At 40.8% G+C, this 144,179-nt stretch overlaps 8 protein-coding genes across 17 annotated transcripts in view; 4 read left to right on the top strand and 4 right to left on the bottom strand.

Moving 5' to 3' along the window:
* Positions 1-6,615, bottom strand: part of LOC138614996 (myosin light polypeptide 6) — an 11,551-nt gene extending 4,936 nt beyond the window's left edge. The window contains exons 1-2 of one of the 5 annotated variants that reach the window (XM_069688654.1): positions 6,334-6,615; positions 1,151-1,178 (exon numbers count right to left, since the gene is read on the bottom strand). In XM_069688654.1, coding sequence (XP_069544755.1) covers positions 1,151-1,178; positions 6,334-6,510 — 205 coding nt within the window. In that variant the 5' untranslated portion in view covers positions 6,511-6,615. Of the gene's footprint in view, positions 1-1,150; positions 1,179-1,392; positions 1,421-1,821; positions 1,904-6,333 lie in introns of those variants that run through there. The other 4 variants (XM_069688650.1, XM_069688642.1, XM_069688633.1 and 1 more) reach the window with 4 other exon arrangements.
* Positions 6,616-13,972: 7,357 nt separating this feature from the next.
* On the top strand, positions 13,973-16,930 carry neurod4 (neuronal differentiation 4). The gene is made up of 2 exons (XM_069689147.1): positions 13,973-14,104; positions 15,140-16,930. Exon 2 carries the CDS (start codon positions 15,146-15,148, stop codon positions 16,211-16,213), a length of 1,068 nt encoding a protein of 355 aa, XP_069545248.1. The 5' UTR covers positions 13,973-14,104; positions 15,140-15,145; the 3' UTR covers positions 16,214-16,930.
* A 6,218-nt stretch (positions 16,931-23,148) lies between these two features.
* birc5b (baculoviral IAP repeat containing 5b) lies at positions 23,149-24,562 on the bottom strand. The gene is made up of 4 exons (XM_069689146.1): positions 24,437-24,562; positions 23,745-23,854; positions 23,338-23,455; positions 23,149-23,238 (listed from the first exon to the last, which is right to left on the bottom strand). Exons 1-4 carry the CDS (start codon positions 24,560-24,562, stop codon positions 23,149-23,151), a joined length of 444 nt encoding a protein of 147 aa, XP_069545247.1.
* A 12,098-nt stretch (positions 24,563-36,660) lies between these two features.
* znf385a (zinc finger protein 385A) lies at positions 36,661-97,471 on the top strand. The gene is given in 9 exon segments (XM_069688620.1): positions 36,661-37,312; positions 71,925-72,076; positions 77,515-77,625; positions 82,754-82,928; positions 88,888-88,938; positions 88,941-89,246; positions 93,046-93,230; positions 93,596-93,688; positions 94,035-97,471. Coding segments are annotated over 9 exon segments (1,332 nt in total). The 5' UTR covers positions 36,661-37,302; the 3' UTR covers positions 94,284-97,471.
* A 14,489-nt stretch (positions 97,472-111,960) lies between these two features.
* Positions 111,961-114,063, top strand: tac3a (tachykinin precursor 3a). Of its 2 annotated transcripts, none has more exons than XM_069688519.1 (7): positions 111,961-112,237; positions 112,611-112,726; positions 112,815-112,911; positions 113,050-113,079; positions 113,184-113,237; positions 113,373-113,439; positions 113,685-114,063. In XM_069688519.1, exons 2-7 carry the CDS (start codon positions 112,625-112,627, stop codon positions 113,701-113,703), a joined length of 369 nt encoding a protein of 122 aa, XP_069544620.1. In that variant the 5' UTR covers positions 111,961-112,237; positions 112,611-112,624; the 3' UTR covers positions 113,704-114,063. The 2 variants fall into 2 exon arrangements, with proteins under 2 accessions (XP_069544620.1, XP_069544613.1); XM_069688512.1 differs by having other exon boundaries at positions 111,974-112,237; positions 112,812-112,911.
* Positions 114,064-114,425: 362 nt separating this feature from the next.
* On the bottom strand, positions 114,426-119,671 carry c1galt1la (core 1 synthase, glycoprotein-N-acetylgalactosamine 3-beta-galactosyltransferase 1, like a). Of its 4 annotated transcripts, none has more exons than XM_069688484.1 (4): positions 119,555-119,671; positions 118,379-118,656; positions 116,960-117,624; positions 114,426-115,279 (listed from the first exon to the last, which is right to left on the bottom strand). In XM_069688484.1, the coding sequence occupies exons 2-4, from the start codon at positions 118,587-118,589 to the stop codon at positions 114,929-114,931; spliced, it is 1,227 nt and encodes a 408-aa protein (XP_069544585.1). In that variant the 5' UTR covers positions 118,590-118,656; positions 119,555-119,671; the 3' UTR covers positions 114,426-114,928. The 4 variants fall into 4 exon arrangements, with proteins under 4 accessions (XP_069544585.1, XP_069544590.1, XP_069544599.1 ...); XM_069688489.1 differs by having other exon boundaries at positions 118,379-118,608; XM_069688498.1 differs by lacking the exon at positions 119,555-119,671 and adding an exon at positions 118,979-119,529 and having other exon boundaries at positions 118,379-118,608.
* A 1,139-nt stretch (positions 119,672-120,810) lies between these two features.
* Positions 120,811-132,707, top strand: b4galnt1a (beta-1,4-N-acetyl-galactosaminyl transferase 1a). Of its 2 annotated transcripts, XM_069688464.1 has the most exons (11): positions 120,811-121,131; positions 124,303-124,517; positions 124,609-124,785; positions 128,013-128,119; positions 128,271-128,308; positions 128,422-128,602; positions 129,662-129,754; positions 129,858-130,045; positions 130,126-130,266; positions 131,813-132,050; positions 132,168-132,707. In XM_069688464.1, exons 1-11 carry the CDS (start codon positions 121,117-121,119, stop codon positions 132,377-132,379), a joined length of 1,605 nt encoding a protein of 534 aa, XP_069544565.1. In that variant the 5' UTR covers positions 120,811-121,116; the 3' UTR covers positions 132,380-132,707. The 2 variants fall into 2 exon arrangements, with proteins under 2 accessions (XP_069544565.1, XP_069544573.1); XM_069688472.1 differs by lacking the exons at positions 120,811-121,131; positions 124,303-124,517; positions 124,609-124,785; positions 128,013-128,119; positions 128,271-128,308 and having other exon boundaries at positions 128,523-128,602; positions 129,667-129,754.
* Positions 132,708-135,600: 2,893 nt separating this feature from the next.
* slc26a10 (solute carrier family 26 member 10) lies at positions 135,601-141,523 on the bottom strand. The gene is made up of 18 exons (XM_069688455.1): positions 141,219-141,523; positions 140,699-140,809; positions 140,331-140,488; positions 140,034-140,198; positions 139,792-139,944; positions 139,618-139,700; positions 139,377-139,524; positions 139,173-139,286; positions 138,616-138,693; positions 138,429-138,524; positions 137,927-138,033; positions 137,576-137,645; positions 137,202-137,384; positions 137,026-137,080; positions 136,800-136,888; positions 136,636-136,690; positions 136,392-136,498; positions 135,601-136,287 (listed from the first exon to the last, which is right to left on the bottom strand). Exons 1-18 carry the CDS (start codon positions 141,481-141,483, stop codon positions 136,249-136,251), a joined length of 2,076 nt encoding a protein of 691 aa, XP_069544556.1. The 5' UTR covers positions 141,484-141,523; the 3' UTR covers positions 135,601-136,248.
* Positions 141,524-144,179: the final 2,656 nt, after the last annotated feature.

The following is a 144,179-nucleotide window of genomic DNA, read 5'->3' as shown; positions in this document are numbered from 1 at the left end:
AGCCAATCGCAAGCAAAAATTTTACTTTAATATTAATGATATTAATTAAGGATCCTGTTAATCCAGTATCACTTATAATAATGTATCATTATGGTAAGAAACAGGATTAATGTATCAATAGAAGACAACATTTTAGTTAATAGTTTTTCAAGATTCAGCAGCAGTCTATCTGGCAAAATGGTCTTACTTGGTGGTTTGCAAAATTTTCTTTCCAAAGCTTTAAAAAGCTTCATGTGACACCATGACTGTTTTCCAACTTCACTCATCAATATTTTAAACTACTGATCTATAGTTAATAAGCCTGTTATGTTCTCGAGCCTTCTGAAGCGCTCATTTTTGAGCATCAAGTATGGAGCTTTTTTGTTGTTGTTTAAGTGGAGTCACCTTGGCTTTATCTGCATAAGTGAGCACGATTGTTTTTTTTTTAATCTCACACCCGCCAATCTGCATGAATTAAAAAACAAACAAAAAGCTCTGCTAAGAACTAGCAATCAGGGAGACATGAGAATTGGATTACACAATATCCGGGCAGCAAGCTGTTCCTAATGTTATGGGACAAACTCTTCACCAAAAAAAAAGCTCAGGCACTGTTGTGAAGTTTTTTTTCCCCCCTGTTCTGAGGAATGTGCCTCTTCCCTTCTGGCCTCTGCGCACTTTTCCCAACACCATATTTGGTATTAGAGGAGTGGAGGAAAGGAGGAGGAGAGTGAGAGTAGTTATGGCCTATTATGTCAGCGGTGATTAAACAAACCAGCCCTAGGACAAAAACCATCCACCACTTTAGCCAGCACCAAAAATGGGCACACTGGAGATGATCAAGCCACTTGGAAGATAACAGGCAAAGTTTATGGCAAATTGACAAAAGCCAAGAATGACTACAGTCTCGCAGAACAAGACTTATGAGAACAGATATGAGCTTTTTGGCCACCGATACATGACCACATACAAAAACACTGCAACACCGTAAAAGCTGGTAAGTATTATACCGTTGTGTGCAAAGTCTGAGTAAGTTTGACCAAACATCAGTGCAAAGCGGCTCTCATTCACATTTACGACAAGTTTGTTTCCAAAAGTGACATGCAGATCACACCCTAAACACTCCGAGATAGCAATCAGTTTTGGGTGAGGCGGTCTCTTTTTACTGACTTACCATGAATCTGTTCCAGGTTAAATTCAATCTGGGAAGGATAAGCAGTTGCAAGTGGAAAAAGTGGTGAAACAGTAAGGGAATAAAATAAAGAGAAGCCAACCTATAAGTACTGCGACAGGAGAGTACAGAGCAGGGTGACAGTGGAGATACAGGGCAAAGTGTCGTCTGACACAAGCGGGAATGAAAGCATGTCAAAACAAAGAGCCTACATGGGAATGTCACAGCACAAAAACAAAACTTACCGAGGATTTGATCTTCCGGGAAGTCAGACTGTTCAAAAAGAAATTAGGCGACATGAAAATGGTTCCTTTAGCAGCGCAAAGCTAGTTCTGGTTGACGTCAATGGCTCAGGGATATATGTTGCAGTTAAGTTAGATTCACTCAGAGAAAATATTCTACAGCTATTGCAAATTTAGCAACGTTTAATGTACACACAAATACTTTAATCAAATTATTTAGCTCGTTTTGAGACTGTTAACTTACGTGCAAGCTAACGCTAGCTTATCAAAGTTACACTTCCGCTTGCGGCGGGACGAGCAAACACAAGATATTCCAGCTCATTCTGACATTTTTATGAAGCCGAACCATTTTCTTGAAAAAAAAAAACGGACACTAAGAGCTAACAATCGGGGGTAATGCACCGGTAAGTCGAGCGAAACGAAAATACCCACCATGGCTGCACCTGGCTGAGATGTGACCGAGACGACGGCTAACCAAAGAATGTGACGGCTCGACTAGAAGGGCAGGGTGAGAAAACCCCTCGCAGCCCTGCGTCATGACGTACGCACGTACGCACGCACGTACGTACGCGCCAACGTCCCCAGCAGGAGAGTCGGCAACCGCCGCGCTCCATATATAGAAACAAAGCTCAAGGTACGGGTAGGTCACTTCCAATACACGAATCATAAGCATTAAAATGTCTTCCGGATTCCGGTCGTTTTAGCAGAGTTCGCAGTCTCAACACCTGGCTGCTGCAGTCTGCCTGCAGAACTCACGACCTGGCTTTTATTGGACAATTTTAACTTGTTCTGGAATAGTTGTTCACTTTTTTTTTTTTTTTTTTTTTTTTTAACGAAGACGATATCTATTTAAATAAGTCGGGCTGGCGCATTCTCGCTGCCATTATACGGTATACCGTATGGTCTCATCCGGGTGACTGACTGTCCACCTCTCTCTCAGGTCCATCGGAAACGCCCTCCGCTTCTTTGGTTCCATCTGAATCAGGCAACCACATCCTACTGTCCCTCTATGTCCTCATCACTTTCACCACCTCAGCTCCCTGTCAGAACCATAATAACCAAAAGAGCAATTCTTCCACTGTGCACTTTTTTTTTAGCAAGTACATACAAGCGATCACCACTACATAAAGTGTACCTCTGTCCCACCAAAAACACTGCCTCTGCTCCAACTACTGCATCCAGCCACAGTCTACTTAAAATGGCTCTTTTTAATATAAGGTCTCTTAATAACAAAACTTTTATTCTAAGTGTATTGATCTTATCCAACAATTTAAATTTTGGTTTAGAGTCTTGGTTAAAATCACAGGACCACTGCCAGCTTTGTGAACTGTGCCCCCCTCACTATGAGTTTTTTTTTTTTTTTATCAGCACTTATTTTAGAGTATGATAGGATTGTTCTTTGTGGGGATTTTAACATTCATGTTGACAATCCTTCAGATAATCATGCTACAGATTTTTTTTAAATATAACTGCATCTTTTAACCTTGAACAGTATGTCTATGGACAAACCCATAATTGTGGTCATACTTTGGACCTAGTCTTTACACTGAATGTGAGTGTTCCCACCGTGGAATTAATGGATATGACTGTCTCGGATCATAAGTGTGTAGTTTTTACCTGCAAAAAAGACTATTTTAAGACTTGTCAACCTCCCTCTTCCTGCACTCGCACTTTTAATGAATTTAGTGCCTCCAAATTCTCTGCACTTTTTAGTTATTTTAGTCCACCTGTGTCCAACCATGCCAATGAATTGACTGACTGTTTTAACTCTGTCTGTGCTTCCATATTAAATTATATTGCACCTCTTAAAATCAAATCCAAGCCCTTGCAAAGAAAACGGCCTTGGATAAATCGTGATATTCGACGATATCTGACTGTAGGAAAACAGAACGGAGATGGAAGAAAACAGGTCTTCAGGTACACTATGTGGCTATGAGGGAGTTGATTGAACATTACAATAACACGGTTAAAAATGCTAGATCACAATATTTCTCTGAACTTATCTCTGCTCATCATCATAACCCAAGGTTTTTATTCAGCACTGTTGATCGGTTTTTAAATCCAACTCCTCACGGTGCCTCTGCTTAAAGTGATGCTGATTTGAAAATTTTTTAATCTTATTTTATTGATAAAGTAGTCAATCCGAGCCACTATTATCCCTACTGCCACTCTCTCTAATGACAATCACTTACTACACAGTACAATAAGTGCCATTTCCCTTCCGCAGTTTTTAGAATTAGTAGCTCACGTGAAAGCATCTTCCACTCTGCTTGACGTAATCCCAACCAAATTTTTAGTTGAAGTCACTGAATCCATTGGGACCTGGCTGTTGTCAATTGTTAACAGTTCCCTATCCACCGGCTGTGTCCCAGACTATTTCAAAGTTGCTTGTGTGCAACCTCATAAACTCCCACAGAATTACTGGCCGATCTCCAAGCTTCCTTTTATCTTAAAAATTTTAGAAAACTATGTATCCAAGTTTCTGGTTTTAGCAGTGGAAAGCAATAACATTTTTGAAAAGTTCCAGTCCGGCTTCCGAAAACACCACAGCCGCGAAACTGCCCTTCATAAAGTCACCGAGGCCACTTGATGGCCACATACAATGGACTGTGCTCAATCCTTGTTCTTTTAGACCTCAGTTCAGCTTTCGACATAGTCGACCACCGTATTCTTTTAGACAGACAGAAGCACTGGGTTGGAATATCTGGCACAGCACTGAAATGCTTCTCCTCATATCTGACCAACAGGAGGTTCTGTGTGTCAATTAATAATTTTAGGTCGTCTTTTGCCCCTGTAAAATATGGAGTCCCTCAGGGGTCCGTTTTGGGACCAATTTTATTTTCCTTGTATATGCTCCCCTTTGGACAAGTTATGCACAAAAATGGGGCTTCCTTCCACTGTTATGCTGATGACACTCAAATACACCTGCCCGTTAGGGTCTCTGATCCTGGCATGCTGAGCTCTCTACACGACTGCCTTGATGACATGAAAGCTTGATGTCACAACATTTTCTACAACTCAACCCAAGCAAAACAGAGATTATTGTAATTGGTCCACCATACTTAACCAAACAAATCCGCCCATCTGCCGGCCTGCTTGTAGAATACATTACACCTGTCGCAAAAAAATTTGGGGTTTGGTTTGAAAGCAATTTGAGTTTCGAACATCATATCACAAAGCTTGAGCAGTCCTGTTTTTATCACCTTTGAAATATCTAAAAAAAAATCTGTCCTATTTTATCATTTCATGATGCTGAGACCATTATACATGCCTTCATCTTCTCACGCCTAGACTACTGCAACAACCTCTCCACCTGCCTCAATCAAAAAATCATCAGTCGATCAACTCATGTCTTTTATATCCTGTTTTAATTTGTTTTTAATTTGTTTTTATGATTGTTTTATATGATCATCGAGTGTTAAGGTTTGTTAAAATTCACTTATTGTTTTGTTTTAATAGCTTTTTTATGTGAAGCACTTTGTAACTGGAGTTTAGAAAAGTGCTTGCTGGAACAAGAAGCAGGAAGATTGTTTGTCCCTTTGTGTTTAACTTTGGTCATTTTGACCCCAAATTAATGCATGATTGCACTGATTGATTTTTGCTTTGGTTTTGGATTAAATATGTGAGTGTCAGGCCATGCAGGAATGATGAACTACTGGAGGCCAGTGAGATCATGAACTGATGCCACATTTCCTTACTGCCTGGCCAAAGTGCTGTCTTTGCCCAGGGAGAGGTCTGGCCTCCTGTCATGTCTGTGATGTGCGCAGAAATGAATGTCTTAACATGGCCCACATATCCTCACAGGCTAAATGGGGCAGTCTCACCGAATAAAACCATGCAGTACATGCAGTGTGACACTTAAAACTCATGAGGATGGCAGCAAAGCTATAAGGCACCAACCAAGCTAAGACATACAGTATTGTTACAAACTCGAATGTGGGGCATCATTAAACTGTGATATTGAGCTTCTTCATCACATTTTTACAGTGACATTTTTAATTTTAAACTACCTACATTTGACCTAATAACATTGTGACAGTTTGGACTTATAATGTTTAGATTTTCCATAATGGTCAAGGTACCTTTTGGTTCACTGAACTGCTATATTTACTGATGTTTTGTATTTGCTAAGACTCAATATCCAGTCATTCAAAGGGTTGGAGAAATGGACAATCAGGATGACACAATAACACAAAAATACCCAATAATAACATTGATTTGTATTTCTTTTTAACATATACAGTCATTATTTAACATATGTCCCTCCAATTCTTTATGTAACAAAGAAACAACTGTATTTGAGGCAGGGTATTTAACACTTGAAAAAATAGATATAATTCTAAACACATCTGGCATATTCCCTGTCCAAGCAGTTTGAAGTTTATAAAAATTAAGCAAATAAAGGCTAACATTTTTTTAATCTACAGTGAAAATGACAATTTGCTCACTTTAAGTTTTGAATTATAGTTTTAGTAGTATTGTGTTTTGCTTGTTAAAAAAAACAACACTAATTTGCAGGCTATTAATTTGTTGGACTCCCCTTCCTGATGAAATAAATAGCACACATGAAACAGCCTCTATTTCCGTAAGGAGGCCACTGACTGACTGACAACTTGCCGTCAGTGCCCTATTTCTTTGCTTATAGTTTAGATTCCCACTATTTCAAGAGTGATGCTGATAATTTGGTCTGTTTAATTAGCTTCTGAATAGAAGGTGTCTTGTAAACATAAGTAAATAAATTAATTTAGAATCAGGGCATGTAATGTTTTTATGCTCTAAACTATCTCACAATAGATTACTATTGTGTATCGCTGTCTGAGGTTGACATGTTGTGTTGAAGTAATAAGCGATAGTTGCGACATACAATTTCCACATTTGGTCAAATAATGAATACCCCACATAAGATTTGTTACAAAAAAAATGTACTGCAGTTTGTCCACTCACCTCCAAAGTACTGGGATCAAACGGTGAATCCGAAGGACGCAGCATCCTTGGCTTCTGCTCTGGAGTAGATTTTGGGGCTGTAGGAGTAGCAGGCAGGTAAGGGTAAGGAGGACCCAGTCTGGGTTGGGAAACTGGTGAAGGAGACTTCTTAATGGAGGGTTCTCTTTTAGGAGCCATCCCCTAATATCCTCGACAACCTAAACGTAGTGTCAGATCTCTGTACAAGCTGCCAGTATAAATTGTGAGAGGAAATATCAAAGTGTGCCAGTTGTGTGTATCCTGTCGATGAGAGGGGGAGGAGAACAGATTTATGATGCTGATGATGCTCAGGGACTGGCAGGTGGACGAGGTAGGGGTGGATGTATGGAAGAGCGAGTTAGTGAATTTGTGAAGCAAAGTGTAGGAGGAGTGGAGATGAAAGCTGGAGTGTAGAATAAAGAGGGGGCAGATATAGAAATAACCAAGCTCAGCTGACTCCAAGCACATGCTTTTATTTGGGTCAGAAGTGTGTGTGTGTGTGTGTGTGTGTGTGTGTGTGTGTGTGTGTGTGTGTGTGTGTGTGTGTGTGTGTGTGTGTGTGTGTGTGTGTGTGTGTGTGTGTGTGTGTGTGTGTAGGACCATAGCAGCTATGAGAAGGCTTTCTGTGTCAAAACACAGATGTTAGCAAACACATATCAGTCAAAGAGGTGTTATAAGTGGTATCATAAACAACAAATACTGTGTCTCTTCAATAACCCAGCATGTAGCTCATAATAGGTTATTAAAGAATGAAAACATTCTTCACATCTTTGCTCCTCCTCCTCGTCGTTGCAGAGTTTCTGTCACTGGGATGCTACATGCCCTGAAACAGACACTAAGGTGTCAAACAGCCCACCATGGCCTGAGCCTAATTTAAACTCTACAATATGTTTTGCTGTGAATTCACACAGAATACATTGTTTGAACATGCAGTGTGCAAGGAACTGTGATATTCATAGTGCATTAATGGATATTATGTGCAGCAATCCTGTTTTTTTTCCCACATTACTGTATATAGGTTACCATATAAAAAAAAAACAGAGGTTGCCATTTAGCTTGTACTGCAGAACAATTGGAACCAATTCAACAATTCAAAGCATCTTTTGGTGGTTGAATGTAACTAAATACATTTATACTACTGTTCTTTTTATTTGCGCCTCGGAGGTTTTTCTTTCTGTTAAAGAGTTATTTTCCTGCCACTCGTTAAATTGTTGGGTTCCTTTGTATTATGTTGTAAAGTTTTGTTGTAAGAACTTTAAGGACTTTAACATATTAAGTGCCCTAAAAAAAATAAAATAAATAATAATATATATATAAGTACAAGTATATAAGTATCAACATCATATATATGATGTAGTTGTAATAGAGTATTTATATACTGATACTTCTTTTACTAATTATACAAACATTGAATTTAATCTTAACTGACAAAGCAACATTTGAACGTCAGGGAGATCGCAGTCCTTAGGAGTAACACTAGATGTCACTGTTACACAACAGGAAGATTCACATGACCCCCGTAAAGCTTTTCCACTCAACTGAATACAAAAAACATTCAGTTAATTGAATCGCAGGTTTTACACAAGCAGCACGTTTTCTATCTATCTATCTATCTATCTATCTATCTATCTATCTATCTATCTATCTATCTATCTATCTATCTATCTATCTATCTATCTATCTATCTATCTATCTATCTATCTATCTATCTATCTATCTATCTATCTATCTATCTATCTATCTATCTATCTATCTATCTATCAAGGAGTGTTTTTGAAGCTATGTTTAATGTCGCTTCGCAGATTGGAAAATAGATTTACAACTTGAGGCGTCACAACACCCGCTCATCCAATAATCATTGGTCCCCACTCGTCAGCGGATTTTGGGCACAATCCATCGCGCGCTCAATGGGCCTTGAAATCACCGTTTATGTGTCTTGTGCGTCAAAACAATAGAAACGTAAGACCCTTGCTGCGAGACCAACGGCACTTCTGGTACTTTAAAAGCGGATCGAACATGCAAAATGAGGAAAACAGACCCCAGCACCAACACAGTAATCTGAGCGAGTCCATTGTCACAATCATAAAGAATTTATAAAATAAAAAGAATGAAGAATTTAGAATAGCTTTTTTTTTTTTTAATTCGTTATTTATTTATTTTTTTTAAATGTTAATATATTCTGTCAGCTTGTAGCCTATTCACCACAGCCAGATGATTGCGGATGAGTCTGCCGAGCAGACAGCTCAGTGTCAAACAGTTTAAGAAGATTACCAGTGCCTCACGTTTTGCTCATCATTTCCAACAATAATCCACCACAAGAAGCTAATAATAAATTCAGGAATATCCTATATCGCCTTTGAATTAGATTATCTACTGTATGCCTTAATTAGCTAATTGGAATACTATCCTATTATATCCAGGTGTCTGCATACATGTCTGAAATTAATTTTCTGAATTATTAGACACTTAATTGGAGAAATTACCATCATCAATTCCCGTTTCTTCCTTTTTGTGTGAAGTGTTGTGAAAGCAGATTCAATTACTCCAACTTAAAGGAAATGTTTCAACAGATCCTCTGAGGTGCCCCAACTGACTAATGAAATTATGGCAGTTCTCCCACCTAATGTTATTCAAAGTCCCCCCTGCTACAGCAAATCTCCAAACCACCTGATTTATTTTTAATGATATTACACCCCTCTGTTGGCTGTGTCATGGTAATAATCGGGGCTGCTCCAGCTGCCTCTAGATCACATTAGCCAGGCTTAATATTGACAGTGCCGAGCCCACTAAACAATGCGGCGATGGGGATAGGGAGCTTAGAGGCTGCCTAGCCAGTGGGTATTCTGCAGGAGGTAGAGGAGGTGCAGGCCAGGATGCTCCAGTTCCCTATGCCCTAGAGGACTGGCACCATCATTAGGCAGCTTCTTCTATAGTCCTGTGGAGCTTTAAACCCACCAATACCAGATCCAGACCCCACCCAGGCCCAAGACATCAAAACCATACTGAAAGGGGACCATAAAAGTAGTGGCAACTTGATTCCCTGCTATTCTTTCAGTGGATGGAAAGACCTGCCAGGACAATAGCTCAGCAGCTGCACCTTGTGTAGATTCCTGCTGTGACAAAGTATTTGGATGAAACTCAGGAATAACTGCTCTGCCAGCCTCAGGAAATCAGCTGTTAGAAACTCATCTTCAAGAATATATGGATCATTGTTTCCTAAAAGAAGAAAATTAAATGTGTGATTTAAAAATCTAATGCTATACAATTAATATTTTTTAATTTAGAAACTGACCAATATTTTGATATTTTGGCTCCTAATCTCCAAATGTGATATATGAAAAATCTTTCACTATCTGATTTGATTAGAAAAGTGCTTTTATCCATTGGACAAATTTATGTTGCAGGCTTGTCTAGTTGCTGTATTTGCATAGTAGTCACACTGGGATTCAGACTAGGCCACTTGTGGGACACTTGCACCTGATCACAGAGACACGATGGCTCTTTGCCAATCACACCTCCAGAGTTTATTCTCCCAATTAAAAAAAAAAAAAAAAAAATCACCTGTATTGGTCCTTGTATCTGTCAGGTTGTTCTGTAACAGTGAGATGTCCCTGTATGCTGAGATTTTTTTTATCCTCTATCCCAAATTGTTGTTTGGATCGGAGGGGATTTTGTATGGGGGCCCACAGATTACCGTCCTTGATTAGTGGTTGGGTGTAATCCTTTCAGACCCTCTCTCTCCAAAACACCCCTGGGATATGCCCATCTCCCTGAGGACCGGCAGCATGGCAGATGGATCCTCCTCCCCCTCTCCTGCCCCCTCTAACAGCACACCCAAAACACTGTTGATGTCCTGGGACGGAGGTTGTAAAGTATCCTGAATATGAAACCACAAGCACCTTTGTTTAATGGCTCTCTCCCCACTTAGTGAGAATTGCCCTCAGGCCTGATTCCCATTCTGTAGCCACATTTCTGCTCAATTGGAATGTTTTCCAAATCCATTAGCCCAAAGGAAGAGGACTAAGCTGCGAACAATCTGCTCATATTGCCGAGATGAGATGCTGCTAGATCTTATCAAAATTCACTTTGTGATCCATGAGAGTTGTTGACATTACGGTTTTATGGATATGACAAACCATTTTTCCAAAAAATAAAATACCCTGTTCTGAAGTCAAACATGGGATCATATTTGACTTCAGACACTTTAGGACGCACACCTTTCTTGGGTCTACAGCTATCGTGTATCTTGTGTGTTAATGTGAAGAGGTATAATGTACGCTGATTGGGCTGCAGATGGAATAGTGTAAAAACATACAAATGTAAGCTTCTATTGACACAGCAGACAGAAAAAGGTCTTATTTGTTTACATAGGAAAATGTTTGATCAAAATTTCATCAAGACATTTAACTGAGGAGAAGTCTATAATTCTACCTCTGTGTGTGTGTGTGTGTGTGTGTGTGTGTGTGTGTGTGTGTGTGTGTGTGTGTGTGTGTGTGTGTGTGTGTGTGTGTGTGTGTGTGTGTGTGTGTGTGTGTGTGTGTGTGTGTGTGTGCCTGTAAGTCCCTCCTTCAGGAGAGTCTGCTGTGTAACTATATTCAGCCATGATAAACAGCAAATGGAGAGAAATGAGCTTTGGGACTTCTTAACACACACATAAATGCACATACAACAATCATGGTAAAGCATAGCAATAAAATAACTTGAAAACAGTCAGATAAAGTGGATATGCACAGAAAATAGTTGCATTAACTTTTTGAAATCTACAAAGTTTTATGGATTAAACTCTAAAATGTGTAAAAGTAGACACAAGTTCTTTACATTGCCAAAGTTTTATTTTTAGTTTGGCAACAATACAGTTTGATCTCTCCAGCCTCACCACCACATCACCCCCACTATTTAGCATGCCAACCCCTCTCACAAATCCAAGCTCCCTCCATCTTTTATGATCACTACAAGGGGCTCAGCTTTCAGGAGGGGACCAGGGAGCATGTGTGTAGAGCTTTAATTCCTATTGTATTCGTGCAGTCTTGGTGTGTGTGAGTGTGTCTGTGTTTTAGCAAAAGAGGGAGAGGGGAGATAGAGATGAAGAAAAAGACAGAAACAAGGACCCATCTGTCAGCACAGTGCACGAATCCCTCCCATTCCACTCCGAGTCCCGGGGGAAAGGAGTGCGAGACAACTCACTTGTGGCAGTGTTTTTTGTGAGGAGAGGGGTTTCCCCCATTAAAATCAACAACAACACTAATAGCTAATAAGACTGGTACTCTTTTGGTCATATCTTCAAACAGAAACATTTTGAAAAGCTTTATCTATTTAATCCTAACCATTCTTCAACAAAAACACTAACAACAAAATCATACTCTCAAAACTTTCTTTTGAATTTTTTGCCGTATTGCCTATACTTTAAATGTCTTAAGAACAACATAAGCCACTAATAGACTGTCTAACTACCTAGGTTAAAATCATGCAAAGTCATCACAAGTTCAGATCATGTGTTCACTATGACCTCTTCCGGAAGGTTAGCCATCTATGTTACTGCTTAAAATGGGAGCAGGGCAATTCCCTGTCCATTAGTAAGTCAGTCATTTGGGAAACCGATGGGGATTGTGGGAGACTGCGAGGCTCCAATTCCCCATGAAGGCTGCAGGTGTGGTGAGGCTATGCTGACACTCAGGGGACAGAGGGGGATAGTGCGTGTTCAGGGGTAGAAGTGCATGTACCTGGGGAGCTTTGGGCACATCATATTAGACACACACACACACACACACACACACACACACACACACACACACACACACACACACACACACACACACACACACACACACAAAGGACAAGGCTCATTTTTCTCTATGCCCAAATGCCTTTATGGCCAGTGCACTGACCAGGAGTGATTAGGGCCGTCGGCGAGGTGGATAAATGCTGTTCCAGCACGAGACATCATCTTGGGGTGAAGCGAGTGACGCGTGAGCATCCAAGCAACAGATGCCCCCACCCCCCAACGCTTCCTATATTCAGCCATCTGTTAGGCTGTGTCCAATAAGTCGTTGGATAAGTGCCTGTTTTTACGCTATGTTGCCGATTAGCCACGTGACTATATCTTATTTCCAAGACATGGAAATATATCGCACACTTAAAAACAACGAGAGCCCACAGTGCAGTTGCCAAAGTTCAGTCACGAGCACAGCTGTGCGCAATCGCGCGCACAATGGGATCAATGCGGGGGCACGTGCGACTCGCAAGACCCCGGCTGTCAGTGGCCAGTGATGACAATAGACCCCCGCTGCGCTGCGGCTCGCCACGCACGAGGACTGGCGGGCGTTTATTAAGCCGTGGTATTTGTATCCAAAACTGTGCAAAAATAATCAATATTGGCAAACGATTAGCGTAATAAGAGACCATATAGTAGTTTTAAGGGTTCTGTTTTGCTGAGAAGTTAAGTCTTATACGTCAATGCGTTGATTATCCCTTTAACATACAAAACAAAACACAAATAATAGACTATAATGGAAAAAAAAAAAACGAAACCATGTAATTAAACAAACACAAAAATTGTCTACGTAGCCAAAACTCATGACATAAAGCCCAAACTATTTATATTATCAATAACAACATAGATTTATAAATGGGCGTGGGTATTGTCCATTTACATGTAAAATGTAATTGTCACGGTGGGTTTAACCTACCATAAAGTACCTGTGTCAACAGCACCAATCGATTCAATAATCAGATAGTCTTTTCGGGGACACAATATGACGCTAAATATGGAAGAAAACAATTGAATGAGTGGGTGAACAACGCACACACCTGCTCTCTGCACACCAAGCTGTCAAAATCACTTAAATAGGGACACAAGGAAGAGCGTCTCTTAACTCAGCGAAGACAAGGCCTACACTGTGCTTAATTAAGTGGAAAATTCTTAATCCAACCGACTAATGAAGAGATGGACAATCGATTAAGATTGTTAACATAGCAAAACAGAACAGTAGTTTTTTTTTTTTTTTTAAATGTATTATTTCTTTCTATTTTCAAGTGTGGCAATGTCGGCATGCACATGCCTTTTGTCTTTTTTTTCTTTTTTTTTACAAATTATGAAATTATAGGCTTTAGGTTTTTTGCTGACTAGGCGCAACATAAACCCAACATTACGTATTATTTGAGTTTAGAGATATTTTTGCCTGATCTGAAGCTGAGCAGTTTTGCATTTGGGATGTGGGAAAAATAGTCAGTGGCTAATGATAACTGCAGGTCATGTCATATCTGTCCTTAACTACTGTGTTCATATTCACTGAGTGCTCTCAACTTCCTTTAAGATGACCATATGTTTTTTCTATTGTGCACGCATTTTCTGACCTGCAAGACTGTCACTCTCTCTGTGTTTCTGGACCTATTGCTTTACAAATAAACAATTGAATATCTAGGCGTGCACCCATGCGCACACGCTCTCTGTTCCTTAGATTTGGAAACTCTTGGTCACGAGCCCGCCACGCGTGTGTGGATGAGTTGTTGGTGGGTGGGGCGGCAGAGGGAGGGGCTTACCCAGCTAAAGGCAAAAAAATCAGCCCGGTCGTGCCAGTTGGAAATGAAAGTTCCAGGCGCACTCATGGGCATCTGAGGAAGCACAAGAGTTTGGGACACTGTCAGGAAGAAGTAGAAGAAGAAGAAGTAGTAGTAAGAAACGCAGCGATCCAGGACTTATCACTCAAGAAATTTTGAAAGAAACAAGTTATCTGTTCGTACCGAATCCAAACAGGTGAGTTGACAGTTTTGTTTATTTTTAGGACTAAGTCCTGTATAACACAAAAAAACAAAAACAAAAACGGGTACAAATATATATATTTTTTAAACGTGAACCAAATTTGGACTTCTAAATTCAACACATGCACTTACATTCCTTCCAACGGGTATAAAAACATCTTTATAGCTGATTTAAAAGATTTAGAGTTAAAATAAACATTAATTTCTTCTATTTGCACTAGTATCCTTATTATATCCAGTGACATATGCAATCCCAACAGAATTGCGTTCCCAAAATTCTGAATTAATAAATTACAGTAATCTGTCCCATTTTTAGGCATTAGTGCACATTAATTAACAAGGGCCGTTTTTTGCAAAACAATGAAAAATATTCTGTCCGAGGTCTTCGTTTCACTTAACAACAATTATAAAAAAGAACAATATATATATATATATATATATTTAATTCATTAGAATTAAGACTTGGGTTCTATATTCTGCAAGAAGTAAAATAGAATACAAATAAATAATAATCATCTAATAGAGAAATGTACTCGTCTGTAAAGTTATAAAGAGTATGTGGACGGCTTGTCCACATGTTTGTTGATTTGTATGTTGCCTATTTAATCAGGGTTTTATATGATGAGTAAATCCTGTGGTGTCCCAGATTGACAGCATCTCTGAAACGACTGCAGCATAACAGCAGGGGACCAGTCCTCCATCTCATTCTAAAAACAGACATCTATTCCTTCATATCAGAATATCACAATTTTAAATTATTGTAGGCTTTCTTTCAGATATTAAAGACACTGGCTCTTGAATGAGATGAGTGAACTGTCCACACTGCAGTGCTGAAACTAGAGCACCCACTCTGTATTTAATGGCACATGTATTGTCAGTCACTGCATGCCCCTGTGCTGCTTCTAGTCCCTGTCACTAATCAATCATTTTTAAAAATATTTTTCATTGAAGGTTTTAGCTTCAAGCATTTACATTTACAGACATACACTGGATGAAATACTGAGTTACTAATGTTTTTGTGCTTCTGCAGATCAAAATGATGACCAAACCATTTGGGAAAAGTGGTGATGTGAGTGAGCTGGTGAGCTCCCTCGGCTGGCTGGAGGAGGATGGAAGCTCCCAGGATGGAGATGAAAGCCCAGAAATGGGTGGGCATCATGGCCTGACTTTAGGGGGCCGCATCCGCTCCTGCATAGAACTGGGCAGTGAGGACATGGAGGAGGAAGATGAAGAGGATGATGAGGAGGAGGTTGGACCAAATGGAGAGAAGGCTCCCAAAAGGAGAGGCCCCAAGAAGAAGAAGATGACCAAAGCCAGACAGGAGAGGTTTCGTACCCGGCGGGTCAAGGCCAATGCCAGAGAGCGTTCCCGCATGCACGGGCTGAACGACGCCCTGGATAATCTACGCAGAGTGATGCCCTGCTACTCCAAGACACAGAAGCTGTCAAAGATTGAGACTCTACGGCTGGCACGCAATTACATCTGGGCTCTGTCGGAGGTGCTTGAGAGTGGCCAGTCCCCAGAGAGCCATGGGTTTATGGAGATGCTGTGTAAAGGTCTGTCGCAGCCCACCAGTAACCTCGTGGCTGGCTGTCTGCAGCTGGGACCCTCTCCGATGATTCTCAACAAGCTGGAGGACAAGTGTGGAGGCCCAGGAGTGGGTGGTGTGGTGGCTGGCCATCCCCTCAGCTACCCATCCCCAGGTCTTCCCAGCCCACCCTACGGCTCCCTGGAGGCATCCCACCTCCTCCATATGAAGGGATTCAAAGGGCCTGTATACGACAACCCCTCCCCAAACGAGTGCAGTAGCGGCACCCCACCATACGACGGGCCCCTCACTCCCCCCCTTAGCATCAGTGGCAACTTTGCCCTGAAGCAGGAGCCTTCTCCCCATGAGTCAGAGAGGAACTACACACCCCACCCTGGCCACCATGCCCACTACCTCTCGTCCCACCATTACCCCTCTTCCACGACTGGCAGCCTACCAGGGGGGCCTCAGGCCCACCCACTCTTTCAGGCTTCTCGTTATGAGCTGCCCATGGATGTGGCCTTTGACTCCTTCACTCCCTCTCACCTGGTCACCACTCAGATGGGCACCATCTGAAATGTGATAGGACCCGTGGTTGACTGTTGGGAAGCGGGCCAGAGGAGAAGTACTGCTCCTGTATAAACTGCTGTAAAAATGATGACCATGGTACTGACTGTATAGAGAAAATGGTTTGCATTTATGTTGTCTAGAACTCTGGGAGAGCACCGAATGCTCAGAGAGAGACTCATCAACTCAACTCAATCTACCTGATACAAACATGCACCCGTAACATTTATTATTTTATTTATTCTTTTTTTTTTTTGTTCTTATGATTATATGTTGATATTTAGATTATAACCATTTCTGAACATGTTGCCCCCTCAGCAGAACTAAAGATTAGTTTACCAAATCAGATTTTTAAGCATGACTCTGATGCTATAAGGGTTTGTGGTTGAACAAAAAACATGAGAACTTTGTAAGACGGTTTGCATGTCTACATATCAAAGGAAATTGATCAACAAGTCATCCAACTTAAATTGTGCACTGAGGCCTACAGCCAATGTCCTTCTCATGTTAAAAAAAAGCAATACATCTATTTATATCTGTATTTAATATTTATTTTGATAACGTCTTGTCCTTTTTATATTTTTCTCAGCACAGTTTTTGTTTCACTGTCTTCTTGGTTTGCTGCCAGTCACTGGTAGCTGTACTGTATTTAATTTATTTATTTTAAGTCTTTCAGGTACGTGTTCATTTGGTGTCACAATTTTTTGTCATACTGTACTGTTAATATTTTGCCGTTTCGCACTTAATTGAATAAATATTCTTATATTATATGCTATTTCCATAGTAACAATGTGTGGCATGTGTTTTCTGCTATTAGGCTTACATTTCAGATCAACAAAAAGACCTATGCAGCTCCAATACCTTCATTCTTGCAAACATTAATTAAGTAGTAGTAGTAGTGTGGTTTCCATTAAATTAGACTTAATTTTGCATTCTTACATTGCACTTGCCGTAATATTGAGTATAGTAACATGAGAGAATTACTTCTTTTCCTCCACATCACATTTAATATAGCACGAACCATAAGAGTAACTTGGATTTTTTTTTTTTGTAATTGCATCACAAAATCTAAATTATGCAAATTAACTTCCAGTTATTACAGTTATTTTAAAGATATGAGTCAATGGAAGCATACATCACACTTCCTTTGCACAGTGTCAGTCGTTTTTAGAAATTTGCCTATAATATGCCAATGATTAAACACGTTTCTAATAAGTAATGTAAAAACATTTCTCAGTACTTTCACATGAATGCATCACATAAAAAAAAAAAAACTCCAGTCCCAAACACCACAATGAGTACCTAAATAATGTCATTTGAAGTACAATAATAGGCACTTTAAAGTTCAAATTAAATCTTACTTTAAAGAAAATACATTTTCTGACCCTTGTGGCTCTATATCATTTCACCACAGCTAACACGGATAGCAAAACCAATGAAAACTCACAGGACTGAGCTGCTGGATAAAGAACTAGTTTTCTGTGTGGTGGGGATCTGTTGTAGGATGTTAACGTGTGTGCGTGCGTGTGTGCGTGCGTGTGTGTGTGTGAGTCTGTGTATGATGTGATTCAAAGACTTGCTCCGGGGTTTCCATCAGGTCAATCGGGAGGCTGTTGTGGGCCATGGGAAAACAGCTCTGAGGAACAGGTGAATGTGTCACAGAGGCTTTTCTGAGTCCGTGTCGTTTGCTTTCTCTCCCACGTGTTCCATTTTCCCATCCAGTTCATGCCAAAATACTGTGGGGCAAGAACTCATTTTAAAATAATTAATGAACATTTTCTGAAAGAGAGATTAGCTTGAAATTTCTGTTCAGAGAACCAGCATACGAGTATGAAAGTTATTTTGTATATAAAAAGACACATTTTGAAAATATTATTTTGAAAATAACCTAAACATACAGAGTATCATAAAGTTTTTTCAGGGTTAAATATTCAGCAAAGTGGCAATAAGATATACTAACCTCTATTTCCACATTAGCTCAAACCTAACACATTTATATCGCTCAGCTAATGACCAAAGTATCAGTTTTGACTTTAATGATTGAGTTGAAGGACATGATGGCTCTTGAAATAAAGAAAGAATGGGGTGGCAGAGCTCAAAGATGGAGTGATGAGAACAAGAGCTGGTGTGTACAAGTGTGTTTATCCTCGTGGCCCTTTACCCAATTGTAAGAAGGGGAAGGTGCTTTGGAGGCTGTTGTCCAAGAGGACTTCCCCCCCTCTTCAGCTACCTCTCCAAAGGTTTGTCTTTTCCAGTCCTGGCAACAGTGGAGAAAGACTGGAGGAGAAAAGGGAACGATTGTTTTAGTGGGCGCCACTGGTCTATTGTGAACGCAGCCTGTTCTTTCTCTTAACCTGTGACCTGTATTGTTGTTGGGCTTCTCGTTTGGGGAGGGCAGACAGCTGGGGGAACTGCAGGGGGCTGATGGACAGCTGGGCCAATTTGGGGGAGAAAGAGAGAGAGAAGAGAGTAAGAGCATGAGAGCGAGGGATGAAAGAGGGAAAGGGAGAGGGGAATTAGTGTGCTGTAGAGAAAAAGGAGAAGAGGAGAGAGAAGGAAAGGGCAGCAGAGGTGACCGAGGTCCTTGCCCCTCATTCACAAGTTTGTCCTCTTTGCTCTTGTGTCAGCCTTGGCACAGCAATGACACATAGCTTTACACACAGACCGACACTTGGCCTGTGAGAAAGTACTGGCAGAGTTAGCTAGCACACACCCTCTTTGTGTCTTTGCTGTTTTGTCACGGCAAAAAAAAAAAAAAAAAAAAACTGGGGGGGGGGGGGCGGCAGGGAATGTGAATTATCCTCCAGAGTACAAATACATGAGTGGGTGGATATGGAAATAATCCCCACAAATTGACTTTGGACACAAGATTACAAAACACAGAGATGCAGGACAGTTTCAGAGATTGGGAGTGGTGGACAATTTGATAGTTACATGGAACAATTTCAGACAATCTACACATAGTATCCATGTTGAGTTTTTAAGGTTTAGTATTTTCTATTTATCTCGTAGTTCACTGGTGTAAAGAACATGAATCATTTTAAAATGATTAAAACAAACTCTACAAAATCTTAATTTTACAGCTATTTACTGTATAATCCAGGCTTCAAACATATCAAGTGTGTCTGATTTATGATAAGGGCATGAGGGTCTCTTATTGGGAAGGGGGCACATGCTCTGTAATGCCATCTTGGATGAGGTAACAGGCAGCAGAGCTCCACCTGTAGCTCAAGGTGAGCGAGGTCAGCGAGACTTGATCGTGCTCTACTCCGACTCTATTGTTGTTATTTATCTTTACAGACATTATATGATTGATGCTGACAACATAAGCCCTAGTAGCCCTAGCAACATTAAGTGATAACTTTGAAGTTCATTAATTTTGCCAGAGGAAGCCGACATCATAGACAAAAACAAAAATATACAAACCTGAGCAGACAAGAGTTTTTGAAGCGCAGTACGAAGCTTGTTCTCTCTTTTCCTCTCATTCACTTGTGCTTATATTTTAGTTTCTGTGTACAGCACACTTAATCCACGAGCCAAACAAGAGTGCCTCACACTAAAATGAAAAGGTCCTGATCCATAGGAGCTAGATGGAGGGATAAAGCATTGTGATTAAGATTGTATTAATGGGGCCATAGGAGGCTGGAAAGCTTTAATCAGTGTCTGTGTGGCGATAATCCCTCTGCCGTTAAGCTGGGGCGAACACAGTGATCCCCCTCCTCTTGGGCCTCAGCACGCACATGCAGACACAGACGCGCACACACAGACATACACAGACACAGACACACACACACACACACGCACGCACACGCACACACGCACGCTGTGGGGTGCATAGGGATATGGGTGCCCAGGTTGAGAGGCGAAGCATCCTGAAATGGAGACGCCCTAGAGTTTGAAGAGCAGCTGGTAGAAGAAAGACCAAGGAGATGGATGGAGAAAGAAACATGGGCAAAGACGGAGGAGCACTATGAAAGATGGCAAGTCTGGAGTTGTGGCAGATTTGGAGGAGGGGTAATTTAAAATGATCAAAATTAGGGTTGGTCATGGACAGCATGGTGGAGGAAATGGAAAGTAAGTCAATAAAACTTTACTAACTTACCCTGGTTGGATTCATTATCACATAGAATAGAATATCATTTATGAACTGAACTTTTGTGTGACATGAAAAAAATTAATTTCAGGTTTAAATTATAAATATCCAAGGATGGTCCTCAACTTCAGCATCTTTTCTAAAGAAAAACAACATTAATTCTCCTGTAAAAAAAAAAAAAGGTTCAAATAATCATATTATTATGGTCAGAAAAGCAGTGCTAAAGAAAATGAAGTGATACAAAATAACATTGTTCTAACATGGCCAGAAAAATAAATAAATATACATAATATATATAAATAAAAGGGATGTACATGGGAGGGGGAGGAAAGAGGGCAGCTTGCAGGTTCATTACCTATGGAAGTGGGTGTAAAAGGTGACATTGTGTGCATGAGGATGAGGGGTGGACCTTCCCCTCCCAGACTTCTCTCAGAGTATGAGGGTGTAGGAGTTAAAGAGCTTCTAATGGGATCTGGATGCTGTCGTGTTTACCCTGGCCCCCCTCTGCACGCCCACTGCATTGTGGAAGTTGCTGAGCTTAGGGACACCACAATGGGCCGAGGGTAGGGACAGATGGAGGTCCCTTTAGAAGAGGGCACACAAAACACAGCCAAGGTAGGAGGGCCATCATGTCTGGGAGCAAGCAGGCAGCATGCCCTGCTGCCATGGACATGGGAGAACTTTAGAGGTGGAGGAGGGAGAGGAAAAAACTGGAACAGGATTTGAGTTTTCTTCCTAATTATGATGCAAGGAGCAGTGTAACCCAGTGTCCTTTTTCTCTGGCAATAAATTCATCATGATCTAGACACACTGACAAGGCTTTAGTCCACAAGCATCAAGTCTGTGTCAGCTGCCCTCTACACATGCCAGACTACATAGCCATTTATCTTGCTTGGTATATTCTCATCAGTACTTTTCAGAGCAGAACAAGTCAGTGAAAATACGAGAATTAAAAAGATGTAAGGTGTTTACATCTTTAATGCTCAGATGTGATATGTTGTTTTATTTGACCTTTGTTTATGAAAGTTAAACCAGGTCATTCAAGGGGTTAAATGCTGATGACATTCATTTAGGGCAGTGCATACGAAGCATTAAGGGGAGAGGGTTCTGTGATAGATGCTGATGAGGAGCGAGGAGAAGCATTGGAGGAGGGAAAAGGGAGGTACCGGTTGCAGGAGCAACAGATGGGGCCTGATGGAAAGCTCAGGTTGTAAAGTTTCTGTTAGTAACATCTGTCAGTTTGTCCATCTGCTACACTCGCTGTTTACAGTTTGTTTAGCAGAAACTAATTAATTAGGAAACTGCAGTCGAGGTCATTGGTGCAAACCCTTTCTCACAGTATATTAATTAGAGCCAAATCTATGTGCAATACAGACGCCTGCTATTTTAATGACTCATTTTATAATACAGTTTGATAGGTTTATACTGATTATTGCTAAAAATAAAAAAATTAAAAAAAATAAGCAGGATGGGGGAAAACATATTTCCACATATTCCCACAGATAAGCCCATCTATCACATCTGTTCGACTCAGGCACAGAAGTCACGCCATGCTATTCTGTTTGAGTATTTTCTGGAGCACACACAAATAAGTGGATTGACACGGGATGTGGGTATAAGCTCTGATTAGAGTTACATTAGCAATTACTGCAGACACACTCCTTGTGATATGTGTACTTATGCAAAACCACAGTACTTACCCAAATAAACCAACCATCTCATAAGTAAATGATTAGGACTTTTTTATCTGGTACATTTAGTAGATGTTCCTCTCCACACACACAATAGCTTTTATCTGAAATTAATACTTTAGGCTTTGACAGAAAAATAGGAAAGAGAAAATATCTGACAACAGCAGTGTTAAAAAAAAAAAAAAAAAAAAAAGCATGACCGTTTCATCAGAAATGTTACATCACCTTTAGGGTATTTTACTTTTTTTTTGTCTAAAAAATATTCTCTCTTCAATTTGTTCTGCAGTGAGCGGATAAAAGAGAATTAAGCAGCTGATCTGGTCTCAGTGGCCAGTGTGTTACATTAGACATTAATCCAGAACAGAGGAAGGTTGGAGAAGGGATAGCATCTCTTAATCCTGCACTCCATCCAGCGAACCCTCCCATCAGACACAGGGAAAGACAAACTGAGCCCAAAATCTTGTTTCTGCTACATAATAGTCATGGAAATCCCTACCAACTTCGGCAAAGAATTTTACAATTGAAGCTTACTTCATGAAAGGCTAAATAACCAGTGAGGCATTACAGTGTGACAAAGCTTCAGGAGTGTTTATTACATTTCCTACAATCCCCATTGTCAGTTGAAACATCCTGCAGCATTTCTTAAATCTCAGTCCTGCTCACAGGGTTAAGACAAGTGTCCTGGCGAGCCCTCTCAGTGCACTGTCTCCCCTATATGTAACAGATGTTACTGGAGCAACAGTTGGTATTGAAAAGGAGGGGCTTCAGGCCATCTGTCCAGGGTCAAGGTTTGAAAAGGGGTGGTAGAGATGGTGGCACGTTGAGGAAAATGGTAAGTATTTGGTTGAAAAGAGGGGAATATAGCCCACATTGTAAACCAGCTCAATGTGCTCTTTTATTTCTTTTGGCATTTGTGAAGGTTTTGAGTGAGAGATTGGGAATTCCACAAAGTGTCTGTGACTTGGGAAAACTACAACTTCAGTGCAAAAGCACCATCTTGTGGTTAAAGACAGTACTGCAAACAAAGTGTCATAAGACTCAAAACTTTATTGATGTTTTAAAATGCCATTCCAGCAAACTACTGAGTCAAGATTAATGGCTCTTGCTGCACTCTTAAAATTAAGTATAGAAATAAAATCACAATATATAGCTATATAGAATCATATGGAGTCCAACTGAGATTTAAGGCTCTTAAACATATGGTCTATGTCATCCCGAAAATATGCCATCTTCTTATGACAAATCTTTTTCTAAAGAAAAAGACAAAAAAAAAGAAGAATGTTGAACAACCACCGCACAAGCACTTTAGCAAAGGCTTACCTCACTGCACACAGTCTAAGGCCACTTACAAGGTAGACCTTCAGCCTCTCCTTCTCCATGTGATAGAATCCAGCCACAGTGAACTCGTTTAAGTCTTTCTTCAGGTTTAAGAATCCACAGTTGGGGGAGCGTTTTATATGTTCCAACCTGGTCAGATAATATTTTATGGAATAAATTAGTCTTAGACAAAACAGCTGAGCGTGGCACACAAGGGACTGCAATGCTACCGTTAAATAATTCATGATTTACTGTGCATAAGAATTTGTCCCTTAATGGCTACAGATCACACTTCCTTCTGAGCAATATAGATACTGCGCACCCTTACACTCCTGGCATTGTATACTTCACTGATTCAAAGCTTATATCAAGGTAGCTGACTTAAAAATAAAGAAATAAAGAAATTTAAAAAAGTAAGGGCCTGTGTTGCTTTACTTACCAGGGCTCGTCGTCTGGCTCCCAGCCCTCGAGCTCAATCAGACAGAAGAAGCAGCAGGCAACGTCAGGCTCATTCTCACTGGGACAGTGGACAAAACCAGCCTCAGCCATCTGCAAAGCCAAACAACAACAAACTGCATTTTAACAAAAATCCAAGCACAAAATTAAGGAATTTGTGTGGAACAAGATCAGTTTCAGCGAGAATGAAACCAGATGAAGGTCTCCTTTTGGCTCTTGGGGGGCAGTGTTATGAGCTGGTAACTTGGCACATAGTGTAGCTCACCAAGTGAGGTGTCAGCAGCCCATTCATCATGACAAGACTAGGGTGGGGAAGAGACTCTACACTGGACACCTAATGAAACTGAATCTGGCACCTGCTTAACTGTAAATCACAAGGTGTCACAATATTGGATAAAAGGCGGTGGTATAATTGCCGTGTAAACAAAGTTAGGGTATTTTTTATAAGCCTATACAATGAAGTTTAATCTAAATATCGCTGTTGTCCTGTGAGTGAGCTGTCTACCACGTAGCATAGTCATTGCATTTCTTTTCTTCTTGATCAAGTATGGCAACAACATTGTCAAAATGAGCTATCATAAATATTTCTGAAAACATTTGCTAAGTTCAACATTGCTCCGAAGCATCAGGTCTTCCCAACAAAAGATCCTCACTGCAGCACAGTGGCCTTCTTACCTTTTCAGGTGTGCACTTACAGTCCTCTCTAAATGGCCAGTCTGCAAAGGTTTGTTCGCGCAAGTCGTGACTGTACATTTTGCCATATGAGTAAAACCTGGTCGTCAGTACATCTATGCTTGCCATATTACATTCATTTCACAGTGTTAGTGTCTCTGTGGACATGTACTGAAGCCCAGACTGCCCCACACACTTTCACAGGTGTTTCCAGTTTTGGCTGATTAAACTCTGCTCAGGTTCAAGGCGGGCATGGCTATGATGGGAACCTGAGGTCACCTGACTCCATCCACCTATAGGCTAAGTTGTAGCTGTATTTTTTTTAATATTTAGCTGTTTTAAATAAATACATAAACTGTTTGCACATGTTATCTTGATCTTTCCTAAGTTATTTTACACTTTAAATGTGTTTGTTTGGTATATTTGCACCTGTATGTTTTTTCATGTAGGAAGTAATTTTGTGTTTGTATGCTAATCCGACCAGAATATATGTATGACATCCGATTTGGTGAGAATTGGGATTTTATCTGAAACAACAAAGTGCTTTTGGCTATTAATTCAGACTTTATTTTTTATGAATTACATCAGCAGATGGAGAGAATTATGTTTGCTAGTATTAGTAACTTCAAAACCTGCATTAGTACATTTAGTACAGGTTTGATGTGACCTCCCTTGCGTGTGTGTGTTACAACATTCTTGTATAATGCAGAATTTGAAGAAATGAGAAAAATACATAAATTCATGTTCTCCACATGGGACATTTCAGAAACTTGAATTACTGCCCTGTGGTTGTATGCCTCTGCGGAACAGTCGAATTCCAGTCTACATCCATGTTTTTTGCAGACTCATATAATATATGTAATTAATTGTAATTATTAATTGTTGGTGCAGAGAAGATATAAATTCGGACACATGGATGACTCACATACATCTTCAACCCGACAGCTCACAAGATCTATAACTGATCAGATATATATATATATATATGCCTCCAGCCAGGGCTGTCGCCAGCAGAGGCATAAAAATAATTACTTTACAAATATGCTCATTTACTAAATGAGCATTTTTATTTAAAATTAATTCATATTTAAAACTTAATCTGAATAATCAAATTACTGATTAAACCTACTGGAGAACACTTTCTATTGTGCACTCTTTTATCTCTGCAGAACTCTTATGCAACTCCTTTAAACTTACATTTTCATGTATTGAAAAAAATTGCAGAGCACTTACACACAAATATACATTTGCTTTGAATTTTATGACTATATCTGACTTTCTATCCTATGTTCTTTCTAAGTTAAAGTTGTATTCTTATAATGATCATTATTTCTTATTGCACAGTAGCTTCTTTTAATGTCAAGGATCATCCTGCATTTCATGGTACATACGATGAGCATGTGATAAATAAAACTTACTTCTCTTAGTCGAATACAAGACATAAAAAAAAATCAGCTGGAGGTAATATGAGGCTTCAGCAGGTTGACATAAACAAATCAAGGATTATTACCACTCTTTTAGTGGGGTGCAAATTCTTTCTTTAAATTTCCTCTGCACTGACTGAGCGGCAGTGGAATGAAAGTCACACAAAGAGGACATTTTGTACTAATTGCAAAAATAACTAATTGACATGTCTGAGTCAGTCTGCTGAAATCTCCTATCTTCTGGGATTTTTGTGAGCATCAGCGAAATTTGTGAAGCAACTTTCTCTGACCACAAGCCTGTTATCTTTGAAGCTGTTACCGCTGGCTCAGACACCCCCTGCTCGTTTCCCTTGTCTTGTCACCTCCAACACTGCAGAAGAGTTTTTAAATGCTTTTAGAGACACTCCACTGCTTTGTTTTAATCAGACTCCCCAATCTCACCTTTTCTCCAGAGGATATTTTAACAACTTTTAACGACATCTGCTCTGTAATTCCGGATAGTGTCGCCCCCACGAGGTCATGCTGCCCCAAGCTAAGCTGCTCTTCTCAACAGGCCCCCTTGTTCTGTAGGGTACCGCGGTGGTCCATTTTGGGTCCAATTCTGTTCTCATTACACATGCTTCCTCTTGGATCCATTTTCAAAAAACATAACATTTCTTATCACCTATATGCCCACGATATTCAAATATACCTTCCCTGAAATCTGGCACCGCTTCTGGAAATGTCTCAACGAAGGTAAAACTTTCTGGTCAACCCCTCTCGCCTTTCAGCTGTGACACCTGACAGTCCTTCATTTTGTCCTAGCCCTATGGCAACCCACTGTAAATTTCATGTAAAGAATCTGGGTGTGATTTTTGACTCCTCTTTTATATTAGATCTCCAGATTAAATCTGTTGTCAAAACAGGTTTCTTTCAGCGAAGAGCTTTCGCTAAGGTCAAGCCCTTTCTCTCCTAAAAAGACCTGAAGAAAGTCACTCATGCATTTATCTCCTCCAGGTTGGACTATTGCAATTCTCTGTATGCTGGAATTGGCCAGAATCTTTTATCTCGACTTCAGCTGGTGCAGAACGCTGCAGCGAGGCTTCTCACTGGTACACGCAAGCGTGAGCACATTTCCCCACTCCTGAAATCTCTTCATTGGCTACCTGTCCAGTATAGAATTTATTTTAAAATCTGAATGTTTGTTTACAAGCGTTTAAATGGAGCCGCCCCTGCCTATCATATATTATACAATATATCATATTTTTTTGTAGAACTAGGACTGATTTGGTTCTAAAAAAAAACACTTGCAATTGAATATGATCCTAAATAATATCTACTTAAAAATATTACATTCACATCAACAAATATGTATCATTGGGGAATTCATGAATACTTTGCTCATTTCTCCAGCCCTGTCTGGTTAAGCAATGAATTACACAAAAAACTGAGTTCAAATATGTGATGACTTCTTGTTTCTCACTCGTCTATTAAGGGGCTGAAAAAAACCAACTAATATCAAAAGCCTGTGCCACATCATGTTTTCCACTCCGTCACAGATGTGTATATGATAGATGACTATAGCCACAACAATGAACAAGCATTCTTATTTTTTCCAGAGCGTAGTTACAGTTTCCAGATGACAATGTTTGAGAAATTAAATAGAGACATAATAGCCAGAAAGCCGATTGTCAGATGAAATGTTTTGTGGTGTAACCTTTACAAGTATGTTTATGACTGAGAGACAGGGACAGTTCTGGTCTGCAGTGTCTCTGTAACACTACTCCTACGGGCCCATGGGTGCTGAAATGTGCTTACAGCTGTAAACTGCTGTCCTTTTCCCCTTCTAACCTTATCTTTCTGCAGAGTGCAGTGAGTGAGATGCAGCGTGCCTGCTTATAAGGCTGAGAGTGTGCCGTTTTTATACTGCAAGTGTATTACTCTATTAGTTAGCACAACTCTGAGAGGTGATGTTATCAAACAGCAGGCATGGAGCGAGTTGGACATTTACTGTGCATGTGATGTCATATTATAGTCGCTCCGAATGGCCTGTGTGGTGGGAGGCAGCTCACTGCAGATGCTGCAGAATAGCATTTACCTCTGAATTTCTGCATGTGTGTGTTACTGTTGTCACTCAGCATTTTTCTGTACATTCAAAATGTTCACTGTTTCACTCAACTTTGTCTCGACATGGTTGAAGGTGTGAGAGTGAGTCAGTCATAAAACCCAGCAGTTATTTACAGAGGTTTTGCTTTGAATTGTCTTTGTTACTTTCAATCTCCATTTTGGTTGTTTTCAATGAATTGCAAGGCTTTTGACAGTTAGACAATTCAGTCCATGTGCTGTACCACAAATCGCCTTTTCATAGATTGATATTTCTCTTCCCTCTGTGTACCAGACCTTATTTTTTACTCCTCATGCCTTCATTGACACTTGACTCCAACTCTTGCCTTCCTAGCCTCCTCACTACAGCATTTAACAGTCTTCCCTCTCCCTCCTCTGATATAAATTATTAAGGTCTGCCAAGATTAGCCGCTAGAATCTCCTGCTTTAGCTTTGTTTTCACACAGGCGTGAGAGGGAGGGGAGGAAGGAGGGAAGGAGGGAGGAGATATGATGTAGAGAGGTGGACGGGAGGTGACAGGGGCAATGTGTTTTCAGTCTCTGTGTCCACCTGTCCTTTACATTGTCAGCATATATGCTGTTTGTAAATGCTGCTCCTGGAGTCTTTTTTGAATTAAGGAGAATTTAATCAATTTTATTTCACCTGAAGAGCTCTGACTGGTTTCATTGTGGGAAGGATTTAACACAGGAAAAAGCTCGTTCCTATTATACCCAGCCAAGGTTGGAGATTGGACTCATTTAGTGAGAAGAGCAGGAGTAGAAGTGTAGTCAATGTGGAGCACAGGTAAGACATCAGTACCATCGACTGCTGTTGTGTGTGTCTGCTTCCATTGAAATTGATGCAGTACTGTCCCTGTAAGTAGCAAAATACCATCTAACATGCTGGATATCTTTTGTTTTGCTCCCTTGCAGCAAATGTTAAGTGATTATTGCGTGACTGTCCGATACCATAAATATTTTCTGGTGCTGCCTAAATTAGATTAGATTTGACAAACATGTACGATGTGGTGCATTTGCATGGAAGTCTCGGATCCTCATTCTTGGCTCAAATATAATCGTATTTGTGGAGCTGACAACTGTCCTGACAGCTCCACCTGTCTTCTGCTGCTCTCACGTTCAGACTGCACACTGCACATTTGAGCAAAACTGATCTTATCTACTGTGTGTGTGTGCCTGCATGTGTGTGTTTGTATAAACAGGGAAAAGGATTAAATGTTTGTGTGAAACTTGTTCATGCTAATATGTGCAACGCTTGTAGCTGTTTGTTGGAACAAAACCAGATAAAATCGACATGCTGTTTGATGAGTGCATGAAGGAGAGTACGTTTTGGAGCAGGGTTGTGGTTGACCCTTCTTTCACTGTCAGCTGAGGAATGTCTGAGCTTTAGAAATAGACCATGATCCGTGGCGAAGATGGTTACTTCAAATTGCTATGTCCTAAGATACTCTGTGTAATAGCAAAGTACGAATGTGTCAGTTTGAAGCACAATAATAGAAATGATCAAAGCAAAGTTTCCAGAAGCATGAACTACAAGCAGTTATGATTGCAAATGTGTGATGTGGATGTGGCTGGAAAGAAAGACAACTTGTCCTCTGGTGCTGGTGGAAAAATGTCAGGGACGTGTGAGAGTGTGACAGTCAACATCAACATTCTCCATCTCCGTAGGCAAGTGTTGTCTCACAGGATGGGCACACCCACCCGTGTACACACATGCACATAAAGTATCCCCACAAAACCCCAAGTCTCCCTTTGTCTTTCTGTGAATTCAATTAAAGTCTGTGAAGCTTCACTGGCAGGAATGTTTGATCAAAATCGTGTTATCAAAATATGAACATAGCAAAACAAATCACACATGCAGTGAATTAACAAAAGAAAACTTAAATAAGAAATTCTCTGAATCAAAATACAAGTAATACAATTCTTTAACAGTTGATTAAATTTAAGAACAGAGAAAAAAAACTGTCCCACTGTAAATTAAAGCAGGTCTTTATCTATGGCAAGCATTTATATTCTGTTGTTAGAGCTCCTCTTCTGTGAAATGGAAGAAAGATGATGGATTTTAGTGCAGTAAATTAGATTATTTTATTTATTTTAATATATAAACTGTATCTTAGGCAGTTGACCATGTAACCTTTTTTCTGTTCTCCACTGTCTGTTTCACACTGCTCACAGTGTTGTTTCTAACCTACTTTTTTTGTGACAATCGAAACAAAGTGTCCTGAATGATAAAAGTGTTTCCTGAATGCAAGAACCATACTGTCCTGCGTGCCACATTTCCTGCACATATTCACACCTGATCAATAGTCTAAATTTAGTGAGATGATTATACCTCACAGTTGCAAAGTGATATGACTGTCAGACTTGCAGGCTCAGGACAGTTCAAGGGGAATGCAGAGGTCGTTGTGTTCACACTGAACTGACTTACTTTTTATGTGTTATGCATTCAACAAGACTGTGCTCACTGTTACCTAACATTTCCTAGACTAATAAGTTGTGATTTATTGTCTGGTAGCTTTAGTAACTGCTTTGCCACATTCCGAGGCAAAGCTCAAGTATGCCAACGCCTGGTGAATGCCTGGCCAGCTCACCTTTGACCTTCATAGGCAGCCTCTAAATTCACCACCAAAGTGTCAGGAAACATAATATATGACGCAGTTGCGGACCGTGTATCAACAGAAATATTTTTTCATTTCACCATGCGAGCAAACTCTAGAAGAAAAAGGGCAAACCCACATTTCTGGAATGTCACGTACTGCCTGCAGGCCGCACCTCCTGAAATGTGACGAGAATTTATGATCAACTGAAGCTGCATTTTGACACTGTGCTTGAGCTGTGGTAGAGAGGTGAGTTACAGTCTGTCAAGCAGAATTTCAGTGAGTGCAGATTTACTGTGTGTTTCCCCTGCAGGAAAGAATGAGGAGGACGGATCTTAGCATTATTTGAGTGGCCGAGTTTGATGTGCTCACTCCCTCGGGTTTGATGACTGCTGAGTATGAAAAACATGTAAGCATTTATCCAGCTAATGTGCAGCTACAGCCTGTGAGAGATACAGTGCATCCAGAAAGTATTCACAGCGCTTCACTTTTTCCACATTTTGTTATGTTACAGCCTTATTCCAAAATGGATTAAATTCATTTTTTTCTTCAAAATTCTACACACTATACCCCATAATGATAACGTGAAAAAGTTTTTTTTTTTTTTTTAATTTTTGCAAATCTATAAAAAAAAAAAAAAAAAGAAAAAAGAAAATCACATGTACATAAGTATTTACAGGATTTGCCGTGACACTCAAAATTGAGCTCAGGTGCATCCTGTTTCCACTGATCATCCTTGAGATGGTTCTACAACTTGATTGGAGTCCACCTGTGGTAAATTCAGTTGATTGGACATGATTTGGAAAGACACACACCGTCTATATAAGATCCCACAGTTGACATGTCAGAGCACAAACCAAGCCAAGAAGTCCAAGGAATTGTCTGTAGACCTCCGAGACAGGATTGTATCGAGGCACAGATCTGGAGAAGAGTACAGAAAAAGTTCTGCAGCATTTGAAGGTCCCAATGAGCACAGTGGCCTCCATCATCCGTAAATGGAAGAAGTTTGGAACCACCAGGACTCTTCCTAGAGTTGGCCGTCCGGCCAAACTGAGCGGTCGGGGGAGAAGGGCCTTAGTCAGGGAGGTGACCAAGAACCCGATGGTCACTCTGACAGAGCTCCAGCGTTGCTCTGTGAAGAGAGGAGAACCTTCCAGAAGGACAACCATCTCTGCAACACTCCACCAAGCAGGCCTGTATGGTAGAGTGGCCAGACGGAACCACTCCTCAGTAAAAGGAACATGACAGGCCGCCTGGAGTTTACCAAAAGGCACCTGAAGGACTGTCAGACCATGAGAAGCTAAATTCTCTGGTCTGATGAAACAAAGATTGAACTCTTTGGCCTGAATGCCAAGCGTCATGTTTGGAGGAAACCAGGCACCGCTCATCACCTGGCCAACACCATCCCTACAGTGAAGCATGGTGGTGGCAGCATCATGCTGTGGGGATGTTTTTCAGGTGCAGGAACTGGGAGACTAGTCAGGATCGAGGGAAAGATGAATGCAGCAATGTACAGAGACATCCTTGATGAAAACCTTCTCCAGAGCGCTCTGGACCTCAGACTGGGGAGAAGGTTCATCTTCCAACAGGACAACAACCCGAAGCACACAGCCAAGATAACAAAAGGAATGGCTTTGGGACAACTCTGTGAATGTCCTTGAGTGGCCCAGCCGGAGTGATGGAAAAATAATGAACTCATCAGGTTTGTCAAATATTTGTCTACCTGTTACACAACAAGTTCCTATTGTCTCTGTACCTTTATCTTGTGACCTACAACCTCATTCAGTATTAGCTACAAAACCGGACATACAAGAGGAAGTGGGGGTAACTGTCAACTGTTTGTCACACTGTATAAAAGCTGAACTACGGAGGAAGGACTTTGAGCAATGCTGGACATCTTTCTTTGAATAAATGTCCGATATGTTTGATTTTGAAAACAGTCACTGAGTAATTTTTCTAACATAGAGCCCGAACTTGAACCCGATTGAACATCTCTGGAGGGAACTGAAAATGGCTGTGCACCAACGCTCCCCATCCAACCTGATGGAGCTTGAGAGGTCCTGCAAAGAAGAATGGGAGAAACTGCCTGAAAATAGGTGTGCCAAGCTTGAGGCATCATACTCAAAAAGACTTGAGGCTGTAATTGCTGCCAAAGGTGCTTCAACAAAGCATTGATCAAAGGCTGTGAATACTTATGTACATGTTATATTTTTGTTCTTTATTTTTAATAGATTTGCAAAAATTTGAAACAAACTTTTTCACGTTATCATAATGGGGTATTGTGTGTAGAAGTTTGAGGAAAAAAAATGAATTTGATCCATTTTGGAATAAGGCTGTAACATAACAAAATGTGGAAAAAGTGAAGCGCTGTGAATACTTTCCGGATGCACTGTATCTCTCACAGGCTGTAGCTGCACATTAGCTGGATAAATGCTTACATGTTTTTCATACTCGGCAGTCATTCCTTTTGCATTTGACCTGCTGCACCGAGGCTCTGTGCACTTTGCCTAACTCTCCATTTATGACCGTAAAAACAGTTTCAGTAAAGGAGTCTGGCCTCGGCAGCTTTATCCATAAAAGTCTGTTGTATAGATAGTTTTCAACTAGTTGGTGTCCTTGTTCACCCGGTGTGTGTTGACATGGTTCTGGGAACATATTTTCCTCTCAGTTTGCATGGGATAATTTTACATTATAGAACTTTTCCAGACTGCTGTCTAGTTGCAGTTGGGAATCTTTCTGACAGAGGGAATGAATTGTGTGTTGACAGGCTCACACCAACAGAGGGCAGCATAGGTTAACCAACAATCACTATCCAGGCTCTCCTGAACATTGAGGGACATCACTTCTAATATCCATATGAAAGCTCACGTTAACCATTTATTTTAGGGTTACGACTTGGCTTTAGAATCAGGGTCACTTGAAGTTAAACTTAGGGTTAGGCACATGACACTTAAGGCCAAGATTGGGATAAGTATTCATGGGATGAGCTCGAGTCAATACAATGTCCTCACAAGCAACAAAAACAAATCTATGTATGTAGGTAAATTGAGAAGTGTCTGACAGGTAATACAATATTCAAGCAGCACAGTAAAAAAGTAATGCATGTTGATCCAGCCCACTGATCTTCCACAACCTTGCCATCATCTTACATACCCCCAAGTCCACAACAACACATCAAAGGCAGAACACAATGACAAAACAGAGTATGCAACACTAGAAAACTCATCTCAGAAAACAAAACTATCCATCTGTCCATCTATATAATAGATAGATAGATAGATAGATAGATAGATAGATAGATAGATAGATAGATAGATAGATAGATAGATAGATGTCCGCTAAAGTTATTATTCCTCTTTGTTTATTACATTAATCATTTTGCATGAAGTGCCTGTTATTCTACACGTAAAAGTTATATATGAGCTCAAATTAGCTTAGAAAGCTAAGTTTAATTACTTGATCAAAAAAAGCCTGTCCAAAAACATACAAAACAATTAATAAACTACAAAATTGTCTTACAACAATATAGGCTGCTACGGAATTAGTCCAAATTTTGAACAATATCCCAATCATTTCCTGAAATATTTTCTAAAACTAACCATGTAAGATAATTTTATTAGAAAAATAGAGAAAGTGTTCAGTTACGACACTTCCACTTAAATTATTACAATTAATTGCTGGTGCAACTAACAGTCAGAGCAAAGCAGATCAGCTAACAATGCAAACATGTGTCCCCATCAACACATACATACTTAAATAAATAATAATATATGAAGGATTTTAATGAAGCACCTCTTTTAAGGAAAATCTTTTTCCTGTAATTACCAAATTACCAAATATTCTTAGACATGTCCTAAGGGAAAGGTTTTCAATAAAATATCACCACATACTCTTTTTCTCTAATCACTTTTGAAGTGACATTGGCGAGTAAAGTACCGCTAGCAAATCAAGTGAATGACAAATTAAATAATGTAATTTCATTATTCATTTGTAACAGTCCCGTAGTGGCCACTTGACGCGTGTCTCATGATGCCCTCTCATCCAGAGGTGAGCGAGATCAGCACAGCATCTCCAGACTGATGATGTGTAGCCTTTGGCAAACAGAAGAACCTAATAGCCCAATTTCCTTCCCCTCTTCCTCTCTCCTCCTGTCATTTCTCTCCATCACCCCTGTGCTCACATACCTGTCCAATAATGCCATCTGTCCTCTCCCCAGTGTCTTTCACCCCACCCCTGTCCCCTCACTCCTCTGCCTTATCTTCCCTCCTTCTTGCCTATGGATGATACCGGATCTCCATGCTCCAATTTCACCCTCTCATCATGACATCCATTAAAGTGGCGCTGGGCCCTGGGCCCCCGTTGGCCCGACAGCACATTAGCACTCGGCCCATTGAACGCCAACAAGGACCGACTGAATTATTGATACCAACACAACTAATGAGGAAACCCTATCTCAGCTCTTTTGCTGACACACGAACACACACAAACGCTCCTGCAACGCTTTACACGCACAGCTATTTGATAATAACTTTTGTTCCAGCTGCAAGTGTCCCATTTTCAAAAACTAATATTCTCAGTGCTCGGTCCATTTCCTGCAGACACACTGTGTTTGTGAGGTTGATCCGAGGACCCACAGGCTCAAATACCTTTTCTAATCTTTTTGTTCTTTTGCACTACAAAATGTTTCTCTGAATTCATTATTCTGAGTGAACAACTGTTTAAATGTATTGTTGTTTCATGGATCTTGGCAGCAGTCAGGACAGAGGGAGGATTTTGTGCTGCCATATGTTCCATAAAACCAGAAGCTTTTCATCAAACTTACAATCTGTAAGATATGGAGTGGGTGTGTGTGACATCTCAGTCTGCCAATGTTTACATACAGTGGCTTAAACGTGTGCAGTGGAGCTGCTGTGCAGGGAGGTATTGGGGGTGTCAGCCAGCCTCCTTAGTATTCACTCCAACACCCAGTGACTCACAGCCTCAGCCAGCCTGAGAGCGTGAGAAGGGTGGCGGTGAGGGTGGTGGTGTGGGGTGGGGTGGGGGAGAGATAGAAAAGAAAAAGGGAAAGAGAGAGCAGAATGACAGGAGGCACTATGAACATCAGGCAGTGTTTTCTGTAGCCCCAGGCTCACGTGTTTGTATCTGTGTTTGCAAGCATGCCCACCCAAGGGGATTAATTTTTTGACAGCTTTGTTAAGCCTTCTCTGAAGCTCTGAGCTTCTCAATAACATCGTGGCTGTGTGATTTTCAAAATGTCTCTCTCTTTAGCCATCCTGTGATTCCTCTTCACAAGGGGAACTGGAGAGGGAGACTAGTGCTTGAACATGATAGCAAACATTGTTTGAGTGGCTTCTTGGTGTGGAGGAAGTGGACCATAAGAAACTGGCTGTGAAGCTCCTCTTCAATTAGCTACCGCATTGCTTTGGTCCACAATTTAATTCTCTGCAGCCCATCTCCTGTTTCCGACTGTCTTTGCTTCTGTATTCCTTCTTTCTGGTCATCTCTTCTTGTCACTCTACGTCGCTTCATCCCTCTGTCAGTTTGTATTTAGTTTAATCTCTGCCCCTCCTTCTGCTTCCTCCGCTCTGTCGCTTTCCATTCCATCTCTCCTTTTTGCCCTCCCTCCTATTCCCAGTCTAAATTCCATCCCTTTGACGAAAACACAGAGGCTGATCAAATGTGTAACCTTGCTTTGGGCAGGTTAAGAGATGGAGGGAGAAAAGGAGAGAGGGACAAAGCCACACAGATAAAAGGTTAATCCACTAACAAGTCCTCGTACACATAAAGTCAAAGGACAGAGAGGGGGAGGGGTAATAAACAACAAATGCAATAAAGAAGATGTGACAATCAGGCTGTTCGTAAAGGGGCAGATGGGTGAGGAAAATGTGGCAAATGAAGGGGAGAAACAGCGGTTGGGGGGGACGGCATTTTCAGTCAAGCTGTCTCTCCTCCATGACTTCCACTCTGCATGATGACAAGTGTCTACCGTCGTTCCCATTGGTCGAGCCTGGCACCAATCAGAGCAGAGGCATGTAAGGTGCCTTTAGGTTATACCCAACCCCAAAAACAAGAAGCAGAGAGAGGGAGAGACAGCCAGAGAGGGGAAAGGAGAGTGTGTGTTTTACAGAGACCAAAGCAGGCGCTGACTTTACAGTACAATTGAAGACCTTCCATTTGAAGCTCCCTGTGAAATTGTACACTTGAGAGGAAACTGCTTGTCAGCTGTTTGTTGGAGACCACTGCAATTCCTCCTGGCTGCTGTGGAGAAGAAGATCTTGGCTCTGTAGCCTCTCCCGTGATTGGTTGTCACAGTTTAGGCTCCCCCTCTTCTCTCTTTCTCCCCTCTCTCACTCCTCTGCTACTATCCACCTCCATACAGTCCTCAGGCTTACCTGAGCCACTACTGCAGAAACACTGGACCCCCTCCTCCTCACACATATTCACACACAAACACATTCTCTCTCTCTCTCTCTCTCTCTCTCTCTCTCTCTCTCTCACACACACACACACACTCAGTTTTTCACCTGGAGAGGGCAGGCGCAAGAGACGGCATGTGCAGCAGCAGCAGCAGCAGCAGCAGCAGTCTCTCCTCACATCTAGTACTGCCTCTCTGAGTTTCCTCTTTCTGGAGAGTGGAGAGGAACTCTGAAAACACATTTTGGAGCCATTGTCCCTTGGCGAAAGCGGGAGAGACTGGGGGCGGTAAGGGAACACTTGTCATCCCAGGGACACCCAAAGCAACACACAGCATGATTTTGGGTGAGTTGTCACTCTTTTGGTGCATGGGATTTTGGTGAGGTCAATCATTGTTGTTGTACCACTAATCCCTACTTAAACTTGACCAGCAGCAGCTCTTTATTAACAGTGTGTCCCGCTCGGCTTTTATTACACACGGACATCTGTCAATACTGAGAGCTCGGACATCTGTCAATACTGAGAGCTCGGGTGAACCTTTAAATCATGGTTAGTGCTTGTAATTACGATAATAGTGTGCCATTAATATGGCAGGTCTGAGTGATGACAGGGAAGGTCAAAGTGTTTGGAGATGGACTGTATCATTATGGGCTGTTTGGTCATGTGACCAGACTCCACCATTCCCATGTTCTGCCAGAGGAACTGAAGACCTCAACTTACTGATAACTGATGGAATGTAATTTGATACAAATAGTCAATACAAATTTATAGTGATTTCTTTTGTTGACGTGTTACACAAGTTCCCTCTAACCTTTCCAAATAACAATCTGAATCAATGATGGCAAAACAGTTCATCAAACTAAAGGCATTTTTAAAGGAAGAAGATTCAGTTCTTAGTATGCAGGACAGCGTGGTTCTTAGTTATTATACATTGTTGCTCTGCTCTGAGTCAGCCAGCTCTTTCTTCTTTAGTATGCTGGTCTCATAGTGGCAATGTCTGACAGAGGAGATTCTGTGTGGTCTGTGTGCTCTACATAGTCAGCTTGTACATACAGAGGATGGGGGTTCACCACTACAAGTCGAGTGATGCGACCGATCCTGGGTGTGCTGCTCTGTGGGCTGGATAGGAAGAACATGTGTATGTTTGATAAGCAACGCTGTGCTTGTCAGGTTGTGAAAGTGTTCCAGAGTCTTCTAATTTGTCTACAGCTGTGTCTGTGAGACTGTGTGTGGTTACTGTTTGTGTGTCTGTGTGTTTGCTCTAAATGTGTGTGTGTGTGTGTGTGTGTGTGTGTGTGTGTGTGTGTGTGTGTGTGTGTGTGTGTGTGTGTGTGTGTGTGTGTGTGTGTGTGTGTGTGTGTGTGTGTGTGTGTGTGTGTGTGTGTTGCTATGTGCTCTGCCGGAGGCCACTTTGTTTTAACGCATGCCTGGGCTGATTCAGGCGCAGCTCTGCTCCTCTGCTCTCGCGGCAGGCATGTTTTTCAAGCAGACATCTTTAATGATTATCGGGAGTCATGCAGTCGGAGCGACTTTGAAGTGTGCACATTGAAGAGTATGTACACTTCTGAACTAAATCCTCTGAACAGCTCAGTGAAGTTCATGTCTATCAGAATGACTATTAATTAGAGAACTTTTTCACATTCTCATGTTTGTTTTTTGTTGCATTACAGTGAAAATAGAGTCATTTTCCACCCCGTTTTTACATTACATTTCTATAGCTGGTCAAACGTGAACAATTACCTGATTTGAGCCTAACAGTTAAACAAGCACTGTCTTGATCAGGTTGCAGGCGGTAGCTGCTCCCGTAAATGATATTTGGCCGGGACGTGTTAACGCCAGCAGTATCCCACAACCAAAGCCCTTTGGCTGCAACAAACAGCAGGAAAACTAACCCAATGGTTTTAGTTTAGGATAGTTATCACACTATCACTATTTTAACTGATGTGTATTTTTAACTGTTACGCTGGATGTAATAAACAATGGGATGTAACTTCTGTTACATTACATTTACTTCAGCAAAACTGAAGGCTGTCAGTGTTCACTGCATATAGGGCAGATATTTATCGCAGACTGAAGTGTGTTTAAACAATGATAAGGAACTGTAGGTCAGAAATACTAAATCTGTGTTTTTCATCACATCTAATGGTTTGCTAAATCATTCCCCTTCACACCTGCCGAAACTGCGGACCTAGACTTCTCCTCATTAAGCTGTCAATCAGATAGGTATCTTCTATTATTTATGTCTGAATGTTGAAATTTTCCAGCGCATAGCATTCTGCTCTATTTGCATGATGATGTGGCTACTGAGTGATTTGACATTTCTGCTTTTTCTTTCCCCTGAAAAGGGTAATGTCATTGTAATGACCTTTACAATTCTGCGCGCTGGTTGATCGCGACCTCCAATCAGCAAATTTCCTGATTCAGCTCACTGATATAAATCTGCTCGGTTGTGATAACATATCTCTGACAAATGGCTGTATATATTAGTTTAAAAATACGATTTAATTTTTTTTTTTTCAAGCTGTGTGCACGGTGTGAGTATGCCTGTGTAAACCGCATGCATTGCCAACTGTGTCTGCATGGCTATTAGTCTTTTCCTAACCATTAGTTTCTATGACCTTGAGCAAATAACCTTTACCAGTGCCGCTCTGTCCTTCATGCTGTATTCACAAGTCTATGGTAACTAGCTTTGAGGCATTCAGGGGCCCTGGCAGCGGTCTTTGGCTACTGAGATGGCGACGACAGTCCTGATGTTGATAATGGCAATGGATATGTGATTGTGCTGTACAGTATGCTCTATACAAATCCGCAGGCAGCCAGCTTAGCTGTCTGCCTGACATGGGCTCTGCACCAAGTTATGGGTACGGGGCTGAGGCTGCTGCTGTGCGCATTTGTGTATCAAATTGTGTTTGTTTTTGGACTGAGAACAGAGTGAGGCAGGGAGAGAACAATGGCAAGCTAATAGAGAACATGATCACCGGGCTCCTGTTGACGTAAAACCTCTTGTTTGACTGTGGTGTCATTGTGATCAGCCGCCATGTTGTCTTAAAAAAACGACCCTTTCAGCTCCCAGGTGCCTGAAGGGAGCTCCTGGTATAGAATCCACTTTTAGATAAGAACTGTCTGGAACGTATTGTTGCTGTCATCCCAAATGCTGCTTGATCACTGCCTGACAAGCATTTCTTGGAAAATGTACTTGATCTCAAAGTTTTTGGGGGAGCCTCTGTCCTATCATGATCAGTTTGTGTTTGGATGTTGTTTTACGTCTCATCCTTCTTGTCTGCTTGAGTCGGCAGTGACCTCCTGAGCTCACCGCCATGCAGTCTATCTGTCTCTTTGTCTTTGTGTTTGTTCGCCCATTCCGGCCTCATCTGTCTTCATAAAGTCTGTCTCTCTCTTGACCTGTCTGCATAGCTATTGCTCATTCCATTCAGCCAGTTGTCGGACCCCCCACCTCCCCCCCCACCTCCCCCTCTCCCCTAGCAGTCTGCACACACTCACCTGGTTCCAGAGGTCAACTCAAAAAAGAGACACTGTAGACTGTGTCTTTGAGCAGATCAGCAGTTTTTTTCCTTCCCATTTTCTCCATGACTGCTCTGTTCTCTTTGTTTATGTCAAAGTGACATAGTAATTATAAGTTCTTAATGAGCCAGATATTTGGTATGCATAGCACAGTTTGTCCCTTTAGGCTTCTTTGCATAGCTGAGATATAACTGTAACGCTTTAACGCAGCTTAAAGTTGAGAAATCTGCAGGGCCATTTTCTAGCATTCTGCAATTCTTCTATCAAGTGGGCCACGGGATTCAAATTTCACCATGTTGTTTTGCAGAATATTGTAATTCCTTTCGGTGGGAATATGACACATGACGTGTGTGATGAGTAGCTCACTGCACTTGATCCGGTTCACCTTTCAAAAGCTCCTCTATAAGGCAAGGCACTGAATGAAAAGACGTATTCCCATGATTGTAATTACAATAGGCCATCTATATATCATCTATCCTAGTGACCTAGGATGCGAGATTAATGTGACGCTCATCTGAAGGGAGGCCGCATCATGTGTGTGAGAGATGATGCGAAGAGGCTGCTCTCTCTTTTCTCTCCAAGTCTGGCTCACTCCTGTTTTGTAGAGGGTTGGTACAAGATTGGATCAGTAGGGGGGACACAAATTCTGTGATTGGCTGTTATGTTGTGGGAGGGTTCCAGTTATGGTTAGGATTAAGAATATCTGACTGACAGTGAAATGACCAATCACAGTCATGTACACCTTACAACCTTTCACAGCAGCTTAAAGTTTAAAGCATGTGTTCCTCCAGCTGCTCCAATCTTGCACCAACCTTTGAAGACATCCCTCCTCAGTCAAAAAGCCACAATAACAGGTCTCTTCCCTTCTGCCCCCCTCCCTTGCTCTTCTCTATTGCTCCATTTATTTATGCTGGAGTGACTGTGTGTCAGCAAGCTGTCAATACTGTCTGTAAGAGACTCTAATGAATAGGTCTGTTATTGGACTGGTGGGAAGGCAACCCATTGTGTCTGTGAGTGCATCTGTGTGTGTAACACTGCAGAGCAAGAGGGATGTGGAGGTGTTTGACTCCCACAGCTCCACTGGCCTTACTGCAGAGCCCTCTATCAAAAACCATCCACTAAAAGCAAAAAGGCCAGAATGACGCAAGAGCACGCATAGATTCATTTTGTGAATTGCAGTGATGAGGTCTTTTTTACTCAGTGTAAACATCACGCCATTTTTTTCAGCACATGCACCCACTTGAATGAAATGTACTGTTTATGCAACACGCACCAGGGTAAGCACTTGCCGCCACCATCCAAAGCCTGGTGCTGCTGCTGCTCTGTGAAGCACAGAAATGCACCTGTGCGTGATTATGGTGTCACATTAGTCCATTCACCAAGGCAGCTTGGCTGACTACTTACTGGGAATCCTGGGGCCACAAGACACCTGGGAGTTGAAGCCTGGAAAATGTTGTGTATGCTTCAACAGTCAGTCTGATCACAAAGTGGAAAGAGGCACAGATGATTCTTCACACTGTAGCTCTCTAGTGTTTGTATAGAGGCACTGCTGTCTTTACCCTTGTAAAACAATAATTGTCATCCATTCTCCTAATGTTTCAGTAATTTACACTACTCTTTAATTCTGATACATCTTATTAATGTCTTTATTTCAATTGCCCTTTGTTTTGATTAATGCTTACACACTGTGACATGTGGTTCTTTAATGTGCAGTATTTGGATCTTGGGAATTTTTAACAAACTAAACTAAACAAATTTCCCATGAGTACTTGCATGTCTGGTGTATTGTTTTGCTCACACCTATTCAATTATTTGGTGTGATGAAAGTCTGGAGGCCAACACCCTGGCTTCCTTAATAAATGCTTACATTGCACCCAAGTGTACAAAGCTTTTATCTTCTTATCACTATAACCGCAAAGCATTTTGGAGCGCTGGGGTGACACATACCTCATCATTTTATCCTCACTGCTTGTTGCTTTTAAGTTTACATTAGAAATTTAGTTTGCACTCTATAGCATCGGTACCAATTCTGCAAACAAGATACAGGGATTTAAAATAGACCATGGACCAACAGTGTAATACTGACGTAATTAAATTTTGTGTTGTACATGTCGTATGAGCCCGTTCTCATTCCCAGGGCAGAAAATACTACGGGTTTGCCCTTTGGCATCGCCACCGCAACCACCTGGGTCAAACAGGGTCATATGATGGAGTAGATAAACTAATGTGATAATTCAGCAACAGTGTTGGAAGATGCATGAATTCCTACTTCCTAAACAGCAGCAAGCGTAAAGAAGTTGAGAAAAGTTAACGTTTGGCGGCGATAGATGTTGCATTAATCATGCTTGCTCTATTTCTGTGTGCACAGAGGAGAAGACGAGTTGAAGAGGAGGAGGAGGGGAAGAGAGAGAGGAAGGCAGATTGATAAAATGGAGTGAAAAGTGTCCTCATGAAAGAAAATTAGCTCCATCCAGCTTTTTTTTTTTGGGGGGGGGGGATTCCTCTGAGTGCTGTTGAGATAGGGTTTCACACAAAGACCAAAAGAGAAATCAATTCTCCTCGAGTTGCAGCAAGGTCAATTCATGGGGGCATGGCCTGCGAGGAGAAAGCTAAAGGGGACGAGGAGGAGGAAGTCTATGCAGCAACCATAGAACGGGAGAGCAGGATTGAGCGAATGGTGTGGGAGGACAGAGACTTAAGAGATAAAGAGGGAGAGAAAATGAGCAAACAGTGAGATGAGACACTCTGGATATGGGGTGCGGTGGCAATTTTTTGGTCACAGCTACGCTACAGGGAGAAATCTAAGCATTCTTCTGACAGCATGCATTGAGCCGTAGTCTCTCTGTATCATCTGACTCATGCAAAGAGGAAATGTGAGCTGTATATCTGATGCACTGTTGGGAATGTCATCCTACAGCTCTGCCTGAACTTTACTTATAGCCACAAGGACATCTCCCCACTATGTGACCTCATCCATCCAAACAGCTCTCACTTCACTACTACTTTACTACCAAGCACACAGACTGAATGAGTGGTACTAGCTTTTGCTTCCAAGAAGCCCTAAGCTAACCTTTAATCCTTAATGTTACATGAACAGCTCAAAATAGCCTAAGTCTCCACTCCCAACACCTTCTCCCTGCCTACTAAATCTCTTCCAATGTGTTGTGATGGTGTGTATAATGGTTGCTGGGATGCAGAGAGGTCTGGTGATAAAAAGGTGGCAGCAGGTTGAGCTTGGACTTGCCCTCTATGGAGCATTGCCTGTTGACAGAAACAGTAGCTACAGCTAGCAGAAGGGTTCACTTCAATAGGTTTAGTTGTGTCTTGGATCCGAGCCGGGGAAGCTTCGTTACCAGGTAGTTATGGGATCCACGTGGCGTAGGGCTTAACACGGGCGTCTGGCATGCACACCTGTCTCCAAACAAGTTCTCCTGTGAACAAGCGGCCCTTCCCCTCAGTTAGAGAGAGAGAGGGAGGGATAGGGAGGGGGAGAGGGAGATCTGCCAGGACCTGCACCACAGCTCCCTGCCCCTGCCTGGGGGATAAGGGGGAGTAGAAAGGGAGGATTGGGAGGGTGAGGTGCCAGAGGTGTGGATTAGAAGGCTGTAAGGGACACAGGGGTAATGAGGTACCTGAGGTCATTCATTCATGCCTATGTTTATGTGGTGATAGGAGAGTGTGGTTAGGGTTTTGAGGACATTAACCAATATTATCAATAAGAGTACGACAACCCCACCTTAGGAATTTCACCTAAAGAATAAATTTGCCCCACACAGTATCAAGAACTCAGAAGGCACTCAGGTTCGTTATACTGATGAGCAGGAGACGTGGTTCCAGTCCAAACAATTATTCTTTATTATACAAAATTAATATTCAACATAGTGGTTCGATAAAATATAATTGTAAGCACTAACTACTAATAAAAGAGCCTTAACCTATACAATTATTTAAAGAGATGTTCAGGACTGCGGCTTACCAGTGTAGAGGTGGACTGTTAAAGGTGAGGATCCCAAAAAGGCACCCCGATCACACGTGTGCACACAATCACACTCACACTCACACACACGCAAACACGTGAGGGTTCAGAACCAGGGGTGCACCAAACCATACAGCACACGACGGGAGACACCAACACCGGGAAGCACTAACCCCACCACCTTAGGCCCTGCAGCTCCTACAAAGACAGGGAACAGAATTAACAAGGCTCCAGTTAACAGAAAGAAAAATAAGAAAAGAAACTAAGCAGACGGTCCAGCACACACTCGGCTGTTAAAGGGTGAACTGCGGGTCTGTAACTTAATATAAACCACAATAAGCAATATTAACTCAATTAAACAAAATATTCTTTGAAAGAGAAGTGTTAATTGCCAGGCTTAATCAGCCAAATAAACTTCTGATCAGAACAAAAATCAACCTAAAAGGAAATAAACCTGTGGCTATAAATCAGAAACAAAAGAGAAAGCAAACCAAACAAAATAATTCACATTATCTGATCATCCAGGTGGGATGATCCCAAGTTACTTAAACAAAATGACCAAGGTGGGCCTAAATCTCCCTTGTCAGAGTACAGGCACAGTTAAAACAGCTCAAGCTAAAAGGAATTTTCTCCATTAAATCAACAGCGCGACACTGACATGAAACTGCACGAAGAAGGGCGCAGTGCTGTCGAGAGCAAGCAAAGCCCAGTAGATGAGCAGCGTCAGGCACTGTTGACAAAAGCAGCGCAGGGTAAGACGAAGCCCGGTAGGCAAAGCAGCAGCGTTCTTAAGAGTGAGCAGGGTTAGCTGTCGCCACTTTCTGGCAAAGTTCCACACCGACCCAGTCAAAAGTCCCCTGCGATACAGGATGAACATTACGTTAACAGAATAATAATAATTACCACCAAAGTATATAGAACTAACATACTAAAAAAATCACACTCCGACTAGGCAACGTTTGGAAGGGGAGAGGAGGGCATGTAGCGCTGCTACCGGCAGCTATGTAAACAAAATGCGGTTACGAAACTTAACGCACTAATATAATAAAACCAGGAGCAATCGAGACCTACCGACAGTGATACGTGAGCCACCTGTGCAGAATGAAGGCAGCCCGAGAGGTCTACAAAATTGCAGAAAGCCAATATAAGAAAAGCAAAGCACGACTGACAGAGACACAATACAGCAGCACTCGTGCATACCTGCAACAGCGGCGGAAGTCTGATAGACCGGAAGCGGGACCTGCGTTTGACGTCAGGGGAGAGCTCAGAGAATCCCCACCGGCATTTATATGATGCCCGCCCACAGTGATTGCTTTGTGATTAAGGAACAACGTTTATTTTTTTGCTGTCGGTTGCCACATGCTTCTACCTTAAGAAAGACACACCTTGAGAGGAGAGATTTGTGGTATGTGAAGATCCAAGTGCAAATCTCTGAAGGACGAGTGAAGATGGAAGCCTGGACTGAATTTTCAATCTCCCGCTGTCAGTTTTGCCTAATGCAGTAGCAGCCTTTGTTATGGGATGCACGGATGGATGAGCGCCTGCTTGCATGTTCTACACAGCTATTGACTAACACAGAAACTCAGACAGTGGCTGTTAACATGGTTCCAGAGAGCACTGATGAAATGTAACAAATGGGTGGAAGAGAAACAAGCATTTCCATAAAATTAGCATAGTCTGGATTGACGCAATTGGCCCGATGAGACAGGAATAACAGCACAAACATAAGCGACTTCGCATTGCATTCTTCACATCTGAATTATGTTGGTTAATGTTTGGGCTTGTAGTGGTTTTGCTTATTAATTTAGCATCAGGAGTTTGATGGCATATAAGAGCACAACAGTCACCAGCCCGTATGACAGCACTGTTTCGGCCTCCATACTACATTTACTAATTTGCGCCTGTGATGGCTTGTGTAAATGTGAGAGATTGTATTTACAGTAGCACCGAAGATGTTTTTTGTGTCTGCGCCTGGCCAATAATCACTAGCCAGCCACTGCCACAAATCTTCATTAGAGGATTAGCCTGCAAAGAGACAGCTTGTGTTCTTTTGCTTTTATTGGTTGACCCTGTGTCCACTGCTCTCAGCCCTGGTTTCTCCTCCTTCTGGCTCCTTCACTTAAACTTGTGAACATGGCCGCAGCTCACCTGAGAATCACACATTCACAAACACATGCACAACATGCACACCTATATACTCTCTTTGTAGTTCTTTGTTTGTCTCAGTCTTCACCCTCCTTTCTCTGTCTGTCTCTGTCTGTCTCTGTCTGTCTCCCACATATGCTCAAACCCATATGTATATAATGCTCACACATGCTGTCAGCTTGTTCCCTTGAGGTGCATCAACTGCCCGGTGGGCACTCATACTCAAGACAGAACAAATTAAGGTCACAGCAGGGAGAGCCGAGCCAGCAAAGGACAACACGATCTGCCGAGTGTGTGTGTGTGTGTGTTTGTATTTTTTTTTTGTCTCTTCCGACCTTTAAACAATGGCATGACTCCAGAGACAGCCGTTGTCAAATGGCTCCTGTCCCACTCAAAGGACGCTGACCCTCCCTGCACCATTTTGCTGGATAAAAGGGGCGATCTTCCACTTTTAAATTTAGACTGTTGTCTGTCTTATCCAGGGATGGTAGTTAACTTGTGTCTGTACTATAAAATTACTTTATTTAAATTAGTAACACTTTTAAAGCAGTGCCAGACTATTGCACCTGTTTAATTCAGATCAATTTAACCATCTCAGAAGGTGCTCTAGTTTAATGAATAAACCAAAGAAACAAACAACAACAACAACAAAATCTGGACAGGCTCAATGGAAACGTAAGAAGGTCACTGCTTGTTTCATTTCAAACAAGAAATTGAAGCCTTTCTTATCATCTGTACTTACCGTTCACCAACAAACTTATATTAGACAACTGATCTTCCGGCGTCCTATAACTACAGACCACTCTGTAAACCATGACATCCCAGCTCCCTCATGCACACTTTAAAGAACACAACTGAGAGTCTAAACTAAATTTTCCACAGACTACATTTCTCTCTAAAAGGAGTTTTCTTCTGTCAGCCCTAGTATTTTATTTATTGCAAACATCTCTATTTCTATTAGCAGTTTTTCCTCAGCCTTAAAAATGCAATAGTTGACCCGTTTTTCAAGAAACCCAAACTAAACCATAGTTCTAGAACCAATCTCCATGTTACGCTTCTTTTTTTTTTTATCAAACAATTAACAAAAAATTATTTTGTCAAGGCAGATTTATTGTATGAATAATTGTATATGAATTATTCCAATCACTTTTTTCTACTTGTCAAAGCATTAAAACAACCCTCATCAACTAATGACCTTTTACGAACAGCTAATGCAGCTAAGTGTTCAGTGCTAATTTTACTTGACCATAGCTCAGCCTTTGCCTGGATTATGCAATTTTGTTGGGCTGCCTTGAAAAATGTATTGGTCTCAGAAATATTGATGATGATGAATATTACATTTGTTAAACAGGACCTTCTCAAACTTGTGGTTTCCTAAAACGCCCCGATCCTTTATCCTCTGCTTCCACTTGTTCATATATTTACAAAACACAATATTAATTTTCATTTGAATCTGTATATATTTTTTCATTAAAAAACAGCAAAGAAAGCAACCTAAACTAACTGTTATTTTCTCTGATAAAAAAATTAACCGTATTGTTTTATGTCCCAGGATTTATGGACCTAATTCCTCTTCCAACTTAACTGAGCTTTATTTATATAGTACCTTTCATACAAGCATGTAGTCCAAAGTGTTTCACTTTAGAGGACTGAGGAGTATATCTAAAAACAGCATGTTCCTTTCTGGTGTTGATCTTGTGAAGGTCATAGATGCTTTTATATGGTCACGTCTTGATCACTGTGACTCTTTATATTCAGAAGTAAGCCAAAAATCAATGCCATGCCTTCAGGTAGTTTAAAACACTGCTGCTCAAAGAGACAAGATCACATAACTCCTGTTCAACCCTCTCTTCACTGGTTACCAGCCAGAGGTAGATTTTAAGATTATAGTGATCTCTTTAAACGCACTTCGCAGCTTGGCTCCTAGTTATATTGATGAACTGCTGCAGGCTTATGAGCCAGAACACAGCCTCAGAACTTTAGGCAGGACTTTTGTGGCTGTCCCTTGGACCCGGATAAAGACCAAAGGAGACTGGACTTTGGCTGTCAGTTTTGCCCCTCATTTTTTATTTTACTAGCTTTACCTTGTTTGTGTTATTGCATGAGCCTATCATGTGTTTTTTTTTATTGTTCTAATTCATTTTATTTTATTGTTTTGAAAAGTTCTATTTAGAAAGTTCATTGATATTATTATTGCTACTATTATTATTATTATTAATAGTAGTAAAAGTTGTAGTCGCTTGTGTACCATAAAATATATTCTAATGAAGTAAGTATCTCCAAATTATACTTAAGTGCAGTAGTACTGGAATATGTACTTAGTTACTTTCCACTGGATGAATAGATGCCTGGACGGAGATACAGACAGAGGGACAGAGGGAGAGAGAGAGAGAGATGGATGTACGAATGAATGGATGCATTGAAGCTGTGCCTATTTTTCTCCTTTCTACCCTTCTACCTTTCAACACCTGACTAGCGGTAGGGACGTTGACTGTTCCTGATGGGTCTAGAGAAGTTCCACAGGCTCGTTTCTGCCAGCCCGAGCCTCAGACCTCCCCTCAAGGGCAGTATCGTTTTCTGCCTGACGGTGCGCGGCTGTGTAATCCATAGCTGCAGGGAGGGTGACCTTCACAGCAGGCGGCCTCACAGCGGGCTGCGGCGCATGCACTCAGGGAAGAGGACAGGCTGGACAAAAAGGGTGCTGGGGGCAGGACACGGGCAGTTCTTAGATAATTACCCTTTCATATTAAACTCTTTACATGTGTTTGCTCTCTTCCTAATGCAGCAGATATGATGAATATTAAAGTGTTATTTCCTACAAAGATATGTTCTGATCTGAAAAAGGAAATAACTCATCTGTATTTGTTTAATTCCTCAAAAATTACAGCGATAACCTTTTTTTTTTTTTTTTTTTTTTTAGAAGTCTGTCACTTTGACAAGAATATAATTATATTTGTTTAGCTTTGAACAGTCTTCTCCATCTCTCAGAGTGAAATCAAGTGTCATGGGTCATAATCGAGTAGCCAGAGAACGTGTGATGGAAAGAAATTTGTCACCATTCATTCAGCATTAAAGCAACTTTCTGCAGTTTGCTCTGTGTCTTCAACAAAGTCATTTAAAATGGACTGTATGCATCCAGTGCACCGTGCTGCCAGATTAAAGGTGAAGCCATGGCCAGGAAAAGTTATTGACAGTTATGTGAGGAGATGATGCAGCCAAATAAGTCTCTGCTCATGAATGATGCATGTCCCCACTGGCCCTGATGGAGAAAGAGAGTGAGGCTGGATGACAGCTGGGGTGCTGTGTGTGCATGGTGCAGAACAAGGTGAGACTCTTTATGGTACTGCGCTCCACCTCCCTCTCTTTCTTTCTTCTCTCTCCCTCCTTCACCTTCTCCTACCCTCTCACTCACAAATACAGACTAAATCAGGAGTTCTCAGTGGAGCTGTTACTCTTTACAGTCTCCCCCGTGCCTGTATTGCCACACAGTGACCTTAACAATGGTCAGCTCTAATACTCTCTTTCTCTCTGTCTGCCTTTCCTCCATTGTCTGGTCCCTTTGCTCTGTCATTCTTTGAGACCCCCCCTCTCTTGCTCCTCCTCTCTTTTAGAGTCTCTCTCTCTTGCTGAGGCCCTCTATTTTCGTCAGAAACATTCACTGTATTTTCCATCTCACTGCCCTGCGCTGCCGCAGTCTGAGACTCTAATAGCAGGATGGAGAGAGATGAGAGTAAAGGGGGGGTGGGCGGGCATGGGAGGCGACACAAACAGGGAAGGCTACATAATGGTTTGTTGTCGTGGCCACTGTAGCGTCACATCTGTCTTTCCTTTTAGCAGCGCTCGAACGTGCACTGTCTGCATCACCCATGTCAGTGGCCCCACGCACTCATGCACAGGGACATGTACAAGTGTGTGAGGTGCATATGCATACATAGTGCATCATTGCTACTGAGACGAGCCCACAGTTGCTGCCACACTGTCTTTAGTTTTATGTGCCATGCAAACCAAAAGTAAGGTTGAAAATATAAATTGTATTCAAGACACGAGCAAATCACAACTCTGATACCACAGCTGTGTCTCTGCTCATGAATGACGCTGTGGTCAAACCCAGCATCCCTCCAAGACCTTCAATTACAGCCTATTATACACACATGACATTTCATCACAGTAAACAATTTTAAAATAGGCGTATAAACTTGGAGTCAAATGGAAATGAAGACAGTTATTCCCTCTAGCTGGCATTTTGTTTCAGTAAACCAGTCTACCAGCTGATCCTCTTTGTCCTCTTCTTCAGACAAATTCACCAACATGCACACGCATATAGATATGTCAGTATTGGCCTTCGGGGCTGCATCAATATTCATTGAATCTGAGACTCTGACTTGTCCCATTTGCTTGGTTTGAGACAGACCAGAGAAGGTATTACTTGGAGGATAATTGCTGGTGATAAACTACCTCTTTAGACATGACTACATCGATTTGAATGGAGTGTTTGTGTAAGGGAATGTAACAGTGATAGATCTCAACACTTTACGCATGGACCCAGCAAGCATTTGAATAAAACATTGTGCATGGGAACAACATCATTGTGAGAAAGCTATTAACTCTTAGATTAGTAGTAAGTGGCTAATGTAGTCAGTCACTGTGTAAAGCTGTGAAAGCCCTGCACCACTCAAACAAACACATCAATCTGACTAACAGTGTGTCAACATGCTCCATGATTACCATGCTAATCCCTGAGCAACACACAGGAGACCAAAGGAGATCATTAAAATCGGACTTGAATATAGCCTCAACACAAATCTCATTTTTACACACACTCGTATTAATATTCTTTATTTTACAGGATGCGGATGAAATGTTTGTGACAATCAGCACAATAATGGGAGCTGAAATGCCTGTTGTGCACACATACACAGAGACAAATAATGCATCTCAGCAGTTGCTATTCAGGCACCAATTTTACAGCACTTCAGCGGTAATGTCATGTAAATGTGTTGTGAGTGTTAGAGATTTCATGGTGTGTTAGCAGAGCAGGGATTGCCTGGAGGGTACAAGAGAAATATATGGTGTGTGTATGTGTGTGCATCACTGTGTTTGCATGTGTACAAGGTGCAGTGTTCAGGTGTTCTGGACTTGCACTGAGTCAAGACCTCTTCATTTTGCACATTTACATTTTTTGTCATGAAAAAAAAAGGGTTACAATGGATGCAAACATGACTGTGGAAAAATGGAGAAAGGAGAGCTGTATAGTGGTGGGATGGGGATTATCCTGAAGAATTTGCATGGATTTAATAGGCCTGGTTCAAGCGTGCTCGAGGAATAATGTGGCAACCTGGCTTTCCTACCTGATGTGAAATGCATCATTGTCAACAGCAAGGGTGATGTTCTTAATGGAAACTGTTGCAGTGCTCTTCTGAATTCTTCTTGTGTAAAACATATGTTAACTTCGATACTTTTATAGCACCAACTGATTTTTTTTCAATTGCTTTGGTACTGTCTGGTATCAAAAAAGGTCTTGTCATTCGGTACCAAAATTCCTATCCTACTCTACATCCACACTGACACTATCATATTTAAAACTGAATTTTTCCTACTTTTACACAATAGCACATCTCATCAGCGTCAGTGTGCTACAGTGTTTAAACATACACAGACTCTACTTGGGCAGCGCCAAGATAGACAAAATTACTCTGCTTTTTAATTTCGTGAAATGAAGCCTTCTGTTGTAAGATTTAGCTGTTGAAGAGTGCTTGAAAGATATTTCTTAAAAATAGTTTAAGAAATAGTTTCTTTAAGAGCATAAGGTTCCCTAAGTCTACTATATGTGAAACTAACTGAACACTTTACATATGCAAATTTAGGCGGCATGTCCGATGGACTCCAGAACTGACAGCAAAAATATTTTTTACATTTAAACAAGAAAGGAGAAGTTATTTTTTAGTTTGTCTGGCATCTAATTCTGTCAGAGAGCTCAAAATTAAACAATATTATTAAATCAGCAGAACTTAAAAAAATAAATATATATTAAACCTGACATATGATGGTCATTCAAAAAGTTCAGAGACTGCTCCTGTGGCGTACAGGGTGCAGCACCATGACATGCACGGAGCAGGGGGATGCTATAACTTTTGCGAGTAAGTATTCCAAGTTCCATCAAAGCTGGGCTTTGACTCACTGGGCATGGCCAGTTCAGAGGGAGGCCCATTACTCACACTCACTATTTCTTCAGCTCCATAATTATATGCAACATTCAAATGAATCCCAATGTCCAATAAAAAATATCTTTCTGTAGCAACTATATCTACAAATTTCATGCAACACTTCTGACACAGTAGGAACAGTAGCAAAAAATGATATTGTTTTATATTAATTTGATGAGTCAGGCTTTTATGTGGTATGTTGACAATACTGAGAGTTCCTCTTTTGCAATGTTGTGCAGATTTGGGATATGTATACCGTGTGCTTGACATCTTTCATTGTCACCTGTCCTGCTTAGGATTGAAAATGTGCTGGTGCTGCACATGCTAGTCTCACATATACACTCTCACTCACCAGGGTACCACTGGGCTGTATTCCAATGTTAATACACAAGGCTGACGATGCTGAGGGACTGTATGCATGTCACACTGTCACAGCAGAGCGAAGGAAAAGGGAGCAAGAGAAACAGAGGGAGGGGGTGTTAATTTTGGATGCATGGCATGTGGAGTTAAGATAACCATCTTTTCTGCAGCTCTCCTCCACCACATGGTTTGTTCAATTACCATTTACTGCAGAGCAAGAGAGAGAGAGAGAGACACCGAAAGAGAGGGAGAGGGAAAGGGAACAGTGAAAGAGAAAAGCAAGGGCAATGGAGGAGGAAGTGGAGGGGAGGTGCTCTGTGATGCAGGGGATGAGGAAGTAGATGTGAAAGAGTTGGAGAGAGGGGAGTGAGTGTAAAAATAGAGGGAGAAAACATTCTGTATACAGAGGCAGGGGGTGAGCAGAGGACACAGGGTGAGATGTTGTGTCCCCGTCACATAAATATGTCACGTACGCTGTCATGTTCTTACAGCACACAACACAGCAACTCTTGAATATCATGTGTGTTTTGCTTAGACTGAACATTAATAAACATCAAATCTGCACAGCAGAATTTCCTTGTGTAACCGCTTCGCACATGCAGGGGTTCTGTTATGAAACACCACCAATGTTTCTGCTTTGATAAGTGTCGTGGGCTGTGAGTGTAGCTTTAAAAAAAAAAATAATAATATTCAAACAGACTATTCCAAGCTCGCTGCATGGGGTCCCAACCGTACCAAATTGAGATATATAGAGATATAGCTCGATCCATCAGCCCCACTCATCAATTTTCCCCCTCTTTCCAGCATCCCCACTTTTAAATCCTAATCCCTCCCTCCTTATCTTTCTTCATCCCGCCCTTCAACGACAGTCTCCCTCTCTCTCCCTCTCACTCCCTCTCTCTCTCTCTGTCACTGTTTCTCTCCCTGGCTGGTTCTGGGTCCAGTATATGGAGCAATTATAGAGATGATACCCACTGTCAGTCAGCGGCTCACAGATGAAGCCGGGCCTCTTTAACATGCTAATGGAACGCCAGATTCAATCAGGCCTTTGTATGGCAGAGGGGAGTGCAGCGCTGCTCATTAAAAAATAAATCATAATAACAATGAGGCCCTGGCTGCAAAGGCAAGCAGTACCTAAGCCACAGCATTGAAATGTCTCTTCCTCCCTGCTTTTTCTGTAAACTCTGCTGTCCCTTTTTTCCCTCCGATCTTCAGACTCACTAAGTCGCCGAATGGCAGCATTGATGGTGTGGGGATGGATGTGAGTGTGAAGGAGGTGGAGGACAAGCAGTGTGCGTGAGGAAGCTGAGTCCCTGAATCATCTGACAAACAAAAAGAGATTATGTCAAGTCAGCACTGTGTTCTATCAAGCCTTCTCAATCTTTCTCCCTCTGTTCTACCTCCCCAATGAGGCCTCTGGCATTTATGTACATGCACAAACACACAGACACAGACACACACACACACACAATCTACATGGCTAATTTGTGGACCAACTTCATCACCTTCAGGTCTCACATAAGGTCAAAACTACGATGCATTCCTGCAAAACAGTTTTAAGACTTAATAGCAGGAAATGTTATTTGATTACTCATGCGCTTAGTCACGCTCATCAGTCTCTCTGGGAAATCACGATGGCAATAATTAATGCAAATTCAACCAGTTGCTGCTAGTTCCAATTTCGCAACATTCCTGCAATTTGTCCGTTATAAAAGGTACACAAAAGAAACTCTGCTGAGGGTATTTTGAAACAAAGTACACCTTTGCAAACAAAACTTGATGTATCAGAAAAAATAACTCTTCATTGGCCCTCTTCAATCTCTCCTCTCATCCTCAAAACAAACCACATGCTGGTTGACCGGACAACAAATTGGAAAAACTACAAGTGCTGGTCTTAATGGGACATTTGGTCTTAACATGAGAATTACACCCTACCAGTTGTAAGAGACTGCACTTTGTTTTTGTGCATTCAGTATGTTATAAATTATTATTAAAAAAGTATTTAAAGCCCTTATTTTATCAGATTATGTATTCTATATTAGCCCGGCTAGCTGCCCCATCTGATTTATAGTCTTTGTGCTTAGATAAGCCAGCTGGTTACCGACTTGAGCCTGGAGATACAATTGTGATATTAACCTTTTCATTTCACTCTCTGCCAAAAAGCAAATAAGCATATTTTCCAACTTGACCAATTATTGCTCTATCATCAGTATGTTGTTAAAAATAACACTCAAATGATGTTGTATTTCACTTCAATGAAATTCAAGAGAATGATGAAAAATTACTTGCTTTTAGTTCTTAATGTGGAGCCGAAAACTATTTTTTTTTCTATAATGAAAATGAATCATCTTTTTTATTAGACCCTCCAGCCTGATATACGCCAATGTCTTTCAAAGTCCACGCTTTAGTAATTAATGTGAGACTATGGTAAAAAAAAAAAAAAAAAAAACCAAACCCAAAAAGAGATATCCGAATCTTCCTCAGAGCCACAGAAGAAAGTCACAGGGCTGAATAGCTCTCCCTGTGACAAGTCAATTGATTTTGATGTATACATTCTGGGAAGTTGCTCTTTGGTGATTCTATGACCCTTCATTGTTGCCCATCACCAGGTGTCCCAGCTACCATGTTATGAGTGAATGCACCTACAGTAAGGTGTCACTAAATGTCAATGTGAACTGAGGAACCTGAGGACAGAGTATTTGCTTCAGCTGTCTTTTGCCTCACAGGGGTGAAGCTCTGATGTAATTCAGCTGTCACATTTAACAAGCATATTGCGCCGTGTTCAGCGTCTGATATCCTCATTACTTTCATTACCATGCTGCTTTGGATAGCATTTCAAAAGCCAAGCAGCGCCTTTCATCCATGGTGTGCTTTGTTTAAGATCTCTCGAGGTGTGATTCATAGATGCTCAGTTCCTCTTTATTCATCATGCATCAACACTGGAGAAGGTGAGTTTGTGTGTGTGAGTGTATTGGGGTTCACGTGTCAATAAGTCCCGGAGATTTATTACAGCCAAGATCAACCAGAGCTCACTGAATAATGCATCACCTGCTATCATGGAAAAATATGCTGAATATGCCTTAGCTGAGCATAAGGTGTGGGAAGAGGTATGAAAAAGCATAAAGCCTGCTCTTGACATAGCTTCTATGTACGAGACAAACGAAGGAAAACATTGCTCTCTACTTTGACAAATGAGCTCAGGTCTGGTTCAAGGAGCCCCCCCCCCACCCACCCCTTTCATATAATGAGCTAGGCCAAGGGTAGCAGCTGGAGGACTGTTCAAACTCGCAAATTACCATTTTGGTAAACTATATCATCCCAGCATTTTAAGTTTCAGATGTAGTTTTAACCTTTAAAAATGCTTGATGACTTGTCCCGATTCTCTGAGTGCACACGCCTCCATAGCTGCCTGAAATTCTCAGAGGGGAGGCGATTGGTGCTGATTTAAACACAAGTGTCATTTGCGGTCACACCAATGACAAGTGACATTACAGAGGAGCCCCCTCCAGGCATTTAAAGAGATTGGGCTGTGGTAGGAATGCCCAGGCATGGACAGAGAGCAGTGTGTTAGAGGACATGCTCGCTTGTTAGGGTACTCCATATTCATAGACAATACACTGCAGCGCTGAAATGAAAGCAGTGGTTGTCAACCACATAAAGTCTCCTCCCCCTCTCTATTAGGCCGATAGCGTATTGCCCTCCATCCTCCTTGGGGAATAGGAGTCAATGAAATGGACTGGCAAACACTGGCAGGGGCACAAAATGGTTGGCGGTCCTCAAACAGCGCAGCTATATATTTTTCAAATCCAAACATCCCCCCTCCCCAACTCATCGTGCCTCCTGCTTCTCTCCTCCCTTCAGGCTGGGGGTCTAATCTCAGAGAGAATCTACTGCCTTTGTTGCTGCCCTCTAAGTGTATTTGGGTTGATCCACCAGTTTGTTGCTGAGTGATAGAATTCCATACCTGAGGGCGCTGGTCTCTGGGAAGTGCATGGGAATATAATCACAGGCTTTTGTTCCACCTGGGTGTGTGACCACTACCTTGAGAACAAGGGAAGAAGTGGGAGGCGATGGGGGAGAAATGTGGGTTTGGGTGGCAGGGAACAAGTGGGAGCAGATATGAACAGCCTGCCGGGAGGAAAACATCGGACAGCAGAGGACAGGTGGAAAGAGGGGGAGAGGGTACATGTTCCGGTGTGCTGCCTTCTCAGACAAAGAATGTCACCTTGTCCTCTTTACTTCTGTCCCTCCCTCTTTTTCTGGTTTTCTCCGCCTCTTCATCCTCCTGTTCCTGTTGCAGTGCACTGATGTACAGACTATCTATTTGCTCCCCTCTCTACACAGGTCTAGCCTCCCGTTGCCACGGTGGTTCACTGTCTTTCAACAGAGACAACAAAGCAATGCCCTGCCACCTCCTCCATAGCATTCCCAACAGTCCATCCATCACTGACTCAGACATTGCCGAAAGCGAGTGATATTGAGACACATCTCCCCTGGAAAACAACTGTGATCATCTTACTAAAATGACTGGTTTTCGACAAAGGGAGGAGCATTCAGTACAAAAGAAAAATACATAAAAAGATAGAAACCTGATAATGATAGAAAGCAGACAGCAGGGAATTTAAAAGAGGACAGTGGTGGAAGAGGGGAGGAACATGGAATCTGCTGTGAACAGGTTTGTCTTTTTAGCTGCTGGATGTCATGCAGTTTATTCCCTTTTACGGTGTAGTCCCTGAAACCGCTAAAACAGCTGGGTTTTACATGTAACAGTTGACCAAACACATATATAATATAAGGGTTGTACTATGTTTTTAGTCTGTTCATTTATTTGTGCATTTTATATTGTTGTTGTTTCACCTAGGGTTGCCATGATTCCCAAAAATTTGGTAGGCAGCCCGAATACCACCTAAAATCCATGATTCTCGAGAACTAATTCTGATACCTTAGCCAAGAGTGTGATTCAACCTAAACTCTTTCATTTGAAAATAATATTCCAGCCACAAGAGTGCAATGGAGCTTTCAAATAATAAAAAAAGGCATTACTGCTTTGTCAAACAGCAAAATAGTGTCAAAAACTAAACAATAATCAACTTTTTTCTGGAGGCAAAAGCATTTTTACAGTAATGCAGCTGCCTGAAATATTAAAAAGAATGCAAATAAAAAACTGAAAAAAATATGAACGTTACAAAAACAGTTGCATGTAGCCTTCAAGTCTTTAACACAAACTCAGGAGTTGTATAAAACTCACTCAACTTGTGCATTACAACTGTGGTACAGTACAAACCACAATAACACACAGAGGTAACCATTTATTTAAAGATGCACTATACAGTACATACAAGGAGCTGTAATGTTGGTATGATATGTATTGCCCAATAATATAAGCTATCACCACATTACCATAAACAAGCTAACATCAGCATCCGTGAATGTTGTCTCGAGCATTGCTATAACTTGAACAGCTGTCACTTTTCACAAACAATAACAGTAACAGTTTATGATGTAAACCTTGTCACTGATGACATTTTGTTAATATATAGTTTAACAACAGACTCTCTCAGCTTCAATTCTGTGTACAGATCCAGATGTCTGTCTTTTAGCTGCTTCGATAAGTTTGAAATGTTTCTTTCTTTTGTCCAAAATGCTCTGTGACACTATTTGCATCCTGGCTTTTGTTCATCTATAACTTGTAAAAGACCATTTGACTCAAATGCAATATATCTCCATACACGACATTTGGATTTGTTTTTATTTTGTATGTTTGTTTATTAGACAAGTTGCAGCAGGCCTGTTGCTCTTCACTTTCCGATGTCATTAGGGCCCGAGCACCGATGGTGCGAAAGCCCTATTGTTAAACAAGCAATTATTAGGATTCTCTGTAAACAACTGCATTTTTGGAGGCTTTATCATATTCAAAAACTCATGAAAGTTGGTACACACAGTCTCTCCCGGCGAAAAATTTTGTATTTTAGTGGAGTCGTGAGTGGGCGTGGCCAAATGGCTTGCTAGCGCCCCTTAAACAGATGCCCCGGCGGCTCCATTTACCTACATGCACGAAATTTGCTGGACGTGTATCACACCGAGATGTACAAAAAAGTTACATTGCACCATTACGTCAACTCAACAGGAAGTCCACCATTTTTAATTTAGTTGCCATTTATGGCGATTCACACATGTTGTACTTTAACAAACTCCTCCTTCAGATTTTGTCGGACCGACTTGAAATTTAGTCTGTGCCCTCTTAACATGTTTGGGATTAAAAGTTATCACAAGAATTTGTTTTTGTTGATGGGTGTGCCCGTGGCGTGGCGGCCAAAAAGTGACCCAAATGTCATACTATAGCATGTCGTCCAAAAAGTGACCCAAAAATGACTTTTAGGTCACTTTTTGCTGTATTTTGACTTTTTTTTTTCATAATTTGGATGACATGCTTTTAAAAGTCATAACAAAGGGGGGAATTGAACCCCCAATCTTCTTACTAAGAGGCAGCAGTGCTAAAAACTGCACCACCAATCTTCCCAGGTGATGGTCTGCATTGTGACAAATCTTTGGCTCACTGCAACCTATAATTCCACCATCCACAAATATTCATTCAAATGCGACCAAAATTGCCACAGACATTCTTTGGATAGTAGATACACGCGTTTTCAAGGGGTCTGCAGTGATATTAAATATCTTCCTGTAATGTGGAGTGCATGCAAAACTTTTCAATTTCTCCAAACGTTTCAACTTCACTAAAAGTTGAATCACCATCAACAGGTGGAATTTGAACCATTAATAGCAACCTTGGTGAATTTAGTCGACATTTTTGGCGATTCACACATGTTGTACTTTAAAAAACTCCTATAGATTTTGTCGGACCGACTTGAAATTTAGTCTGTGCACTCTGAACATGTTTGGAATTAAAAGTTATCAAAATAATTAGTTTTCGTCGATCGGTGTGCCTGTGGCATGTCGCCCAAAAACTGACCCAAAATTAATTTGTGTATATAGTATACAGTGTAGAGTATAGAGTATAGAGTATATAGTATAGAGTATAGAATATAGAGTATATAGTAGAGTATAGATTATATAGTATAGTATAGAGTACAGAGTACAGAGAATACAGTATATAATATAGAGTATAGCCAGGGCGATGCGGCTAAGTTTGATGTTTCGCCGTGACACAGGAAGTTGATGTTTAAGGTCAAATGATGCTCCAAACCTCATGAAACTTGCGTCAGGCACCAACTTTCATGAGTTTTTGAAGATGTTAAAGCCGACAAAAACAGGCTTTTTTTTCTTTTTTTTTTTTTTTTTTAAAGAAGAATAAGGAACAAGATCACGAAAAAAAAAAAAGAAAACTGCAAGCGTGAATATGCGGACCTTCGCGTGCTGCACGTCGGGGAGCCGGCGGACCCGACCCGCTGGTTCCCCGGTGTGCAGCGCACGAGGGCCCGCATATCACTGCTTGCAGTTTTAATTCCACATATTGTTGTTAGCTTCCATTTCATCAGTACCTTCAGCACCATAGAAAACAAGTACCGTCATGTAGTTAGAACTGTTACCGAAGTATTGGTTCTTGTGGTATCTTGTTTCACTGCCGTGCTCTGTGAAGAAATATCAAACTGAACAACCTTTTGATTATCAAACACTTGTTGGCTATTGGATTGAATTATGGCTCTGAAAAGATTGTGAATTGCTTCTTCATAAAGGATAGACGCATAAATTAACAGCAGTTACAACCTAGCTATTCTAATGGTAGGTTATAAAGTGTCTATTAAAACTCATCGTACCATTTAGTGATACGGTAAAATCCATGTTCCTGCTTTCTATAGCTCCCATTCTCTAAAAAGACTGCTTCAAAGTTTTCAGAGCTACTTTTCAAGAATACTGTACATATAGGGAGTATTTTATACTTGAAAGACAGATTACTTTGGTGACGTATTGCTTTATGGATCTAGATTTGTGTATACAAAAATTAGGGTTACATAAAATATGTTTAGCTACGTAACCATGTGGGTCAGGGTTAGTGCTACGGGTTGAAGTTGAATTGTAGCCGATGGCCTGACGAGGGCAACCACAGAGGGGTGTGCGGTTGCTGATGTTTGTGTGCTTGTTTTATGCTCTCATTGTGACCCTCTCTCTGTGTGAACACTATACAAATTCTGTATGCCTCTTTTCCGACTTCTGCCTGTGCTGAGCTGCGCAGCGCTGTTCTCTGTGTTCTCATCATCCCTGGCTGTCCTCTCCCATTAACCCTGACAGCTATTTGTCTGTCATTATTGACCTCAAAACAGCACAAACACTCACCGTCATCATACAAACACACACACACGCACGCACGCACGCACACACACACACACACACACACACACACACACACACACACACACACACACACACACACACACACACACACACATAAAAACAGGCTGCACTCTTGCTGAGCCTTGCACAGCCAAATCATTTTGTGCCTGTGCTATAGTTCAAACTTAATTACATGGTATGCTTTTATCACTCTAGGTGCTGCGGAGATATATATCATGTTGGAATGTAATGAGTCTGAGGCCAATTTAGACATATTTTCATTAAGTCTATTAATCCTGTCCTGAATGGGTTGGTGCAAGTTGTAACATGATGCCCAACAGACGGCTACTCCACCAAAGCATCATCATTATCACTGCTGTCATTGATTTAAGGTGGACCGTAGGCAAACCCGTATATCAATCCTGAGCAAAGTGATAGAGATATATAATTTTACCCCGCCCATCTTTACTGCCCCTGGACAGATAGTTAATACAGATCCAGAGTAAAAAAATAAAAGGGAAACTTAGAGTCAAAGGGTTTGACTCTGCAAAGCTGATTCAAGCTCAACGGCATATTTACAGTTTGGATCGGGAAAATCGGAACCAACTCTAGATGTGTGTGAGTGCCTCTCTGGGTTTGTGCATTGAGGCAGCTCACAATCCTTCGCTCCACAAGTAACAAAAGCGAACAGCCTCCAAAAATTCAGTTGCTGCTCGACGACGAGCAGAAAAAAAATGTATCTGAAGGATTAGAGGATCTGCCTCTGTGGCTCGGGCACGTGCACTGGCTCTACTGTGTATTCTAGACAATTCTGGATAATGTGTATTGTGGAGTTGTGGGTTTACAGCCACGGTATAGATAGGTAGGTATCAGAGGCAGGCTGTCTTCACCTCATTCTATCCCATTATTTTTGCATTATACCTCCTCCCCTCACGCCCATCTTTTTTCTCTCCATCTTCCTTGGAATCCCCAGTCAGCTCCTCCGTGTCTACCGGAGAGACAGACTGGCAATTAAATCCTCCCAGCCTTGATTCAGCTACTTAGGAGAGATCAAGGTAGAATCTTTTGGGGGGCTTTTTAAGGCCTGCCACTGTCATATTATCTCACTAGGGTGTCATTATCACCCCATCCAGTCTGTCATTAAGCACCATATTCCCCTTTGGGAGAGACAGAAGGTTTACCCTGGATTATCTGGAGTATATCTAGTGCCTTTATGAGAGTGTGCTTTTTTGAGGAATGAATCTGCGTCTTGAGTTATTTGTTATATGTATTATTTTGGAATCAAATCTGCCCTTGAAATGGACCTTTCTGGAATTGAGTCCTGTGATCAGATTGTAAAGGACAATAGAGATATAATGAACTCACAATTGTAAACTATGCTTGTGAGACTTGACGTTTTGGAAGCTTTGATCACACAATGGAAGCTGTTTTAACTTAGTTTGACCTTCATGTTGCTGGTATTTTGTTTTTATTACAACCACTTAGCATAATTGCCTTACATGCTGCAGTCTGAACTCCACTTGTGTTTTACAGTACAATAAAATAGTGAAATAACTTTTCTCCAAATTGGTAGGTTGGTTAAAATGTAGAAGCATCTACAATTAGAGATGTTTTACCTCCCGGCCACTGATGCAGAAAAATGTACACAGACACAAACACTGTGCAGTTATGCTGCACTGATGGTGGCAAAACAACGCAGAAACCAAGATGTTTTTTTGCACCATTTAGATATTATAACATATTTCACCCACCACTGGCGCCGCACTGCATTGGGTTGTTTGCAGATTTGGAAGGGTGTGTATGTGCGTTCACGGTTTTCACTGCAGTGCATATATTTTGGATTAAGGACTGAGGCATGTTCTGACTAATACTTAGCACTGTGATGAAGTCTTGAAGTGCCACCACTGTATCATTTCACAGTAACTAAGCTCCCACAGCCTTTTTACATTACCCAACATACACAAGCACACACACTCTCAGAAAGAAAAACATGCACGCATACCTTTCATGAAACACGAGCGCAAACAGAGAAGCAAAGTCTCATTTGTGGCAATGAAACAAGTTTCAGCTTTCCCCTGCATAATCCTCCCATTAAAGCGTAGCATAACACCAGCAGTTCCAGGCAGCAAATCAAACAGATCTTTATCTCTCATCCGCCTACCTTGTGTGCATGTATTAACCTTCATAGGAAGTTAGAAATTAGCATACCATGATTAGAAAAGATAGGGGAAGATAAAGTTTGATAGAAACATCATTTTAAGGTGCTAAAATAAAAACTTAAAGTGGCTGCTTTGAAATCTACAGAGGGGCTCAGCAGCACACTCTTGTGGTCACTTACAGTCACACCTGCTCATGTTTTGGATTGCGCTGCATGCTTGGCATGAGGGAGGAAAACTTGTATGACTCGCAGCACTACGTGAGCCTTGTTGCACTCTGTGCTTTCTCCAGTGAACCACATCACTACCTGTGAGTCAGACACTGCGAGTCCATAATTCATTCCTAGCACAGGCTGTGGCAGCTACAGTATTTGGAGGAGGGATGCTGCTGCCACAGCTGTCTGTGAAGGAAGCACCCAGGCAAGTAAACGGCTCAGCATACAGCCGGCAGACCAACACTTGGGGCTAGTGACCTGCACCGTGCTCTGTGTTACAAGGTCTCGAGGTGACAGGTGAGACATCAGGCTGATCCTGCGCTTTAAATAAACGAGTGTGTGTATGTGCCCGTGTAGTCGTAAACATAAAACAGAATCATCTGCTTCATGATGGACACAGCTATAAAGCCTGGGAGACATGCGATTAAGGGGAACGTCGCCTTCCGTGGGCCTGACTGGGTCGTCCTCTAGATGTTTGAAAGTGGGTGTTACAGAAACAGTAAACTCAGTCTTTTAGAACTCTCTGTGTGCATGTATTTGTCTGCTGTGTGTATGCATCAGTCAACCTTAGTGTGCAAGTGCTATTTTTTTGTGCATTGGTGCAGGTCCTTTAGCCAGGCAGGTTATGATTCTGTTGATTACGCTTGTGGTCAGGTGAAAGGGTGCCATAGTGTCCTGTTGGGACTTAGACTGAATGTGAATACTGAATGGAAAAGGGACAAATTTTCAATCTCTCTTCCCCTCCTGCGCCCTATCCACACTATCACGCTGCCTCCACGGCTGGAATGAATTGGCTATTCCTCTAGACCCGGGCACAGCTGTGTACAGCGCAGAATTCACACTGAGCTGATCATGAGCGAGACAAGGAAGAAATCAGAGTGAGAGATGAGACACAGTTGGTAAGAGGAATGGAGACAGACAGACAGATGGCCAGCCATCCGTTGCACACTACAACCCATATGAAAGAGTAGATCAGCAGAGACATAACAGCTTTCCCTGACCACAAATCCTGTAATTATAATAAGGCAGTCATTTTAGGCCACTAGAATTCTCCTTATCCCCGGTTATGACAGTATGGTAACTCACCTATGTGTCTCTGCCATGAGTTTGTCAGTGTGCAGGCAGGAACCATCCTCTGAACTGTCAAACTGGGACTGAGAAGCTGCTAATGGTGTTTCTACAGTACGAGTCTGGGGAACTGTGTTGCTTTTACATGTGTGTGAGAGAGAAAGTGAAATAATGTTCGGGTTATGTTGAGGAAGCTCCCAGTGCTACCTCCGGTCTCTTTAAATCATCTCACTGACTCAGAGTTCTCTCAATAATGTATACATAAGCCAAGGGCAGGTTTTCTCTGGATTTAGAGCCAGCAGTTAGTCTGAAATCTCAATGCGCCGCACACGAGGTCGATAAAGTAAATTATGAACGCTATACAGTTAATCACTAAAGCTATTGCTTGGCACAAAACTTTGAGATACCAAAAAGTATTTCTTAGTTGTTGTTTCATTATGTTAATCCCAGTCAGAGACTTAGACTTGAATTTTATCAGCACGTCTGTTGGTAATATTCCAACATCAAACATATCAGCAGCGCTGACTATAAATCAGGAATGTATTCCTGATGTCTCTCTTCCCTCTACGCCATGAGGAGGACAGGTGCTCGCTTCACAGCCTGACAGAAAGACAAGTTGGCAGCCTCACTGCTACCACCTCCTTCTCCCTGCCCCCACTGCCAACAACCCTGGCACATCTGTGCCTGTCCAGCATGGCGAGTGCCAACTACCCTGCTCCCATTGTTCTCTCCTGAATGCACCCAACGCCCATGGGATAAGACGGCTGAACAGTGTGGCACAACCTACACAGCCTGTTAGATAATCTCAAGACATGAAAAGATTCTTTTAGCCTACATTCTACAAACAGCTTTTTGTCTTGCAGCATCGGGAAGGAAAACACCCTATGGTGTTTTCTCATAAGGTCCTTCCCACGTCAGCTTTGTCAAGAGGTAGACATTCACTGGCATGAACAAAAACCTGCATGAGCATAATAACCCCAAAACGTACAGTATGCATTATTGAAATTTTATAATACGCAAAATAATACATTGCTTTGCAGTTGTGAAACCTCCTTAAGTATTATGTTTTTGCCTCTTTTTATTAATTCATTATTCATGAGTTTGAGCTTTCCTTGATGACAGTGCATTCTGTTATTTGCTTGGTTTTTATATGTTGCCTCCACTTGTTTAAAATCAAACACAACAGACACATAAAGTTTGGGAATTAAATGTGTCAAATGGAGAAAAAGGATTGGGGAGCATTAATTTGTGTGCATATATGCATTTCCAAAGTGGAGGTGGGAAAGTGGCCAATAGCAGATTTATCAGAGCCACGCAGGCTGGCGAATTATTCCAAACAGGAGAATCAGTTGCTTTTCCCCCTGTGATCTCTCTTCTGCCTGCTCTCTAATTTGAACCCTCCTTCTTTCCCCTTCTACACTCTGTCTGTACTGCAGCAGCTTTAATTTTTAACTGTTTCCACCTGCAGTTGTTTTGTCCTTTGTCTCTCTTTATTACTGTTATCTCTTATTGTGTAAGGACAGTGGATATATAGCAATAGCCTCGAACATAACTTCCCTCTACTGCATTGAGCATTTTTTTTTTTTTTTTTTTTTTTTTTTTTAATCATAAAAGTGGATATTCTTTTTAAAACCTCCCTCTGAGCCAGCAAAGCACCTCAGAGGGGGCGAAAATGACAGCTGATTTGTTGACACCGGCACCTCCCAGATCTAGAGTAAAAAGTGAAAGTACAGTGCTTAAGTGTCCAAATATGAAAAGCTCCAGGAACCAGCTGAGCTAACTACAGGAACTTATTGTTTTATTCATTGGCCCGATGTTCTGTTTTATGCATTCATTTATTTAAGATATACAGCTATATGAATAGATGGCTTTCATTCAGAGGTGGTCTCTTGTTCAGATAAATTTGAACAATATGGCATAATATTTGTATTGCCATAATATTAAAGATGCTTCGTAAACATCTAAATCTTACTTTCTAGTTTTTTTTAATAGTTGCATACTTAAGTGACAATGGTGCGGTGGGTAAAGTAGTCTATAATGTGGATGTATGAAGTAGTCAATCCATCCCCACCCCCTAATTTATAGTACCCCCTTCCAGAAAATAGCTCCAACGACCCTGCACACTTCAAACAAGCCACTGACTGCAACAGAGAGCCTTCTGGCAGTGTCCCGCAGGCTGTTTTAGAGGTCTGATTATGGCCTCTGTGAGCCTGATAGGATTCCTGGCATGTCAGAGGGTTTAACAACATCCAAATCACTGTCTGAGCCCTTTCAGCTCATCCAGACTGGCCTGTCAGTCAATCTGTCTCACACAGACATTAACACAGATCAGGCACCAGGAGTGAAAGCAAAGGGGGAGAATATTAGAGTAGATAGAGACACTGCTTTGTACTTTTCACTTTACTTATGGCTGCAGCTTAGTTATTTTATAACTGATTGTCTAGGATTTCTGTTTTTTAATAGTTTGGATTTATCAGTAATCAATTAGTCCTGAAAATGCCAGATAACAGTGTAAATTCCCCATCAGTCACATTCCCTGACTCCAAATTGCTTGTTTTGTTTTTCCTACGACCCAAAATATTAACTTATTGTTGTTGTGAAAAAAAGCAAAAGACAAATCCTTAAATTTGTTCCAAGTTTATCATTAAAATTGTTGGGGATTAATGAATGAATCAGCACATGTGTTATTGCTGTATGTGTCGTATTTAGACAGAAGCAATGTTGTATCAATACTAGCTGTGGTTTATTGTGCCATGCATTTGTACTGTTACACAACAGTTTTTGTGTCTGTATGCTGATAACAGCTGTGGCCGGAGGCACAATGTTTTCGGGTTGTCCATCCATCAGTGCGAAGGCTACAACAGATTTTAGAGAACACGATATCTCAGCAACACCTCGAGGGAATTTCTTCAAATTTGACAAAAGCATACACTGGGACTCAGCAATGAACTGATTAGATTTGGGGGGAGGTGGCAACAACTCTAGAATTCATAAACTAGTTATGACAGAATTTCACATGAACATCTAATAAGAAAAAATTATGAAATGATTACATTTTATATCCAAAAGGTCAAAGGTCAACTTCACTGTGACATCGTCACAAATTACAATTTATCTTTTTAGTAGCTCATTACACCGAATTGAGCCGACTGAGACCACATACACAGCACTTGTTCACACGCTGCACAAACAGTGCACAAAAATGTACGCAGCTTACACAGTCACACTCCTGCACCATACAGCGATTTGTTTGATTTACACTGTAAGAAGATCCCCAAAGAGAGATTAAATTAATGGGGTAATTATACACTGCAACCACAGTCTGATTTATGCACACTGACAAACACACACGCCTCCACGTGCACACACCCGTCCCTGATGGGACAGACTCTGTCTTTGCTCAAAGGACGATTGCTCCTCTCACTCTTGTCTAGTCCTCAGCTCCATTACCTTTCTCAGATTCCAGCTGCCTCCTTCTGCTGCAGAGAAATGTTCCATTCTCTGATCAGCCAATCTGCCCATCTGTTTGCCTGCCTACCAGACACTACCTGACCCACTGCCGGCAACGGTCTCCATGTTCAAGTGCAGCCTCACTGGGGAGCTGCAAAGCATAACTACTGTGCCATTTCAGCTAACAGAGTGTCACTCTTTTCAAGTAAAATACACACTCACAAATATGCTTGCACAAAGCATGTGAATACAGGCCATGTATCAAGACGTGGCATAGTGTTATGATAAATGAAGTAAAAAAAAGCACCATATTAGTCATATTTTAGTGGCGCAGCCCCAGAGGACAATCTGCCTTCATCAGTCATGGAGGTAGAGGTTGGGGGAGTGAACAGCTACAGGTTCCCCATCCGCTCTCCTCACATCAAACAACATTTAGGAATAGCTCAGCTTAGAACAATGGAACTGCATGTTTGAACCTCTGAAAATGTGTGACTGATCACACTTTTTTTTCTTTTTAATTTGGAACAACAAACATTTTAATTAAAATGTAAACACAAATGCCTTTGTATGATAGTGCAAAGGCTACATCCACACCAATAATAAGATTGCCGAGTAAATCATGGTGTAAGAATAATTGTGTCTGTGAATTTGGCCTAGGGAATTTTCAACTAGATTAGCCTCATTTCCCCAACAAATGCACAGCAATATAAGGCTAATCATACAAATTAAAAAGTAATAGATATCATGTTGGCAGCTCTGCTGAAGCTCCGTTAACACTGTCACTCCACATGCACAAGAACGGCGCCAGGTTTTATTTTTGTGCAGTAGTTGCAAGTCAATATTCAAAATAAATAAATAAACAACATATAATACCAGTGGGCCAAGAAATAGCTTGTTCATGTTATCATTATCAACACAACAGTTATAGTATCACTATAGCCTCAGCCTACACGTAGACACTGGCGCACACTACAGCTTGCCAAAGTACACTTTAACACATGGTACGCGGTAAATGTACCGTGCATTCGTTGGCTAAATTGTTTGACACCTCATATGCTATGGCATTTAACCTCCCCACCCACCCACACACACACACACACACACACACACACACACACACACACACACACACACACACACACACACACACACACACACACACACACACACACACACACACACACACACACTGAGGTAACGGAGGGAAGCACCTACTCAACGTCTGTTGTTGTGGTTTGAGGCAAAACCATCTATGATGTTCTTCTCACTCACTCTCCTTAGCTCGCATGCAGTCCACACATCAATTACATATTTTAATCCAGTACTCACATTGTGTATGGAGTTCTAAACTTTATAACCCAGGTGCTAAATCTGCAGTGGCGGGCCTGGAGGGAAAAAAAACACAAGGTCCATGGTTATCAAGGGCTCAACCCAAAAATATTGTTCATACATCAGTGACTAAATAGCCGGATTGTCAGTACATACATTCAGGATGGGTATTTATTTAGCATAGGTACCATTACTGTTACTGATTAATTTGTTAGGCCGCATCTGTTTAGCAGCATCAGCCTCAAGGTATTTTTTTCTTTCTGACTTTTTTTGCTCCACCTTTTCTCTTTTTGGAACCTTCATCCATTTGTATTTTTGATTTGTTATCTTTATATTAGCACCTTTCTGTCTTGATTCTGTATTTCCTGCCTGACCTATGTATAGTAGGTAGCCTATTTGGGGCTGCACAACTTCCAATAAAATGAGCTGCTCCAACATTAAGTGGGTAGCAAAAGGCAGGTTACATTTTCTTTTGCTGGTGGCCTTTTGGCAGGCCCATCTGGCATTTGCCAGATTTGCCAGATTGCCTGTCCAAAGCTGTGTGTGTGGATGGGTTTGTGCAGTCATTCGTGTGTTTGCATGTTTATATTTGTGGTTTGTTCAGTGGAGGAAACTTACATGCCTAACTAGAGGTAATGATGCAGTCCTCTCCACCTCCAGGCCTACAGATGCGCAGCAGAAGGCAGCTAAACTTCGGCTGAGACAGCACTTTTACTCCTGTCTGACAAAGTCAATCTCTCTCTCTCTCTCTCTCTCTCTCTCTCTCTCTCTCTCTCTCTCTCTCTCTCTCTCTATCGTTATCTCTCCCACCATCTCTAATCCAAACTTTGGAGACTCCATCTGGTAACATCATATTCTTCCATGCAGCAGTCACATTATTTTCTCTGATCACATTCAGTTGACATAAAGCTTGATGAAAATGCAGAGGTGTCAAATAATGCCAAATTAACATGTGAAAGTGTGGAGGCAGGTAAAAATGCATTGCAGTAGGTAGCAGAGCGAGGGATAGCAAGTAACAGAGCGAGAGAGTAGCTTAGAGCAATCCCAAAAAGGAGAGCGGCAGAGCTTTAAGTCTCAGAGGAATTTGAAAGCCATAGAAATCGAGTTGCGGATATTAAGAGGCTTAATCTAAGAGCTTGCTGAGGCTGAGTTTTGCTGTGTGGGCCCCATCACTATCATCCTTGACAGAGGTTAGAGAGGAGACGAAGGGGGATAAGGAGGAAAGGAAGAGAAGGCAGATGGGAGCAATGACGAGAATAGGGAGCTGTGTATCATTAAGACATGCTTTTATAGGATAATTAAACATTGGCATCGTGCACGTTTGTGCGTGAGTGTGGTTGTCTGCTGTGTTTGTGTATTGAGAGTTCCCTTGCAGTGGATTTCACAAGTGACTGTCTTTTTCAACTCCCGTAAAAATTCCAGTCAAACAGTGTGTTGGACACAGTCAAAGCCAGGGAGCATGTGTCAGGCGCGAGTGGAAGAATCAGAGTCCATGATTCATTTATACCATAATTAGACACAACTAAGCGATCCGATCCAACTGTAGTGCGCAAGTCCAGATGACATAAAGCAACACATGCTGAGATTAAACTTATTATCATCAAGCTGCAGACGTCTCCCAGGAGAGGAAAGGAGAAGAGAGCAGACTGGCAGGCAGTTGGATAAGAGGAATCCCCACTGCCTCTGTGGCATTCTTTTCTTCTCTGTGTCATTCCTGCTTCATTTGATGTGAATGTTTTAATGTAATGATCTGCTTCTGTTATGTGAATTCTCCTTTGTCAAGTGCACCAAACGCATCACACCATTTGTGTGCATAGCAATGTAACTCTTTGGTGTTTCAGTCTTGTCAACTTGTCAGGAAAACCAGAATGCCTGTCCACAGCAATCACTGGAGCGTCCTTAAGAGCCCAAATGCGTCTTTTTCTCGCAGTTTACATATTGCACGCTCTTCTGGGGTGCCACATAGCTTTGCTCTGTCCACAAATAGAAAATTGCTTTTGCAGTGTAATTATGGCTCATTGTGCTTTTTGGAATTCATTCATTCCAGGAAACAGCAGCTCACATTCTTTTATAAGCTACACATTTCATTTCTCTCTGTCTCTCTCTTATATTTTTATACTTTGTTTAATTATATTAACGAAGATATTTACTTCACATTGCCAAAATAAACGTAAAAAACATGGGTATATGGATAAATAGCATGTGTAACTATGTATCTCTGTCTCTGTGTTTTTCTGTGTACAGGAGGCATTAACCGGATGGGGGCAGCAATGCCGGCGTTCCTACGGACCCCCACGATGATCCAGCCCCACCTGGACATGAAGCCCTTCCTGCAGTTCCCCATTGAAACCCCCCATCCTGCGCACAGCATGAGCCTCTTCCACAACTTCAATACGGTGAGAGTTGACGCAGACACAAACAAACACATATACTGCAGTTTTTTAACTCATCCACTGCAGTAAGGAAAACGCACAAGAGAGACCTATATGATAATATGTAACCTATACTTTTAAATACATGAGTTTGCTGCTACATCTGCATTAAAAATGCACATTGAGCCTAACAGACCTTTACAGAGAAGCAGGGCATTCCCAAGACTTTGCCCCATTCCTTAAATCAAAGTTGTTAGAATTGAAGGGCACTTTTAAGGTCATCCTTATTGGTGTTTACTTCAAACACCGCAGTTTGTTTGATGTGGTGTTTGTTTTAACAATCTTATAATCAGATCGTACAGACATTTAACATTTCACCAACTCAGCATAATGTGGCACCTGCTCCCTCAGACTCCATCAAACAATGTCAACACATATCCTGTCAGCAATATGTCAAATCTGTGAACTTTATATATGTTCTCTATGTAGGGCAATGCTATTCCTGGTCCTTGTCTGCAGCAGTTATATTCTCTGCATGTGTCAGCCTGGTATATTTGACTGCGGTTTGCAAAGGAGCAACATAGCAACCTCCTTTTACTAATTGAACATATCTGGCTTGTGCTTTGACCACGCTAAGCACTACATGAATAGTAACAGCAGTCCAGACACTGTTAAACACATTGTAACGATAAAGTCCTTTTAATAGCCCTCAGTGGGCCATGACATAAGTGGAATCATTTTCACCACCAAACTGCACTACACCCAGCAGACATGGATTAATAGAGATACTGAAATTATGTAGGCACTCAGTTTCCACCCTTGCCTCTGTTAGCACAGGCCTGAAATCGGTCTTGCTTGCTCTTTCTTTATTCTTGCTGCCTCTGCAACACTCCCTCTGGATCTCTCTCTGTAACATCCCTCCGCTTCCCATCTTCCCCTTCAGACGTTAACTACGTCTGAAGGTCCACAGGGATGCTATGAATTTGAATAGCTGTTGCTGCAGATGACTGCCAGTCAGCCCTGAGTGAGTAGTGTTTTACAGCTCTGTGGCCAGGAGATGGGGCCATTGGAGAGGCTTGGAGGACATTCTGACCTTTCGGCTTTACTCCATCCCAGCACAAACACATAAACAGGACTGAATGATTGTACTGCATTAAAAACTATGGAGAAATGACTGACTGGCAGGCTCACCCTGATAGTACAGTTGATATTTAATTTAAATGTCTAGGAGAAAAGCGTTTGGTGCCTGAGGTGTTTCACACAATCTCAGTTTTTGATCTGTATCTTGTATAGTATGCCTTAAAAATATAGAAGAAAAAGGAAACTACTATGGTTGTTGCCAGTGAAAGCTCTGTCTTGATGTTTTGCCATGGAGGAAGTCATAGCCTTTAGCTTTCCAGGGAGGTTTGATTTAGTAAATGTAAACAGGAAGACCTACAGTAATTGTTTGTACCTCTGTTTACATCACTGATTGTTTTTATGGCTTGTGAACTAGGATTATTTCACATACCATTTTCAGTGTCTTAGATGTTTCCTGGTGCTTTTCTGCACCAACACACTGTGACAAATTTGGATATGCATAATATTCCAATGAAGACACAACATTATAGCTGCAATAACACTGAGAAATGTCCCTGCACTGAGCTGGCAGCTTGTTATCCTATCATTCTGACTTAATAAGTGATCTGTGCTGAGTTTGTACAATCTTAATGAGACTCTACTTCACATTGAAGGTTGTTAGCCCCATAGCAGAGGAATTGCCTCTCCTAAATCCATATAGAGCTTTAATAGTCCTCTAATGTGATTTGTCCTCTACCTGCCTGTCTGGCTCAATGTGCCTGTAGACAGTGACAAGGCTGAATTATTTATCTGCAGCAGTTGGTCCTGATATAGACACATGCTCATACACCTCTGAGCTGAGTTGCACTAATGTAGGCTTTTCTAAGGATACAAAACCAGGAATTTCCATGCGATCTAATCACACAAAGCCATGTGCGCACTTGTTGAGTCTGATTTGCCATCCACCCTCCGTTCATTGCTTTTTCTACTCTCCTCCTGAAGAACTCGATTTGATTTTCAACAGCACAGGTTCTCTGTCACAACCCTTGAAGTGCAGCACTTACATTCATCTCAGACCAATTGACTGATAGTTCATCATTCCTGTTGACTCCCTGTTCAGAATGAGCAATCAAAATAAAAACTATCTATTGTGGTTTTATCCAGCGACTCATGTGGTCTTATGAATCCTCTATGCAATTATGTCTGGCTAAAAGCCATCCCATACTGTATGTCTTCAAACCACTGTAGCAAGTACAGAGTTTTATTTATTTGTGACTGGGAGGATTGGTGGGCAGGGCAGAAGCTCCAGTGGCTGTCATGACACTTGATAGATAATGTGAACTTGGGGAAGAGTGGGAGTCACGCAGGAGGACAGCAGGACAGCAGGGCACACACACAGTCCTGGCTGCATTTGGGCAGATTGAGTATGCATTAGGAATGGGGCAGAGTGAGAGAGAGTGAGAGAGAGAGAGTGAGAGTGAGAGAGAGAGAGAGACAGAGAGAGAGAGAGAGAGAGAGCAGGGGGAGGAGAAAACTGGAAAGCAGGGAGAGAGGGAAATGCACTGCAAGGAAGTGCTAGGCAGAGAGAGATAGAAAGTAGTTGAGAGTAGAGGAGGAGGAGGCTGAACATAAGGAACAGGCACTTGTTAGGTCATGTGTTAAAACAAAAAGGGGAGTGATTTCTGTTGCAGCATCTCAAAGAGAAGCAGAGTGTGATAAAAGGAAGAAAAACAAAGAAACCTTTGCTGGCAATGCATCACTAGGAACAAGCCCTGTTTATATTTTTTTGTGAGCTATTCTGTATTCTGCATTGAATATCCACTAGTAGGCTGAATGAGTGAGGAAGGTGCACTACACACTCTCGGTCTCGCACATGCTGAGATCCAAACACATACCTCAGGCAGCAGCACACACACAGGAGGACCAATGCAGCTTCAAGCTTCTACAGACACAGAGGAGAAGAAGGTGAGTACCCAAATTCTTGGAGCTTTTCACAATTTGTTTTATTCTCCACCCAACTGTGTTTGGGCACAACTCAAAAGTAGTGAGGAGCTGGTGCATCAAAGGCTGTTTTCATCTGGCACAGTGGCGACCTCACTGTGACCGCCAGATAGGTTCTGCTGAGAATCACAAAGCGGTGCATTCTTTACTGATGGAATTCAACCGTTCCAAACATTTTGTTTCAGGGAATTAATCAAACGTGCATAAGAAAAAGAAAAGAAAGAAACTAAGAAAAAGTGAAAAACATGAAAAATGAGATGTCGGTGAGTTCCAGGGTATGCTGTGGGGCAGTGCCGGGTGATACTTGGATTATGTTTCTCCACAGAATAAGTTTTTGGGTCTTCAGACCCTGTGGAGCTGTTGACATGCCCACAGAGTGATGCTGAAGTCAGTGGTCTATGTGGTTTTCCCACATCTGCCAGAGCTCTCACATCCCTCTCACATTCAAACAACTTCATACTGACATGACATTTATATTATTTGTCAAGACATTTATATATGTATCATTTACTTAATAGATTTTAGAGATATTAATAAAAAAAATCGAATCCCAAAATTGTGAGTGAGTTTTGGAAAATCCCTCTGCGATTACATCATAGTGCTCTGCTCCTATTTCATGAGTAAATGTTTTGGAGAGCACTTGGGTTAGAAGGCATGTGAGTTGCCTTCCAAAAAGGCTTATTGGCAGCTGGACTGTGTTCTGAACAGCTGAAACGACTGGATGGATCATCGCTGACCCACACCCAGACTATTGGACTGAGTGGCTGGGGAGCAGCCATGATTCATGTACAGTTACTCCACCAGGCCTGTGCAGCCTCTTGTTAAACTTTCTTCAGAGGGGTGGGATAGCAGGTCACATTATGGACACCCAGTGCCTGAAACAGTGAGTTGATTGTTGATATAAATGGTTGGTTTATTGCGGTCCTTGAGTTGGCTTGAGGTGGATAATGCAAAGCCATATAAGCTGAGCTATACTTGTTGTGTATGTTCACGCAGTTAATCACCATTGCTCAATAACTCCTCCAATTCCACCCCACTATCTATTTGAATTCACAGCAGCAGCAGAGCAATAGACTGTTTCCGGGGAGAGAAATAGAGGGAGTCATGGAACGAGGAGTATGGGAAAAAGAGCCAAATGAGATAAGAATGTGTGATGTGAGGATGGCCTGGGCCTCTCTCTCTCTCCCTCTGGACATTTTCCCATTTCTCCCTCACTTTCTACTATCTTTTATCTGTCCCAATCCGTCTTCCTCTCCCTCTGTCTCACTCATTCACTCCTCCAGATGGTGTGTTTCTCCATCCCCCTTTATGTTTGAGTTGCTGAGTAACAAGCACTGTGCAAAATTTGCAGTTGTTTGTGCTTGAGTAATGAAAATATTCATTTCCGCCACTCTTTCCTATCCGTCACTCTTTGGGCCATTGAGCCATTTGTATATTAGATGAGACTATGGCTCTGGGTGTGAGATAGCTTCAGGGAACGCTTGGTGATTAGCCAAATTAAACGCAGGAATGAACTAAACTGATTCAGTTATATTCTGGATCTCCGAACCAGCAGGCTTGCATTAGACTTGGAGGACTCTCTGGAACATTCCCTCACTGCCTCATGAATTCACAACACCAGACATCTTAGCCATTTTATTCTTTAGACCACAACTTTTGTTGTTCTTCATTCTCTTTGTTCACCAATAAATTGATACATTTTTATAGATGTTGCTTGCTTTAGCTGCAGACATGTGCCAGACAGTTGTCGGTGGTGGAAATCCAGACTAAGGCTAAGGTCAACTAACAATGATTGCTTGATAAATTCAGCTTCAAACACAGATACATAATTGGAATGGAGCCCTTTTAGATTAGTACAGGCAGGGTCTTTGGTGTCTGGGACAACATTTATACAGGGGGCTTAACCACTGGCACGTTTGGAGGGCTGCTAAGCGAGTTAGTTAAATTTACACAAGGTGCTTAACGCTACATAGATGATGGACGTCCCAGCTGAAACAATTAGTGCAGGGACCGTATGATGCTTCAACGTGGTCTGGATCAGAACGAACAGATGCCTGAGCTTGGGGATGCAACTGGTGTCTCGGTTGTAGCAACATGCTGTCAACACTGTTCACCACTGTTTGCTGAACACAGACATATAGTAAACACTGGACAGAGTCTGTAAACACTCTTGTATGTGCACTTTATCCAGCCTGCATGTGGCCATTTAGTTTCAGTCTCTTAACTTGAAAGAATGTGGACTTCTCTTTTTCACACTGACCTCCACTATGAGAGGTAGAGGTCAAAACACATTCACACCTCCCATCTTTGTGATAGATTGGCCTATCAACTTCACAGATCTACAGAATGTGAATTATAGCTCACAGATTTCTGCTCTCCTCCCTTGTCCTTCACTTTGGCAGATGGACCCGGTGCAAAAGGCCGTGATCAACCACACCTTCGGAGTTCCTCTGGTCAAGACCAAGCGGCCAGTCATCTCCTGTAACGTCTGCCAGATCCGCTTCAACTCAGAGGTACAGAAACAACAACACATAGTGCCTCATTGTCCCTCCAGCTCTCATGTTGTCTTCCTTTCCCACATACCATTACATATGTTGTATTTTTCTCTACATATATGTACATCTTTTCCTTAGGACTGTGTATGAGCACTATTTGCCTGGTTTACTCTCTCTAAAAGTGGATATTGACACAGATGATGTAGCAAATGTTTTGGCAGTTGCGACCCCACTGGAATTTATTTTGTTTGAAGGGAGCGAAGAGTTAGTAGAAGTAATAATCACTGAAGCACAAAGCCTTGAAAGCTGCTTCTGAAGCTGAGAGTGAGAAATAGAATTTTAGATTTTCTGTAGCTTGACAACAGTTTGACTGAGGTCTTGAACATGTGGCATTAGCATGAAGTAAGAATCTCTTTTAAATTAAATGCAGAGTTGTTCTTTTCAGGATTTTGTTAAGAGCTATCAATTAATTTTAACAGCAACTTCATCTGTTTGTCCAGATGGTGCAGTTTATCAAAATTCACAATTGGAGTTTAATTGCATATTCTACCCATGGGCAACTTGCATACATGATTGATGACAAATTAACGAAATCAAAAATCATGTGAGTATTTTAATAGGGGTGATGCCAAATCTTTCTCTGTCTTTTCTTTGTTGTGTAGACGAATAGGATAGACACGTGACAACATCAGTGCCAAATGTTAAGTGTGTAGTGTATAATTTGGCTGTGATTCTCCCTATTCAGTGGTACAGACTTCAGGTCCAGGGCGTACATCCATCCACAATACACAACATTAAGGAGTGGACCGGTGCTATATATACTCCTCAGATCTGCAATCATGGTTTTTGTGTGGTGAGGGAGCTGCAGGGCTGTAATCTGGAGCCTCCTCTTTGCAGCAGATTTCTCTGCTCTATATCTTCACAGGCAACAGGAAACAGTGGGACTGGGATGTTTATATAATGAAATACTTTGAGACCCGTCGCTAGCGATTGGATATTGGCTTCCTTAGTGAAGACGTGTCCTGTTGGATTAAGTTAGGACAGTAAATCAATGAAGAATTTAAAAACTTTTAATATTTGATTTTATGGTTTTTAAATGTTGCTTTAATTATGAAAAAGAAACAGTTAGAAAAGAAGCACTTAAAATGTCCAGATACTAGGGAACAGAATCTGCAATATTGTTTGCATTATATGCAGGCTAATATACAACTCAAACGAGCACAGTTCTCTACATTATGATACAGGGAAGAGCATTTCTGTCTGGAGAGCATGTGCTGAGTGAGAAGAAGAATACTGTTTATGGCTACAATATACCTGTCAGAGAATCATTGTCTTTTTTTGTCTTTGACTGACATGATCATGACAGTGATATCAGGCCGTAGTCTTCTCCCATCACACTGCCATTGACTGGGTGACTTCACTTTAAATAAAATGTTACTAATCAAACCTATTTTTTTCAAGACCTTGCCAAGAGGGCAGATTAAAAAAAAAACTATTACCATAGAATTTCCAAGATATCGATTTTCCAAAACCTTTTCAGATGAAGTAAAAATTGTTAAGGTGAAAGAATACATATACGGTATCTATGAACATTTGGTCTGCTCGTTATGTACATGCATTCAAACCCGTGAATTATGAAGATTGTGATGTGCAGGACTACACCAACTTTCTGCTGTCACTGTCACTTTCATTTCCTGTGTACACAAGAGAAAAGAACACTGCAGTACATCAGCAATGTCAAAATGGCAGCTGTGTTGTTTGTGCTCTCCTACTAAGCTTGGTAAGAGAAAAAAAAAAACTTTCTCCTTATTGTAACAGAATGACTTCCCACTCACAATGTTTTCTTTTACATAATTTGAAGAAAAGATTAATATTTGATATTTCATTGGTGAAACATTTTGTAGAATTCTGTGCTGCATTCGCTGCCTCATTTTCCAGTTCGGGCTGTGCCCTTGATGTTGACATTCTATGTCTTTATCTGCCATCTGAGAACTGCTTGGGTTGCTCAGGTGAAAGAAAGCTATGAGGGGCTTACCATGTAAGGTCATGATCACTGCCTTTGTCTTCCAAAGATCTAGCTTTGTCTTCTTGCTCCCACCCCTTTCTCCCCTCATTTCACACATAATTTTTCCATCATTCATTCATCTCATTTGATCTTTCTCCACTGTGCCTCTCTCTTTCTCTGCCTGACTCTCTCTCTCTCTCTCAGAAACCTTCTCCTGCTCTTTCCATCTGTTGCCCTCTCTCATGCTGCATTATTTACAGTGTGGAAATGCCTAAAATTGCCTGCCACTGCTTATTATATGATGCATTCGTCAAGGGCATGGCATAGTGTCTGGCTCTGACAGCCCCAGTGCATCTTGGGAAAGTGGTAGAGAGGAGACTTGGAGGGGAAGGACAGGAGGGAAGGATGGGGGAGGGCTTGTGCCCCATCGTCCCTGCATTGTGCGAGGTGCTAAATGGTGGTTTATGCAGAATAACCTTGGTGGCATGCTGCATTAGTGACATCACAGGCTCTGGGGCGCTGCATTGACCAACGTCACAGCTGCTGCAGCAGAACTAGGCTGATATGCATCTCTTATTTTCATCCTCTTCCTCGCTCCCTCATTGCTCTCCTCCTCCCTTTTCAACCCCCTCCACTCTGCCTCCTGCTTGTTTATTGTCCCGTATCCTTTTTTCTTCCTCTTTGTCTCATGTGAAGCTCCAGCTGTACAGTAGCTATGCTTTAACATCGCAGCTTTTCCCTCAGCTTGATAATCATGTTGGAAGGCACTTGTTCAGTTTGAACCCTTTGCATAATGAAATAGGCATCACAGACTGAAGGGGTGCAGGTTTTCCTGTCTCTGAGATTTTTGTCTCTTATCTCATTCCCATCCTCAGTGCAGCTCTCCTTCCTTGTCTTGTAGTTCCCTCGCTTGGCATCATGTCTGCCTCATCTTCCCTTTATTCTCTCTCCCTCCTCTCCATCGAGGACCCCACACTGACACTCAGCTGCCTGGCAGTTGATCCCTTTGGCTTGGTGGGAGAAGTGAAGAAAGACTCTATGGCAGTGTTGCCATGCACCACGATATAGTTTTCTATCTCCCCACATTCAATACTTCTTTTGAGAGATCACTTCTCTTTCAGCAGTTCCCACCCCGCTCCGCTTTTCCCTTCCGCAGCTCTCTCCACCTTGATCTGCCGGCTTTGCTAGAGCAGCTCCTTAAGACCCCTTTGACAGGGTGTAGTTACTGCCCGGTGTGTCGACATGATTTACACAAAACATATGATCTTCTTACTAACTGCAGCCGATGCCAAAGGTTTACCGTGCCAGCTCACGTCCGAGAGGCCATCAGACACACACATACGGCAAACATACACAACAGGGCTCAGTGACATTACTCATCACCCTTTGCCTGCTTTGCCAAGCCGGTCTATCTCCACACTTGAGCCTGTGGTCAATGTGGTGTCCCAAGTGTCAGTCAATTTCTTCTAGCCTTTCAGCACCTACGGCAGCTGTCAGCTGCTCATAAAGACAGTATCTCCCTGGCAAACTAACTGTAATCCGGCCACTTAATAAATATCTTCATCATTGGCCTCTTGATACAATTATATGGCCGACACAGCACATGTCATGGCACACCGGCTGATGTATTTGTGGAGTCAAGTGCAGGACTGACATCATCTGTCTGTATAAGCAAGGAGCCTATTTGTGTTTTTCATGGAGGGTCACATTAACTGTGATAGAGGGGAGATAAAGACAGGATGAACCAATGTCAAATGCAGTTGCACAAATTCCTCCTTCCCACCTGTGTGTGTGTATGTGTGTGCCAGGGAACTGATTTGTGTTTCTGTTTTATAGCCTCTATAATGTAAAGCCAGACTTTTGGCGACAGCTCAGTATAGCAACCCTACATCTCATCCGCCATGTGGTCCGTGACTCACATACCTCAGTACAGACACATAGAGACAAGAGACTAGGCTCCCCTGATGTCCCGGTAGTCTCCTGACAAATGACTCACCTCTGTTGTTTACTCTGTGAACAAACATATTAGCCAGGAGCTGGCCTTTCATCAGGAGATTAGCCACACTGGCTTCTGTAATAGATCTCTGCACCATTTTTTTTTTCTAGGCTAGAATGTAGGAGGATGTTCAGTCCCTGAAAAACCTCCCGACTTAAAGTGCAGATCCCCTTTTTAGGATTACTGTGAAATATTACAGACAGCGACTTTGCTGCCTGGTACTGTGTATATTTAGATTTTGACCACTCGATAGGCAAGGAATTAAGTCAGAGATTGTGCAAGAGCCTGACTGTGTCCAGCTAGCAGCTAAAACTCATCACAGTATTTATGTTGTAGGAACCCACGTATGCCAGGCTCACACTGATAATATGCATACTGTAGTAATGTGAGTGTGTTATAAGAGGGAAGTTAGTGTCAGCGATGGATTAATGGGCCCTCCATGCTGAAGTGGCATCCTAGTGACCCCAAGTTTAACTCCCCTTGGCATGCCTGTCAGAATGGCTGTAGTAATGAAAGCTGGAGCCAAGTGCTGTCAGGGTTTACAGTGTGTGCAGTGTACGGTTTACACTGCAGAAGATGCATGTCTAAACTTTAAAGCCAGAGTAGTCATGTCTAATGTCGACAAACTGATGATCCAAAAACAGGTGTACATGTACTGTCTGACTATGCTACATTATAATTCAATGTAAATTCAAAAAACCTGACAAGAAGACAAATAAGGGACAAGGGGTCAGATATTCAATATTCTTTATTTCTTTGGAGTGGACTGAAAGTAGGGGCTGATAAATGGTTTGTTTCCAATATATAATGTCAAAAATGACTGGTAGTAATGAAAATGAGTAAAGCTATGAACATGTGTAGACTTGGATATTTTCTATCTTATAGCATAGGTGGTCTGTAATGTCTCAAATGTCATCATTGCATCATTTTTGTTATCTTTTGTTTGTAATCTATCTATCAATTGTACATGTGCCTGCTGCCTGTCATGGCTCTAGTCCCCAGAGTATATTGAATAACACGCTATCACACTGACATGCATGCATGTGCAGGTATCATGGTGACTCTAATCCAACCTGTTGTCTCCCTCTTGCCATCTGTGTTTACCTACTACAAAAATGTGTTTTCTTTTCCATGTTCTTCTTTAGAGCCAGGCAGAAGCCCATTACAAAGGCAACCGCCATGCCAGGAGAGTCAAAGGCATTGAGACCTCTAAGAGTCGTCCTCAGGACGGGGACAAGCCTCATACTCTGCCCCCCAACTCCTCCCCATCTCCGCCTGGAGCCCCTGCCACTGGCCCAGAGAGTGAGTCCAGCAAAGCAGGTGAGAGAACAGAAAAGACTACCAGGAGTAGAAAACAAAAAAAGTGCTGGTGTGAGGCTTGTTGTATAAATAATCCTTCCAATCCATGCAGTTTGTTCAGAGGCTTATGGTTTCACTGCAAAATGAAATGGACAAATACAAGAATAACAAAGGCATCCAATCACAGTGGTTTGGCAATGTATTGTTTTTTCTTGTGAGAATCTCAGCTCCGCATGCAGTCTGATTTGACTGCAGCATATCTTATAGCCGTTGGTATTACAAGTATTTATCATATGGAAGAAAAAAAAATTAACTGAAGAAGTACTTTGATTACTAAAAGTGTGACACATTCCCACTACTGCTCTGGACACATGAAATTACATTACTCAATTAAATTGAGTCTTAACTTCAAAGCAGTGGGTCAGTCTGCATGCTGCTACAGTTATCAAGAGCTGGAAAATGTTTGATGAAAACAGCCAACGATCACATGACTAAAGGGAAGCAGGTTCATGGGTAATCTTACCCCATTTTCCAATAAGCTCAAAAAGTTTGAATAATCAAGAATTTAATCTCAAATAAAATTATAACATAACCTATATTACATTCAATACAGTGTGTATTCACTACAATCACTTGCATTTTGTGAGAAGAGCAGACATAGTAGCACAGACAGAAGTAGACTCATTAACGTGATAACCAAACATCTGTCTGAATGACAAGTTGATCGAAGAGGAAGCATATTACTGTGCCAGAGACAATCCTCACTATTAGTACAGATAAACCACAGAAATACTTTGTTCAGCTCAGCAATGTCAAACTGATTTGATGTCCATCCATTTAGACTGTGAGCAGGTGAGTTGGCATAGAACATGGCACAACAACATGGCAGTTCGTTGGCATCTTTTCAAGGCACCCGACTGTGAAGTGTATATATATTTGTGTGTGTCTTTACACACCCTTGACTGAGCTAACACACCATTTGCCACAGAATGGAAATAGACCACATTGCCTGAGCTCCCACGTGGTGGTAATGAGTGCTAAGACTGATTGAGAAAAGTAAAGATGTGGAAGAGTCTGACAGACTAGAATCTAAGCCAGCATCTGAAAGGGACAGAGACAGCAGCTGATCTGACTTTAATAAAAAGTAATTCATGGTTGACAGATTAATTTATTAGTTAGTAAGGCATGATCAAGGCATTGCAAGGTCTTTCTTTAGCAGAAGGCCTTTAGCTGTGTCCCTGTTGTCTTAATTCATCTCACCCTGTCTGGCTCATCTTTGTATTTTGAGCTATAATTCAGAGGCTGGATACTGTGTGCGTCTGCCCTTCTCCTCTGTCCACCCAGAATTTTCCATTCCCTCAGAGTCACCACTCTGTCCCTGGACCAAACACCTGGCAATGAATAGACCTGCCATGTTTTGGTGACATTTACAAAGGTTTCTGTAGCTGCCTGTTTACCAGGCATTTCCACCTTATTGATGGGAGGGCACAGAGCAAACACCATGAATGAAAAGATGAAACTCAGGTCAAATAAAGGCCACTATGCAGCATGCCACAACAAGGGCCTTAGCATTTCACTGTCTTTTTCTATCCATGGAAATAACACCTAAGATTTTATGCTAGCTGGTCCCAGAGAAGTAGGTGGACCAGTCCTTTTTACTCTCCTCCCTGATGCGAGATCTCCGGTCATCTAAAGACTAGTCCGCATTAGTGAGACTTCCTGTGGCGAACTCCAACTGCATGTGGAGCCAAATCTAGCCTGCCATGATCAAAATCTGAAAGTAGCAACATGTGAAAGAATGCCTTTTTCCATCCAAGACTCTTTCTCGTGACCTTGCAACCTTGATTTTGCTGCATGCTTGCTTGTGAGTCTCTCTTTCTCTCTCTCTCTCTCTCTCTCTCTCTCTCTCTCTCTCTCTCTCTCTCTCTCTCTCTCTCTGTGTGTGTGTCTGTGTGTATATGCATGACCCCAGTGTGAACCTCTGCTCCATGGTTGGGGGACAGATCTCTGTGAGCAGGCAGCTGTGTGTTGGGAAAGCAGTCTGGGTGACAGACACTGCGGTTTGGGCTGTGGAGCCTAACGCAGTTCACCCTGTGGAAGTTACAATAAAAATGACAGACACACATTGAATTGTACACCTAATTCATGTACACACTTATGCACACATACACAAACAATGTGGTTAGGCCCATGAAAGCAAACAAATAGAAGAATGAGGAGATGATTTCCCACAGTGCAAAACCCTCATAACATAGAGCAGCATTTGTTGATGTTAAGTGATTTTTTTTTTCCAGTGAATGGGCCTTTTACTGAGCTCAGATTTTATGCAATATCAGAGTGCAGTCTGATACATTTATCTATGATGCAGTAGTAGCCAAGTTTATCATTGGTATTATGACCTTCACTTTTATACTACATCACTTCACATTAGCATAGCAAATGCAGTCAACAGTGATGACCATAAACAGGACATGTTAAGACCTTCCTGATGGCTAAAACAATGAAAGGTTATTTTATACTGTTTGAATGCTGTTGCCTCTTCATCTTTACGGCAGGTCATGTGCTTTGCAGTCCTCAAAGGGGTCCGTGGTTAGCAGTGCCCCCAAAGAGGAGGCCCTTGGCTTTGGGGGATTTGGATTGGTGAGCTGAGGGTTTGGCAAGGCCTGCGGTGGATGGCGAGGCAGCTGTTATATTGGAGAGAAACTCTGCTCCTCCCTCCCTCCTTCCCTTCCTCTGTATCCCTCTGTTCTCTGACACTCCCATTCTAAGGAAGGGCCCTGTTAAAACAACCCTGATATTATAGCACTCTTTAGTCCACACACACATTCACAGGCGCACACACACCCAAGGTCAATTAAACAGATTACTTTCATGTGAGGGCTTGGGTTGCATGGCTATTAGGTGGCTGTGGTATTGAGTTACACAGAGTTGATGTGCTTTTCATGCTCCATCTATTTATTGTTGGTCTTGGAGTTTACATTTTATGGGAATTTCCCAGGTTTTTGTCTGTGTGCAGTTTGATCAAATCTACCTGAAATAACAGTACCTGATCAACATAATTTGCATGACTGTGCATGTGTGTGTGGTTGACTCAGGATATAGATGCAGGCCAGACTGGGAAAAGGCACCCACATGCATTATGAATGTGGCTCAATTCTTGTAAGGCCAGCATTGGGTTTCGTAACTCGTTAATCATTAAGAATGGGCATGGTGGGGGCATTGGTGGCAGATGGAGTCATCCTGTCTAACACTTACACTTACACACACACACACACACACACACACACACACACACACACACACACACACACACACACACACACACACACACACACACACACACACACACACACACACACACACACATGTTCAAACTGCTATCCTCACACCTAGTCAAATCCCAAACCCTTTGGTAATCCTCGTGGTATTTTTGCTTGAGCAGTGGGATGATGACTTGTAACTCAAAATATTGCAATCCACTGTAATCTGTTTACTTTGATTTAAATTACATCCCTTTCACTTGACGTTTAAAATATATAGAGTATGCACCATGCATTATGTTCCACCTACACATAGGATTCATTACAACAGTAATGCTCTTTTACTTTATATTTAATATATAAACAAAAAGCTTACTCTTTGTTTCGAAGCCTTGTGGGATCGCTTACATTGTGTGTACAATGAGGAACATTTGCTTACGTAGGCACTCCTCAATATACTGTCGTCCAATTACATTTTCAGATTTATTGTAGACTATAGAAAATCTTACACTTAAGAATAAGAATGAACTAAGACTGTAGCGGGAAACAATTTCTTCTGGCTGAATTTGAATTAGTCTGTATTAAATCCCATGGCTTTATCAACAAAACCTTTCCCCATGGACTGCATACTATACATAGTTTTAATTTCCTGAAGTGGATTAAGGCAATACAAGACACACCAGACTATAGTGAAAAGCATCTGGACCGAGTTATCTCTCTCTGCTGACCTCTCCCCATGAATAATACCTTCTTCTGTTTGGCTATGAGGTCAGCTAGCAGGGAGAAAGGTCAGTTAACTACAGAGTTATACCTCTGACAGTGGGATTCTCACTGTAACAAAAATATAGTCATTTGTACCTGCTAGACAGAGTTGAATACATCTTTCCTGCTTTTCATTTAGCCAATATATGTGACAAAGAAGAAAACTGTAAAAAAAATTATTTTAAATTGGTGAGACAGATTATGGTGAATTACTGTGGCTAGAAAGATCCTGGGGGAGTTAGCCTTAAGGTGAACTTGCTCTGAGGGGGATAAGTGTTGGAGACATACGCTGTGGTACAGTATAAGGTGAAACAGTGACTGGATGTTGGTTTGGTACGGCAGACCTCCAGGCCACCGTGAATCATGAAATCCTTCGTTACTATTTGGCCAACCACCTCTAATCCCGCCCACTTGATTTTTAACTCAAACCACATGTAATGAACACTGTGGAGCCAGGATGTTTCTCTGCATTGTGAAGAAGTACATGCCTGCATGTGGGTAGAGCTCATCAACAACACTGGAGAGTGCTGCTCTGCACTTAACTTAACCTGCTCAGTCACTGCTGTGATAAAGAAGGCACATTATGAGTCATAAAACCTCAAAAGCAAAACCCCTCATACAGTACTTTGATCCAGGACCGCTTTATGGAGCCCTCATTGCCATATATGGAGTAAGAAATATTCATTTTTTTAACATCTGTTTGACAAATGCTTTTTGCTGCCAGCAGCTCTGCAGCTGGAAACTTCCAATATGGAAAGACAGGGAATTTTGATCTTGGAAAGCAGTGGAATGGAAAGCACTCACAATGGCATCTTCATCAGAGATGAGGCAATGTAGGAGCCACACCAAAATACACAAATTATCATATAGTCGCATTAGACTCTCGAGTGGAGCAAAATAATAACTATATCACAGCCTCTGTCATGTGACAAAATAACAATACATGTGGGAATCCCTAAAAGGAAATCAGGCAGTAAATGTTAATATTTGTTTTCTTCCCAGAAATACTGCGCGTTATCCCTTTAATGCCATGATCGAGTGAGGCTTTTCTGCTGCCTGCCTTTGGCGCTACATCCTGTGGAGTTTGGAGAAAGGCCTCCTATAGTCCCTGCTGATGGGGGGAGTTCTGAATACCCCACCCAAATTTAGGGGGTCTTTTTTCAGCCAACACTCACCGCTTAGTGAATACCGAAGGCCTTGCATATGGGAGTGGCTGACCAGAAACATGTGTCTGGAAATATATGTATAAACATGTTCTGTGATAAAAACAGAACAAGAAACCTTCATGTATTCAAAAACATGCAACAACAAGAGTTTAGATAAAAGAAACTACAGAGTACCCAGAAAAAGTGAGCAGAGAGTCAGAGAGGAGCTCACTTAATGATGTTTTCTTTGGACTTCCTGTATTTCCCAGTGACAAAGCAAGTGCCATTATTGCTTCAACCTCAGCCAGAAACAACAGGTGTGTGGGACAGAGTCAAAACATGCACAGGGTGAAGTTTCCTATTTCTCCCTTCGGAAACACTTCAATAAGATGAGACCACATCAGTGAAAGATTGGCTTAAAAACTTCAAAACGGCCAGAGACATATTAAACACGTAGCCATCCCTTTATACACATGGGTCAAACGTTTTCCTCCTCTGATCTACTTTATTTGTAACTTTAATTAAAAGGAACAGTTTTTAACCAATTACAGTCCACAGTATAGGAAATAAAAAGCTCCTCTGAATGCAAGAGCTTTATGTTGGTTTGTCTGATCTATGGAGCAGACCAGGCCTTCCACAGTCAACTGGGAGTGGTTAACGATGTGGTTAGACATAGTTATATTTTCAGGGGCACTTTGCTTCATTGTTTAAAAACAACGAAGCACAAAAAAACACATTGCTATTTGAGTGAACCGTGTAATATTAAAAAAAAAATGTTTTACTTTTATTTTGTTTCTTTCTTTGTTTTTGCAGATGAAACGCGGCTTCTGTCACAGTTAAACGGGCCCCTACTGACCCCGGGGCCCCTCCCCCTCTTCCGACCCCACCCACCCCACCCATGGACTCCCCCGTGCCGCCGGTGTGCCCTCTTCTTCCCACCCTTACTCCTGCCCTGATCCCTCCGACCTCCTCCTCCCCAGGCTGCAGCAGCGGCAGCACCAACTCAGAGCATCCCGGATCCGGATCCCCAGTTTCAGGAGCTGCTGGCACCTTGGCCTCCAGCAGCCCATCCAATCCAGAGACAGAGGAGGATAAGGCCAAGAAGCTGCTGTACTGTTCCCTGTGCAAAGTGGCTGTCAATTCCTTGTCACAGCTGGAGGCTCACAACAAAGGTGGGTAATCTGTGAGCTCTCATACACTGACATTGCAGCACTTTCTTGAAATTAGCTGGCAATCAAACCATGAGGAATTAACTGTGGCGTCAGTCTTCTTGGATCTCATGTTACTGGTGAAGTATGAGTTGCTGGAAGTTTCTCCCTCATCTTTTCAGCTACAGCTGGATTCCTCTCTGTTTACTCAAACCACACTGTTGTTGTTATTGGAAACAAAGTGTGTCACATCCTGTGTGTTGGAAGATTTTTGCCAAGAAAGTCATATGCAGGCATTTCTAAAGATGCTGTTATGACTTTGTAACATGGAATACAAAAATAGATGTTAAAACATTTCCATTGGTTGTTAATGTTGATTAAAAAAAAATAATAATACTCTTCTAGATAATTCAAACAGACAGGAAGAAATTTGTGGCAAAATAAAAATTGGTCAGTTCAAGAGAAGCAATTTATTGGAACGGCAGTTCCCAACTTTGAAAGTTTAACAATTCTGTTTTTGCCATAGAAATAAAATACAGCAACATAAATAAAGTTATTTTTTTATTGTTAACTAGTTATCTAATAACACTTGCCCTTACATTCTCTCAAGATATAACTGTATATACTGTATGTATATTTTACAGTGTAAAATGTCTGGTTATCATGTTAATGCAATATCCTTTGGGCTCCTCATAGTTGTACATAAACACGAATACACAAAGATGACTACATTCACTGTAAGAGTACTCGTCTCCTGACTTAGAATTTTTTTTTAAATTCCCCTCGTAAAAGTCTCGGGTTGAGAGTGACTCAGTAGAGGACACTACAATACAAGGAACACTGATTGGCAGATAAATGACCTGTTTGACACTGACATGCTTGATCCCTGTAACTGAGCACTGCTCTCCTGGTTTCAGGAGCTCTGTCAAGGTGCCTTACCTGTGTGTCTGTGTGTGTGTGTGTGTGTGTGTGTGTGTGTGTGTGTGTGTGTGTGTGTGTGTGTGTGTGTGTGTGTGTGTGTGTGTGTGTGTGTGTGTGTGTGTGTGTGTCCACTCTCTCATTCCACAAACACACACACACCCAAGCACACTCTCTGCTCTCAAAAAAACCCGATTGTTCTAAAAAAAATCCTCCCCCCACACACAGACACACATACACACACAAACTCAAAGAATCATGATTTGTCTTGTCATTTGCAGCATGCTGCGTGAAAAACCTTCCCCATCATCCCCCTTTTCATTTGAACAAATTTTGCAGAGGAGAATGGTTAAGGCGCATAATCACTGCACAAGGGATTTAAGCAGGGAAATAAGAGAAAAAAAATGGCTGTTATGTGGGTCAAGCCTCCACAATGCCTGTTCAAACACTGTCAAACAGCTTTCACACATGACGACACTTTCTCAGGGTTACAAATACCTCCGAGATGCTTGCGGCTTTAATCCTTTCTCCCCTACTAACTGAGGTCTCTCTTTGACCTTGATCTCCCTGAGGACACTGACCATCTGCTGGGAATCCACGTTGTCTTTTGAGAATTATAACTATATGCATTCTCCCACCCGTACATGAACTATATATAAAGAAAGATACAAAGGGAGAAGCAACACACAATGAATGAATGTAACTGTATCCTACTTGCTGGGAGTAATGCTACCCCCAGTCGGCTCAGCCAGACATGAAAGCTGCCAACAAATACCTCTTCATGTTGGATAAAGTACTATCAATAATGCGGTCATCAGTGTCACCATTCTGACTAGATTAACCTCTGTAAGGCTTTTTATAGTCCATGCCTTTTCAGGCTCTGATTAATTATTTAACATTGTTACACTGACACATCAATAAATTTGTGTTGTATCTGCCTGCCAGCACACCATTTACTATGTGAATGCACATGTAAGTATTCAAAAGATCACACACATTACATTACGGCTTCTAAACATGATCCTGGGTCACAGCCTGCTGGCAGCAAGTTGGCTCCAAGGTTCAACTAAAAGTTGAGACAGCTGAAATTCTATCAGAAAAACAATCTGGAAGCAATCACTCTAACTCATTCGCAAAATGAATACTGTGCATGTTAGCAGGGTTCAAAAATAAAAGCATATGTCATGCAGACACCAAGTCATGAACAGTGTGCGTGGCAGAAGGAACTGCAGAAAAGAGAAAGAAAAACAAAACAAAAGAGGTAAAAAAAAAAAAAAAAAAAATGCATTATGTCATTTTATTTCAACATTTATGCAACAGTTTCCTGTCAACCCATTGCCTGTATTTGTGTTCTAATGTTGTTTACTTGTGTGTTGGTTTACTGTATGAGTCAACCTTACAAAGACCAAAAAAATTCCACTGGGCCATCCATTGTCAGACCAAAATAGAACAAAGGCAAAAACAGACACCCCAGAGCACATTTTTGGCCAAAAGCAAAATTTGTCATTCCAGCTCCTTTCTCCCCAGTGAAGCCCGCAGCTCCATGCCCCCCACTATCCGCATGATTTCTCCCTCTTTTGTAACCTTAACTCTCTTCAAATGGATTTTAGAGAGTGACTCAAATTCATATCTCAAAGTCAAAGCCAATGACAGAGGGAGGCTTTTCTTTAAGTGCAGAGAGACTGCTTTTCAGCCAATTTACAAAACGTGATTATCTCATGAGAAACTTTTCTGGCACACTCTTAATAATATGCAGAATGCAAGAGCACTTCTCTCCGTGTAGTCTTCTTTGTAAATGCAGCCAAATAGCATGGGATTTGTCTGAGTTGAAAATATATAGATTATATTGTACATAAAATGTAGGTAATGAAGAATTTGGTCTTTTGTCATGTCTGGAATTTCTGGAATCATGACTGGATTGATAGCAGGGTGGCATCTGGTAGATCTGAGATCACATTCATCTGTTTCTAATTTGTATTGCTTTATGTCCAGGAAACAAGTCTGTTGTATTTGTTTTCATCTGTAATGAAACATAATGAACCTATTTGATTGCTCAGCAGTATTAATGGTTAACAGAAAGAATAGCTTTGAGACATGACCACGCCAAGTTTTATACAGCATGACCTTTATTCACAATCAGGTTCAATAAATCTTTTTTTGATCCCAGTAAGACAGTTTCAGTTTTTAATAGCTTGTAAAATAGTGCTATTTCATCACATAAATATGTAGTGAAAGAATAAAAAGTCATGCTCTTACAAATGTTTGATTGCAATTCCATCCTAAAACTAGAATAAGCTGCATAATAACATGGCCTGAAATCTCCAAACTTTGACATTTATAGCCAGAATTATTGATTTTGAAAATTAGGGTTCAATGATCCAACATAATCACTGATATTGGCATGTGGTGGATTTAATATACTAGAGTACAGTGTATGACCCTATCCTACCCACTCCACTGAATCTAACATTATCAATCACTTAACATAACATTAACATTAGAGAGGGCTTCGAACTCGTCCTCCAGATCGCCAGCTGCACAGCTGTCTGACTGCTGCACTCTTGTGGTGAAAGCTTAGCTGTACAACTTGACATTTTGTATGTTGTGCATACATCATGTGATTATTTATTGGTACATATTCTTTTGTGCCAGGCCCTGACATTTATCACCGTCATTGTTCCTCCAGCAGTAATTTGAACTACAGAGAAATGCTGTCTGATCTCATTTTACTCCAGACAGGAGGAAGCACCATGACTCATGTGTTATAAATAGTGATTCATCTCCGCTGTATTATTTCATTCTGTTCTATTAGCTTCTAAATATGTAATTTCATCTTGGTTAATGACTTTGCTGACCTGTGTTTTTGCTTGTGTGTGTGTCTGTCTGTCTGTCTGTCTACCTGCAGGTACTAAACACAAAACTATCCTGGAAGCACGGAGCGGGCTGGGCCCTATCAAGGCATATCCTCGCCTGGGCCCCAAGCCCAGTGGAGAGCAGGGAGGGGGGCCAGTGGACCCCAACACTCAGGAACGAACCTTCCACTGTGAGATCTGCAATGTGCGGGTCAACTCTGAACTGCAACTCAAACAGGTAGGAGGAAGAAGAATATGTAAGAATTTTAATTCCCCAAAAGATTAGAGATCAAAAAGATTTGATGAGTGTAAAATAACATTTGATTACATACAATATATCTTGCATACAAAAACAGTGACTTTCAAAATGTATGTCTAAAAGCTCAGTATTTTATTCTAACAATAATTATTTAGTCAGAACAAATATGTATTTTTTTCATTAAAGCACAACTGTACAAAATTCTGTAGCGTCACATAGCTGTGTTTTTTGTTTATGCCATGAAGTTTTATCTAGTTAGTGCCCACTGTAAAAATGGTCTAACGTAATGGGAAATGTGTTCACAGAGTGAAAATAATTGGTGCGCCTGGGTTCTTTACTTTCAGCACATATCAAGTCGAAGGCACCGGGACGGCATGGCGGGCAAGCCTAACCCCCTCCTCAGTCGACACAAGAAGCACAGGGTAGCAGATCTGACGGTAACATTTCAAGTTTCACTTCCGAATTCTGGCTCCTGTGACGCAGAGAGCAAACCTGAGATCCACAGACCAGATAGACAGTGATACTTGAGAACATGAGGTCTGCGAGGCCTTGAAGCTGTTAGAGCATGTTGATTTGATTGCTACAAAAGCCCATCAGTATTTCTGTTTCTGGCTTTGTCCTCCTCCTGAAAATAATACAAGTCACTGAACTGAAGCCTCTGCATTATGAAAGTTAAAAAGAGGAAGGTCTAAATCTTTTTCCCTTGTATGTGTTTACCCTCTGAAATTCATCATTTTAACTCTCGGTCTCTTCACTTGTGCTTCTTTCATTTCTGTTTTTCAGTCTTCTTTGAGCTTCTCCAAGGATCTCACCAAAGCTTTGGGCGCAGGGCTCCTGCCCAACCCCTTGGCTGTTGCCGCAGCAATGGCCGCCGCAGCGTCCTCAAACCCACTGGCTCTCCGTGCAGCTGCCTCTGCGCCTCACCCGCACCATCATCTCCTGCAAGGTCCTCCTCTCAGCCACGCCATCCTGAGACCCGCCCCTGGGCCCATGCGTACCACCCACGGGCCAATCCTCTTCTCTCCTTACTGACACATCACCCTCTGACTTCAGCCAGTCAGGAACATCCACTCCAAAAGCACACTGTGAAGCTACAAACGTGATCAACAACACAGCAATTGATAGGGGAAAAAAAAAAAAATCCAATCAATTAAATATCTGACTGAGAGAATAGCCAGCGGAAAGAGCAGTGGAAAGGAGTACACGTCTCTCTTTTTCCCTTTACCTGAAACTCTCCATTCACTCTCCCTCCATTTCAACAGACTTCTGAGTGAGCTGCAGATGGAGTTGGCAGAGGAGAGACACTCATTATGCATTGAACTCCCATGTACATTTCTCACCTCCCCTGGTCCCTCCTTTGCAATGTGGCCCCATCGAGGCCGCCTCAATAGCTACAGAAGAAACACATGCAGACCTTTCTAGAAACACTAATCGACACGTAGTGTTACGTAATTATTCTGGGCCACACTGGTTTTCTCCTCTCATCACGACTCAACGTGTTCTTCTCATCCTATGCACCTCAAAAACCAAGACAATAATGTTATGTCAGTAGGGTAGCTGCTTTCATCGGTCTTTGCGCCACATGTAACTGTGGCGGCCTCCACTGTACTGTACATGTCCTGCTCTGCGCCGGAGGCCAGCAGCTCGTCAATTTGTGACACTAGGTCCTCGCTAGATACAACATGACTTCGGCTGACAGGCAGGTGGTAGTCACATCTGAACATGTCTGATGGTTGGGTGGGGAGAGGTTAGGAGAGCAGAAAAGTGACTGTGGGGGATTGCACTGCCTGTCATTTCCTGAGAGGGTGAGGTGAGAAGAGGGCTGGCACGGGTCAGTGGATGGATTGACCACAGGCAGCATGCAGACACACACACACACACACACAGGCCTGAACAAATCTATGTTTTAAAATAGACTGTACTGACAAAAACTACCACAGGGCACATCTGACAACCCCCATAACAGTCAGAGAAGGGCCTCACCAAAGGGGAGCAGCAGAAGTCACACACTGGTACATACTGTACTGTGTTTAATACACAAACCCAATTCTTAGCTTAGATGGTGTTTGATGGAAATAATTCTGTGCTTTAACTTACAGTAATGAGAAATATTGTACAAGAGAGAGCATAGGTGATATTCAGCGAGACTTTTGTTCTCTTTTCAAAAAGGTTATCGACATCCTCACATTACCCAGGCCTTCAATCACAGGGTGATTCACCATGTAGGTGGGCAGGTATGACTTAGGTGTGACCCTGTGTACTGATGTATTTATGTCGTTTCTACTTGAAACCTCATAAGGTCCTGCAGGAACAGGCCTCTGCATCACTGGGTTGACTTCTTCCATTCCTGTCCTGCCTTGTCCTCCTCCTCACCTCACTGATATCCAAAGGTTCATATGAGTTTATTGTAGAAGACACATCAACACTCACCCCTATACTATGATGCTGAAAGGGAACAAATTAAATAGAGGAAGATGAAAGCCAAATACATTCTCTGAGAAATGATCTTGAGCTGGAGTGACAACCAAGCCAGAAGCCTGAGGGAAGCCGCCCGGAGCGGGAGCCGAGACATCCAGCCCAAGGCATCTATTGATACTTCCTGTCTTACAACTGAAAGCCATGAAATGCACCATGATTTGTTTTCCTTTACAAAGACTGGTGAGCACTTTGTTTTGTTTGGTAGGGACTGTTGGTTTGCATTTATATCACACATATAAAAAGAGCAAAACAGAAAACTCAATAAAAAAAAATATTTTTGTAGGTAGGAAATGTTAATAACTTCATCCATGAAGGGAAACAAAGAAAGGGGTGGAATTATGGTATAGAGGATTATATAAGTGACAGGCAGAACAACTGATGCAGTGGGGAGCCACAAAAGCTTGCTAAGCAGCAGCAGACCTATCTTGCCTGACAGCTTGAAACTAACACCCTTTTCTGAACGAGATGTACACTGTGCCCTTTCATTGAGAAGCAATGAGCTCTAATGTCTTACCTTTGTCTGAATATTGCAATGCAATGAGCAATTTTTATCGGAGTGACTTGTTATCATTGTGACATGTTGTAACATGTTGTCTGGAGTCATGTGTAAACTGGGAGCACGCCAGCTGACAGACTTTTCTGTTCTTCCACGGGGAGTACAAGTCCTGGAGGGGTTTGAGAGAGGGACAGAGAGAGACAGAGATGTGGCTGAGCATAGGGACCGACCCTTCATATTAAAGGGCCTTTTTACTACGGGGAACTGCTTGGGGAACAGGGTACAACACTAGGTATCAAGGGATTAAAGCTAGATCTGTTCAACAGGCTTTTTGTATTATTATTATTTGGACTTACTGAGTTGCATTATTTTTTTCTGTTTGTGAGAAAAGTGAAAAATCCTGAGGAACATTATTATCAATGCCATTACTTAAAGAAGAGGCTGGCTTGGTGTCAGCTTCCACCTTTGTGCTCTTTTTGTTGCAGAACGTAATGTTTCAAGTTCATTTTTGTGAGTGAGATGCTATTCCAGGATCCGTGCTCTCCTTCCTGTTGGTGTGTGTACCATATGTATTCTAGTGTGTGTTGGGACCTGCTCTCTCCCCACTTCCCACCAATCAGAGACAGAGGCAACCTGGAGCTATAAAGTGGCCTGAAACACAATAACGAGGACGAAAAACCTGCACGTATTTGGTTTTTGGAAGATTGATCAATCATCCTGGATTCTTTCAGACTTGATCAATAACCCAACCTAATCAAAATACTGCAATATTGTCCCTGGTAGGTCAGTCAAGTAGCAACACAGATATGTTCATAAAGTGGTAATTCCCAGAGAGTCATCCTCATTATTTACATTTGGGAGATAAATGTTAGATTCCTATTTTCTGGGCAGGTATTTCATGTTAGATGTGTTTAGGCTACTAGCCTTAGCCTTATTCTTCCCTCAGTCTCTCTCAGAGCAGAGAGAGAGAGTTGGAGAAGCTATGGTGTAATTTTTGTCTTGCCAATAAAGTTATTTTTGAATTTCATTATCAGAGGGACAGAGTTTGTATGGCGAATTGTAGCAATACCTGACTCATTCTGGCTACTCTTGTTTATTGCAATAAGAAAATTAAACAATAAATGTGTATGTGAGTAAAAAATTATAAATGTAATTTAAATGAAAAAGAAACTTTATGGTAAATACTATTGGTATCAAGAGAAACCATGGTGGAAAAAAGTAAATGTCAATAAATCATGAAATGATACCGTCTGCAGAGTTTTTATGAATCAGTCTGTGTGGTCCAGTGTTTTCTATCATAATTCATTGAGAAAAATCATCTCTCATATCTAACTCCCTGAATCAGATTTCAAGAGAATTGCAGCTCGTCCATTGACAGGGGATTAGAAACAGACTCATAGATTTTGTTTCTTTAAATAAAGTCAAACACTGCTGCAAGGCTTCCAGCTAAGATTCATAAAATGATATATTATTTATATTCTTCCCAGTAAAATCACCCTCACGGCACTCATAAATTTGGAGTTGATTTATTATTAACTATCCATCCTGCAGGATGACCTCGATGACAGCATCACTGGTCTGTGTGATTTTCAACAAAGCACAGACTTGTTTAACTTTGATCAAGAGATACCCACACACTTTTAGTATTTTAGTCTGATGTCTCCCCTGAATTTCCTTTGAAGCAGTGGTTCTCAGACTTAAAGTTTGGACCTCTTCAAGGCACAATACAAATTTGAGGCGTCACAAGTTTGTTTGGTCAACAAAGAAAAAGTTATTCTGTTGCTCAAACTATGATGTATGATTATTACTTTTCATTCTCAGTCTCAGAAAATTTTCTTTCTACTGTAAAATGTCTGAAAATTTGACCTGTTCAGACCTCTCAAACATTTATATGAAACTCACTACAAGCAGGAAGTGACACACTTTAAAAAGGTCACTAGCAAAAATTTTACAGAATCACTGCTTGCAAAATATCATTCAGTTAGAAAATATATTTTTCCTCACAATCCTTACCACTATCTGGCTTGTCCAAAGAAACACATAGAATATAACGTACACATATTTCCCAATAATTCAGCCCAATATATACACTCAAACATCACTTTATTAGGTAAACCTGGAGTTCAAAGTTCAGTTTTTTTCACTTTATTTAGTACATCAGTTACTGAAGTAATGTAAACAATACCACCACTTTCACCTTGGTGCCTAATTGCCTCCTCGATGACATAGATTAGAAATAACCGAACATTATAAGCATCAGAAAAGACGACTCAATGGCAGAACAGTTTTTCCTAATTGAACTTCAGTGTTTTTGTACCGTTAAAAAATGTGGAATGTTCACTACAAATTAAAACAAATTTGTGAAAGTTTGAACAATTGAGCATTTTGTTTCACATGATCAAAAGCAAGAAACCTTTTAGTGAGTCATTCATCTCAGCTGCTATCAGGCACCGCTGAACCTCCTTTGTGAGCAGCAGAAGCTGCAAGGAGGAGGAGTAGCTGACTGGTGCTGCATTGTACTGTCAGATGAAGAGCAGCATTGTACTGTCTGGAGAGAGTTTCCGACTTCCCGTAATAGACAGCCCTCATGTTGTTCCCCTGAGACTTTTTGTCAAGCATTCCCAAACACACTGACAGCTTGCCAACAGTTCTCTGCATTGTGTATCAATACACAATACAGCCACTAGATGGTCCTACTGTGATGACTGGTCCACTAAAATGGTGCAGCATGGTGAAAGGAGTTGTTCATTCTGCAAATACAAGCCCTCAAAACTATTTACATGTCAAGCTTGTACAACACTGCAGGATCTTATCTCTTATCTAATAATGATGAATAACGTCAAGACCATTCAGTCTTGATATACCAGTATGCAGAAGCACCTTGCTCTGAATACATTTATTATGTAGAGCTGCCCTTTCAGCTCTGTGAACGTACAGTACAGCAGGGACAAATGGGACAGATGGTTGCTATGATATTTTTTCTTTATTGCCATGCAAAGACATTGTAAAACTAAATGACCCAGAGTGGGATAAAAAAAAAAAATCATCAGATGACACTACTCAAAGATGGATTTTCCCATGGTTTGTTTCTATCTGAAGAGCTGCAGTCTCGTACATCTTAAAGTTTTCTTTGTCTGCAAAGCTTCACAGGCAAAACATTACTTGCTTGCAAATGTTGGAACATGACCATTTTGAAAAATAGTGATAAAGATAAAAAGGAAGGTTGATTTTTTTTTTTTTCTTCTTAAATTGCATTTTAGTCAAAATATTTGTTTAAAAATCAAGTCAAATCAAATCGAATTAAATGTCTATGGTTGGGCTGCTTTACAGTTAAATATGTAAATTCTCTATATTTTATTTGTAATGCCTTTATTTGAATTTGTATTGATACCATTCATTAGTTTATTTTCAGAACAAGACAGACAAAAGACAGTCTTCAAACGGTTTCTATTTGTTGGTCATTGTAGCACAATTTCTTTCATTTTTACATAGGTCAGAATTGCTGAAAGCCAAAGCATAATGGCATGGGCTACTTTTGCACTAGATAGCTATCAGAGGCAGAGCCAGCAGCTATTTTCATGAGAGCTCCATGCATTGAGATGTGGCAATAACACAGTGAGATGGTCAGATAGGGGTCTTCAAATGGAATCTGAAGAGGCAGAGATATGCAGCTGTACTTTCCTCTAAATGGAAGTCTGCAGCTGAGAGGAGAGGGCATGTTTTTTGGTCTACCTTTCTATTTCTACTCAGTATCTCCAGTAAGAGTTTTGAATCACACATACTGATCTTTAGTACTGCCGTGAAAGCAAGATGATGATGATGAAAATGTATTTTTCTTCATTCTAAAATAAAACTCATTCAACAGTTGTTTGTTAACCAGATCCAAATTCATTTTGGTGAGTTTTGAGCCACAAGAGGGAAAAAATTTGATAAAATAATCGATCAATTTAGTGCATGACAGACAAAGTTATTATTACATCCTGAACCCACATTTCCAGTCTAATTCAAACAACATATTCCAGTCTTTTCAGGCTGGAATAAGCTCAGAAAATAAGAGACATTTGCATTAGAATTACAAGCAAACTGCAAAATTGAAATGCAGGAGATAAGAACCTCTGCATGTTTCTCGCACATTTTAATATTAATGCCGTAAATATTGTAGAAAATTTACTCAGTATTACACCTCCGACTGAACCCTTGTACAGAATATTGTACTGCAGTTGAAAGAGACAGAAAAGACTGAATGAGTGAATCATACAAAATCAGTATATAATCTGAATACAGAGTAAGGAAGAAGCGCTCAAATGGATGAGAGGCACTCTCCAAAATTCATGATTAAAAGCACAAAAAAATCATGAATTAGGAAAAAATGCAGATTGCAAATAGGTGCCACCGACTGAAAGTGTGCTACACAGTCCTACAGGCTTCATTTCAGCTACAGAGTGAACGAGCTCAATCATGTGATCACAATGCAAATTGTCAAAACCCACAGATGGAACCATATCAGATGCAGAGTGAGCAGAACAGTACATCATGAGCATGAAAACAGACCTCTCCTATTACAGCTAAGTTTAAAGACATGAGATGTCAAATTCAGATGCAGAAGTGAGCAGATAATTAGTCCAGAGTCCAAACAGCATCTGGGAGGAGAAACAGCGCGGACACAGTGGAGCAAATGAGCCTGTAATCTCATTGCCTTAACTAGTTGCAAAATTGTGTTGAGACCAAACGTAGCTCCTTTCAATTTGGCTTGTGGTCTTTTTTTTCTTACATGTTAGATGTCATCATCAATGTTTGTGCAGCTACCTTGGTTTGCTACATCTGCGTATTGTCTCCTAAATTACACCTCAGCGTAGGTCATCCTCTCAGGGTAACACAGCTGACTTCCCTCCTGTCTACCTGAATCAAATCTCCCCAAGTGTAAGTCATAATCTTTGTCTGTCATTTTACCTCTAATGGTAACATCCTGCTGAAACGAACATTTATCTACATGGAAACCCACCCACACAAGCATCTGAGGAAGACATGAGATAGATGGATCAGTCCTCTAACTAATATCTTGTTCTCTACAGGGAAATTAAGTAATTTCTCAACAATTCACACAATAACCAAACAGCTACTCAGGGTCACACAAAACAACACTCCCTTCGGTAGTCTCTGGATTCAAAGGGACCATGTCATATAAAATTCATTTAGATATGGAGGTAAACCTTGAGCCTACTATGCTCGTCATTAAGAGCATTAAGAATGCGTCGCTCCCACGAAGTATCTCGGCAGTTTGAAGGCGGAGCTGACAGCAGCTCGACGACTGTTATGGTGGCATAGCAGCATCTCGTGACAAAAGCCACAATTGTGAGAGAATGGTCTGTAGTCCTTTGTGCAGGAGTAGGCGGTCATGTGAAATTGCCCATCTGCTCTGACGCAGCACAGGCCATGAATGGAGTGAATCTAATTAACCGTTTTCAAGCAGTGAATTCCTTCAATAAAACCTCTAGAGGTTAAAAATTACATGGTATACAGATTTTTATGCTTGAGTGAGAATGTGGCTTCAGAAAAATAAAACTGGCACTGTATAATCACCAGATTTGCCATGAAATCAAGCTCTGTGTCCAGACGTACTATAGGTGATAGAAGAAAATAATGCAAACACTTCACTGAAGAGTAACCTGAATGCCCTTCATTGAGACTGTTGCGGTGGTTCATCATATCTGAACAAAAGACAGACCCAGAAAATCAAATCAACATGAGTTCCAAACAGGTCAAATCATTTGTGCCTAAAGTGCATTATGTTCCTGTACTAAACTACTGCAGCACCATACAAAACACAACAATACGAGAACATACAGAATGCCAAACAATCAAAGCTGAGGCGCAGTCACAAGTCAAAACTATGGCGAGTGTTATTGGAATGAAACATTTTCATGAGGTCAAAACTGACAGCACACTCAGCAGAGACATCAGGAACACTGTCAATCATTTTAAGCTGGTTTAAATAAAGATCTGAGTTCTGATGCTGCTTTAAAAATGGAAATCATCTGAAATCCTTTTGAATAACAAGTTTAAAGTGGTGCCCTGTGTTTTGGAAATGTTACCAGGGAAAACAAGTTCAATAAACTGTAAAAAAAAAAAATGTTTTAAAATGAATAAACACGTGAACCTTTTGGAATTATCTCCACTTTGGCAATACATAGTTGATTCTTTGAACATGGTCAGACTTTAATCTAAATTACAATTATTAACAAACTAAATCTATTTGAACTACCAAGACACATCATTATATTGTCCTCGTTTCATACCAAATACATCATTCAACCATTCACACTAGAGGAAGGGAAAGTAGGCCTACGTAAACATCAACAAAAGCTAACTGGAGTCAGGTGTTTGAAAACTTGGAGTCCAAAAAAATGAAACGAGATTAGACATGTGGGTTAGATCTACAAACATTTTGAAAAAAGCATGTGTTGATGTGAACCAAGATGTCAGAGAACTTACCATCAATAATTGGCTGTACACCTAATGGTTAGCTCCAGGATAAGATGACTCCAAAAGCTTAATGCAGAAGATTCAGCAAGGTAAAAAAATAAAATAAAATAAAAAAGATCCCAGGAGTAACAATCATTAGTGCTAATTAATATCTCTGTTCATGACTCTACCACATACAAATCTCTGAACATGCAGGAAGTCCATTGCAGGATACCAAAGATGACGCTTCTACTATCCAATATAATATCACTGCCTTACTTTTGCCAAAAATCAACTTGGGTTGTTTGGGAAGAACATCTTTTTCTTTCTCCTTAGATTTTGTTGGTGTTTGGCAACCAGCTTGTAGGAGTATTACCGCCACCTACTGGACTGGAGTGTAGGACAGTAGATGTACAGAAAAAGAAAAGAAAATTAGATCTTATTTGCTATACCCTAGTTAGTTTTCCAAACCAGATGAGTACATTCAATTACTTTTGAATTGTTACCCCTTTATGTGTAATTTAATTGCAATTAATGTGTTGTTAACCTGTGATACCTTTTATATTTTATAGCTGAGATTGGCTACTGTGTCATAACGCATGCCAAGTGCCTGATTCACATCCAATTCTATAAACTAAAGTCAGCCTAACAAGGATAGACCACATGAGTGGCAGCAGGTTTGAAACAAATACAAAGTAAGCAGATTATATATATTTTTTTTTAAACTGAGGCTGCACACGAAGCTCAGGAGAAACTACTTTCAAAAGTTAAATATTCATTTTTATTTTCAAACGTAATTAATTCAAGTCTACAATTAACAAAAACAGAACTGTGATAAATAACCCTCTGGTATTCAAGCTCCAACCCAGCAGATCTACTACTGTCCGTACTGTACAGCTCCATGCTGTTGTGATTACCCAGAAGGCACAGTGAGTCACAGATGTCCTCCCAAGAATTTTCTATTTAAATCTCGCATAATACATGAGCACAAACCCTTAAGCAGTTCTGGAAATGATTTTGATGAGAACGATGATGGTGCGAGTAAGCGATGAAAGAAATAGTGACACTGAGGCTTGATGGTCAGACAGTGGATGTAATGTGAAAGATAAGGTGCCACCTCTAATTAGAAGATGAGTTACTGACGGAAGGAAACAATGATGTTGTCATTCAGCAGTATCCTGTTGCGACAGCCACTCACTAATTATCTCTCTGTCATCTGACACATGCGACTTCCTTTCCTTAGGTCCAAAACAATATCTCACTTTTACATCGACACTGTTGTAATTAAATATCATCCTAAAAATTACAAATGAGTCTTAATGAACTCTCAGTGATACTGTGTTTATCTTTTAGATGAAAGACAGGAGTGTTAACAAGAAGTGCCAAAACATGTAAGAGGTGTGAGACAAGAGAGACAATAATATTTTGTTTATATAATTCAGCAATTGCAGTAACATGCAACACTTAGCCTCAAAGGGTGTTACAGCAGGTTTCCTTATTGTACACATAGTTTCATATTTGCTACTCCCAACGGAGACAAACTGTACCTCATCAGTATTGTACTTTTCTAGTACCTATTAAATGTGTTTTAATCAGTCTGTGGTTTTAATAGATTCATAGATGTCATAAAGAAAAGATTTACCACTCGTTTTCATTCTGCTCTACAAACACACCCACACAGGTGTTTGAAGTTATTCTGGCTGACTGGACCTTGGCTCCGGCTGAAGTTGGCTCAAGCTTTTCACAGCAATTCACTCTTTTCAATAAAGTAAAATGACACTTAATGGAAGCAAGTTATCATTATTAATGATGTTAAGTGTTAAGTGTCCCAGTCATGCACAATACCACACAATGCTTCTTAAATAATGGTATAAATTGTACTTGCTTTTCTTACAATGACATGTCAAGGGACTGACATGAAAAAGTAGCTGTGCCCATTTACAAATTACATATTCAGAGGGAGGTTTTAGGACAGTACTGTGAATAATAAATAGATGTGATTTTGCTGTTGAGATACACTGTTGTTCTGCAAAACTGTACAATATCATTGGAAAACTATGACACTTTAGAAGAGGTCTAATCAGGCAAAACAAACAAACAAACAAACAAAGCTGTGCACACCCATGACGTCAAGCCCGTGGTCACAGCAGGATGTTTGACTCGTGATGACATGGCGAGCACAGGTATAACTCTTAGTGTTTGTAGCAGAGGAGGAAGACATACTGAGATAATTAATTAAATAAAAGTAGCAATTTATCAATGTCAAAATACAGGTGAAAGTAAAGCATAAAAACCAAATAATCATCAATTAATCAATTTACTTATTTAATTATATACCTCATTAATATATCTATGATTCATCTAGTTGTGAAAGGAAAACTGGGGAATAAAAACCAAAATAATTTAAACTTGTCAACTATTTGATAAATAATAAAAACATAGCATTCTACAAAAAGAGTATCATATGTATTAATTATAATTAATCTGTAGTAAACATCAAATTATAACAAAAGTCCAAATTATTATCTACAGTCACAGCACATCAACAGGTCACAGTTTGTCAGCTTGTCAGAAGGTTTTTCATTAAGTATGAAGTATTTGAGTGATAACTTTTAATAATCAGCAAACAGATTCTGTAAAGTCTTTTATTTAAGTAAGATTTTAGAAAGAGGTTTTGAATTTGCTTTTTGGTTTTTACCCTGAAGAAAAACAGACTTCCTCAACAGCTGCTGACTGGTTTATTACTGTTTTATCATTGTGGCTGTAATAGAGGGTTGTGTTATTCAGTTTTTCATGTGCAATGATGATGGCTCCCTAATAATGTTTGAACATATTCCTAAAAGATTAATCAGCTTCACAGTGTTGCTCTGTCCAGCTGCCTCGGACCCTGTATTTGTAGATACTGTATTATCATTAGACTATCATAGTATTGCAATCAGGAGATGGTACTGACAGATAAAAATTGCATTACACAAATTAAAATGCATGTGATGATCAGATAATGATGCATAATGAGTTTGTGATGTGCTCCTCATGCTCTCAATAGACTTTAAGTCTCCCCCTCCCGGTATCTTATCAGTTGTTATCATACTCGACCGTCTCTGACATCCTCTCATTCAGACAGTGAGCTTCTCCAGTAAGTGAGGTGGAATAAAGGTGTAGTCCATCTGCCGTGTCAATGACAACCCTCTCTTAAGACAATCCTAAAACACAATCAATAATTCTACATGGATTGCGCAATTTGCCTTCATGTCTAGCCTGACAGACATGGTGCCAGCTGTGTTTACCAGGACATCATGTGTTTCGAACGTAATCACTTTACCAACCCATGCCTGCCTGTTATGGATGGCACTTGTCATTTACAGAGGAGAGCCCAGGGCCATCAGTCATCTGTGTGTGAGTGTGTGTCTGTGAGTGAGCGTGTGTGTGTGTTGAGGAGGTGGGGTTGGTAGGGTTTTCATCTGTCTGTCTGTGACTCTGTACAACAGCACAGTGAAATCTCCTTAAATATAATTTGAGAACAGAAAAATTAATATGCTATATCCTACAGGGAGTACTCACAGTTGCACACACAAACACACGTGACCAGTAACATACAGAAAACAGAGATCAGTTATGACTGGCTGCATTATAGTCCTACTGCAAAATCTTAATTTCATAATGCAACTTTCATGTCATACATGATCATGGCACTTAAAAATAATTTGTAAACTTTGATAAACATAAAATATCTGTCTGAAAAAATGTAGGCTACACACAGACACGCACGCACACGCACACATACAAAAACACACACACACACACACACACATAATAGCGACTGGGATCTGGCTCTGAGCAAAGCCAGATTTAAGCAAATAGTTTTGATGATTATACAGTTACCATCAACAATGTTATTTACTTGCAAAGCAGGAGATGAGATGATGTGACCATACACAAAGTATACACAAAAATGATACAGCAGCAGCTATACACTGCCTGTCGTGAAAACCATCCACCACTGACATATTTAGTACTCAGGTGACTGTTTTTGCACTTGGGATTCACACTGATGAAACTGCTCATGTCAACCGAGCATCCAGACACCCTGCGGGGGTCACTAAGGTTTAAATATCCTTTTATGTGCTCTGTACGCACTGAATTGTGTATGAAATTTGCTATAAAACAAACTTGTCTTGACTTGTTAGTGATATTTTCATCTGCTCCTTTTCGCTATTGGGTGCTGTTAGCATTAGCTTCCTCCTCTCCTCTTCCTTCCTTTGTCTAATATTTTATTCATTATTATTTTATAAAATCAATATTTACTACTACTTTGAATCCACAAAATCTGACACTATGCTAACATTCCCCCAGCCAGGAGACCTCTGTATTTCACTGATGAACTGAGTTGGTATTAGCTGCTGTAGCTGTGCTTTCAAGAGAAACACTAATACCTGGACGTGTCAGAATTGATCAATAGCTGACCCTTCACACCATGAAAGCAATAACAGCTATTTCTTGAAGGTAATGGGACCAACAAATTAGGTGAGTGCACTATGAATAATGTGTTTCACTGACTCGGTCTCCAGTGAAAAGAGACAAAGTGGAGAAAAGAAATGCCAGAGGTCATTTTTTTTATTGCCTCTGAAATTAACTTTATGCAGACCTTCAGTCCAGTCGTATTGTATTGGCAAACTGTGATATATGTATTTGGTTTTGAAATTCAGCAAACATGAGTACATCATGGGCATCAGTCAGTGGAGGATCACAAACTCAAACATTTTATAGTTTTTTATATATCTATGCTGAACCTATTGACCACTTCAGCAAGTTAAGAACAAAGGAGGCAATCCCTGCAGGAAATGTCTGAGGCAATTGCTATAGAAAAGAGCAGAGATCAATGTGGCCTATATTATTTCCAGCACTGTCCTGGGAAATATTCCACATTGTCTCATGGGTAGCTATCTATCACATTGCATCTGAATAAAACATGGGTAGTTTGTTTGGTGTTTATGTGTGTATTCAGACTTTCTCTGTAAATATTCAAGCTGTCATTACTGCATCTATGGAGTGTGTTCACGTGGACATGCACACATGCAGAAACAGACTTATACAACAAAAAGAGACAAATCACAAAATTCAGAATATCAAATGCTCAAATTAAATCAGCGGGTGAGTAATGCACCCGTGGACAGTTTCCCATTTATCTCAGTCACTGTGTTGCACATTTTGATCTCGAGATGCCATAATTTCACTTGACACAATTTTATGAGCAGGAAGGACAAAATGAATTAAACAGCAGAGGGAGGTCATAACCGAGCCCAGCCAGTCAGTTTAATACTCAGGTGTGATGGAAGCTCAGCTGCATCACTGTGGGCTCTCTTTCACATCATATTAATGAGCTATGAACTATATTTTACATCAATATCATGCATCCATTAAATCCAAAACCAGACACATGGATCCAGCCCAAAATATTAATTTAGAGCCTGTTCTTTGAGTTCCTGAGAAGAACAAATGGTTCACTGCAAATTCTCAGGCACAGTATTAAAACTGTGTCTGCATAGTGGTCAGATATGCAGAGATTGGCAGAGATGTAGCCAAGTTTCAAGCAACATCTGAAGCAGACAAAAAACAAAACAGACTGGATAAATAGAGGTGGAAATTAGAAATCACTTTTGATTCAAAGCACAGTGGGTTAAATACTAAATTCAAATATTCAAAACAAATGCAAAAACAAAGCTGTGACTGGTGACGATAGTAGCCAAAAGGTTTGGAAAGCGGGCAGCAGATTAGGGGCCAAATTGAGGAAATCTAACATTAACCAATCAGCACATCTCTCCCTTACAGATAAATGGATGTATTCAACAACACGCTGCAAATGAAAAATCTTTGTATCTTGGATATGACTGTGTTTGATAATAGTTTGTCAATAAAAAGCAAAAGCTTCTGGCAACAAACAAAAATTCTACAACAAACTTGCTCCAAGTTTGTCTCATTTATAATATGGCCCCTCTTCAAGATAGAAAACACATTTCTACAACTCAAGCATCTGATTGCACCCATTTCATCAACTACAGTGCAAATAAAAGGATGTAGGCAGGATGAGAGACTGATTGTGTTTGTGATGAACAGGATGCTAATATGTCTTCTGGAGTATTCTCACCGCATGATGGGTGGAAAATAGGCAATGCTGTTTTGAGACAGACAAAAAGAAGTTTGCCAATCTCAAAAAGAGAGAGATTCAAGAGCCGAAACAGCATCAGAGGTTCTTATTTTCTCCCATAGGCCTCCATGCCGGCCATTGTCGCCAAGAGAAGATTAAGGGGACAAAAACCTTTTGACAAGTAGAGAGCACAAAACACTTTTGGAAAACAGTGAAAGAAGAGAATGTACTTTGGTTTAGAGACACCACAGCTTTCACATATCTGTGTGGTCTTATGCAAATACACTTCCAAAGCACATCAGCATCCATTCCAGTTTTAAAGCAGCAGCAGCTTTCAAATTAACATTTAGATAAAAGTGACACTTCAGGACCTAACGAGTCAGAGATCGAAGGGGTGGGTGCAATGAAAAAAAACCGCATTCATCAAAGTCATTTTGCATGCCCCAAGCAGAAGTATAACATGGACTCCAAGTTAAATTCCCCCATTAGATTAGAGCCCATTAATTCAATTATTGACAGGTGTGTCTTATGATCTACCGTGGAGCGGCCTGGAATCATCTCGATCTGCTTATTTTAGTCTTCACGTCGCCACAAGCAACAGTGATCAGCAGGGATGGCCACTGAGTGTGTCATGGACTGTTTTCTTGTGATGGTGTTCACACATGCAGAGTACCCTTTAGACCTATCAGCCAAAGATTTTAAAGTGTGCGTCCAACCCTAGCCTGTATACAACTATAGCTAAATCAACACCCTGCAATTTCTCTCACAATTTCACAGTCCCATGTTCTCTTCTCATCCTCACACATTCTGCCTTTCTGTCTCCCTGTGGTCGCTCATTCTTTCATAACATGTCTTCCATATAAGGGCTTTAGCGTCACTGTCTCCTCTCAACTCTAGGGTGGACTTTACTTTGTCTTTTCCCTCTCAGGCCATGAAACCCTGCACAAATGGATGATTGGCAGCTCCATTAGAGAGACAGGAGAGGAATAACAGCGTGACTGTGCTCCAGGCTCTATATGCTGCTCTTCTGAACCGCATACACATCTACACAGAGAGATGAATCTGCATTCTCGCATCCTCACATGGACCGACAAACAAACTGGACTGCTAAACAGTTTTAGACATGGAAATTTCAACTAAAGAAACACACAGCATGATGTGTCCCCAAACACACACAGAAAACATATATTCTGCTGTCCTGGTGTCTGCTCTTCATATACATGCAGAATAATCTCAAATAATCGAAACCAGATGTTCGTTTACTTTATAGAACACCTAACTATCGTGCAGAAATATTTCAATGTTTTCAAGTGGCAAACTGACTGATTGTCACTTTAAAAAGCAATAGACACAAATTTGCCATGCAGAAAAACACACTCTTTCATATTAAATGATCTCAGTATGGGGCTGAACTATGGCTTTTTTTCTTTTCCCTGCTATTTCACCTATAGTCACTGCAGGCTGCCTGCTGTTACTGAGCCAACTGTGAACGTCCAGCTGACCTGTCAAGGCAAGAGATTGTCCAAACACCTCAGCAGCTGTCCGTTTCTCTGAGTGGAGCTCATACGTAATGAGAGTGCAGCAGATTTGATTGTGACTCAGGTGCCAGGAATGGATGACATCCAAGTGCCATACAGCAGAGGGAGCATATCATATTATGCAGCAGTCTGCAGGGCATGTGACTACCTGTGATGTATAGCAAGACGTTCATCTAGCCCTACAGCACAGCCATTGGCCTTTCGGTTTGATGAGAAGCCTCCCTTGCCATGGCATGTTGTTAATAAACAGCCCCTGGCCCTCTTTCCTTGTGCTCTGTGTTTCTCTAAACTCAGGGCCGCTTTGATTACCAGGGAAGGTCAGAAAAAAACACTCATCAATAATGTAAAAATGCAATTAATGACTTCCCCACTTCTGTCAGATCTCCCGTACTGAACCCCTACACCGCTGCAATCCTCTCATCTCTGCGGCCCCCACTATCACACAGGAACAGGACAAATATGGTAATGGGAAGTCATTGCTAAAACATATCTGATAACCTTATTTGAAATGCACAATTCAGATTCTGGCCTGTTGCTTTGTTGTTGGTGTCACACCCTCCTCTGTCGGCCTTAAATCTCCAGAGGCCACAGCAAGTAATATCTGCAGCAGTTCCCCCTGCCTGGTTTACAGCTATGATCTCAAACTTTGCTTTACTGAAATATTTATGCTTGTTAGCATTCTGAATGTGTGTGCAGACACCAACACAGGTGTAATTGCTTGTGTAATTGCAAAAACATTATTGGTTTGGTATGAAAACTGAATTTGAGTAGTTTGTTTGTAAGGACATAGCTTTTTATATATATATATATATATATATATATATATATATATATATATATATATATATATATATATATATATATATATATATATCTTTTCAGGATTTACATGAATACAAAATGTTATTCCCCAGTTTGTGTTGATTTTATGGGATAATCATACCTTTACTGCAATGCTGGAGCAACAAAATCATGTAGTGCTGCGTAGATGTAGATGTTAAAAAAAAAAAGTGACACATTGGGTGCTTATACAAGTTACAAGATATGGCATGTATTCTCATCACCTGTCAGAGCCATTTAACAGATAATTTAGCTGCTGTGAAAACAATTTCAAGTGACTCTGAATCACGTGTTACAATTGTGTCAATCCTGGTATGAAGATGTGTCTGTCCAAACAACAACTCAGCTCATCTGTTTGCTGTGGCTGTACTGATAGTGGCTACATTCACTGCTTGACTTGTGTTCTTGGTGCAATTGAACTTGAACTGAAGTGAAATCTTGAATTAAAACACACCACATAAGTCATGTTTTTTAAGTTTGACAAAATATGCAGAGACAAATGCTAAAACAATTACCTTCACAGTATGTCAACTCAGTGGATAAGAAAGTCATCTAGATATCATGTAAGCAGGAATGATATGGATTAATTAGACTGAAAGTTCAGGTTGTTATTTTAGTTTTTTTTTTAACCAAAACCATCTGTAATTAGAGCCTCATCTTTAATACATTCTCTAATATGACCAGAGGTGGGCTTGAAAAAATGTCTTCGTCACAGCCTAGACATTTTTTTATGGCCTGTGTGCGTGTTTGGGGGTTTGGGTGGGGGGAGCGCTCAGCAGCATCACAACCCTCAATGACTAGGGTATTTAGCCGTCAGTACAGCGTGATATAAGACCTGAAACCCCACCTACGTTCCAGTTGCTGATTGGCTTTACGCAGGTATCCAGCTATTATTTATTACCCCAAAGCGTGGACGCCTCATTTATCCTGACTGGATCTTACTGCAGAATCTATCTGTTTCCACTCCACTCTGCACTTTAGCGCTCAGCTGACTCGTTTACCTAAGTATCTTCTCGACAGAAAACAGGTAAAGATGAAAATGCACGTAAAAATGTTTTTTAAAATGTTAACTTTTACTTTCAATTTGTTAACAGTTGTTTTCTTTTATAAGGAAGTTAATTTGAGGTTTGTGATGTCTCTTTGGAAAGGGAAGACCAGAGCACTACGTGAAGAGACTGTTTTCATGTTTTTCTTTTATTTGCTGAACATATACGAGATAATCGAAATATAATTTTTTTGATTATTATATTTTGTAAACCTTAAGCCGCTCGCTTTTACGCACCAATTACGCACTGGGTTTTGCGCAACAGGTAAAATTAGTTCGTTGACAAAATCAGTGTATTTTACCATAACGAAGCTGCCTAATAAAAGAGAATAACTGTAAATATTTTCTCACACAGGTGGTGCTGAGAAAATGAGAAGAGGTTTGCTCCTGGTGACTCTGTTCCTCATCATGAAACTTCAGTACAGTCACTCTAGATGCGAGGAGCCCGGATCGCGCAGATCAACCTCAGACGTACGCTTCCTGACGCGTAACAACCTAGGAGATTTTTAAAGCATCTTTTAAAAGAAACTGATTTTTTTTTTCCTTATTATTGCAGCAGACCTCAGGTTTGGATATCCTCAAGCGGAACATTCTGAAGAGGTATAGCGACTTGGATTATGACAGCTTTGTGGGTCTGATGGGCAGAAGAAATGCCGGTGAGTGTTTCAGATTCCGTCTATTTTTCAGATTTGGTAATGTGGCTTTGAACATCTGATATGAATTTTGTTTTAGTTTTCAAATTCCCCCTTGCGATTTATTTTTCATTAACATTTTTTTTTTTGTATTATTATTAGAGGTAAACCCTGTACCATCACCACAAAAAAGTAAGACCTTTGTCATTTACAAAGGATATAATAATGTGACTGTTATTTCCAAGTTTTTGAAATTGTCATAAAATATTAAACTGAATTTTTGTTCTTATTATTAGGGGAAATGCATGACATTTTTGTTGGTCTTATGGGGAGGAGAAACTCGGAGTCTGGTGAGTGTGGCAATTTACAAGTCAAATATCGAAGCCCTTTTGTGGGCATACAGGATTGTTCCTGTCTGTGGTATTCTACTTATAGACAAAAGGTATGATCTGCACGGGTCTACCTTGTAATGTTTGCTCTCACAGATAATGGTCCCTGGAGGAAAGAATATCCTGAAAGGAGAGGTATTTTTCTCAACAAGTGCAGGCTGAGGTGAGTGCCTCTTCTTTTTGACTCAGGTGGAACATCAAGTAGCTGATGAGAACAATAAAGTTAACACTTCATCCCATTAAGGATAAACCCATACTACACAAAACAGCTTCTGAAGATTTCTGTTGTTCAAGGTTTAACATCTTTAACATCTATTTCTTATAGCCTCTGTATTCAATGACTGATTTTACACATGTAAAATGCCTGGTTAGGAATCATACTTACATGTATGGTATGTTTTGTTGCAGGTTACTTCAGAGGCTGTAGACAATCATACTGAAACAACTTTCATTTGGCTATGATGACAGAGGATCACAACCAACCCACTCGGTGTCTGATTGAAACGACTGAACAGATGTGGTCCACATTGTACACCTGCCGGCTGTCTTATGAAAGTGACCATAAACCAAGCAGATTGTATGTTTTATCTGAAGACAAAGCATAATTATAAGTGATAAATTATATTTCTTTATCATGTTATTCTTTTTCTTCAAAGTTTAAAATAAACATAATTTTTATACATAATTCATTCATTTCAATGTCAGTGCATATTCCTGTAGATTCTTCAAGTTCGGTTCTGGTGGAGACAGTAATGTTCAATCACTGTTGAGTTACATAAAGCGGCTTGATAAGGGATTAATTGGTGTTTTGTATAATACTGTGTCCATCAGCTACAGTGTTCTCAGACAGAAGCACAGGTGGTTAAAGTACACATTTCTACATCACAGCATCTCATACCTTTTCTACAGCAAAGTTTTTGCTTTTTTTCCTTTAAAAAAATCATCTCATCACTTCTGGCTGTGGATTTGAAGTGTGCATTAATTATTGAGCAGCAAATGAATCAAAAGGAAATTAAAAGGCACCCCTCAAAAACCATAGACACAGTCGTATAAATATCACAGTCATGTTTGCATGTTGCTTCAAAAAAAGAAGAGATGCAATAATAATACAATTTAAAATCAGTAAAGCACAGTGGCAACAAAGAAAAATGTTTTACTGCTCTTCATTTAATAATAAAAATGAAGACAATCACTGATCATAAATGAAGGAAATATCTTCTACCGTCTCACGGTATCAAATCAGGTTCTGATGATAACTCCAAGTACACTGTGGCTTTGCCCAAAAATTTGTCAGGAATTTAAGTGCTGGTGATGTCAAATATAATTAAGTGTTTATGTTGGTTAAAAAATAGCCAAGCCATGCATAGCTGCTATTAAGTCATATTCAGATTTTAACCACTCACTGTGGGTACTTTCAGTGTCATACCGGGAGGAATATATACTGAGCACAGATGAAGGGAGCATTATTAGAAGACTAGTTAGCCGATACATTGTGCAGGTTAATACACTTCTCTAAAAACACTCGTGTTCTCTACCACAGCTCCTATCGCCAAATACAGAGTGAGAGGAGTCACATGTGCTTCTGTAGATTCTAATGTAGATCAGACTCATTGAAGATTAAACACATTCAGGTGCAGCTGAAATACAGTAATTCAGCGGTGTCTGTCCTGTGTGACTGCAGTCCTGTTCTCAGGGAGGCGTGACTTTAGATTGTCTTTATCTCCCTTCTTGGACTCCGTCTCCTCTTTGGTTTGATTTCCACGAACAGAAAAGGCAGCCGTTGTGTGACTCCTTCCATCCGTCACCCTCTGAACTGCTTTAGGTTCCACTGTCACGGCTGTCTGTGGGTGCAGGGTGAGGTTCAGACCCTGGTGCAGGGAGGGCCGGTAGCGGGGCATGTAGCCGTATGCTCTCAGGTGGTAGGTGAAGTACTCCAATGTGTACATCAGCTCTGCTTGCACATAATGAAACGATACTGCCAGGTCTGAGCAGCACTGTGGACCCTGAAGAAGAACACACAGTTCACACATGTAAAACAAACACGGTATACAAAACAATAAGACACATATCATAACTGTATTTTAACATACTCAAAATAGGCTCGCATTTTAGTTAAAAAAAATTTAACATATAACCCTATTTGTCAAAATAAGTGGGAGCCTCCATCTTCCACCTCACTGAAATCTGATTGCACCAATGAGCAGTGCTTCCAACCACTGATCATCTGATCAAAAAAAGCTGTGAAGAGTGCACACTGTTTTATTCTCTGAAGTGAAAAGTCATCATGTCCCAAAACTTAAAACTATTAAATAACGATATATAACCACATGCCATTCAAGGGAACAGAGAGAAAGCCAAGTAGGATAGGATTTTGTAATATTGTGTAAATATGGCATCAATTTAATGAAGTAAAAACTGTCAATGATCCTAAACGGTTGAGATTACTCATTCCAATTTAATGTAAACTCTAATCTAAAAATGATCTGTTCTTTTGTGAGCTCTGCTACATGAAGCACCTCTCGTGTTTTCAGACTTGCCATTAGAATTTGTTTATAGGATAAGGTTGGCATTATTCCACAAATCCTTCCCATCTGTCATACTTAGTCCCAAGCCTCACCCTGCAGGACAGTTCACAAATGTTCTAAATCTGCTGAGCGCTACAGGAATTTTATCAAACGTTACTCGGGAGTAAATTTGTTTGGGATAATTTTAAGATACGGATTAATATATCTTTGTATACTAGTGAGTATATGTGGCACCAGGGCAGCATGTGTGAGATTTAATTAAGGTAAACAACAGTATTTGTATAGTATTTGTATGTTAATCGTTATAAGAGCTGCTATTCAGTGCAACAATGTGGCTCATTTATGTGTTTAAAATAGTTTTGGTCCAACAATTTAGGTCTGTGGTTCTGAGGAATAACTTATATCAAAATCAGGCTACAATGAAAATACAAGAGAAAATATGGACTTTTACTTGTCTTATTCAGTAAGTGTTTATAAACTATCACATACAGAGGACCCCAAAACTCATATTTCTGTCAATACACTGTTATTTTAATATTCAAATGAAATTTGTTTTCTTATTACCCTTTTTAAGAACAGGGACAAAGCTGCTCGTACTCTGGCAGGCAGTGAGTGTGTGACAGGATCAGTAATCTCATCTCATTTTAATTGCAAAATACAATAAATTAGATGCATCATCAGTGACAAATTGACCAATTTTCCTTTTGTTGATGGGACATTGTCTGTGCTGCAATCATCTACTTTAAAATGAACTATTTCTACTTTAATTCACTCATTCTATGCATGGGTCAGCTTGAATGTGCTAGATACTCACATATTGATTTATTTAGATATTATTCCTCTAATGAATCATTAAAAGCAACATCTATTTTGATTTATTCATCCAAAGCAAAACAAACACTATATTGTACACTACTCACTTTCAATTAGAAAAGAAGCCTCTGCTGCTCATTTCAAAATAAAAGAATTCTCCCACTTGAGGGGTAGAGGCACATTAATGATATTAAAATGATTTTGAACAAGAGGTTCAGTCTCTCAACAGCATTTCTTCTTCACCTGATGCTCCTTTCAAATGAGGCTAATCCACTCACAGGATGTCTGTCACAGCACTAAGCTACGTGACTAGCTCACAAATAAACCAGATGTGTAGGGACTTACCTCAACAATTGGGTAGTAGCAGTAGCTCCAGTACCAGAAGCTCTTGGAAAACTTGCTGGTTAGATGGTGCTCCGGCACAAACGGATGAAAAGTTTCTCGATGGAAAGTATCTCTGGAGTCCCCAGCCAGGACGCCCATCTTCTCCAAACACTGCCCCAGCGCTAGGTCTTCTACTGGGGTGGTGTGTGTGCAAACTTTGGTCCGAAAACCTTCCACAAATCTCTTGAGGGCCTCTTTACTGAGCACGTAGCCTGCCCCCCCACTCATGTAACCTTGTTTGGTGTAAGGCTTGAAGCGCTTGCCAAAATAAATGGGTTCTTCAGGGGTGTGGTTGGACAGAACCCAGCGCAGGTTGTCCACCACCACAAAGGTGTCATCATCTGCTTTTAAGAACCAGTCTGCTTTATCCGCGTGGTGTTCGTACACATAATGGAAGGCTCGGATGGTTTTCCAGTAGAGCTGGTCACGGCCCTCCTTAGTGCCTAGGCCCACAGTAGGAAAGTTAAGGTCCTCTTCCGAGCTCATGAATACCATTACGTTGCAGTGCCGAGTCCAGGTGGCCCTGACATGGCGGGCCCTGTTCTGCAGGTTATACGGCCCTGTCATCACCCAACAGAGAACACGCACCTTCTGGTACAACACATCGGCCACTCGGCTGTCTTCATCTAGAGGGGGAAAAAAGAACAACATTGAATGATGTTACTTGTTGTGCAGTGGAGCTACTGTATGTGTGGTTCTAACAGGAACATCGCACAATCCTGGCACATTTTTACACATCTAACTGTCCTATCAGTTTATTCCACATTCTTCCTGCACAATGCACCATGATCACAGAAACAATATTCAACAATTTTATCTCAATAAAAACAGATTCAATTTTTTTTTTTTTAATAAAGTGCAGTGGAAGTATTTTTTTTTTTTTTTTTTTGCCACAGATGCTGACTGAAAGCTAAAATTAGTCTGTCGAGTAAAAAAATATATATACATAAATTCAATATAGCATGATTCAGGGTGATTCTTATCAGAGATTTTAAGTTTCTGTCCCTCTTCTAACTTTTTCTTGGTCTTTCAGCCCATTTCCCTCTTTGACCGAGGCTACTTCCAATTCAATCTAAGCATCCACAACAAATATTACACACCCTATCTGCTCATCATATCAGTGCCTTTTAGTGGGCCATAATACTTAATCCTTTTTGTTACCACCACCATCAAGGACCTCAAAAGGCTCACTTTCTGGTGTAGCAACCAGTCCATCAATAAACTCAACATAAAGGTATCTGCACAAACATTCACTTAAATGTGGGATATCGGACTCAATACTGAGATTTGATCAAAATAGATATTTAGATACTATTTTTCATCCCATACATACTAGATGATATTATCTGTAGAGGGCTGATGTGAAAGAGTGTGAAGCACCTGCATGGTGAGGGTGGAGCAGGTTGACGAGAGCAGCGCCCTCCTTCCTCCAGCTGGTTGGTATCTCCCCTGCCGCTGTAGCTTTTTCCTGAGCCTCTGACAGCACAGGGTAGCTTCTCTCAAACCACACTTGGTGCAGGAAGAAGTATGTGCTGCAGGCCCCCAACAAGAAGCCCAGCGTGAAGGCCCATCTGGAGCCGAGGCCCTTCATGGTGATAATGTCTCCAGCACTGGATGTCCCAGTTACAGCGTTTGATGTACAGTCAAACCTAAAATATCTAAGTCCTACAACATTCACTTGTATCAAAAAGGTGTATGATTTTGAGCTGATTGTATGTAGTTGCTGATACAGTTTCAGACCCAGACATATTTTAAACATTGCTTTAATTGCTATTAAACAAACATTTCCTTGTCATCTTTGCATGGAAATTTTCCCTTAAAAATAAACTTAACATTTTGTTGTTGCAATAAATTGTAACATCTACAACCACTGAAAACTGTTTCACTATGTTGGAAACCAAAGTATTTAAGACAGAGTTGATATACTGACACTGAAATTGTTTTGTTCTTGATCCAAATAATTTTAACATAAGAATATACCTGCAGTCGATCTGAAAATGGGGACCAGGATGATGTGCCTGTCACAGTGATTTGTCTCACGCGGTGGACGTCTAGGATTTGTATTCCTCCTTTTGCTTAAAGATGGTTTAAATAAACAGACTTGAACAAATTTGTAATCTGCTTTCAGTTTTCCATTTTGATGTAAGGACTTTAGAGAAGTCTTTGTGACACAGATTTTACATTTGTCACGGTGTGAGTGCCAGAATATTTTCGCTGGCGTCTGTGAGGTTAAAGACCCCAAATCCGAGACACATGTTAACGATTAACATGACGCGGTATATTTTGCGCAAAACATTTACTCTCCTGTTTTCTGCTCCCCTTCATTGTCCTGGCAATAAATAACACTGAGCGACAATCCAGTTACCCTAATCGAGGATTTCCGAAGGTATACACTAAAAACACATGTCAGAGAGTGCTGTTGCAGCGAAATGAGGCCACAAAGAACACAGATCTGTTTCAGTACTGACATCTAAACATTATAAATAACCGCAGCTGCTTGTATATGCCCACTCAGGACAAATATTTGAGATCTGCACCCGCTTGTGTATTATTTACCTTTGCTGGGGGATCAGTCATTTGTGTGCACGATGTGCTTGGCACCCCTTAAGCAGTTAAGTATTTCCTGAAAGCGGCACGAGCCCGCTACACCTGTCGGACATATGGTCACATGCTGGTCACATTCTTCCGATGCACTGCTTTTGATTTGAAGTCCTCTCTATTTTGCGTCGCCAGATACAATGATTACTAAGAGAAAAGCCGCCGGGCAGATTTACATTCTTTAACATAACGGGCTAAGCTCGGAAAATGCCGTTCTCTTATTGGTTGCAGGGCTGATGACGTGTGAGGAAGCTGCCTTTCAAGTCTTGAAAATGTAGTAACGACATTTCACTGATAGTTTTAGTTGTACAAGATTTATTCAGGCTGTTATAAGTGAAAATGCGTTATTATGATATGCAAAGCAAGAAAGCAAAGTAAAGAAAGGTAAAATTGTTGCTCTGTTAATCTTTAGCCCACTAGGTGTCACCCTTGCCTCTAAATTAAACATTTTCAAGCCACATATTCACTGCTACAATTACATTCACTTTACATTAAAGCATAAGAGGGCGCCTATAAGGACATGTTGTAGGCTGCAAACTTGACTTGAAACATCCCTGTCTGAACAGCACAAGCATTAAACAAAATGCATCAGCACAGAGTCATCTTAGTCAATAATAAAAGACTTAAGTGAACTGTAAAACTAAAAAGCAACACAACATAACATAGGGACGGAAACAAAATGGTTCAAGTCATTTCTGACCACAAAATGAACGAAAAAGTGACAAAAACAAGCTACTGTAAGATTTAAATTGTGGGGTGTACTGTGGATCCATTTCATGAAATTTGCCTTCAACAGGAACTTCTAAGGTCAGAAAGTAATATGCAGCCAAATGTAAATCACACAAGCAAAATAAATAAACACATAGGAAAGAAAATAACGTAGCATAGCCTATTACTTTCCCAAAAGGGTCAAATGAAAAAAAATATAGCAACAAGGCAGCAGTAGGGCAAACAATAGAAAGAGAAATGAAACAGTATAAATATTACTCCAAATATAATCACTTACAAAAAAAAAAAAGGTTTAAGATCAATATGCAAGTCTTAACAGAGCAAAACTGACGCAAACATGCCCTTTTTTCTGGAGGTATTAAACTGGTCTATAGTTTAAAGTTTCTGGAGTCTCTAAAATACTCAAACACACCAATGCTGATGGTCCATGTGAGTCTTTCCCACCGTGCATACCTCTACCCGAGTGGTGGCGGCATTGGATAGCCTACTGTACTGCGTCCGCAGAATGTCCAAATCCAGAAGAAAGAGACGTGTTAAAATAGTCGACGAATAATCCAGTTTTACCTGGAAAAACCGGGAAAAAGTTTGAACCGTGCCTTTCAAGTGAATGTTTACCTCCAGTTCGATTACAGTGTGCTGCTGAGGAAAACGTGCAGAGTGATGCCGGATGCGACTGAATGAGGATGTGAGCCCCCTCAGCTCACCGACGCCATACTGTGAGCAAACTCAGCTGTCATTTGAAAGTTTCTCCATTGTAAGCAGAAGTCACTCTCCGTGGAAATATTCATACCATGAAAACAACAACAGTAAGAAACCGTCTTTCTCCCGTGTTTTTTTTTCCTTATTCCTTGATGACAAAAATTTACCAAGACAATGTTTGCAGGACTAAAACGTGTAACTAATGCTATATTATATAATGCGCTATATAATGCTACGTATATCTATCTATCTGACATATATATACACACATACATATATATATATGTGTGTGTGTGTGTGTGTGTGTGTGTGTGTGTGTGTACACACACACACACACACACACACACACACACACACACACACACACACACACACATACATTAATTTACCTATGGTTAATCGAAATTTACCATAGGCAAATGTAAAAGAAGTACAGAGAACAATCTCAAACCCTGAACAAAGAACAGAAAATGTGTAGGAAGTAAAAGTGCCCAGCCTACTCTGCAATGAGAAGGGGGGGGGGGGGAAAGGACAGCATAAGGACAAAATATAATAACGGAATCTACTACAAACTTAAAATTAAGCCACATTTTTATGCAATGAATATTTTGTTCTTTAGGAAAAATGTCCCTGAATGAAAAAGGCTGCTTTTATTCATGTGGAGGCACTCCTGGGTCTTCACCTTGAAACTGTTTCTTATTCTACAGTTTGAAATACCTTAAAAATGTGTTGAAGATAGCAAAAACATGCACCTCAGGTTGGTTGGCGCTGCGGTCGTGGCAGCCTGTTGCAGCAGCTCCCCCTCGGGAGGCTGCTGTAGCGAAATAATTTCCCCTCGGGGATTAATAGAGTACAATAAAAAAATAAACAAAATTTAAATTTTAAAAAACACTAAATTCGAAGCAATGAAAATTTGAAGTTTCACATAAAACAACACACTAATATGGATCAATTACTTACAAACAATCTTAAATCAACAATATTATTACCCTGCTCTTTTGTCATAATTTACAGTATATCAAATAAAATATCTATGCTAGCAAATCATTTATAAATGTGCAGCTTGTTTAGAGGGATAAATGCAACTGTCACAGACACATTTTACTTCCTCTCACATATGTATTTACAGAACACTGAGATAACCACATGGGGTAAAATGTCGCATATGACAAACTAAACAAGCTGCCTCCATTTTAACTCGCATGTTAAACGAGGTCCATATTCAAACACACAGGGATCCAGATCCAAAAGAGGAAGACGCTTTATAAACTGATTTCTGAATAAAAGTTACTCATTCATTTTGCTGGTGGGGTTGATGAGTTTGACCATGAGGAATAGGCCAATATACCAGGGTGACAACTTCCTGGACTCTGTACGGAGAGGGATGTCCCAGGCAGAGAGCCATACTTGTTGGCCAGGGCGGTAGACAGGAGCAGGAACGCGGTGACAGTCCGCCAGGCATTTGTTCTGGTCCTTGGTTCGGAGGAGAGCAGCCGAGTGCTCCTCCACATCCTCCTACAGCGCTGTACGTTCTCCTGACTGGTCGGCGGTCTCATGGGCTGAGGCCAGTTAGGATAGATGGACAAAGTGGGCGGCCTTAGAGAAACAATCCACTAAGGTCAGGATTAAACCATATAAGTCACTCTGGCATTGTTTTATGCAAAGGTACGGGGTTGCTTGGTAAACACATGCGTGCACTGAAGCAGGAAACCTCTGCACTTCCCTAGGGCTCCATCATAGGGTTCCGGAGAGGGGACATAGTATTCCTGAGATGGAAACGTGGGTTCTGGAGAGGGTGGCCGGGTTGCTGGTCGGTTGGAGGAGAGGTCCTCCATCATGCAGCCAATCTCTGCCACTTGGGACCCGATGGACCGCTGAGCGTTATCAACTCCTGGAGCAGTTGGTGGTGCTGCCCCAGGAGGATGCCTTGGTTGGAGATCGCCCTTTGCAGGTGATCTGCAGGGCTTGTTACTGCTGTAGCTGGTGGGTCCATGCTGGTTAGTCCGTTCTGTCGTTGAACAGACCCAAAAGCACACACACAGCAGACGACTTGATGTAACACAGATTTATTTTCAACATAGAACAGGAGAATAGTCCAAGGGATTATGCGCGAGTACAGAAGCAAGTCCAGAATGGCTGTAAGCCAACAACAGTCACTACCGACCCGGGATCCTACTGGGGTCGGTGCAGGAACTCTGGCAGAGTCCAGAGGCAGAGAAGGTCCTGAGACCTGTTCAGGCTGGTAAGAGTGTCCTTGTAATTCTCACCGGAGCTGAGGCAGGCGGGTTCCAAGCTGGCTAGTGAGTGCATTCCCGTGCTCCACACCGGGCAGCATGGATTCGGGCGGAACCGCAACAGCGGCAGGCAGGCAGACAGGTGGTCTTCAAGGACCGACGCAGAGCAGGGGGGCTGACACCTGGTGATCTCCGTGCACCGACACAGGACAGCAGGCAGATTCGACTGTGTGGTTTCCTGAGGAACAACACAGGACGGTTTCTTCGTGCAGGTTATCTCCATGGATCGACACTGGACGGCAGGTACCTACCACAGGGTAGCAGACAGGCACACTGGTAGGACTGCAGCAGGCAGGAGACAGACAGAGGGTCAGAACCGGAATTGCAGAACATGCAAACGGGCTTACTGAACTGCAGCGTGATACCAGGTGAGATGATCGGACAGATGGACGCAGGTGGAGTGCAGGACCGGGGTTGGTATACTGCCAGGTGGTAGTTACTGGAATGAGAGCTAGCTGTGCCAGCTGAATGAGGTGTGGTAGTGGGAGGTAACTAGAGACAGGCGGTGGAATGAATCCACACCCTCCAGACACAGACCAAAACATAGAACACATGACAGACAAAAACAAACACGGGAGACACAGGAAACATCGAAAAGGGTGATCAGGGAAACAGAGGGAATGACAAACAGGGACAGGCGGAGATCCTGACAACATGTCACATCATCTACAAGCTTGATTTGAGCATCTGCAGTATGATACATGACTAAGATCCATCCAGCTAATCTGACCATCCTTAATATTCATAAAACGTCATTTCAAATTTAAGAAAATTCTGTGACTTTTAGGTTCTAATATTTGTACTCTACTGACCAATACTTGTTTCTGGTAACTTAAATTGTCCTTGCAGCTCTAGAGGTTTTCAAGGACTTCCAGCAAAGACTAATGAATCTACAATCATGTCAAATTGTCAATAATCCTGTCAAACTCACATGCCCCTTTGTCATGTATGCTATTTTGACATTTCTATGACTCTTCTTTGTAGATGAATTGGACCTATAAAAAGAGTCTTGGACTGATTTTGGCTGGTGGACTATTGCTGCTAGTCCTCTTTGGTTCCTGGAGCTCTTGGACGAGCTCAGGAGTTGACATATGGCCGAGACAGGGCAGTCCAATAAAGAAACTCCTCAGTGGGAAAATAACAGACACCAACAGTGATTATGATGACATTGCCTATAATGTAAAGGAGGATGTGGCCAGGTGTGTTGTTAGACAGCTTGACTATTGTCTAAATTCTGTTCCAAATTCAAATTATGATCACTATTAACTCACTTTGTTCTGTTCCTGGTAGTCGTTTGGCTCAAAATACATGTGTATGCCTGGCCGATCAGGACACCTTTCACCTGCCATTCTCCAGTCTGCTCTTCCCACGAGTGTGGGCCTTCAATCTCCAACATGCATTCTTGGAGTCTCACCATGATCCTGAGGCTATAAAGCGTCACAGGGCTCAGGAGTACAGCAAGTGGAGGTAAAGTTCAAATGATAACATGCATTGAGCAACAAACCTGTGTGTAATTCTCTCTGATCAGTACATTACATTTCATTGAGCTGACACTTTTATCCAAAGCGACTTACAACACACTGATGGTACACCTTCGGGAGCAATTTTTTAGGGTTCAGTGTCTTGTATGGACACTTAGGCATGTGGACAGGAGGAGCTGGGGATCGAACCACCAACCTTCCGATTAGTGTGCAACCCACTCTACCGACTGAGCCACAGCCTCCCTGATCAATTTAAAGATTAGACTCCTGTTAGATGTTGAGAAAGTCTGTGTGAATTAAATATTGGCACTTTGATTCACAAGATTTGCTCATGAATGACCAATGACTAGTTTGGCAAGGCACCTGTGAGTTATGCTGTCATGTAATCAGCTGGCAGATAACTCGCCACACACACAACACCTCTATACTGAGACAGTGCAGTCTATTCAAAGGCCTCACTCATATTCTGTCTGGACACAAACATGTGCTCACGCTAGTCTTCACATGCTTAGCTCTCTTTGCCTCCACCCTTGTCGGGTTATATTTGTAAGATAATGTCGGGTTTAGACTACAGCAGGCATGTCAAGTGACTGTTATTGTTATTATCATAGTTGACAACAACCGATGTTGTATTTTGATCATGTCACAATGTCTCAACATAAAGATACGTATGTGGGATTTCCCCTTGTTTTACACAACTTGAACAGAATATTAACCAAAGGAGCACAGAGGGCTCTTCTTTGCACAACAAACCAGAAGCCCATTTCAGAGAGAGTTATCAGTGTTTGAATTAAAGTAGCCTTCTTTATCGCAAACGTGCAAGGTTTCCTCAATTAGTGTCACCCTTTAAGTGTCTTTTCAGATATCTGAGGCTCAAATGGTGTTACAGTGCATCCAGAAAGTATTCACAACGCTTCACTGTTTCCACATTTTGTTATGTTACAGCCTTATTCCAAAATGGATTAAATTCTCTTTTTTCCTCAAAATTCTACACACAAATACCCCATAATGATAACGTGAAAACGTTTTGGTTTTTGGTTTTTTTTTGCAAATCTATTAAAAATAAAAAACGAAGAAATCACGTACATAAGTATTGTTGGACTCGGGCTCATGCTAATACAAAGCCAATATGTGTAAGCCCCCAGTTTGGAGGAAACCAGGCACCGCTCATCACCTGGCCAACACCATCCCTACAGTGAAGCATGGTGGTGGCAGCATCATGCTGTGGGGATGTTTTTCAGCAACAGGAACTGGGAGACTAGTCAGCCACTCCTTTGTTATCTTGGCTGTGTGCTTCGGGTCGTTGTCCTGTTGGAAGATGAACCTTCGCCCCAGTCTGAGGTCCAGAGCGCTCTGGGGAAGGTTTTCATCGAGGATGTCTCTGTACATTGCTGCATTCATCTTTCCCTCTATCCTGACTAGTCTCCCAGTTCCTGCTGCTGAAAAACATCCCCACAGCATGATGCTGCCACCACCATGCTTCACCGTAGAGATGGTATTGGCCAGGTGATGAGCGGTGCCTGGTTTCCTCCAAACATGACGCTTGGCATTCAGGCCAAAGAGTTCAATCTTTGTTTCATTAGACCAGAGAATTTAGTTTCTCATGGTCTGACAGTCCTTCAGGTGCCTTTTGGTAAACTCCAGGCGGGCTGTCATATGCCTTTTACTGAGGAGTGGCTTCCGTCTGGCCACTCTACCATACAGGCCTGCTTGGTGGAGTGCTGCAGAGATGGTTGTCCTTCTGGAAGGTTCTCCTCTCTTCACAGAGCAACGCTGGAGCTCTGTCAGAGTGACCATCGGGTTCTTGGTCACCTCCCTGACGAAGGCCCTTCTCCCCCGATCGCTCAGTTTGGCCTGGCGGCCAACTCTAGGAAGAGTCCTGGTGGGTTCAAACTTCTTCCATTTAGGGATGATGGAGGCCACTGTGCTCATTGGGACCTTCAATGCTGCAGACATTTTTCTGTACCCTTCCCCAGATCTGTGCCTCGATACAATCCTGTCTCGGAGGTCTACAGACAATTCTTTGGACTTCATGGTTTGGTTTGTGCTCTGACGTGTACTGTCAACTGTGGGACCTTATATAGACAGGTGTCTGCCTTTCCAAATCATGTCCAATCAACTGAATTTACCACAGGTGGAGTCCAATCAAGTTGTAGAAACATCTCAAGGATGATCAGTGGAAACAGGATGCACCTGAGCTCAATTTTGAGTGTAATGGCAAAGGCTGTGAATACTTATGTGCATGTGATTTTTTTCGTTTTTGATTTTTAATAGATTTGCAAAAACTTCAAAAAAATGTATTTCACATTGTCATTATGGAGTATTGTGTGTAGAATTTTGAGGGAAAAAATGAATTTAATCCATTTTGGAATAAGGCTGTAATATAACAAAATATGGAAAAAGTGAAGCGCTGTGAATACTTCCCGGATGCACTGTAGATAGTACTGAGTGAGGTCGTAGGTCACAAGATAAAGGTACAGAGACATTGTAACTGAGACTACAGAACCATGTTGTGCACAGATAAATGGGTACATCCTTCCTGAGACAATAAGAACATGTTATGCAACAGATAGACAAATATTTGACAAGTACGATGAGTTCATTATTTTTCCATAACTGCCAAAGGTGCTTCAACAAAGTATTGAGCAAAGGCTGTGAATACTTACGTGCGTGTTATATTTTCATTCTTTATTTTTAATAGATTTGCAAAAAATTTTAAACATACTTTTTCCACTTTGTCATTATGGGGTATTGTGTGCAGAATTTTGAGGAAAATTTTTTAATCCATTTTGGAATAAGGCTGTAACAACAAAATGTGGAAAAAGTGAAGCGCTGTCAATACTTTCCGGATGCACTGTATAGCACATAGCTGCAATTGTTACACATTTAACACTCATCACTTATCATGGCTGCAAAAAAGTGAATGCAGATGTTGACATCTCCAAAATCATCTCTGCCACATAATGCACCCCTTTTTAAATCAAATTAGTTACTGTACTGACATTATATCAGACAATTAAGTCACCCGAGGTCACAGGAAATCTCATTATACTAACTTGGAGGCAACTGGACTTTCTTTTTTTTAAATTACATTTCATGTGTCACTCAAGAGGCTTGAGCTCTTGTATTGTCTTCTCTGTAAATATTAGTAATATGAAATGTATTTATATGGGTACTAAGGCCTTGTTCTAATATGTATCTAATATGTTGAAGGTCCTACAATCCTGACGATGTGCTTATTGTAGCCGAGGCCAACAGTCCTCTTCAGTATCCTACCCAGGGTGTGGAGGTGCAGCCCTTCAAAACGATCATCATTCCTGGTAACAGCATTTGACACAATATCAAAGAAACTGCCTAAATTACCTCTTTTCTTGCTAGTGTTGCTGCAATTGCTATTTAAGTCTGGTATTTAATAAGTTTCACCCTCATTCCAGTCTCATATCTCCAGTAATAATTACTCTCTTTCCATAGGTTTGGGTCTTAAAGAAGAAGCAAGATCAGAGCACATAGTAAATCCTTAATTTTGAGGTTTCATTGTGGTTGACATACAAATGTTTTTCTGTCTAAATGTTAAAGGTTCTTTGTGATTTATTTTCCCCAAACCATGAAAATTGTGTCACAGGTATATTTTACAGCATCACTGGGTACTTTTGATGTTGCTGCTACGGTGGACGGGGTCTCCATAAAAGGGGAGGGAGAGAAGCATATGATACTGTCGAGTCCTCTCCTCCGTGCTCTGAACAGGCAGCTGCAGTTTGTCACATTTACAAACACTGTGTTCCACCCAAGGACGGCAGATACGAGTAAAGTAACCATATTTATTCTCTGTTGATACTGAAAGTAAAATAACATGGAGTAGAAACTCAATAGTAGTACAACACATTCTTTTGGATCAATAATGAATGAATAGACTTCATGGTAAATGAGTTAAAGAAGCAATAATTAATTCAAGGTTAGTTCTATAGTTGAAATATACGACATTCAGATAGACTCTCATAATAACCATGAGATGATTAATGCCTAACAAAATTATTGACTCCAAAGAGCAACACTCCCTTTTTTCAAAGGGCCGTATGAGTCCATTCTGCCACATTATTGTATGGTAGTAAATCAGTGGAGTAGCATAGGCTTGTTACTTGCTGTTTACCTTTTTTTTAAATTTTAAATCAGCTGTTGCCTTTAAATATGAAAAGACTGATATAACGCTCAACTTTTGTTGTGAGAGACTTCCATATTCAGAAACTGTCGCTCATTCTCAAACTGGATTGTGATAATGCACATCATGATAATGCACAGCCATATGTTGCAAGGATCTGTGTTGAATTCCTGGAAACTTAAAACATCATAGTTCTTGCATGGCCTGCATACTCATCAAACATGCCCTCTATTGACAATGTTGAGGATACTCTGGATCTGAGAATATGACGGTGTGTTTCAATTCAATATCATGCAACTTCGCACAGCCATTGAAAAAGAGTGGACCAGCAGTCCACCTGCCACAATTAACAACCTGATCAACTGTGTGAGAATTACCCAAAGAAAAAATGCACATCTGTGGCCATTGGTGAAATTGTGCTTGATACTGTAAAATTAATTTTCAGGACAAAACTGCACATTTTAGAGTGGCCATTTATTGTGACCAGTCCGAGGCACACCTTGGCTACTGTAAACAAATTTATGAACAAAAAGAGAGAAATTAACCTTTTTTTGTGCATAGAAGAAGTCTTAGATCTTATACTTCAACTCATGAAAACAAAAAGTGTTGCGTTTATATTTTTGTTGAGTGTAAAATACGCCCTGCTTCATCCTCTCTCATAAAATTTTAAACTTGGATTTATCACTGTTTTTGTTTCACTTGGTAGTTCAGTTTGCAACTAAAGGCTACAACTCATTTTTCAACATTAAAGTTGGACATCGAATGATTCCCAAACTTTACAACTCTGGATACCAAGGAGGTGTGTGAGCAGTTCCTGTATATCATCATCAGTTTTATTTGATGTACAGTGTTTGAAATTAACTTTGGCATATTGTTTTTTTTTTTTTTCTGTTCCCACTTAGAGTACAATATTAGTGCTCTTGTTACCATCGCCACCAAGACCTTTCTGCGCTACGACAAACTCAAAGATCTCATTGAAAGCATACGGAAATATTATCCAACCGTCACCATTGTGATATCGGATGATAATGAACACCCTCAAGCAGTGACCGGTCCTCACATTGAGCATTACATTATGCCATTTGGAAAGGTGAAGACGTTAGTCCGTTTCTTGTCTGCTTTCAATCATTAACAGCATAGTTAATGTGTACTTCTTCTTTGTTTAATCAGGGTTGGTTTGCAGGAAGAAACTTGGCAGTGTCTCAAGTGATAACCAAGTATGTGCTCTGGGTGGATGATGATTTCATCTTCACTTCAAACACCAAGTTGGAGAGGATGGTGGACATCCTGGAGAAGACCACTCTGGATCTGGTGAGATGCATGTCCAGAGACGGAATAATGTGTGACAAATATCATCTGCGTGTATTATTATATCTAATAAAACAGTAAACTCCCACACAAACTGGGGTGAAGACCATGCATGTGTCCACATCAGCTCTGCTCAAATTAGCTCTAACCGCAAAATATAGTTATACAAGCAGTAGGCAATAAAGTGCAGCTGTACACTTTAATGGTGTTATAGCAGAGGTCCTTATTACTGGCACTGATATTTGCAGCAACAGCAAACCTCTGAAGCAGTTTCACCTTATTCCTCTCCAATCCTGGCTTTAAATCACTGACTGCAAGTGAATTACAGGATGTATTTTAAGATTCTGTCGATCCCTTACAAGGCTTTCCATAATCAATTCTGACATTCATCTGTGAACTTTTTATTCCCTACTCTTCTAGCAGATGTTATGACCACAGCTATCTTGTAGTCAAAACCAAAGGCATGCAGCCAAGGCCAGCAATTTAGATCAATTTAATTTACATTTGTAAACATTCTTGTGTGGACGGGCCTGTCATTGATATTTGTTACTGTTGTAGTTTTGTCTGTTGTATTTGCTGGATTAGAGAGCCAAAAAGGGAAGTATGAGTGAGTCCTGCAGTTTACTGAATGTAATTTCTTCATCAGAATTTTGAATCGTTTTAATCTCCTACCACAAGAAAAAAAAAAGAAAAAAAATACAAAGTGGCAGATTCCTGTTTTTTACTAGAAGATTATTATAAATCCTCTGGCATACAGTGAAGGAAATAAGTATTTGATCCCTTGCCGATTTTGTAAATTTGCCCACTGACAAGAAATGAACAGTCTATAATTGTAATGGTAGGTATATTTTAAGTGAGAGACAGAATATATTTTTAAAAAAAAAAAATCCAGAAAATCACATATAAACGTTGGAAATTGATTTGCATTTGATTGTGTGAAATAAGTATTTGATACCATAGCAACCAGCAAGAATTCTGACTCCCACAGACCGGTTAGATTAGTCCTCTCGTTTTAAGAAAGTACTCTGAATCTCAACTCGTTACCTGTATAAAAGACACTTGTCTCAACTTTCTTAAAGCGAGAGGACTAATCTAACCTAATCTAATCTAAAGAATTCTTGCTGGTTGATAGGGGAACAAATACTTATTTCACACAACCAAATGCAAATCAATTAATAACTTTTACATGATGTGATTTTCTGGATTTTTTTTTTTTTTGGGGGGGGGATATTCTTTCTCTCACTGTTAAAATAAATCTACCATTACAATTATAGAATGTTCATTTCTTTGTCAGCGGGCAAATTTACAAAATCTGCAAGGGATCAAATAATTATTTCCTTCACTGTATATCACCATCACTCTACACTCAGAATGTAGCTCAGTAATCAAAAATGTGCACTGCTTTAGTCCAACAATGCTGGTATTTATCATTCAGTATGCTGTGAGTTGGGTCTAACTTTTTAAGGGCCATGCTACTGTTTCTTGCAAACCTTACTCGCTGTAGTTATTGTCTGTAACGGTTACTTTCTGGTTGCTTTCATGACTTCAGGTTGGCGGTGCAGTGAGAGAGGTGACAGGTTTCACTGCAACATTCCGTCACACCATTTCAGTGGAAGAAGGAGGTGGGGAGGGAGAGTGTTTACATATCAGACTTGGCTACCACCATGTCATCAAGGGATTTCCCAACTGTGTGGGAGCTGATGCCGTCATCAACTTCTTCATGGGGCGGACAGACAAATTGCTGCAAGTGGGCTTTGACCCCCGCCTATCACGACACGGCCATCTGGGTAAGAATCTAGTTATTTGTCATTACCTATATAGAGATGGGATTACACTGTTGGTTAAAAAAAAAAGAAAAATGAACCAAGGCTTGTGCAAAACGACATTTTCTTTTGATCCTACAGAGTTCTTTATCGACGCTCTGGGCATCCTTCACATTGGCTCCTGTAGTGACGTTATTGTAAACCACGCATCAAAAATCAAACTTCCGTGGAGTAAATCAGACACCCAAAAGGCCTATGAAAAATTCCGCTACTCATTTTCAAATACAGATAGTGAACTGCATAATGAAATCTTCTACTTTAAGAACAGGTTCAAGTGCATGAGCAGCCACTGAAACCAGCGAAGTTGTTGTTGTTCTCAGAATTCAAATATGTAGAACAACAATGTGGTATTCAGCCGACACTTCTGCAAAGGTGTGAGCATTTCCAGAAAATTGACCTTGTTTTTGCATGAGAGTGAGTAACGATCGACAAGTGGGGGGGTTTTGAGCTCGTGTGGGGTATACCTTGATGGTTTAGGTTGTAAAATTATGTGGCAGTTGGGCCCAGGACATATCGTCAGTAGTGTTCCCTTGTCTCATCAAGTGTTTCGGCCTTTCAACATCATACACCCTGCCCAAAGGCGGCCAGCTGCAGAATGATCAGCTCTCAACTAAGTTATTACTCCAGAAAATTGCATTGTTCTTTTTTTTTTACATTATGTTTATTGACTAAATACACAACAATGTTACATTGCATTGACATTTTTTGTTCTCAACAAATGTGGTTTGACATTGAGCATAGGGGACGTTTTGTAAATCAGTGCTTTCTAACCACTTTTGTCTGACATACACTCACTGCTCGATCACATGATCCAAGTCAAGTTTTGTCACTAATTGTGAGTGTTGTTGATTTCAGATTTAAGTAATTATTATTCAGTAGTAATTCAAACACAAAGATCCTGAGTAGCGCTTTATAATGGCCAGTGGTCAGCCATTAATCCAAATTAATGCTCAGTTTGTCTTGTGTATGTTTATACTGTAAATATATTAACTTCTGGTACTTAAAAAAAAAATTAAAAAAATTATTGCTTCTATAATTAAGGACTTTTTATCCCATTTGGAACTATTCACTGTTATAGAACCCTGTGATTTTTGATATTGTCTAAAATCTGTATTTTTGGAATGTGTTTGTGTATATAAAATAAAATAAAATACATGGACAGGAATTAAATAATTGTCAGTGTCAGCTAAGTTGTGAATCAGCTTTTCCATATAATACCTGTAACTAGTTGTAGTTTGTACATTTTCCAGTTTTCTAAAAATCAATCTTTTCCCAACCAAGAATAGACAAATCTGCAATTTTTATTTTTAAACAATGTGCATATTTTTCAGCCATGCCAGAAATGATCAGAGACATTTGAATGCATATTTTAGGTCTAAACAGTGTTATAAAGGCTCTTTGTGAGATTTTCAAAATTGTATGAGGGAGGCAGCTTGGGAGAGCGTACCAAAAATTAGGTCAAATGTGACATTTGAAAGATTGTAATTCGGGTATTGACAAATGGGAACATAAATAGCCACACTTGCAGCAGTAGTGGAAAATTATTAAATACAGAAAAGCAAAATGTTGAAGCACTTGTATTTACATGATTATATCAATTTTATGGATTATGATTTCACAATAATAATAATTTAAAAAAAACAGATACATTTAAACCAGTGATTCCAACTATTTTTGCCATAGTCAATATTATTTCTCAATAAGATTAGAAAAGAAAAGCGGATTTGTAGCAGAACGTTGTTTTTCTTCTTTACTCTTCTATTATTTAACTCAAAACTTTCACGATTTATTTAAAGCCCTTTATGCGTAATCCAAAGAGACATTAGATCCCTGGGATTGAAACCTATAGACAACAGCCTAAAGAGTATACATCTAGCTCCTCCTCAAACTACAACAATAAAATGCATCTTGCATGCTGTTGCATTAACAGTCTATTCAGTCAATCATGAGCACAAATGGTACTTTGACAACTTTTTGCTGTAGGTAGGCTACATTTAGCCTACTTAAAGAGGAGTTTGAATCAGGAGTTTTACTTGTAATCAAGTATTTTTTATAATATTGAAAAATAATATTTTTAATAAATCTGAGAACACCTTTCACCAAAGAGTTGCGGATATGAAAATATCTGATGGTGTGATCTGGTTAGGTTGTTGTTGTTATGGGGACACCTGATGCGCACAGGAAGGCCATATGATCATTAAGGATCAGGAACCTACAGACTGTAATTCCAACGTTTCACCACAAGGTGGAAACATAAGATCATGCAAAAATGCCTCAAGTTGAGTGGTTCATCTACTTTGAGAATTAGAGAATATTTTGCTGTATTTCAACTATTGTTCCTTTTGTACGCGTCCAAATTGCATTCATTGGTAATATTACGGATCACTTTGGGTTTTAATGTTTTATTCCACTGTAATCCAGTGTTGTTCTGTGTTTCTGTTTGTTTTTCCTTCTTGGTTCTTTTTCTTTGCTGTAGAAATAAGCGATCGGTACTGAAAGGAAATATTAGATTTATTTATTTTTTACTATGGAGGTCGACAACATAAATATATCCTGTACACATGCTCATTTTTCCCATTTTTTCAGAATTGCCTGCAAGCACCATCTCACAGGTAAAGCTAAGCCTTATACAGCTGACCTTGCTGTCAGTTTTGCAGGGTTACTTATTGAATATGTACCTTTTGGTAATGTTTGTGCATGTTTGTGGGCCTAACTGTAGAATTTGGCTTCGTAAACATTTGGCCACAGCCTTGTGTACCATGTTCTAATTGAAGTGGACTACTTCCTGCCAATTAGCGAAACACTCCTTGAGCTTTAAAGGGAAAACCCAAAGGGTATAGTATCTGGAGGCCTCTTTGAAATATGCACAGGAAAAAATTAATAACTTGGCTATCCAACATCAAGCAAGGAAAATAATTAGCTTTTTTTCTTTTTTGTCCCATTTTTGAACTCGTATAGTTTGAGCAGGTCAAGGTAACAGAATTGTGATAAGGAGCAAAGGGAGGAAAGCTCAACTGTTGGACAGCAGAGGGCAGCATGGAAGTAAGATAGCTGTCACTTTTAATTATTATAAGGGCAAATATAAGCATCTGTCAGCCTTGCTTTATACTATGCAACATTTTTCTTAGAAAGTAGGAGTTAAGGTGTATTTCCTTGTAGATTGATTGTTGCATAAACCAGTAATCTGTAGGACTGATGACCTCCAGTTTTACTCTTTGCATGGGCAACATCTGCTTTCTTTGTTTTCATTTCAATCAGAGAATATTTTTTCATTGCATCTCAGTGCACACACACAGATGTACAATTCCTCAACAAATACAAAGACTGCTCTTCTTCCCTCCTCACAATCTGACAGTGGCATGCTTCACATTCCACACCGTGATTCCCTTCAAAGTGTTTAATAACTACCATGACCCAAACACAGATATAGAGGCCTACAACCCAAGTTTCTCCAATATTTATCAACTTTAGCTTTGATTCACTGAGGGGGAAAAAAGCACAGTAAAAGTTCTACTTTTTGGAGGATCTATTTATTGTCAAATCAGCCACTGGATGGCAAAGCTGCTGTACAAAAGGTCTATCTTATAATCTTTCGTCAGTATGGAATTTACTGCACACAGCTGAATATTCAAGCACTGGACTTAAAATATAAATATACATAGTAATAAAGTATTTGAACAAACTATGCAGTGCACTTCATATTTATTTGTATTGCAAAAAAACAGAAACTAAATAAATATTACAATGCCAAAATACAGCATATATGACAATAAAAACAGTTAAAAAAAAATGTCTTCTGTCAAGAACAGTATTATGGACATGGCTAATTGTTTTTCAGGCTTCTTTACACTAAAATTTGTATTGTAATCCCTTTTGCCGGATTTGAACCCATCTGATTTTTGTTAATGTGTGCCTGGAGTATCTGCAAAAAACCGGTAACACTGTACTGTAAAAGTTATTGTAAATCATGGTAAAGCGCTACAGCAGGCTGCTGCTTCTTTGAAACACTGGTATAAGGTATAATCCAGACCAAACGCTGGAGCGCTCCCATACAGCTGAGAGACGTTGTCTCAGTTAATAAAACAGAAGTCCTGGTGCTCTCTGCCATTTCAGTCCCAGACACTTGGTTGAGGGGAGCATGACTCATCACTGTCCTCCTGTCTCAGACCCAAACTGTCGAGGTGTTCTCTGGAGGCTTTTCCTACAACAGATGACAACTGTATCATAATGTTTTTCACAGAAATCCAAGTCATAAAAAAAAAATCAAAGTCTCCTCTATATTTGTGGAAAGATTCCAATCTCTACCTTCTGCTGCTGAATGTACATCACAGCATCATGAACAGTGACGAAAATATGTTGAGGGTTCATGTAGTTCATTAGGCCACTTGATGTGAGAATTTTTAAGACACTCTCTAAAAGGGACATAAATCAGTAGTTGCAGTCAGTATTTGTCATCCTTCTAAAAATTAAGAACATCTTTTTGATAACATAATATACACAGAATATACGAGATCAATTCATTGAAATATTTTGGATACATAGGCCTTACCATTGCAGTTTGACAAATATATATGAACTCCGACTTTCTGGCACTCAGTGCACATCTGCAAAAAATCCAAAATCAATCAATGACTTTGACATAATAATCAGAGACATGAGGGAGAGATGCCACCAAAGGCAAGTGTACATTGTGTCTTACTTTTACTGACTAACCTGTGTGAAGAGTCTTGCTCCAGCAACATCAATAAATATCACACTGCTGCAATCGATTAACACTGCCTGGACATCACTCGCAGATGTTTCTGCAGAAAAAAAAAAAAAGGATTGTCATTTTACTTGCAATATTTTAACCAAAAAATATCTATAAAATATAAATGCTTTGTACAGTCTGCATATTTAGCAAGGTTCACACAAAGCCACTATAAAATGCATTTCTTACCAGATTTAAAGAACTCATTTTCTGAGGAAAACGATGTGTTTGCAATGCCTCTTTCCTAAAGAACAATGTAGGGGCGGACAAGAAGACTGAAATTAAATTGGATTTTACAGTGTGTGTATGGCGTAATCTGTATATTTTTTTTGTCGAAGCTCATTCAGAGATTGCTGTCGTCATACCACAGTGTTGACGGTGGCCTCTCTCTCCCGTTTCTCCAGGGCTTTCCTGGCCTTCTCACGGCTGCGGATCTTCTCTGGCGTCAGGCCCAACAGCCTGCTCATTTCATCCCTGAAGAAGCTGCGGTTGCCGTAGTAAATGGGCCCGTTGTATGTCAGAATCTTCACTCCGGGCACTTCATAGCACTGAAAGGAAAACAGGGTAGTCTCATCTATATTCTAGGACATTCCCACTGCATCCTCTCTGAGATTAAAATTATTAGTTGCTGGATACAAAAATAATATCATACGTGCCTCAAAGTTTGGGTAAAAGAGCCTGAGGTGGATTGTTTTTTTTGCACATATTGAAAGAAACAATAACCAGAAACGTTGCTCACCTTGCCGTGGTTCTCCAGAGGTCTGTAAATTTCTGTGTTGCTGGCTCGGCCAAGAACTGAACAACCAGCCCTGTGGAATTATTGGTCATCAATTTTGAATTAACGTAACAAGTTATGGTATATTATTTCTTGGTCAGACAAATATTCATTGTTGTGTCTAAAATATATATATATATATATATATTTCCTGCCTAGAAGATGCCTTTCTGGTGTTTTATGGAAAATATTTTCCTGCTTTTGAGTATGACATTTATCTTAATTTGGGTTAGGGTTTAACCTCCATGATGTGCATGGTATTTCTTACGGTTGAAACTGAGCCACAGTATTCGCACAGAGGGAACATAGATGTACCTTTGTGTGCGGCAAATGACGGTCATCATAGAAAAAACCACCCCGATAGCCAGGCCAAGGTCCACATTGAGTACTACCACAGAGAGCCAGGTTACAAGCCAAACCATCTACACAAAGACACAGACCCAAAACATACAGTTACGTCAGGATATATCAAACAACAACAGAAGCATTTTACTGTAAAGTATGGTCAATTTGTAGCCATGCGACTAGTGTGAAAAGTATCCATCGTTCCATTGTAGTAGCCCAAGATTTCATGACTTGATTACTATACTTTTTGGCTGAAATAATGTTTATATTTAAATAATTTTGCAACTGTGAAGCTATAGTTATTGTTTAAAGTTATATGCATCTTATATTTTTCAGGAGGCAACTAAGTTGTTGCTCACAAAATTTCAGCTATACTGGGGAGATAATTAAACAATCTCCTTGCCAATGTTTTGCGTTTACTGTTGCACAGGGACCACAAGTCTTATGTCTATTGTTATTAAACTGGCCTTACAAAGTCAATCTTGCTGATTCTCCACAGCTCAGGTAAGTCTTGGAACTGCAGGAACATTTGCCTTAGGCTGGTCACATTGATGCATGCCAGAACTGCCTGAGGAGAGAGACAAGACAAAGGATGAGATGAGTGAACATTGCCCCCCTCTCTTTGTCTTAGGCTTGTACAGATACACACATGATCACACCTTAGGCAGGAAGTAGAACAGTGGTCCAATCAGCAGCAAGACAATCAGGACAACCAGACTAGTGAACAAGCCAGAGAGCTGCAGGAATAGACACACAAAAACATAAGTTATGTGTATGTTAGAGGTAAAATAAGCTTTTTTATATTTTTCTGTTCATCATTTTCATATATTTTTCATATATATTTCATATATATATATATATATATATATATCTCACACACACACACACACACACACACACACACACACACACACACACACACACACACACACACACACACACACACACACACACTATCTCACAGCAACTTGTTTTGTTGCTATGTGTTTAAAGTACCAGTAAAAATAACATTAATGTCATTGTGTTTTTCCTGAAGAACATTTCAACCAGTTTGCATTGCATGTGCATTTGGCATAAATATAAAGAGTATTTTATTTTCTCTTGGTGTGACTCTTCTGTTTACATTTGAATTGTGGATTGTGTCTTTAATACAAAGATGGTACCAGTAGCACATAAATGAAGATGCACATGAACTACTGTATATCATATACACTACCTGTGTGTATCCTCCAGCACTCTCGAGTATATTAGTGGTGGCTAGAGTGGCAGAGCTGGGGAAGCAGGTAAAGAAGGAGGACACTGTGTTGGAGATACCATGAGCCAGAAGCTCCTGAAATCAAACAGGTTAAAAATAGTTAGCAGAGTGTCAAGAATCTGAACTGACATTTCAGCAAGCAGTTGTGACATTCCTGGATTTTACCTGGTTGGGGTGAATAGAGTATCCATGTTTATCAGCATAAATCATTGCCAGTGACACAGACACAGCATAACCAACAAATGTTATGGCTATTGTGTCTCCAGCGATGGCAGGAAAAGTGTGGAAAGCAGGCATTTGTGGCCTCGGGAATCTGAGGATAGGAAAATTTGAAAAATTACTCAAATTAGCTACTGAGCTCAGTTTTTTTTTTGTGTGTTTTTTTTATCCAAATCTAAAAGATTACCCTGCAGGAATATGGCCAACTATCTCAATGTTGTAAGTAGAGTCGAGCGAGGAGGCATAGGCCACGCCTGTAGCAATAATCACCTGAAAAGAACATAAAATCCTAATTCGTAACCCGTTAAAACATTGTAAATATTTAATATACCTTCAGAATTCATAAACCCAGCTGACTAACCGTGAGAATCTCCACGGGTATAGGTGTGCGCAGGCGGTGCCGGTAACGCATGTTGATCTCCTTCACTGGGACGAGGACAGCAAGACACAACAGAGAGATCAGCAGCTCCGCCATGTTGGTGTGAGGCAGGTTCTCCATCACTGATGCTAAAGTCTGAGCACACAATTCAGTGAGTAGATGAAAGGCTCTGTGCTTAAAGAACAACATTTTGGGAGACAGCATCATCATGAAGCACTGCTTACCTTGAAGAGGGAGAAGGTCCCCGTGTGGCGAGGGAGCCGCAGGCCCAGCATGCTTTGCAGCTGTGAGATGGTGACATGGAAGGCAGCAGCACTGGTGAAAGCCTTAACAATTGGCTCTGACAGATAGGTGGAGAGGAAGCCAAGCTGAAGACCAAACATACAGAGCTGGGACACAAGAGATTAACATAACGAGGTGAGTGTCAGAGAATCCAGTCTGATACCAGCCATCTCAGGTGCATTCAATATTTTGTTTTGTGACTTTTCAACATTGTGATTTATACTTTGAGCATCTCTTACCATAATAATTCCTGAGAGAAGTGCTACAGCTGAGGCCACTGCAATTCTCTGGGCCTCGAAGTCAGCCACTTCAGTCGAACTTGAGTTAATCTCCAGAGGAGTGGGAACCAGCTGCTCCACCACAGAGCCTGTCATCAGACTCACTACAGCAAAGGTACCTGAGAACAGGCCAGACATCTCACTAACACTGGAAAACACAACTGACGCGACTTCAATTTCAAGATGGATGTATAAGATCATATAACTGTATAATATTGTTTTCATGGCAAAGATGCCATTTCTTGTTTTCCCTGATATTTAAACAATGTTGGCTCCTCTTCTCAAAAATGTAGCCTATGTAACAGATGCAAAGTCGACCATCATCTTACCTGTGGACACATGGCGACCTGTGCCAAAAAACATATACAGGACAACAGGGAAGAAGGATGTGTAAAGGCCAAATATTGGGGCCACAGATGTCAGTAAAGCAAAGGCCATGCCTGTTTGGAGAAAAGACAATGAAAAAAAAAAAACAGTTAATATACAAAATTAACTAAACAGTTAATAACACTATTAATAACTTAATAATGTGTTTGTTTTCTTTTTGTTTGTTTCAACAGACTATTCTCCACTGTGACCATATATATTTGAAAAGTTTCAAATTTAAACACTTATTTTAACTTTACAATAACATCCCTGTTCAAATTCAATAGGCTACAAATTCAAAGCATCTGTATCAATGTTCAGAATCAACACTTAGAAAGCATTACTGTTATGATAATAAAAAATAATACTATTATTAAAAATGATAATAATAATCAATCGCAAGCACAGTGCCTCCAGTAAGAGAAAACAAGCTGCGAGTTATTAACTGCACTCTAACGTTTTCATGATGTTATGTTTCCTCACCTTGCGGAATATGAAGAATACCAACAGTCAGGCCGCCTATCGTGTCTCCTAAAATCCATTTCTTGAGTCTGTATCTCGGCAGCCAGTTGAAAATGGGGACTCTCTCCCTCAACAGGTGAAGGCAGGCGCGTCGCGAACATCTGCACCTCCCGGCGAGTTTTTCTCGGAGCCGCAAACTTTCACTCGTGTTATCGTCGGAGCCGAACGCCTGTTTGAAACGGTCCTCCGTGTAAATATTCCTGTACACGGCCACAGAAGAGCTCATATTGACCCCGTAGAGATGATGGTTGTTAAACCATGCGAGCTGCTGTTGTTGACTCAAGTCAATGTGTTGTCAATTGCAATACATTTATAGCAGACTCTGTGGCATTTTCCTGTCAGACTCTTCGTAGCCAATGACAGGGCTCACGGCTCAACTTTTTTTTGTTTTTTTGTTACAGTATTGAACAACTTTTTCACATCTTTGTCCTGCCTCTGAAAACATAAAGGTGTGCTGGACCATTTTCATCCTGCAGAAATCCTCTGGGTCCTAATGCTAAAAGGATTTTCCTGCAGGAATTAAAAAGTCAGACACACAATCTGCCTGTTCTTCATTCACCATCCCTCCTCCTAAACACACACTCTCACTCACACACTCCTTCACACTGCACAGCTCCGCGGTAGGTACAAGCTCAGAGGAGGCACAGTTGACCAAGTCATACAATGTATGGCACTGTGAAATGCCTAAAGAGATCAAAGTCATATTGTTGCTGGAGCTGAGGTGTAACCTCAAACCATGTCTGTTAGCGAGGAGTTCATTTCCGAGAAGGATGGATGTCTGTAATGGCTGGGTGTTTAAATTGTGTAGCCGCAAGGAAAAGAGTCTGCATGGTACCCTCTGTGAAACTCAATCACACATGGCAGCTTGGTTCATGGATCAAACCACACCTTGACTCTGATCAGAGTGAGATGTTGTTCTTCGTCAGCCAGGAGTGAATACAAGGGAGCTCTGGATACATACAAGATAAAACACGTATAACAGAATCTGTGTGTGCTTCATATATCATATAGTTTGAAAACTCCAACCATATAATCAAACTAGAAATGGTCTACTTGAAAGTATGATTAGGATGAGACAGACAAGGAAATCACAGTCTGGAAGAGGGTTCAGACTGACTGGTGAATACAAACACGAAGGAAATTGAGAATTTTTCTCTGCTAAAAACCCAGTTTCTGGGCACTGTGAATGAATACCTCCCGTCTCAAGGCTACGTGATAAGGGGCAGGCAATGCCACTTTCCTATTGTTGTTCGGGACAACACCCAAGGATTTTGGGTTGAATGGGCCTAAGACCTTGGCTACATGGGCACCTCCTTTTAAAGTTAAACATTGTACTGTACATGCACTGTACCACACGTTCAGTCTTCAACAAAGATCACAAAGGATGGAATGCACATGTAAAAGTTGTTTCATCTTGTTTGAGGTGAAATCGTCACCGACCATCCCGCCAGTTAACATCAACTCAAACATACACTGAGCAACTGCAACATTAAAAACATTGAGAGATGAAGCACTTTAATATAACAGCAACACATCTCCCTTCATAAGTATTATAATGTTCAGTTGTTATTCAGGCAGATTGAGAGGTGTTGTATTTATTTTAATTGTCATTTTGGGGACTAATTTGTGGCGCTGTTGAAATGCACTGGGTTACACTGAGAAGTGTTGCTAATATTTTGCCGACCCAATACATTTCAATTGGGGTAACATAAAGTCAGAGAATTCTCTCAGCTCAAGGGCACCACCAATTACACTCTGTAAAATGACCATTGACACCTCTCCCAATCAGAGTGAATAACAATTGAGCATTATAATCCTCAGGAAGCTGGTATTTTTTGTTGGGCTGTTTTAATGTTACAGCTGATCGGCGTATATGGCAACAATTCTATCAATGTTTCCTATCTCGTATACAAGTGCCATAGTGGCTGTGTAATGCTCATAAAAACACTTTTAGACCTTTAGACCACACTAAATCTACAAAAATGTCTGGTTGGTTTTGGACACTTGCGGTCAACACCACAACCAGCTGACAACCAACAGCCTGCCATTGCATCCCCCTACAAAAATTGTGATCGTAAAAAAATAAGCAAACTAGCAAAATTAGACATCCTGGACACATCACTTGCCTGTGATCTGCCACAAACCAGTGATCAACATTAAACAGTGACAACACTGTAGTTCAGATTTGGTTGTGTTTAAATTACAAAAGCAACTTCATCAGGTTTTTGAAAAAGTCATGGTTTGTGTTAAAATAAGATAAGATGCTTTGTCTTTGTTACAATAAAAAAAAAAAAAATTAAAAACATGGTAAAGCTTGGTCATGTTTTAAAAACAATGTCGAGTGTTTTAAAGTATGTTCTTTTATTTATGTTTTTCAAACCGGCACCCAACTTCCTCCTGTGCTCCTGTCTGACAGGGAAGAGAACTCAAACGCACGAGACAGGAGGCGGAAGCTGAAGCCAATTGCAAGCTTTACTAGTTCTGCGACTTTGATGCAATAATCGGGAAGCTGGCAAAAGTCATACAGGAGGAGAATAATAAGCTGGAAAGCCTGGAAAAACTCACCCGAAACAACAAAGACGTATCGATATGGCGACTGAAGAGACTAGGGATAGGGCTGGACAGTGGGGCTGATTGGCCGACGAGACACAGGTGAGTATAAAAACTGGCGGGAAAAAATACAGGCACTAAAAGTAGGAAGTAAATTGACTTAATGTAATGGGGTGGGTGATTAAAAAATAAAACAGGAAATACAACAACTAAAAAAGGCTGATTCATGATTGTCACAATTAAGACAAAAGGGATTATGCTTTTGTTCTGAACTGTCATTGGACAGTCTCTCTTTAATTTACTAGATGTTTGATGTTTTTTTACTGGGCCCCAAAAACATCAAGCTGTAGAGCTGCAGAGTTGATATACCTG

The sequence above is a fragment of the Brachyistius frenatus genome, unplaced genomic scaffold, assembly GCF_029030835.1.
Source record: "Brachyistius frenatus isolate BFR_SWC_R1_liver_20210118 unplaced genomic scaffold, ASM2903083v1 Contig_6, whole genome shotgun sequence".
Classification (NCBI taxonomy): domain Eukaryota; kingdom Metazoa; phylum Chordata; class Actinopteri; family Embiotocidae; genus Brachyistius; species Brachyistius frenatus.
The sequence above is the reverse complement of the archived record's forward strand: the minus strand, read 5'-3'. Positions and strand labels throughout refer to the sequence as shown.

Excerpts from the sequence above, each read along its gene's own strand:
- neurod4 (XM_069689147.1), top strand. The coding sequence starts at position 15,146 with ATGATGACCAAACCATTTGGGAAAAGTGGTGATGTGAGTGAGCTGGTG.
- birc5b (XM_069689146.1), bottom strand. The coding sequence starts at position 24,562 with ATGGCAAGCATAGATGTACTGACGACCAGGTTTTACTCATATGGCAAA. Across the intron at positions 23,855-24,436 it reads GTAAGTGCACACCTGAAAAG|ATGGCTGAGGCTGGTTTTGT; the intron begins GTAAGAAGGCCA and ends TTGGCTTTGCAG. Across the intron at positions 23,239-23,337 it reads AGAGGCTGAAGGTCTACCTT|AAAAAGATTTGTCATAAGAA; the intron begins GTAAGTGGCCTT and ends CTTTTTCTTTAG.
- tac3a (XM_069688512.1), top strand. The coding sequence starts at position 112,625 with ATGAGAAGAGGTTTGCTCCTGGTGACTCTGTTCCTCATCATGAAACTT. Across the intron at positions 112,727-112,811 it reads CGCGCAGATCAACCTCAGAC|CAGACCTCAGGTTTGGATAT; the intron begins GTACGCTTCCTG and ends TTATTATTGCAG. Across the intron at positions 112,912-113,049 it reads GATGGGCAGAAGAAATGCCG|AGGTAAACCCTGTACCATCA; the intron begins GTGAGTGTTTCA and ends TATTATTATTAG.
- c1galt1la (XM_069688483.1), bottom strand. The coding sequence starts at position 118,757 with ATGTTTAAAATATGTCTGGGTCTGAAACTGTATCAGCAACTACATACA. Across the intron at positions 117,625-118,378 it reads GCTCCACCCTCACCATGCAG|ATGAAGACAGCCGAGTGGCC; the intron begins GTGCTTCACACT and ends TTCCCCCTCTAG. Across the intron at positions 115,280-116,959 it reads GCTACTACCCAATTGTTGAG|GGTCCACAGTGCTGCTCAGA; the intron begins GTAAGTCCCTAC and ends GTTCTTCTTCAG.
- b4galnt1a (XM_069688464.1), top strand. Across the intron at positions 124,786-128,012 it reads CAGGAGTACAGCAAGTGGAG|GTCCTACAATCCTGACGATG; the intron begins GTAAAGTTCAAA and ends AATATGTTGAAG. Across the intron at positions 130,267-131,812 it reads AGAAGACCACTCTGGATCTG|GTTGGCGGTGCAGTGAGAGA; the intron begins GTGAGATGCATG and ends TCATGACTTCAG.
- slc26a10 (XM_069688455.1), bottom strand. The coding sequence starts at position 141,483 with ATGAGCTCTTCTGTGGCCGTGTACAGGAATATTTACACGGAGGACCGT. Across the intron at positions 140,199-140,330 it reads TTCTCTCAGGAATTATTATG|CTCTGTATGTTTGGTCTTCA; the intron begins GTAAGAGATGCT and ends CTTGTGTCCCAG. Across the intron at positions 137,081-137,201 it reads AGGCCACCGTCAACACTGTG|GAAAGAGGCATTGCAAACAC; the intron begins GTATGACGACAG and ends ATTGTTCTTTAG.